This window comes from Neovison vison, chromosome 8 (genome assembly GCF_020171115.1).
Source record: "Neovison vison isolate M4711 chromosome 8, ASM_NN_V1, whole genome shotgun sequence".
Taxonomy (NCBI): Eukaryota; Metazoa; Chordata; class Mammalia; order Carnivora; family Mustelidae; genus Neogale; species Neogale vison.
In genome coordinates, this window is record NC_058098.1 from 28,730,001 (window position 1) to 28,848,645 (window position 118,645).

General features: G+C 48.6%; 2 protein-coding genes across 2 annotated transcripts; both read left to right on the plus strand.

Annotated features, from left to right (window-relative positions):
• Nucleotides 1-24,083: 24,083 nt before the first annotated feature.
• Nucleotides 24,084-63,447, plus strand: TGM3 (transglutaminase 3). Its single transcript, XM_044262201.1, has 14 exons — nt 24,084-24,090; nt 27,531-27,646; nt 34,713-34,914; nt 35,268-35,510; nt 36,140-36,258; nt 37,622-37,750; nt 40,366-40,543; nt 40,648-40,783; nt 50,446-50,549; nt 52,799-53,044; nt 56,001-56,309; nt 58,038-58,195; nt 62,346-62,479; nt 62,856-63,447. The coding sequence occupies exons 1-14, from the start codon at nt 24,084-24,086 to the stop codon at nt 63,001-63,003; spliced, it is 2,229 nt and encodes a 742-aa protein (XP_044118136.1). The 3' UTR covers nt 63,004-63,447.
• A 30,925-nt stretch (nt 63,448-94,372) lies between these two features.
• On the plus strand, nt 94,373-114,393 carry TGM6 (transglutaminase 6). The gene is made up of 14 exons (XM_044262203.1): nt 94,373-94,400; nt 95,142-95,255; nt 101,129-101,302; nt 101,827-102,069; nt 102,809-102,927; nt 104,130-104,258; nt 105,851-106,028; nt 106,549-106,687; nt 109,023-109,126; nt 109,205-109,447; nt 110,092-110,433; nt 112,796-112,950; nt 113,252-113,385; nt 114,240-114,393. The coding sequence occupies exons 1-14, from the start codon at nt 94,373-94,375 to the stop codon at nt 114,391-114,393; spliced, it is 2,256 nt and encodes a 751-aa protein (XP_044118138.1).
• Nucleotides 114,394-118,645: the final 4,252 nt, after the last annotated feature.

Sequence of the window (118,645 nt, forward strand, 5' to 3'; positions counted from 1 at the left end):
TTTTTAAGTGTAATTGTAATACTTTATTTAACCCAGCATATCCCAACTATTATTGTTTCAACATGTCATCAATATGAAAAATTACTAGTGAGATATTTTACAATTTTTTTTCCACATGAATCCTTCAGAATTTGAGACTTATTCACAGCCCCTGTCTACGTGGACCCACCACATTTCAAGCAGTCAGTAGCCACACGTGGCCCCTGACTGTGGCATTGGACAGGACAGGACAAGAACTGGAACTTAAGTAGGCTTGAGGAAGCTGACTTCATTTCTGAAAAATAAACAATAAGACAGGACTCTAGCTCCTTGTTGAGTACTCGATTTTGGTTCTTTCAGTCACTCATTCATCAAGTGTTTATTGAGCACCTACTTTGTGCCAAGTGCTGTGGTCTTGGCTCTGCAGCCAACTCACTTGGTGATTTTGGGCAAGTCACTTCTCAGGGCCTGAGACTCCCTGTTCCACCTCTGAGAAAATTAAGATACCTGTATAAGAAAGAGCAATATTTATGCCAGTTGGAGGGAATACAGACCTAGAAATCATTAGCCTACTGGTGGAGTTTTGAAAGGCCATCAGAAGCAATCACTTTCCTTGATGGTGTTGTTGGAGCTCTCCAAATCACTTTATTATTAATGTCAAAACTTGATCAACCCCATAGAATTTTCCTGGAAGAATTAGCCACACAAGTCTCATGTATGGAAAGAGTTTGCCACACTGACCCCAATTTCTTCATCAGTCTTCTTGACCATCCTTTTAGGGAGTTTCTAAGGGAGAACTAATAAAACAAATCAGAAATTTCTCTGTAACACCAAGGGCTTTATAAATGCTAAATAATCATTCCTGTCTATCAGTAGGTTTAACTGTGGGAGGATAGATAGGTGGTGTTGCAAGGAGCATGCTGGAATTGACTTGAACACTTGGAAATAAAGCCACCTTCATTAACTTGTAGGTGGCCATGACTTTGGAGTGACTGTGACTTAAACAGAAAAAGGAAATGGAGTTCTCCTTCCTGGAAACAGGTTGCCAGTAGCCATACAGTTGGACTATCGGGTAAAGTCAGATTTCAACTTCTGTGTTGGGAGTATGATTCTACACAGATATTTAGAAAGAGTGAACATGACTCTTAGCAAATACAAGTGTTGGAAACTCATTAAATGGATAATGATCATAAAATCAGACCCCATCACTTGTGGTTACAGCCCAAGCCAGCATTTTTTTTTTAAGATTTTATTTATTTATTTGATGCAGAGAGAGACAGTGAGATAGGGAACACAAGCAGGGGGAATGGGAGAGGGAGAAGCAGGCTTACTGCTAAGCAGGGATCCCGATGAGGGTCTGGATCCCAGGACTCTGCGATCATGACCTGAGCCGAAGGCAGAGGCTTAACGACTGAGCCACCCACGTGCCCCTCAAGCTCGTGTTGTTAACACACGTTCAGGTGGGAAGCCCCGAAAACATCATCCCTGACGTCGGTATGTGGCCTTTTAAGTTTGCAAAGTCCTTTCACAGCACTGTCCCCTTGGAGAATCACACCAGCTCTACCTGGTAGGCAGAGCTCTGGTAGGTTGGCTGTGTGTTATAATCCTTGTTTTACAGATAAGGAGACAGGCTTATAGCAAACAGCAAAGATGTCCGTAAGAGTTGGGGGATTATTTGTTTGATTTTTTTTTTTTTTCATCAGTACATCTTGCTGCCTTCCTAAGCGTCCCCAGAACTGAAAAGTGGCCCTGAAGCCTTATGCGACTTAGGGCATGTGCAGAACTTTGCAGAAGAATGCATGTCTAGAGAGGTCATAACAGTTGAGCAGACGTTGAGCTAACTAAAGAGAAGTCGAGCACAGAAGGAGGATGACCTCCATTCTTTCATAAGTGCAGAGACTTTCCACTTTGGACTGGATGGAAAGAAAGGAAAATAACTGTTCTCATCTGTTCTATTCCCAGTGTTATCAACCACAAAAGAAGTAAGATCACTGCTAAGAAACACTTTCTTAGAACCAAACATAAGGGGCTTTATTGGGAAGGAAAAAAATACTCCAGATCTCATCTTATATATAAGATACAACCCCTTCTCTTCTGGGTGCACTTTAAAGTTTATGAAACTTTTCCAGACAGATCTCATTAATTTCATGTGTGTAGCAATTCCACAAGTAGAGAGTAGTTATTACCTCTTCCATACAGTGCTTTGTTGAATGAATGAATGGATGAGTCTCCATTTTACCGATGAAAAAACCAAGACCCAAAGATGTTGAGTGGTTTGTCCCAGTGAGGGAACCGTGACTAAGACCACATCTTCTGACTTTAAGTCTGATTCTGTTCTTATATGGATTCTCTCTTGAGATCTGGTTTCCAAACATGTATCATGGAGTATCTCTAGGGGAAATAGTCATACTTTTCACGAAGTCAGGATTTGGGAGTATCTCAGGTCTCTCCAATCATTCTTAATCACTTATATTGATATAAATTAAATAACCATTCACTCTCTCTGCAACCGCAGTAAAAAACCTAATTGACATTCCATCTCCCAAACAGCCCAAGGCAGACTGAAGATGGCAGTGAACTGCAGCCCAATTTCTAATCATCTCATCTAATAATGCCAGCTTGGCAAAGAAAGTGGAAAAATACACAAACACACACATACACACATGTAGGCAACACGGGGTACTGAAATTCCAGTTTATGGGATCAATGTCTCAACAGAGAAGAGAATGTTTATTTATTCTCCAAGAATTTCAGGATAGAAGAGAGAAATCTTACAAATTTAGAACTCTGGACATTTATTATCCTAGTCTAAAAAGAGGGATGACAGAATTATCGGTGAGAGAAAGGATATGGTTTCCACAAATCCAGAGGTATTTGGAGAAATGTACAAATTGTTTTCTTTCAGGAAGGAGTCAGACACTACTGGGCAATCTCTGCCCAGAGGGGCAAATGTCTTCATATCAGGATCTCTCCAGAAGTCACACCTCCAAATTGAAAGGGACCTTAAGCTGACCATCCAGTGTAATGACCTTGACCCTGGCTGATCTGCCAGCTGTCTCCAAAACATTTCTGTCACGACCATAAAGTCTCCATTTGTCCTTCAGTGATGGACAAAGCCACCATCCCTCAATGTACTATTTCTCTTTACCTGAGTTCTGGAAAGTGTTGTCCTTACGTTGAGCTTCAACCTGCCAATCAGGTACTTGTCCATTGGAGCCCATCCATACAAAACCAATCCCTCTTCAATGTGACAGCCCATCTGCTCTGAAGACTATAATTGTGATGCTTCTGTCTCACACAGCTAAACATCTCCAGTTAGAGGGGAGTCCCTTAAAATATTCCAAGAAGAACTGGGTTCCCAGACCTATTATCATCCTGGCCATCGTTCTGGCTGAATTTCAGCATTGACAGCTGGCTACCAGAGATGCCTGAACTACAGAGGACACTTCCTCTATGGTAGTTACTTGATGCCTACCTCTGACCTCAAAAAAATGCCCTCTAAGCAAGGAAACAGTGAAAGATGGAAGGACAATCTCTGATCTCTGAGCTGGAAGCTTTAGAACTAGTGGGGTCTGTGCCTCAGGATTATTCCGGGTTGCTAAGGCAACAGGCAACACCCCGTCTGTAGCTCAGCCTCTTATCAGGGCTTACGCTTGGCTGAAGCCTATGGCTGTGGGCCCAGCAGAGGGGTGGGACCACATTTTCCAGAAGATCCCTCAGGGGCAGGTGGACCTTCCCTCCCTGCAGCTCAGGCAGCAGCCTTATCTGGGCACTCTTGTCCCAGCAAGTTTCCTGTCATTTATACCCGGCCAGCAGTGCAGCCTGCCTATCTCAGGCCTTGCATCTCTCAAACACAGGTTCTATAACCTCAAGAGAGAAAATGTGCCCAATAAATGTCCAGAGATTAAAAGGGTGAGACCACAGAACAGGGACATTGAGAGGCAGTCAGGTGTCAGCCATGCTTTGGCGTTTGACATGAAGCTCCTTCCTATGGAACATTCATAGAACTATAGAGCTGAAAGAAACATCACAAACCCAACTTCGTTCTCCTTGTAGATGAGGAAACAGGTCCAGAGAGAGGAAATGACAGCCACCCAAGGACACACAGTGATGTAGAGGCAGAGGCTAGACCAAAAACCCACCTCCTGGAACCTGAGCAGCCAGTCTTATTTTTTTCTAGAATTTACCATGAAGGATCCCTTGCAGGAGAGCCCTTGATGTACTTCCCTTCCTTCACCTATTTTGCACAGATGAACACAGGCTCACAAACACTGTGTTTTGATTTCCCACCTCAAAGAGCTTAAGTATCACATTGCACAGAGACCATAGGCTCCTGGAGAGAGTGGGCACACCATTCTGGACTGGGAGACCGCTGCTTCCAGGCTTCACTTCCTCAGTTTGCAGCTTGGCAGGGGTTCATGGACACCAAGATCTCTTCCAGCTCTGATTTTCTGCTGTGAAGCACCCCGGGGACTTGTTCAGCTTATGTTGCAGACTTAATAAGGAATCTCTACCTCTACTAGTGCTTCTTTTAATGTCCCCAAAGAAGAAAGTGTCTTGATGATGGGACAGGAGGTAAAATCCTAAAATGACCCTACTACCCGTAATGTGTGTCAGGGGTCATGGGCACAAGCTCCAGGTTCTCATGAGGTGTGCTGGCATCCAGCAGGAGCAGAGTCCTTGGACCTGCTCCATCTCCCAGGAAGTCTCCCTGCCCCTCGAGCCTGGTTCAAGGGCAGTGCCATCACAGCACCCTCTCTGCACTGCTGTGGGGCTGTGTCACCACTGTGTCTCATTTACCCCGTGCCTGGCACATAGTGGGTATTTTACCTCATTCCTAATGACTGAGGGAATGGGTAGAGCCTCTCTACTGAGAAGGAAAGTCAAGGCAAGAGTGAGGTTTGGGGTGTTTGGAATTGCTCTGTTTCTGCTTGTCATATTACTTGGGCAAGTCTCCTGTCTCCTTTTTTTATGCTTAGAATAAGGGAGTTCAATTTGATGAATACTTTCCAGACTGTTCTGGAAAATTCTGGTTTCTCGGGTATTTGGTAGGAAAATAAACAGTCTCCTCGGGTAATTTGTTGCACACTACAGCTCCCTCCTGGAAATTCATGCACACAGAATATTAAAGACTCTAAAAGTCCTAAAGACATTTATTTAATTTTACTTAAACCAACTTTTTTCAAAATACTCTGGCCTCTTCCTTCTTTCTGAGGAACTGGTGCTGTGAAGAAAAGAGCCTGGGAAACTCTGCACTAAATGATTTCTCTGTCCCCTGTGAACTCTATCTCATCTAGAGACAAGGTCGCCTGGTATAGTGAAAAGCGTATGGAGGCAGATAGACCTTGGTTCCAATCTTGGCTCTGTCTTTTAATAGCTGCCTGGCCTATCAGTAAGTTACTTAATCTTCCAGACTTGGATTTCCTCATCTATGAAATGAGCATGATAACCCTATTTGTCAAGCTTGTAGGCTGTTAAAACTATCAAATGAGATAACAGATATCAAGTATCTAGTACAGTGTTTGAGACACAATAGGCCTCTAAGAAATACCAGTTCCTTTGCTCTGTTGCTGCTGATGCTCTTCTTCTGCCTCTTCCCTATGCCCCCCAAACCTAGAGCCAGCCACTGGCAGGGCAGAGAATGTAACAGAGGGGTATGTTGAGTCCAGGTCTTCCTCACAAGACCCTGACCATGTTCTCTCAGTGTCATGGAAGAACTACACTCCAAAAGGACCGGGGTGAAGGGGCCAAGGGGGAAGTGGCAGAGAACCTTGCCCTTCTTTGCCAAACAAGGTGTCTGTACTAGGAAGCTAGATGCTGTCAGTAAAAAGAGAAGATGAAAGAATGCTTTCAGACTGTTTCAGAATGAACACCCACCGTCATAGATGTGCTACCTAAAATAGAAAACTCTTCCCAAGACCCAACTTGAAGGTAGAGCCTTGGCTTGTTTGCCTGGGCAAGAAACTGAACCCAAAAGTCATGATCTGAGTGATGGCAAGCACAAAGGGCAGGGTTTGGGGTGGCTTCTAGGAGACTTGGCACCAGGACAGCCACTGTGGGATCTGCCCTTGGATCAAAGCCACCACTTGACAGACACAAGTCAAGTAACAGGTTTGTGCCAGACATGGGGCTTGATTATGGAGGAGGAAACCAGGAGTCTGCCAGGAAGGCAAGAATGGGCGATGTCACTTGGCTCTATGGAGACTGAACAAGCTGGTTGTATCAAAGGCATTGGAATCTCTTTGGACTGATCTTGTTTTTGGACAGCTCTTTTCTTCCTCCCTGCCCACTATTGGGCAGTGTTTGGAGAAGGACCATGGACCTTGGAGACATAGGTAGTTTCTAGTCTTACTTTGTCTTTGCTAGCTTAATGAGATTGGGTGCATGATTGACCCTTCTGGATATGAGTTTCCTCAAGTGTAGGGTAAGCAATCATCTCTACCTCCTCAGGCAGTTGGGAAGGCCAAATGAGCTAATCTATATGTATCCTGAAGTGTGGCACCTTTAACTCTGACATGGGGACAAACATCTTTAAATTCTAATAGTTACATGTTGATTTAAATGTATATTAGAAAAGTACTAATATACCAAACCCTTTTAGAGATGTTATTGATAGGTACAGGGCTTAAGTAGGTATATAAGGCAAAGAGAAAAGAAAAGAGAGTTAATTTAAATAAAAATATTAAGTAAGTAATGGTATAGCTAGAGGGCAGAGATGGCAAGCCCATGAACACGCTGTGTGAATGGCAGAAGTATGAGAAACTTGGAGTTGATACGGGACCAAATATGGTGGCTGGCACATGGCAAGCACTGAAGATCATATCCTCCTTTCTTTTTTGGGACTGGAAGGGAAAGAGACTAGGAAAAGAAGGGAAGAATGAGGGGAGACGCAAACCTACTGACTTACCTGCCTACTTGACTTGTAAGTCTACTTTGGTCCCACTCTTCTTGTTCCAAGTTTCCCTTTATGTACCAGTTGCTTCCCTTACCTGTGTTTCCTCCCAGACCCAGCTCTCAGCTCTCCCATCAGGACATTCTTTTTGCTTTAAGCCTTCATATATCAGATGCTCTAACCACGTATACTCAGCCCTCATCTCTAACACACTCCAAAACATCTCCCAGAGCTTTTGAGGAAATAAATATTGAAATAGACACAAGAGAAACAGAGATAGAGAGACAGAGAGATAGAGACAGAGAGACAGAAACAGAGGAGACAGAAACAGAGAGACAGAGAGGACATGAGAGTTACTTATGGAGGAGAGAAGAACAACTTAGGAGGGGATGGTTGTGGGGAGAGTAGAGTCTGATCATGACTTTTGAGTCTTTGGGACAGTGCTGAGTTGTCTTCCTAAATGGGCATTCTCTCTCTCTCTCTCTCTCTCCTAGGAGTGGAAGCCGAGAAAGGGGAAGTGACTTGCCCAAGAAAACAGTAAGTACCTGACACCAAATGTCTTGATTCTTAGTCCTGTTTCCTTGCTTTCTGCCACACTGGGGAATCTAGGCTTTACAGTCCTGGGAGAACCAAAGTTTGCCTTTAAAAATAGGCTCTATTATTAAAGACAAAACAAAACCAAAAGCTGTGGGACTAAAAACCTCTAAAATCCAGACTCTCCAAGGTCAAGGCCCAGTTGTTCCATGACACAGATGAACGGGCACTGAAGGAAGAGTCCCCTGCCTGGAGTAGAGCTCTCCTCGCGCGGAGCTGGAGGGGAGAGGGCTGTGACTCACACATCAGGGACTCTGCTGTTCCTACTGAGATTTAGTAGAAATCCCTGCACCTTTAAGAGCTGGGCTTATTTGGACTTTCCAGATCTTTACATTCCAGTGAGGTGAACAGAGCCGTTCTCAGAACTCACCTCCCACCCTTCTGGTTATCCTGGATCTTTTCCAGGAGAGAGCAAAGAACACAACCTCCTTGTGTTGAAGAAAATTCATACCATGCCAGGAACAAGCTTTAGGGTTTTGTTTTGTTTTGTTTTGTTTTATAGGTGCATGAAACCAAGATCTAAATCTGCGCTTGGGATCTTCCTGCTGGTCCTTGACAATGTAAGAAGTTCCAGTGCTGGATAAACTTGATGAAGACCTCAGCTGCCAATCAAATCTAGCCAAGAGTCAATACTCGAGCTGTGAAATATAATTCATTAGTACATTGTCTAGTGCTGAATCCATTTTTACTTAGCTGTTCGATATGTAACAAGATCAAATCAGAGTGGACCCTTGGCACTCATTCCTAGCTGCCTCATTGGAAAAGACACGAGCTAGCTTGATAATGATGAAGCATGATGCTCGGGGGGCGGGGGTAAGGGGGTGAGGGGGTGGGGCTTCGCAGTGGTATCCTAAGGAAGTGTTGATCCAGTGGGCCTTTTCTCGGCTGAGAATGCCTTTCTTCCAATTTTTGTTTCTTCATGTCCACCTTTGAAGCCAGGGCTCACATATTCTCTCTTCCATAAATCTTTCCTTGTGTCCTTACCCCATTTTGGTTATTCACCTCCTGCAGAAGGTGAACCTATGGATCCCCGAGGCCTACTTCAGTCAGGTGTATTCTGCTCTCAGCTCCTCTGTTAAATGATCAGCTCTTAACGGCAAGGACTCTATTTTATTAAGACTTTCTTCAAAAAATAAAAACTTCTCTTTCTTTCTTGTTACCTAGTTTATACAGATTCATTATAGACACTGGACAATACAGCAAAGCAAAATCAAGGATACAAACCATATGCCTTTTGTTGAATGACATCCTAGGCTTTTAAAATTCCTACATCTATTACAAAGATCCATCACAAGATGAATCATCTTATATCACAGTTTTTGAATCTACTTTGTATTTCTGTAAATCATTAACATCTGTGGTTATCTGGTTATTTTTTCCTTAAGATTTTGTTTATTTGATGGAAAGAGAAGGAGAGAGAGCAGAGGCAGGGAGAGTGGGGAGAGGGAAAAGCATACTCCTAGCTGAGCAGGAAGCCCGATGTGGAGCTCGATCCCAGGACCCTGGGATCATTACCTGAGCCAAAGGCAGACACTTAACCGCCTAAGCCACCCAGGAGTCCCCTAGTCATTTTTTTAAATGGAAATTTGTTTCTCTGATTCTAAAGATGGGTGATGGGATTTATAATATGATTTATAAAAATTGAGAAAACACAGAAAATTTTATAAAGTATCAAGATCATTTAATAACACCACAGAGATGACTGTTTACTCCATAGCAGGAAATCTTCTGTGTACTAGGCATACTAGATTTTTTTCTGTGACAGCAAGTATGTATGTGTGTATCAGATTCATACATAATTGTTTAAATACGTTCACTCATACACATAATTTTGGTTTTTAGTGAACATATCACGGACATCCGTCAATGTCAAATACATAAATATCTACGTCATCCTTTCTAATATCTGCATGTGGGGCTCGGACACAATTTAATAAGCTTCCTGTTATCAAACACATTTTTTTCTAAAACATTCCCCTTTATTAACAAATGTTATAAACTGTTCTTTTGTATGTATTAGAATATGTACCCTTTGCCAGGTTTTGGTAGGCATTGCCCTCCCTAAAACGTGTTTATTTTTTCGTCTCCCAAAATGTCAAAAGACAGCCACGAGGAATGGACATAATAAATGGGGTGTGTGTGTGTGTGTGTGTGTGTGTGAATGAATAGAATCCAGAAGCAATGGTTTGCCCCTCAGATCTGTTTTTCCTTTTCTTTTGAGACCTCAGAGGATGATCTACTGATTCTTCAGTCTTCCCCAACGCCCCCCATCCCCCCACCCCAGTCCTGGGAAGGATCCAGATTAGAGGCAGGGCATAAATGAGCCACCTAATTCTCTTATCGTGGTGGTAGCTGCAGAGGTGGGCCCTGAGAGGGAGTGCCTGGTTCCCAGTCTGCCAGTAGGGGAACCTCAGGGCTGGGACCCTGCACCACCAGACTCCCAGCCCGTCCACCTACCACACTCCCCTGGACTGCCCTATACCCCCTCCCAGGCCTTTAGGCTTCTTCCTAAATTACCTTTATGCTCAAGCAGCTTGTGCTCTGTCATGTGGCAAGCCAGCACAGGTGTGATCCAAACACACGCTTTTCCTGAAACCCACTTACTATTAGCCCTAACACGAAGTGGGGAGGAAGTACGACTCAAGTCTCCCGCTTGAGTCTGGCTTCTCTTAAGATGCTGTGGTCCCTCCAGGCATTCACTTGCTCCCCTGTAACAACGGCGGCTTCCTAGGGGCTGGCTAAGGATCGGGGGAGAGGGTGATTGTAAGAGCGAATTCTGCGGCCATAGTATGAGTATTCAGCAATTAAATAATGTTTGCCGCTACTGAACAGGGGCAAATACTTCCCTACTCTTGCAGGCCACCGCATAGGCCTTTCTGCCATGGGTTTCTCGGCCGAAAGGAAAAGATGGACAGTGCAGAGGAAAGCAGGTGCAGAAGGCCAGAAATGCCTCTCTCTAGTCCCAGGTGATTCAGACATGGGCGTCCTCATCCGTAAAAGGAGAAGGTAGACGACTTGACCTCTGAACGCTCTTCTGGCTTTGAGACACAGGTCAGTCGATTACTTGGTCACTGCAGGCAAGTCTTTCTCCGAAGTCCTGTTTCCTCATCTCTAAAATGACCAGGTCAGGCTGGATGACTTCTCAGATCATTTCCTTTCTGGGACTTAACACAGCCCCGATGACCTGCTCTCTGGCGTCCCTGTCCTCAAGTGCACTCTGCTGGCCTCTGTTCTGATGCAAACCACCAGGTGGCTTTCCCGGTCGTGGCCTGGGAGCCCGCACAGGATGGGCTGCAGCTTCTCCTCTCCCCGCAGTCTGGCTTTTCTGCGACTGGGCTCACAGGGACAGCCGGGCAGAGGAATCCACGTGTCCATCAGGAGGCCTCCGACCCATGGCAAGCTGGCGCTGCCCACGGCTCTACCTTCCCCCCCGCCTCTGGATGAAAGTGCCTTCCTTTTTTTTTTTGTCTTTTTGTTTTTGTTATTTATTTTTATTTTTGCTTTGCAAAAGCTTTTATTCTTTTTTTAAATTTTTTTCAATTTATTTATTTTCAGAAAAACATTATTCATTATTTTTTCACCACACCCAGTGCTCCATGCAAGCTGTGCCCTCTATAATACCCACCACCTGGTACCCCAACCTCCCACCCCCCCGCCACTTCAAACCCCTCAGATTGTTTTTCAGAGTCCATAGTCTCTCATGGTTCACCTTCCTTCTGTTTCCCTTTGGAACAGGGCCTCTCTGTCCCCTTCCCGCTGTTCTTGGGCACTGAGCACTTCTGATAAACTCATGCGCAGACTTCCTGGGCACAACCATGTACTGTCCTCCACTCACTTTCCTCCCGCCAGGAATGTCTCCCTGTGATCTCGACCTTCAGGGTATGCCTGAAAGGCATCCTTCTCAATAAATAACTCTTATCTCCACAATGGTATAAATCATTCCTTCTGGACTCTCTCCATGAGCGGTATGCACACCCCTTTAGTTCTTATCTGTTTCTGTCTTTAAAAAAAAAGTTCCACCGCTCCCCATCTGTCTTCTCGGGGGCTGGGTGTCCCTCAGCGCTGACATCACGCGAGCAGGCATGTGATGAGATGAATACAACAGGAGTTATAAGGGCTTCTACATGTCTACTCGTCCCTCAAAGTTTTGTTGATTTGGGCAGGAGTGGAACATTTGGGTGTGAACTTATTAAAATGGAATCTTTGCTCTTAGTCCTGGAAATGGGCTCACCTTCCTGTTCAGCCCTGGGTTATTAACACCATCATCGCCAGGATCCGGGATAGCCTACTGAATGCAAGACCCTGGTTTCACTGAACCAGAGAATTTGTCGGAGACGGAGTGGTGAAGACGGGGCCTCTGCCGTGAGGCAGACCTGATTTCAGACCTTGAGATTCTAGACCCTGGTGCTGTGACTGGTCAGCGGCGGAAGCTTGACAAGTTCCATAGCTTCTCCCAGCCTCTGGTTTCTGATCTGTGCCACGGGATAGGAGTAGCTCCTTCCTGGTGTTGTCAGGAGGCTTAAAAGTTAACTGCTACGAAACTCTTCGCACGGAGCCTGGCATCAGGAAATGGCAGCCAGCCGTGTGGGCTGGCACACTCCCCGCCCAAGGAGGCATCCCTGACACATCTAGGTAGTGTGTTGTTAGTGCCTGGTGAATGGCACAGGGCATGTCCGAGAGGCATTGAGGTGGGGGTGTCCACGTGTCTTGTCATGTACCAAGGGCTTTCCGTAGGTCATCTCACGACTCCTCAGACTGATCTAAAGCGTGAGGGGTATGGGGATCCCCCCATTTTTCAAAGGAGAAGCCTTAGGTTCAGAGAATTTAAGTGATTTGCCCAGGGTCAGTGTGATTATAAAAATACACGCTCGTGACCAGTGAAAATGTGTCTCTGAGACTGACACCTAGATTTGCTGGTTTCATTTGCAAACCCTCTTTCTGCAATACACCGGCAGGATTGGGAGGGAGGGAGGGACTTTCTTGGGGCTTTGGTAGGGATGAGACCTAGAGCGGGAAGGGATGGAGAAGGTGTTGCCTGCAACGGCATTGTAGTGTAGAGGCAGGGACAAGGAGGTCGGGTTCTAGGAAAAAAGATTCAATGTGTTTTGTTGAGGAGGAAACAATGGAATTAAGTTTGAATATACACTGGAGGGCCCTAATGCCAGACTAGGGAATTGGGGCTGCAGGAGTCCACGGAGAGCCACTGAAGTTTTCAGAGGAAGGAATAACATGATCTCACCAAGACAGGGAGCGATTTCTAAATCAGACTCATCACGAATGGTTGAAGAAACGGACACTGAACCTGGAGAAGCGAAAATGTATTGCGGGGCATGGGGGAGGTGTTTGCCAGATCTGCCCCCGTGCTGGGGGAGAACATGGTCATGGTTGGGTGGAGGAAAAACAGACTTATTTCATGTGGGCTCAATGAGGGGTTTCAGGGGAAGCAATGAGGATCACCAGGTAGATGCTCTAGGGGGACAAATTCTCAGTTCAAATGAGGAAGAACTTTCTGGTCCTTTCAATGCACTTGAACCCCAGCTTACTGAGAGCTCCCAGCCTGCCCCCGGCACAGGGATGCACTGATGGATGCCAGTCTTGGATGTAGACAGTTCCTGCCCTCATGGAGCTCCTATGAAATGGGGGAAGAGAGTCCTTGAACAGAAGAACTCCAGAAAGGACTGTTACAACCAGAGCCGGCTAGTGAGGGTGTGGGCTGCTTGGAGAGGGGCAAGTTCTCCACCACTGGAGTTTTCAAGAGAAATTTGTCAGAAAAGGGGATCCTTGGGCTTGAAGAAAGCCCAGGTTGATGCCATTGCATAAGATTCTGTGTCTCTCCACAGGTTGCAAAACTCCAGCAGCCCTAAATCCCTTAATTGGAGGGAGGAAAAAGGCAAATGATTAATTAATATTGCCTTTAAAAATTTTTTTAAATTTTTTAATTTAAATTCAATTAGCCAAGGTACAGTACATCATTAGTTTTTGATAGAATGTTTAATGATTCATTAGTTGCATATAACATCCAGTGCTCATAATATCATGTGTCCTCTTTAATTCCCATTACCCAACGCTGTCTTTTTTTAAAAAAGCCCATACTTGGAGGTGCCTGGGTGGCACAATCAGTTGAGCATCTGATTCTTGGTTTTGGCTCAGGTCATGATCTCAGGGTTGTGAGATCAAGCCCCATGTCCAGCTCCGTGCTTAGTGTGGAGTCTGCTTGAGATTCTCACCCTCGCCCTCCTCCCCTCCCCCCACTCAAATAAATAAATAAATCTTAAAAAAAAAAAAAAAAGCCCATATGTGCATGTTCCATTTTAACTGGAGTTCAAGGTGCAGAGTGTGGCCAAGCAGGAATTTCATCCTGCATGTAGCTGGGTGACTCCACCTATGAACTGAAAGTCATTTAGCTAAAATTGTGACATAAGCATGCAAATTATTGGGGCTGTGGCTATAGCCATGGTGCAATCCTCCAGCAGCTAACATCAGGCCAACTCAGGGCAGACTCTGGGGTGGCACAGGCAGGGCCCTGCTGTGTATCGGTCAGCAGGTTGTAGGGGAGCTGGCCAGGGCAGCAGGGAGAGGAGGAAGAAGCCCAGCCCTGATGTCTGTGCAACACCACCTTATCTACAGAGGAGTGTCATACGCAGGATTTCATGGCATTGAGCCTTGCTACAACCCTGGGAGGGAACTGAGGCTCAGAGAAGTAAAAGATTTCCATCTAGGTCCCACGGTGGGCATGCCACAGAACTTGGCTTTTCATTGGGTCTTCTGAATCCAACCTGGGACTCTTTCTACCACACTGGGGTTAAGACTGATCAGCCACAGACCTGGCACCACTGTCCATGCTTGTGGGTCCTGGGGCAAAATTTGCACCACTCAGGACTGGAGGGTTCTATAAAGGTTATAAGAAGACTAATGACGCCCACACTAATGGATTGCACTGGGCTATGCCAGGCAGACAGTGTGCTAAGCACTTTCTATTCATTGTTTTGATTCTTGCTGCACCTCAAACTCAACTTTACAGATGAGGAAACAGAGGCTCTGAAAAGTGAGAAGACCTGGCAGAACCGGAATTTGGACCCACGTCTGTGTGACCTCCACACCACCACCTCCCCATCACCTCTACAAGGGACCTGGCCAGGTCACTGAAACTGTTGGGGAAGAAAAGTTCCTCTGGCCCTCAAGTTTCTTCTAGCTGCTCTATGAATTAAATTGGGATGAGACCAATTAAGAGGAGAAAATCAAATATGATTATATCCATGCAAAGAACCCACACATACGTGAGCGATTCCAAAGACAGTCAGGCAAAATGAGGCATCTATGTCATTCTGGACTAAGGACTAAGGGGTCTGGGGCTTCAGAGGGAAGGAAGGCCAGGCATGGGAAGAATGGGAAGGGTAAAGGTTTGGTGAGCAGATCTTTGCTGGGCCATCCAGGAACAATGGGACAAAAGAAGAACTTGGATCAGGCCAACTTGCTGGGCTCCTCCCTGTCCAAACCTAGTTTATGTCACACTGACATTATCTATGGTGATAGCTCCCTTCCTGGAGCAGGCCCTCTCTAAAAAAAGAAACATTTTAGGCATTTGGAGAAGAGGGGAGGTCAATGTGTCTTCCTGAGTCTTGTGGGCCTTGATCATTTTCAGTTTGAAACCAACCACAGGACAAAGCAGCACATCTTAGGGCAACGCGTTCTGAACCTCCAGGGTTCCCTCCTCTGAAGCTTCCTGGAAATTTCCCATCTTAAAAGCTGAGCCTGAGACTATGGAGAGAGAAACAAGTTAGTCGCCAAGTGGCGAGGGAGCCGTCGTCATGGGAGGGAAGGCACAGATTATAATGAGGACAAACAGGGAAGAACAAGTGGAAACACATGTCCCCATGGCTCCTTAGAGCATCTCCCAGTCCCAGGAGTGGGGCCATCCAGTAATGGGGCTGGATGCGGCCACCTGGCATGGGGGATACGCACTCTGCACGCGACCTATTGAAAAGGAGTGCTAATAAGGCCAAGGCACAGATTGAAAAGACGCCCAGAGTGGAAACTTAGAGATAGGAAATGGAATAGATCAAGACCCGTGGCCTCCAGCCAACTTTGTGATTCATGAATATGGAAAAGTCTTAATAAGAAAAGGAGTGTTTGATTTTATAGTTGTTGCTGGGTTGTAGAGTGAAGGTAGGGTGTTTCTGTTTGTTCACTTGCTCATTTGTTTTAAAGAAGAGACAGGTGAAAGGAAAGTTGCCTACTCTGTGATCTTGGGAAAAGCTGTCTACTTCGTGATGCTGACCACTTCTGGGGCCTGGGAATTGGCCCCGGAAATCCTCATTTTAGTTACCTGTAAGGCAATGGTCTTGAGACCAGTGATCTGGGTCTGCTTTGGTGTAGTTTGCATGAACCCAGAAGGATTTTTCTTTTATTTTGATAACAGTGTGAGTGATTAGCAGTAACTCATAAGGTCTGTCCCAGAGAGGAAACAGCACATGTTTGCTTCTAAAGACTTTGATGCATGCCCAGTCTCCTGGTCGGAAGGGGTGGCAAAGTTGGCCCGTCAGTGGGCGCTATGCCTTTTTTACCTATTGGTGATATGCTTCAAGTATACTAGTTATGCTCACAGATAGCTAGTCATGGCATTAACTTGTTCACTTCAGTCCCTGTAATGTTCACTTAACCCACAGGAGTTTGAGAGATCTCCATAGGCACTGGGTACTCACATGCTACTTCCATGTCCCCTATTTGGAGTATTCTGGATCTTTATAAGAGCTAAGGACATGCTTCTGGACATTTAAGTCTGATTGCTTGACAGATGTTTCCTAAAGTCCTTTTTGTGTCCAGATTGTTATGTTCCACTTGCCCTGATGATCAAGGATGATACAGGGTATGAAATCTTAATGAGTACCCTAGAGTTTTTGCAAGGAAGTGGTTTATCTCTGCTGTAAAATGAGTTCCTTGATCTGATTCAGTCCCTAAACAGATGCCAAAATGAGAAACAATCTCAGTTATTAATTTCTTTACCACTCTTGCGGCATGAGCTGGTCTGGTCGGATGGCATCGGTTTACTGCTAACTACGCAGACAATAACCAAACAGTGAGAACAGCCCAAAGCTGAGGGCAAATGTACAAAGTCCATCAGAAGGACAGCAAAGGGTAGCACAGGCCTAGGAGGACTTCCTGGGGCATACCAATTTCTCCCAGAAATTTGGTGAGATTCACAACTAGTTACACAGGAAAATAATTTGGTCAGGAATTTTGTGGATGCCAAGGCAAAACCAACTGACTTTTTGTTCTTTAACTATTCCCTGTCTGCCCATATGTCCCATTTGGTGGAAGAAAAGCACAAGCCAAAGGGTTTAAAAAAAAAAAAAAAGAGGAGAGAAATATATAATCCATTTGATAATTGTTTGGCATCCTTTTGTATGGTACCGTCTTTTTCAGATTGTAGGGTATGTGCCTGCGAGTTGATAGTATTGGTCAAGGATAAAGGCAGGTTTGCAAATTGAGTGGAGAGTGGATAAAGGGGTCCATTTAGGGCTGCATAGTTTGCAGCTCCGTTAGTCCTATCATTTCCTAAAGATATAGCATCGGTTTCCTTAATTTGGGAACAATGAACAAATGAACCATGGTGACTTTAGAAGGGAGGTGAATAGCTTGTAATAGGCCAGCAATTATATGCCCATTAGCAACTGGAGGACCAGCAGAGGTGAAGAATTCAGAGAATTTCCAAATTGTGCCAACAGCATGATAGCCTCCAAAAGCGTTGGCAGTTTTCCCTGCTGCCCACATGCAAGCTCTAGTAAGAGCCAGGAGTTCTGCAGTATGGGCTGATTTTAACAGGCAAAGAAGAGGTCTCCACTGTTCATGGCAGGGGAAACTATGGCATAGCCATAATTATTGTGTCTGCCCAGAAAGATCATTTCTAGGAGCCTTCACAAAATAGAAGTCTGTCTGGGTGTTTTAAAGGGATGTCTGAGAGATCCTCTTGGGATTTGAGACCACGTCTATACCTGAAAGGCAATCATTGGGAGTAGAGTGGGCTCTCCATTATCAGGGGTGGAGGGGTCAGGAAGGTAGCCGGATTTCAAGTGTGACAACCATCTAAGATGATGGAAGGGTTAGTCAAGAGCTTGTACGCAAGTGGTCTGTCACTGTGTAGAGGGGTGCTGGGTTTTATGAACATGAGAGAGCGGACCCCGCATGAGGAATACAGAGATGAATGTGGAAACTTAATGTAAGTGCGTTGGCTTTGTCATTCAAGCTGGCAGAAGCCACTACTGCATGTGAGCATGAGATCATACCTGATACCGCAAGGTCGAACTGGCACGAGAAATAAACCCGTAAGACATATCCAAGAGACACAAGATTGCCCTAAGATGCTGGTAGGAATCCCACGATTTTTATGGCAGTATACATGAAAAGATTTGTTAAAATTCAGCAAGCCAAGAGCTGGGGGTGCTAGCGTGTTTGTTCCAAGGCTTCGAAGGAGGCTCCTGTCTGTGAGGGCTGGGATATATGGTATCTAGGAGAAGGGCATACAGACGTTTAACAAGAGTTGCAAAATTAAGGATCCATGGGCAGCCATGGCCAGCTGCCCCTGAAAATTTATGTAACTGCTTTCTCGTTTGGGGGAAAGAAACAGACAAAATTGACTCAACACATTTTAGGGTGAGCTTTCGAATGTCCCGACATCAACTCATATCCTAAGAAGGTAATAGTTGTTTGCGCCCATTGAAATTAGGTCTGGGGGCTCTCTGGCCTGGGTCAGCTAGTGCCTTGAGCAGGATGAGGGTCTGTAAGAGCTTAATTTGATCACAAAGTAAAAGACCATCAACAGAGTGAACAAGTATGGAGCCCTGGGTAAAAGCTATAGAACCCAAGTCTGCTTTAAATGCTTGGAAAATACTGAGGAAGGCTCGAAATATTCCTGAAGTTTGCGAGTCTGTGTTCATTGTCCCCCTCTGAATGCAGATGCAAAAAGAAATTTGCAAGTCAGGGTGCAATGGGATAGAAAAGAAAGCTAAGCAGAGATCAATTACGATACACCAGACTGTCTCAGCAGGAACGGAGCTAAGAATAATGGCCAGACCTGGGATGGCAGGATGCAGAGGAAGAGCGAAGGTTTATGGCCCTGAGGTCCTGTACAAATAGATAGATCTCATTCCAGTCTCAGTCAAATTTACCTTCTTTCTTCGCTGGCAAGATTGGAGTGTTCCAGGGTGAAGAAGTGTGGAAAAGTACACCCTGCTAACCAGAGAAAGTCTGTTACGGATTCAACTCCTCACTCGGCCAGGCTGGAGAGAGGATCCAGGGGTCTCCCGCTTTTCAAGAGTTTGCGTTATACCACTTGGCATTTACGAAAGACCTACATGAATCCCTGCTTTTGATAACTGAAATCCCAAGGGGATTTTTCATTTTTACAGGGAGAAAGGGCAAAAAGCAAAAATAGCACTCAGTGTTTGTTCTGCAGTGAGCCCTTATGGAGGCCGCACTTACCGCCGGCGCTGAGGGCTGCCCCACGGAGCTCCTTCCCTGGGACCTATGCTCAGCATCTCAGCATCAAGACACCATAGCTTCTCAGTGGGCCTGTGAGCATCCATGCTTTGTCTCGATTTATTCTGTGCATCTGTTAGCAAGATGTGTCGTAAGGTATCAGCAAAGCCAAAGAGAGGTTAATTTGGGGTCTGGGAACACCTAAAAAAATTTTTTTCCATATATATTGATAGCAATTTCTTTCCTCATTTTCTGCCACTTTGGCTTTCGAAAGATTTCATGGGGACACTCTGCTTATCTATAGTGGGGGAAACCTGTATGGAACTACTAATGGAATCTTTTTTTTTCCTTTTCCGGCTTAATGCAATGCACACAGGCTTGGCATTCAATCCCGCTGTTTGTGTGTGTAGCCCAGGGACTAATCAGGACATCTTTTAAAGACATTCTCTTGAGGGGCTCCTGATGGCTCAGTCAGTTAAGCGTCTGACTTCAGCTCAGTCATGATCTCAGGGTCCTGAGATGGAGCCCTGTTGACTCTGCACTCAGCAGGAAGTCTGCTTCTCCCTCTGGTCCCCTTCTTCCTGCTCATCTTTCTCTCTCTCAAATAAATAAATAAAACCTTTAAGAAAAAAAAAAAAAGACATCCCTTTCAGGGGAATTAAATTCAGAATGAGTTCTAGCAAAGGAAGTAGGAGATTTGGGACTTGGTCTGAGGGAAGGGAGATAAAAATGGCTTTTTCACTACATTTTATAGTGCCATTAAATTTATGTAACACATCTCTCTACCGAAAAGTCTTGCTGGTGAGCAGCTTGAAACTCAAAAGGCATGGGTGGCTCAGTCAGTTAAGCACCTACCTTCAGTTCAGGTCATGATCTCAGGGTCCTGGAATTCAACCTGAGTCGGCTCCCTGCTCAGCAGGGACTCTGCTTGTCCCTCTCCCTCTGTCCCTCCCCTTCCTTGCACACACTCTCTCTCTCTCTCTCTCTCTTTGTCAAATAAATAAAATCTTAAAAAGAAACTAGAAAGGCATGGATGGTGTTAAGAGAGCTGAAGATATCGGGGCTGGCTGGGACGTGGGCTGGAGACTCAGACAAGCTGGATGGAATCGGAGGGGATGGGGGAGGAAAATCCTCTGAGCAGATGGTGGAGAAAATCACAATGGTGTCAGTTAAGAAATCCGGCTCCCCATCCTCTATTTTAGGCTTAATGGTGGGCTCTGGGGAGTGGCCAACGTTCAGCTGACCCATCATTTGCGGGGAAATTGTGCCTCAGGAGAAGAAAAATGAACTTTCTGAGTGTGATGGTGTTTGGGGAAATGGCTTCTTAAGCTTTCCTTTTTTCTTAAGTTCAGCACAATTTTTCTTTTAATGTTTTAGTTTCTTGCAACCTCTGCCATTGTCTGGAGGCAGATAGGGAACAGGCTTTGCATTCTCTCAGTCATGCTTTTGCCCTTTCAAAGAGTCAGGTGGCAAAAACCAAGAATTGTAGCTTAAAGTCTCTCTCTCTCTTTTTTTAGGATTTTATTTTTAAGTCATCTCTACATCCAACATGGGGCTTGAACTCATAACACCGAAATCAAGAGTCGTGCGGTCTACCAGTGGAGCAAGCTAGGTGTCCCTAAAGGCTTTTTTCCCCCCACAAGAGCTGGCACAGCTGGGCAAAGAGGAGATCTTGGAGCACAGGCCTCTTGCACTTCCAGTAAGCGCTCCTCCCAGTGATGGAGAGCAGAGAGAGTATCCTCACGGGTCCTAAGTGAAGGTCTCAGAACCCAGAACAAGACGAAAGGAAAAACTCACCCAGTATCTTTTATATGCACATGGACAGCTTTAGCTGAGCCTTGGGTCCCTCGGAGCATGAGCTGTGGGGTGGGGGACTGTGTGTTGTCTTACAGAGCTCCTGGTCCCACAGAAGTGTCCTTGAGGTTGTCAGGTGACCTAGTGTCCCCCTAAGCCATTCTGTGGCCCACTTCTCCTAACAAGGGGGTCTCAGGGTTAGGTGGCCAGTGTTCTAAGTGGTCCTAAATGCTGCACCTGTGCCCACCCATTTGTGACTTTGGCTTCTAAGATGTTGCTTAGCAACAGCCTTTATTTCCCTTTCATGTGGACCCACAGCACGTTTGTCTAAACAGGTGCTGATGTGGTGAGAACTATGAGCTCCCGGGTCTGTGAGGCTGCTTCAGCTGCAGGCTTATAGGACCTATGCCTGTGTTTGTACCTCTGCGGCTTTTCCTTCTCATGAGAAAGGACAGGAGAGACAAAGATGGGGAAAGGCAGTGACTCTCTCTGAGGGGAAGTGGATCCATAAAACCCATATTTACCAGAGTCACTAAATCCAAGGAACTACTTCCACAAACATTTTTCCTGCTAATCTCAATTCAGAGAGAGACAAAGGACTCTCCCCACTTTGGCTCCACCAGACCTCGCAGAAAGAGTGTCCAGGCTGCTGTCAGGGTAAGAATTCTTACCTCTGCTGGCGGTTGGTCCTAGGATCTGTCCTCTGCAGCTTCCCTGGCCAGGGAAGTCTCTTCTGCCAGCTAGGCCAACTATTGGGGAGGAAAAAATCTTCCTCTGCCCCTCAAGGTTCTTTTGGCTGCTCTGTGAATTAAATTGATATGAGACAGATTAACAGAAGAAAATAAAATTTAATTACATCCAGGCAGAGAACCCACATGAACTTGAGAGCTTCCAGAGGCAAATTGAGGTATCTGTGTCATTCTGGACTAAGGACTAAAGGGTCTGGGGCTTCAGAGGGAAGGAAGGACAGGCACAGGAAGAATGGGAAGGGTAAGGGTTTGGTGAGCAGATCTTTGCTGGGCCATCCAGGAACAACGGGACAAAAGAAGAATTTGGATCAGACCAATTTGCTAGGCTCCTCCCTGTCCACCAAACCTAATTCATGTCATACTGCCATCATCTATGGTGATAGCTCCCTTCCTGGAGCAGATCCTCTCTAAAAAACAAAAAACAAACAAACAAACAAGCAAAAAACACTTTAGGCAGCTGGAGAAGGGGGGAAGTCAACATTTCTTCCTGAGCCTTGTGGGCCTTGATCATTTTCAGTTTGAAACCAACCACAGGACAAAACAGCACATCTGAGGGCAATGCGTTCTGAAAGGAGTGCCCAGGATCCAATTCTCAGCTCCCAGCAGACGACAATGGGAGTCATAATAAACAAAACCCTCTTGATGCCACACTCAAGAGTGTGTAGTGGACTTTCAGACGCTCAGCTAAAACAATGCACACAGTTCTCAGGGTTTCCGCAGGACTGACTCAGCATAAGGAGGGCTTTGCTCCGGGTCACGGCCAGTGCCACAGCAGGGGCCAAGACTCAGACTTCCTAACTGGAGTCCAGCACATCATGCCATACATCCCTCTGCCCTTCTCTCTCTTCTTGGTTATCTGCCGGAGCCAAGAGGGGGCCGTGTTCTGCCTGGTGTGGGCACAACTTCACCCTACTCAGACCCACCAGAGAATTCAATCTTTCCCACCTCACTTGGCCAGCTGATTTCAAATAGGCTCTGGAGTCGCTCACATATGAGCGTGAATCTCCAGCTTACAAACACTCAAGTTCACCCATTTCTCCCGGCTGCAAGACAGCAATAATAGTACCAGTGTCATGGGATTGCTCTAAAGATGAGAAAATGTAATAGATGTGAAGTGTCTGACCTGCCCACAGTGAGCACCAAATTAATGGTAGTTCATATTTCCATGTATATGGTGACGGACTGATTGACTTATTCAAAAATACGTGTACTCCTGCCATGAGCCAACCCCTCCACTCAGCTCAGAAAAGATACAAATAGTAAACAAACTATATTTTCAAGAGCTCAGTCCTGGGATGGGGGCAGACCTAAGCATAGGAACCAGCGCAATGAGGAGCATATGGTCATCAGGGTCCCAAAGTATGCCAGGTACGAGATGCTGCAGGAGCCAAGAGGACAGACGGAGGATGCCGATTCCTCTTTTCCATCCCGCTGGTCTGTCCAGTCTCACCTTCCTGGAGGCTCAGTCTTCCCACCTTCTCCCTAGAGACCTGATCTTGTCATTGTGGTTCTTGGTCTTCCTTCCCACTCCATCCCTGGGGGAGACCTTGAGCAATGTCTGCTTTGTCCTGACTCCTTTGAAGCATTAGGATGGTTTTTAAAACTCCTTTGTCCATCACAGGAAACCCCGGTACTTGTAAATATCCACACTAAGATTTTCTGAAAAATGTGTAAATGACAAACCAGCAAATGCAAAATGCAGATGGCGAGGGTCATCCCCCTACCCTGAACCTTTTCAAACCATTGTAGAATCCGGACCAAGAGAGAGACGGTGACCTACGCCCACCCCCCCTGCAGAGACCGTGAGGCTGAACCCGGATGAAACCCTGTCACCATAACTAACTGTGGCTGTCCTTGCTGCCTCTTTAGAAAGAACAGTCTCCCCTGGGTCCGGATTTACGCCATTGCAGTCCACATCCGTGCACTTCACATGGGTACTACCTCATTTGATTGTTCTCAGCACTTAGGGAGCAGAGAAGGGTGGACACAATACCCTGGTCTTAGACGGGGCTTCCAAGGCTTTGAGGTTCAGTGATGGCCCAGGGCCCTGCTTGCATCAGAACCCACTGCTTCAAGCTCCAACCAACTGCAACCTCAACAAGCCAGCCATGATGTCTCCTACCTCTTGTGCAAGCAGAAAACACCAACACTGTGCACATGGAGAAACGACCACGCCGTTTTCTGCTCCTGGGTTCTGTAGACACACCCTTTTGGCCTCCCAGAGGACTCCTTAGCATCAGCTCTGGACAAGGTACTTTGAGAAAAAGCATGACATCATTTCCTAAACTCTACAATCCCGGAATTTCATCTTAAAAAAAAAAAATCACAAAAGCAAACTGCTGGCATTTCTTATCTCCTTTCTTCTGCCCATGCTGGTCTTGCACAAGCAGGATGACCTTCCATTGGGTGACAAGTATGTCGTAAGGGAAACGTTTACAGGCACTACAGGCCTGACCTGGTGCCTCGCCCACCTCATTAGAATTCTAATTAGATGTGTAGGAGAGGCTGCTATAAATGGGAAGGGCATCCCCAGCTGTCTCCCCACACCTTCCATCCGTCTGTCCGTGCCATTTCCACAGAAGAGGCAGAGGAAGGCGAACATGACGGGTGAGTGCCTGGCATCTTCCCTCCAGGTCCATGCTGGAAGCCCGAGCTTCCCCAGGGGCCAGCCTGGGAGGCCACATGTCCGGCTCAGGACACCTGGCCCGTAGGCTCTGAAGGCGAAATCTTAGTACTGAAGGATAGTATTCACGGGCGCCTCTTTCTCAGGGACTGCCTCGTCCCTCCAGGTGATCGCAGGGGTAGAACATGTTTGGAATGTAGTCCTGAGTGATGTGCAGGGATTCCACCCAGCTGGATGTCACGTCCCTTAGACAGGTGGACACGTCTGGCCTTTTCAAGCCGGCTGAGCCCTGCTTCCCCTATTTCTCAGTGCAATTGTTCCAGCTGTCAGTAATGTAGGCAAAGAAAAGCACATCTCAGCGCTACAGGGAGAACGAGAGTGACAGCGTGTAAGTTGATTTAAAAAAAAATCATTAGCACAGCTGGAATGCTCCTAGGTAAACCACACATCCGGAAGTACCGCAGGCTCTTTGAAAGTGATTCCATGAGCTGAAACCTCCCGTGTGGCGTGGCAGAAGGAGCCGATGTGCCTTGAGGCTGTCCCTTTGAGCCTCGCTGGGGCAGGGGGCCAGAAGGAGCTAAGGGGGAGTGCAGGTTCTTTGGCCCTGTGGTCACTGCTAGGGATCTGGGCTCTCCTTAGTCGGTGCCCCTGCTGGGCAGCGTGCTAATTATTGCCTGTCGGGGGTGCTCAGCCTCGTGGGTTGACAGCGACGCCAAACCCAAACAGGGCATGAGTCAAACCTGTAAAATATCGTGAATGGTAGTTTGGACCTCGGGAGGGTTTGCCAAAGAAACCCTTCAGCACGATGCAAACAGGCGAATGCTGGTAATCCCAAAGCCTAGGGCAGGGTGGATGCAAACACGAGCCCCTCCCCCATCCCGTTTCCTCCTATGAACATGCATTCGCTCCAGGTTGTTGGCAAGAGCTCCGGACCCTACAGACTTTAGCATGAGGGGATGTCAGCGTCACCCAGGCCATCTCCCTCCCTCCAGGTGGACAGGCTTGCCGGGGTCACACAGGAAGTTGGGAGCAGAGCCCGGACGAGGTCCCAGCAGTGCCCTTTCTGCTCTGTCCTGTTACCATAACTCAGAGATGAGCATGTGTGGCATCTGGGATGCTGGAAAACAGTATTGACCTTGGTTTCTCAGTTGAGCTCTCTGCCCACCTGCCTTTGTGTTCCTTGACATCACCATGCCCCAGGTACCTGTTTGCAAGATGCAAGGCCTGGAGCAGACAGACTCTGTCCGGCTCCTAGTACTGACCGCTCTCACCCTGGGAGAAAACCAGGGCCAAGGAGTCTGGGCCCTGGCATGTGCTCAGCCCAAGGGCGAGAGCACGACCATCATTCCGCATCCCCTGTGGGGACCCCCTGAATGGCCTGGATGCAGTGAGACCACGCCATGGCCGCAGGCCCGTGAGTCAGTGCCCATGACTTGTGGAGTCGCTGTACTCTAAGAGCTCAACATCTAAATCAACTGGAGATGTCCTAAGGTCACGACAGAATGTAGACGCGAGCCAGTTAGGAAAAAAATCAATTTTCAGAAAGGCAGGAGAGAGACAGGTGGATACGTTCTTTCCCCTGGATTTGTCCCACTGTCACGCATGCAGTTCCTAGCTCAGCACGAAGTCACCCAGCCAGGCGGTGCTCGGAAGATGTTTCTTGAATGAATGAATTTTACCCGTAGGACACCTAGGGGAAGGAGCCACGGCAGGTGCAGTAGGGGACACAGACCCAGGAACTTTAGTCTCTGCCCTTGGTGAGCCCCCAGCCTGATCGTGCTTGGAAACAGCAGTTTATAGGCAAGTGATCCGCAAGGTGGACGGTCATTAGGGGTGCACTGCGAATCCAAACCCCACACTGTGGGGGCCAAGGGGAGGAGGACATGAAGCTCAGCCAGGGTCTGGGCTAGTGGAGGCCCCAGGAAGCAGATGGCATTTGGTCATGGGCAATGAGTTAGACGTGGTCTGGGGCCCGGGGTGGGGGGTGAGGAGTGTTTTGAGCACAGGGAACAGTAAATAAGTGTGGGTGGGTCGGCAGGTGTGAGCCAGAGACCAGCAGCATCCCATGTGTGCTGGTGAGAGCACTCCATGTCCTGGTCCTAACTTAAGGTTCTAGTTAGAATCAGCAGGGACTCAGGTGCTCCACTCCTCATGGAGAAAGCAGCCGGGCAGTAGCGGGGATGACGGTGGCAGGGTTCTGCACAACGGGGTGCAGGGTTCTGGGGCCCACTGTCCCTGGGGGGCCTCATTCCCCACCCCCAAAGCCACTTGGGGGCCCTGGGTCAGAGGCAGAGTCCTCAGGGTCCAAACCTGCAGGAGGCCAGGACCTCTGTTCTGGGGACACCCTGAGGCGGTGAGCTTTTCTTGCCAACTGCTTTACTGGGCAGAGCCCATACCTTCCTGGGACTTGTGCCCGGGATGTGCAGAGGACCTGTGCTGCTCTGGGCTGTGGGTCAGCCACAACACCTTTCTCCCTGGAGCTGGGACACCGGCAGCTCTTTATGCAGTGGCAGCAGCCAGGACTTCCTCCTGGGGTCCTGCTCCACGTCTGCAGACCCAGGAGTGTGCAGGGCTCTTTTCACGGGGGCACTGGCTTCCCGTCTCAGCCCCCTGGACAAGGGCAACCCCTAGACTCCATCTGCAGGCCAATCACCCCTGTGGGCACAGAGACTCAGGGCTATAGACGCTCAGTGGGTGAATGAGGCTAGCTGCCCCTTCTCTGCCTCTGTTCCCCCACCCCAGTTTCCTGCCACCTGGGGCAGCCCCTGCTCCCCATCCTCCCAGACCCAGAACTGCCAGCGGCTATACCCCCGCCATGAGGGCTGCCCCGGGTTCCACCTTCACCACCCAGAATTCCATGCAGAGGTAGCACGGGGTTACAAGTGCACATTCACAGATGTGCCCTGGAGGGCTGAATCTCCGCGGGTCTGGACCAGCTGAGTGACCTTGGGTGGGCTGCTTAACCCCACGTCTCAGGTTCCTCATCTCTGAAATGGCGCTGTTTTAGGGCCACCTGGATGGTTCCGGCGTTTAAGTGTCCGACTCTTCATTTCAGCTCAGGTTATGATCTCAGGGTCATGGGATCGGGGTCCACACTCAGTGAGATGGGGAGCCTACTTGAAGATTCTCGCTCTCCCTCTGCCCCGCCCCCCATTCGTGCTATTTCTAGCTCTCTCTAAAATAAATAAATCAATCTAAATAAAATAAAATGGGGCTCTTCTAGTATCCACTTCATAGGCACTCAGGCCCCAAAGCTTATTATAACTTTTATTATAACTCTTTCTGGAGCCTTTCATTGCCTTGGGGTCTGGAAAAAAAAAAAAAACACACAACCCATGAGATGAAGTCCATTTTCTAATCAGGGAGGACCTCCCAGGACCCTCTCCCCCTTCAGCCCCCTCACTGACCCCTCTCACGTCCCCAGTTCTTGTCTGTGTGCTGTTTTTCTTCACCTCCCACAATCGTCTTTCTCTGCCCTTCTGGGCTGTGCCCCACATGTGGGACAATCGTGCTCCCTGGGCCCACATGCCGGCCTGGGGTGTGAGTCGAAGGAGAAAACTCTTTTCCCCTATCGCTTAGGAGTGGAGACAACAAGACCCAGGGTTTCTGGTAGGGGCTGAGGGATGGGTTCGGAAGGCGTCTGCCTTCCCTGCTCTTAGCTGAGTTTCCTCCTCTGTGAGCAGGAGCCAGCGACTTCCCCTACTTCCCTCCCAGAGTGGCCGTGTGACTCAGGCCAGACCGTTGGCAGGAGAGGGTGCTGATAGGTGGGAAGTGAGGAAGGGATTCTCAGTCCTGCCTGCCTTTTAGAATCACTGGGGTGGGTTAAAACAACTGAAAAAACAAAACAAAACAAAACGAAAAACCACCAGGGCTCACCCTATATGCCTGAGACTATTTAATAGAGTCAGTCTGGGAAGGGGCTCAGGCCAAGAGAACTCTCCAGGCGATTCTTCTGTGCAGTCAGGGTGGAGAACCCCTGGTTTGGGAGCTTCTGACCTCTCTTTGGAAGTGAACAGGTCAAGGAGTCCTTCTTCCTTCCCCTCCCCCCACTCACGTAATGTCAAGGCAGGGAGTCAGCTACGGGTGGCCCTTTCACTGTGACAGCTTCCTGGTGGCAACTTAGAGTCACGTGAGGTGGGGCTAGGCTGGCCTCCAGTCTGGGCTTGGGTCCAGGCTCTGCCTGAGCACGTGCTATTTGGCAAGTGGCATTACCCGAATGAATTCTCAGATCTCTCCTCGAGACGTGGGGATAACGACATCATAGGGTTTTTGTCACTATTGAGGGACAAAATGCAGGGAAGACGCAGCGTGCCTGGCACGTCTGAGGCCCTCAAGGGCAGCCCATGGAGAAGCTCAAACCCCTTACCCTTTGTTGCTATTGGCATGATGTGCGGGATCCCAAGGGATTTGTTCCCATCACCCCCACCTCTGGGGACCCAGGCCTTAGTGATGGGATCCACATAATAACCCTACCAGGGAGGCTGTTCTGGTCTCACTATCCCCTTCTACAGATGGAGAAAGCAGCACCCAGAGAAGTGGCGACCTCACCCCAAGACCCCTCACCTTCGGATCTCCAGTCCAGGGCTCATTCCACATGACCCCAGGGGGCCTAGCCAGCCCCTTGCTCAGCTGCCAATGGAACCCCATCCTCCCCACCATCTGGATGCCAAGAAACTCTTCGGGGATCGAACATGTCTGAATATGGGGGAAGGACATAGGGAAATGGCCCAAGCTCAAGAGGAGAGCTGAGAGGAAGGCCCTGTGTGCCTGGGGCTGGTGGGGGGCTGGCCAGGAGATAGGGGTGTCCCTTGTGCCTGGAGGGGAGCAGTGGGGAGAGAAGGGGGCATTGGGAAAGGCTCACAGACCCTCAATGACCAGGATTCCAGACCTGGTTTCTGGGCCTTGCTCTGCTTCTCAGCTGCTCCGTAAGCCTTCCGGAGGCTCAGTGCTCTTCCTGTAATATGGGAGTATTGGATTATATCACTGTTTCTCCAGCTGCCAGTTGTCACTCGTTAGAAGATTGTAAAATCAGTTTAGTGGATTGTGACCAGCAATCAAAAAAGGAAAGAAAAGAAGTAGAAGTAGAAGAGAAAATATCAGTACATTGTACAAAGTGAGGGTTAATATTGTTTTGTGAAACTCTGCATCTGTTATAGACCCGTGTATTTAAACACTCTCTAATTTCTTCATGTGGTTTCTGACAAAACGCTGGAAGACACTTGGCTAGACGATTTTTAGTGTATCTATCAGCCCTAATTAGCCCTAGAAACCTGTAAGATAGAAATCTGTCTTTGTCTAGAGAGGAGGCATGGACAATAGGGTCTAGGCAGGCAGGGAAGACCCAGCCACTGGAGCATTAGTTGTCATGTTGGACCACCTGCCGGCACCTGGATGGTGCGGTCCTCCTGCGAACAGGACGTGCAAACTCCAGGCACACACCGGGCACCCCCCTTCTGCTGCTGTCCTGTCTGCGGCCAGTGATTCAGTTATAAAGCCAGGCTGATAAAGATTGAGACAGCTGACTCGTGACACAGTCTTGGATCTCTTCTGGGCTTCTCCTGTTATCTCTGCCAAACGTGGACCACAGAACAAGTGGGTGGGAGTTACATTTCAGGAATACGTGATTAGGTTGGGTTATAAATGACACTGAACTCCCCAACAGCAATGGCTTAGAGAAACAAGACAAAAGTCTGCTTCTTTCTTAGATGGTAAGTCTAGATGTGGGCCGTTCTGGGCTGGTCAGGCAGGTGCACCGTGTCCAGGGGCCCAACTCTGCCATCCCCAAGGTAATGGCCCTGCATGGTCTCAGATGGCCTCTGTCCACACCACACCCACACTCCAGGTAAGAGGATGGAAGAAGAGGGAGGTAAACAGATTAAGGGGATTTGCCAACCATTTTTAAAAAGATGTTTCCTCAAAAGAATTGAGAACAGGTATTCGAACAAATACTTGCATAAGCGCATTCCTAACAACACTCTCCACCAGGGTGAAAAGATAGAAACAACTCCAATGTCTCTCAGTGGATGAATGGGTAAACAAAATAGGCCACAGCCCTATCACAGAATATTATGCAGCCATAAGCAGAAATGAACTCCTGATAGATGCTATCACATGGATGAACCTTGAAAACATGATGCTAAGCGAAAGAAACCAACCCTGAAGGCACCAGAGTGGTTCCTTCCATATGAGATGTCCAGAATAGGCAGATCCGCGGAAACAGAAAGCAGGTGCAGGGTTGCCAAGGGGGAATGGGGAATGACTGCTAATGGGGGTGGTGAGCAGACCTAAAACAAGACCATGGCGATGGTTTTACATTGTGAACGTACCACACGGCACTGAATCGTACACTTTAAAGTGGTTAAAATGGTAAATTATATGTGCTGTGAATTTTAGCTCAATTAAGGAAAAAAAAAAAAAGAGGTTTCCAGGCACTCTATAGCTTCTGTCTATAGGTCATTGGCTGGAACTCATTCACATGACCACCCCCACCCCGGCTGCAGGGAAACCTGGGAAATGTAGTGCCCAGTTATATGGGAGATTTTATTACCAAGAAAGGAGGAGGCGAGGGAATATCGGGATAGATGCTTAGTAATCTCTGCTGGTGGCACGGATATGCTCAGGGAATAGAACTGGAGAAATTGCCCCAGACCTGACCCTGGAGCTAAGCAGTAACTTGAGGAGGTGGCATGGAAACGTGAGAACAGTGGGATGAGAGTCCAGAGGCGCCCCACGTGGGTAAGCCACCCTCTGGGCCACCATGTGCTCACCTCCAGAATCAGGATGTGAGTATATGATCTATCTCCAAGGCTCCTTTCCCTCTGATGTTTTTTAAGAGTATATGTTCATAAGTCAATTGTAGGAGTCATGCAACTCTCCCTTCCTCCCTTCCTTCCATCCAGACTGGGGCAGAATATAATCCTGAGGCTCCAAAATGTACATGAGGTTGTAAATCCAAGAAGAACCTTACTTCTGTCCTCCCCCACTCCCTGTCCATCCCTACTCATCCCTTCCCTTACACTCGGACAGAGGGGGCTGTGGTTAGTGTTATGTCAAGAGGTGGAGGGTGGGGAGAGCAAAGGAAACTAGGAAATTCACAGACAGGAGCATCAGATCCTTGATTTGAGGGCTTGCAGAGACAATCCTGGGGTTCAGAGATAGGACAGTGACTGAAGAGGACAGCTGTGGATGGAGAAAGTTTTCTGAAATCACACCAGGGGCTTATGAGCATGCCCTCAACCTGCCCGTCCCACTTGGGGATGCAGGGACAGGCTGCTCCCCTTTGATCCACCTCCCATGTAAAATGAATGCCCTTTTGGAACTCATTTCTCTTCCAGGGGCTCCCTCTCTCCTCCTCGTCTGAATACAAACGGCAGCAGGGAGGATAATGCATAGTGAGGTCCGCTCACCATGTGGGTAACTTCTGGACTGAAGGTCCTACATGGATCCCCTTTCCAGACAGAGAACTGGGGATTACAGCAATAGGCAAGTGACAGTAAGACATGGATTCAGAACCTGGCTTGGCCAGTTCCGAAGATACGACCTCAGCTAAGACATTGATTCCTCCTGAGCATCAGTTTCCAGTTTGTATAAGGATTCCAGCCACGATGTATGCAAAGCACTCCATATATTGTTAATAGCAGTTGACATGCAGTAGACTGATGTCAAAGGCGAGACCTGGGTTCTGTGCACCCCCCAGCTCAGAGAAGCTTCGTGTATCCCACAAGCGTCCTCATGGGGAACTTGGCTCCCTCATGCCAGGGCTGATGCTTGGGGTCAGAAAATGCAGAGATGACCATCACAGTCCCTCTGAGCAAGGCCTCACCTACTGGGGCATGTGCAGTCCCCATCTCCTTCCAGGGACTCAGCCTTTTGTCATGTTCCCTATGAACAAGCCATTGGTTTTTGGAAAGAAAGGGAGAAGCCCCTACTGGGGACTCAGCAAATAGTGCATAGCGCTTGGTGGACCAAAGAAGGAGGTGGGTTTGTTGGAGAGGAGGCAGATGCCAGCTACAGACATGGAACTGGCTTTCCTTACCCCTGTGCTTGGCAGAGGGCTATCTGGGGACATACCTTCCATTCTCAAAAAATTTCATGGTCTAAAGTAGCGAGCTTCACATAGGGGAGAAAGGCACGCTTCTTTTTGGATTTGGGAAGGGTGTGAGGAATCTCTGGAGACTCAAACGATCTGAGGCTACATGTTCCTTAGAGTTCTTCTTTTTTCTAAAACAAGACAGAGAGTTAAGCTCTACCAGATTGCAACTGGCAGGGATGTGCAGTAGGTAGTGAGCAAGTTGGTAGGAAACGGGGTTTTAAAGGATGGGACCTTTGCCCTAGAAAGACCAAGCATCTAACATGCTAGCTCTACACAAGTCATGTGGAGCTTGGTTTGTCTGTTTATATGGGCATGTATAGAGTGTCTCAGGTCTGGGCTGTCACCATTCAATATTTATGTAGAGGAAAGTTCATCTTTCTGCTCTCCCTCTGCCCTTCCCTTTATTCAATATATATTTGTTGATTACATGAATGTTTTCATTACCCTGAACCTGTGCAAAAACTTATCACTTTATTCGTTCAATGCTTATCTGTTGAATGAATGAATGGCAGATGGAATAAATGAATGAATGAATGAATCTTTCGTACACTGAGCCAGTGGCAAGATCACTTCCTGAACCCCCTCTCCAGCACCAGTCTTTGGCTCACCACCCCAGACAGTCTACATTTCACTTAATAGAGTATCTCTGAGGAGCCTCTGCCCATCTCCCCGGCTGCTTGGGTGGGAGCCCCCAAGCATGGTAGCGTGCTTCTTCCCTGGGCTGCCCTGGAGCCCCACTCTCTCTCACCTCACCTTTCTCTTGCGTGCAGAGCCTCTGCACTAGCCAAACAACATGCCTGCTTGTCCTGCCTTGGGATTCTCTCCCTATCCTCTGGATTACAGCCTGCTGGTCTCTTCAAGACCCAACATTTTCAGTGAAACTTTTTCTGATCCCTACAACTGAAAGGGATTCTTTTCTGGTTGCATTTCCTTGACACCTTTCACTGGGGGACAGTGGACTTACCCACATTACATCATTCATTCCCATTTGTGCTTGCCTTACTCATGGCTGAAGCTCTTTGAGGGTTAAAACCAGTTTTCATACATTTTTACACTTCCCACATTGCATCTAATGTAGTGTCCTACAAATAAGAGATTAACTCTCTACGTATTTATTGAACAAATGCCCCATACTCACCTTTCCTTATGGACTAAATTTTGAGCTGTAGACATGATGGTCATCACATGATGAGTCTCTATTTGTTCATTTATTCTTTCATCCATTGGTCTATCTACTTGTCCGAACACAATTGAGCAATTTGATAGGCACCAGAATATGAGGATCAAGAAGGCACATTCTGGGGGAGCCTGGGTGGCTCAATGGGTTAAAGCCTCTGCCTTCGGCTCAGGTCGTGATCCCAGTGTCCTAGGATCGAGCCCCACATCGGGCTCTCTCCTCAGCGGGGAGCCTGCTTCCTCCTCCTCTCTCTCTGCCTGCCTCTCTGCCTATTTGTGATCTCTGTCTGTCAAATAAATAAATAAATAAATCTTAAAGAAAGAAAGAAAGCACATTCTGATGGAGCCAGACAGACACATTAAAAAAAAAAAAAAAAAGTTGTGCCCAGCACTGGGACGCGTCACTACATTCCCATCACAAAGCTAGAAACCAGCTGGATTTGCAGAGGAATGGGTGATAGACCATCTCAAAAGCAACTTGAAGGAATAATATTTCTCGGAAGGTTTAACTAAGCTACCCTCCTTATACATCATGGCCTCTGTCCTAGACCCTTCTCAGTTTAGCTCCATAACCATATAAGATGAATCTGGGACTGGGGAGGGGGATTCGAAGTGTTTGTCCTCGGGGTCTTATCCAGAGATCTCACGAGGCTTTGGTTGGTTCCTGTATACCGCTCTTGCAAGTGAGCATTTGAAAGTCCCCTCCAGGCCAGTGATCACCCGACCTCTAGGCCTAGAAATGCTCCTCGGGATCATGCCATCCCCCCCAGCCAGCAGCTGAGGCCCACCCGACATCCAAGGGGTGCACATCTAGAGAAAGTAAGGAATACACGAGTAAAGGTTTGCTGGATGTTGGAGGGGTAAGAAACACTTGGTGTCCAGGAAGGTGCAAAGGGAAAAAGCAAGCTAGCTTTTCCCTTGGTAGCTGATGGATTTGGGAGACATAGCCTCCTGCCGGGTCTGTCTGAGCACTGCCCCCCACCCTCCCAGTAATGATGCTGGGGCAACAGAATGTGCTGACACAGAGCTGGTTCCATGTTTTTCCTGGCTGGTTAGGTGAAGCTATGCTGAGCACGTGGCCTTAGGGCCTTAAGGGCCAAGTAACAGGTGACCAAGAGGAGGGGAAGAGAGTCTCAGCGGTAGTGTGTGCAGAGGATGAGCTGCCTGGAAGGGCAGCATGGGGAATAGGTTATGGAATGCTTGCTATGCTCAGTCAAGGTCTCTGAATGGTAGTGTGCTTCTTCCTAGAAGTCTGGCTCTTCCCCAATGAGCCCCACCCAAAAGCTGTCCTTTGGGTAACGTCCACCTTTCCCCGCACCACCCTCCCTTGCCTTCCAGGACCTCAGGTCCCCCTTCTGTCTTACAGCTTTAGAACCACAGAATGTCAACTGGCAGGGGACCTCCAACCGGCAGGCGCATCACACAGACAGGTTCTCCAGCCAGGAGCTCATCTTACGGAGAGGCCAACCCTTCAGTTTCTCATTGAACTTGAACCGAAGTCTTGGCGATGGAGAAAGCCTGGCTTTCATCACCTCCACAGGTATCTTCTCACCACTCCCCCAAGACACACCTGAGCAGCCCTTGGGGCTGTGTCTCCACGGGGCAGTTGTGTGACATTGGGACCACTGGGGTCTGGGCTCCAACCTAGCCCTTCCATGGACTTGGTGTGACCTTGGGTGAATTTCTGCCTGTTGATGAGCCTGAGAGTCCTACTCTTTAAGTCCAGAGAGATTTGGCCTACCTGGTCTCTCCAGTCGCTTCCAAGGTCATCATGTTGTGCTTCTGTGGATGATGTCCCCCCAGAGCGTCCCTGTAGTTTTACAGGAATCTGATCTCTCTCCACGGTCTGGCTGGCACTCCCTGGTTCCCATTGTCCTCTGTCTTCTTTTATAGGGCCTTACCCCTCGGAGTCGGCCAGGACAAAGGCTGTATTTCCACTCTCCAATGGGACGAGTCGTGGGGGCTGGAGTGCCCAGCTCGTGTCCAAACAAGACAACAGCCTGACCATCTCCATCTCCAGTCCTGCCAACGCGCCCGTAGGCTGGTACACACTGAGCACTCAGATCTCTTCCCAGGGCAAAGACTTCGTTCTGAAACTCGGGACGTTCATATTGCTCTTTAACCCCTGGTTGCCAGGTAGGGACCAAACCAACCATTCTCATGGCCATCAGCTAAGCAATACCGATGGAAAGGAGCTGGGAGAAGGATTTTTCCAGGCTCAAGTTTGATTAGGGGAAGTTCATGGGCTATGGAAAGGGTATAGACACCAGGAGTCAGAAGCCATAGATCTGAGTCCCAGCTCTGCATCCTAACCAGCTCTGTAAGTCTGGGCAGTCAGTCTGTCCTTCTGAGTTTCATATTCCTTACCATTACATGGAAACCCTGCTGTTTCCTCTGGGGCTATTGTGGCGATCTCATGAGCTTTTACAAAGTGCGTAATGGGGTATAACTATAAGGGACAATGACCACAGTACAATTCTACAGCATGGAGACAGCTTCTTGCCTCAAGGAGCAAGTATCTCCTTCCTAGGGTCTCATTTTCAGACCCTCAGGTCATCCCGGCTTCTCTTTCAAGTTCATAGTTGCCATAATATGAGTTGGAAGCATTAGAGTTCAAGGCTTCATTCCTTAATGGAGGTTGAGGGAAGGGCTGTAGGTGTGGTTGCTCAAGCCGCTAAGCCGGTACTCTGGAATGGGAGGAGGACTGGTCTCTAGGGTCCTCTGTAAGATTCTAGTTCGTGACATCTGATTCTTGTTTCAAACAGAGGATGGTGTCTTTATGAGTAACCATGCTGAGAGAGAGGAGTACGTCCAGGAAGATGCCGGCATCATCTATGTGGGGAGCACGAATCGAATCGGCATGGTTGGCTGGAACTTTGGACAGGTAAAGTCATCATAAGGAGGCTGGGGCTGCTGTTCCTATAACCCAGGAATCTCTGTGGCTCTCCCTGAAAGGAGGTGAAAGTTCCCAACTCTATTTGCCTGCCCTTCTATGCATTCACTTACTTATTCAGAAGACGTTTGCTGAGCACCTACTATGCACCCGGCCTCAGCTGCACACTTCTGCACACAGAAGATGGATAAGACACGTTTTCTCTCTTTGAGGGGCTCACCCTCTAGTGGGCAAAACAAATAACATAGCTAAATCAATACAATGAGGTTTTACTGGTGCCATGATTCACAGATGAGGATAAGGCCAAAAGAGGCACTTGGAATAAGAGTGTACTTTCTGTTATTCATTCCATGTAAGAGTACGACAGAATGTCCTTGGTGGGAGGACTTGGCCTCTCAATGCCATAGCCTCTCTGTCGTTTGTTACTGTGATGCACACCCATCCCCCATCTGAGTCCACAGAGCTCCTAGAAAACATTCAGGGATTCCCTCCACCTCTCCTTCTTTCCAGCATATAAACGGAGACATGAGAGTGGGTGGGGTGCCTTGCCTATCCAGGAGTGGGTGGACAGGGCATGGGCCTCCAGTTCCTATTCTGTAGTCAACCATGGCAAGTCAGCTGTATATTTTATATATGGGAGTTTTGGGGCCAAGTTTCATTGGAAGGAGGAAAAAAGGGGAAAAAGATGCATTAGGGCATGCAATGTACCTCGGAGAGGAAGGGAGGCTGATTTTGATGGCATGGTCTGGAAAAGCCTCTATGAGGAAGAAACATTTAATCGGAAACCTGAAGGAGGCAAGGAAGCTAGATAGATGTCTTGGGGAAAAACACTGGAGGCTGAAGGAACAGCATACACAAAGACCCTGAGGCAAGAGAAACGTGGCCTTCTTCTTTTGAGAAGCAGACACTAAAAATAAGTCTTATTTTGGGGAAACTGCTTCAAAAATCTTCTTTCAGTGGGATATTTTATCTTTATTATTGGTTTCCCAGAAGCCTAAATAATAGGCTCAAGATCACAGAGCCAGATGGAAACTTTGAGATGAGATTGGCCTGAACCTCTCTATATACATATAGCCAGGCCCAGGCAGGCTAAGTGATTTGCTCCCAAGGCCATGACAGTGAGAAAGTCTTATTTAGGCACCTCAGCATGGTGGATAGCCTGGGCTCTGGCTGGGTTTGTAGGTTAGAGGCTGGGCGAGGCAGCTACTCCTTGGGAACTCTCTGTCCCCGAGGCCACAGAGTAGAAGGCCCCGGGGTCATTCCTGTGGTTCGCAGCCGCATAGCTTCCGTACCCTTAATTAGCCAATACTCCTTGTCATGTCTTTCATCATCGCGTATGTCCCATTTTGAACAGTTCGAAAATGGCATTCTGAACATTTGCCTCTCGATCCTGGATCACAGCCTGAACTTCCGCCGTGACCCTGCTACCGACGTGGCCCGCAGAAATGACCCCAAGTACGTCGGACGAGTGCTCAGTGCAATGGTGAGTGATAGGAAAACCATAACAACCAGTTGTCGCCGTAGATCGGACTCAGCATTGGGTTAGGTACGTCATGTCCTTTCATGGAAGCCTCAGAAAATAGAGTTGGTGGCCATGACCGTCCCACTTTGCACACACAGAGCACAAGGCTCCTCTAAATTAAAGGACTTGCCTCAGACACATGGGTCTGCCCAGCTCCAAGGTCCTGCCCTCTCTATCTTGAGGCCTTTCTCAGACATAAAGGGAACTTGCCCTTCTGGGGTCCACCAGGCTAGGAGGACACAAAGCTGAAACTCTGCTCTATCGCTGGACCTCCTAGGGAAGGGGGTAAGCTCCCAAGTGAGCCCCAGGTATTAGCCTCCCTTGCTTTGATCCCTCCCCTAGACAGCCACTTGGCTCAGGTTTCAGCTGGGGCAGCCGCACTCAACAGCTGGATGGGGAAACCCAAGCAGATAAAGGGACTGGTCAGCTGTAACCACAGCCTCTGAGCCACACCAGAACAAGTCCTCCAGCTGCCTGCCTGGGGCTCAGTCCTTCCACACGAGACCTGCCCTTTCCCCAAACACACACACACACACACCTACACACACACACACACACACACACACACACACACACACACGCTGGGGCCTGGAAGAGTCTCTCTCACTACTCAGTGTGTTGACAAGGCCTTCTGAGGCCTCCCTCAGAAGGGTCCAAACGTGGTCTCCGCCTGCTCAAAAGTTATAAACGGAAATGCCAAAAGTCGAAGGGTTCTTGAAGTTTAAACCTCTGAAACTCGTGGCCCGGACGTGTCTTAACTTTTTTGTTGTCGTTAGTGGCCTAGGCCTTTCTCCGTCTCTTTCCCTTTCAAGTGGGAGCGTTATCTGAGTTCACGAACTAGTTAGGTTGCTAGACATCAGAGCAATCTTCCAGCTGCTGAATAAGCAGGGGGCTTCCTGCGAGAACGGAGGCGGACACCGGGCTGGCAGGAAAGGAGTAAGGGGAGCCCCAGGGCATGTGGAACCACGGATGCAACGGGCAAGGGAACCAGGGACGTGGGGCCTGGGCTGACCCTTGGAAACGGAGTGACCTGGGAAGGGCGGGAGGGAGCTGAAGCTGAGGTTAAGGGATGCTGAGCCTCGTGGGCCTGGGAGAGGGTGGGGGAGGCCAGCCGGCTCCAGCAGCTGCTGACTCACTCTGACCCTGCGGACAAACCATGTTATCTCAGTGCCAAGTTCCTCAGCGACACCTCCCTGCCCCGCTCTCTAGGCCTCCTGCTCGGGCTGGGCCTTGAGCTAATTATGGCCTGTACCAGGCTTTGAAAGGCTCAGCTTTCAGCCAGAGATGACCCTGCCGATTACCACTTTGGTGGCTGGAGCACCTGTGACTCAGGAGATGGGATGGGCTACATAATCTTCCATCTCAGAGAAGGCCTGTCTTGCCTGATCCTGCGATTAGAGCCCAGGCCTTGCTGGAAATGGGGGGAGGAGCGCACTCCTGTTGCAGAGGGACTGGGGAAGGCTGGCCTGGCCTGCGCTGGCCAAGGATCCTTCTGTATCCAGACTCTGTTCTCATTGGCCTTGCCACCTGTGGAGCCAAACATAGGCAGGGAATGGGGCTCAAGGCCTCTCACTGGAGGGTTGGGATCAATGCTGGTCCAAGTTTCCTAAACTGAACGCTCGGCTCCTGGAAGCTCATTTGTTTCTAACTTTCCCTGTATGGGAAGGAACGTGAAGAGCAAAGGCCCAGAGAGGTGAACTGACCTGCCCGCCGTCACTCAGCTGACGAGCAGCAGAGTTGGACTTAGAACCTGGTTTCTCCTTTCTTTCCCTTTTCACTTTTTATTGTGGCAAAGCTCAGACCTTCACACAAATAGAGGAAACGGTAAAACGAACCCCCGGCTACCCACCACCAGCTTTTGTGGTCCCCTCCTCAAGGCCAGTGTGGTTTCAGGTCTGACCCACTCCTTTACAGAGTAGTTGATAAATCCCAGGCACGATATCATTTCACCTGTAAGTATTACAATATGTGTCTCTAAAAGACAATGCAGCTCAGATCTCCTGATTCCTAACCCGGGGCTCTGTTCACACTGCATCCTGCCCGTGCTGCTTATACAGGAATCAGGCCTTCCGTTGAATGAATGAGTGAGGGAGAGAGGGAGAGAATGAATGAATGAATGAATGAATGAAAAGCAAAATTCCATCTTTATGCATTCCAAGAAGTTAGCCGCTGAAGTTCTAAAGCACCTTTTTAGAGAAGACCAGTACCCCCAAATTGAGTTTTAAAACATGGGCTTCCAAGTCAGACATCAGCGACCCCCCATGAGTCCTGGCAAGAAACCATGGGCAGGCTGGCATCTGGACCCTGCCTAGTCGCTGAACAAGCCATGGAGCCTCAGGTTCCCGTGAGCAGGCTAGGTAGATGGGTTAGCAGCAATCGTCATGGCCCGTTAAACAAAACACTTCTAAACTAATGAAGTGTTCCAGACCCTAAGAGGATCTTTGTCACAATGATCATCCCCAAATCACCCAGGAAGACACAGAAAATACACTTGACATCTCCCTGGCTTCCTTCCTCATCTCCCTGCCTTGTCCCCTGAACTCACCACTGACGCATCTGGGGCTCCCCCTGCCTAGGTCAACAGCAATGATGACAACGGTGTGATCTCCGGGAACTGGAGTGGCAACTACACAGGGGGTCTGGACCCACGGAACTGGAATGGCAGTGTGGAGATCCTCAAGGAGTGGAAAAAATCGGGCTTCAGACCCGTCCGATACGGCCAGTGCTGGGTCTTTGCTGGGACCCTCAACACAGGTACTTGGGGTGGGTGGGCAACCATGGGGAGGAATGATGGGAGGCGTGGCCAAGGTGCCATTTCCGCTGCAGCCCGGGTCCTCATACCCCTCCTTGACTTGCAGTGCTGAGGTGTTTTGGGATTCCCTCCCGAGTGGTCACCAACTTCAATTCAGCCCATGACACAGACCGAAACCTCAGTGTGGACGTGTACTATGACCCCTACGGGAGGCCCATAGAGAAAGGCAGTGACAGCGTGTGGTGAGTAGCTGACCTGTTCTGAACACTGAACCTGAGCGGCGTCTTACCTCCACCCCTCCCCCAGGTCCTGCCACCGGCTCACACAGGAGCTGGGAGGCAAGTAACACGTGAGCACAAGCTTTCCAGTGGGAACGTTGGCAGTGCTGATGAGCCCTCTCCTAAGATCCAAAACAACACTCCCTAGGGCCCTGTGAAGTCTGGGGTCCCCTGTCTTGCTTTCAGATGAAGGGTCCAATACCCGTGAAAAATAGTGGTTCATGGGCTCGGTGCAACTGGCCTGATTTTAGAGAGTCCACTAGACCCTAAGCTACTTTAGAAGCTTTTGAAACTCTTGATTTGCCAGTACCAAAAGTCAATTGATCTTATTTCCGGCAACCCCTATGACTTAAAGACTTGCTTAAAGGAAAGCAGTGCATTTTCTCTTATGCATGTGTAGTTTCTATGCACCTTGATTTGATAGAGTAAGAAGCCTGTTTATTCTGGATTTCAACTGAAAATAAGAAGCTCTGAACATAATTGAACATATTGAACATATATACATGTATATACATATATACGTATATGTAATTGAACATCTGTATTTCTTTTTTTTAAGATTTTATTTATTCATTTGACAGACAGAGATCACAAGTAGGCAGAGAGGCAGGCAGAGAGAGAGGAAGGGAAGCAGGCTCCCTGCTGAGCAGAGAGCCTGCTGTGGGGCTCGATCCCAGGACCCGGGGATCATGACCTGAGCCGAAGGCAGAGGCATTAACCCACTGAGCCACCCAGGCGCCCCAAACATCTATATTTCTAACCATAAATATGGCACGTGCCCTTGTATCTTTATACTCATATATATATGTAACATCTAATGGGTGGCAACTGAAAATTGGTTGTATAAAACTTAGAGACACGTATCTATAACTTCATATAGTAGTATACATACGTAAAATAAATTTATTACATCTATTTGAGATCATACTATATGCCAAGTCATTACCAAGTGGTAACTGAAAATGATTATGTCTGTATCCGCATGTACACACAGATAACTATGTGCCATATATGAGAGAAATTCTTGCCTGTGTCAATGATTTATTGTTTTTAATCCATTTCCAAGGATATCCCCTCCCCCACCCTATACACACACAACACTCACATGCATTTGGGGCTACATAACCTGATCGCGGATGCCATCTTATTTCCAGATGCTCAATTTCTGAGATGGTCTGTGTAAAATAGTTCCTAGTACTTAATATTCCCAGAAGAAGGAGGTCCAACTTTTCTGCGATGTGCTTAGTGTAACCAGTGGAATATAGTCAAAGGAAAAGAAAGATGAACGGAACAAGTGTGAAAACAAGTCAACAACAACCCCACACCAGCACTGGGACTGAGTAAGATAAATGTCCCCTCACCTCTGAGGGAGAATAAGGCTCACATAATTCACCTAAGGTCTCATGGCATCTAGGGTGTGATGAGGAAGAGAAGGCTTATTTCAGGATGTTCTTTCCTGATCTGCACATATACAACTTACTGTCTAAATGATATTGCTGCGTTAGCGAGATATTGTTTCCCAGCTACTCATGAATGAGTATTTTTTTTTCTCCTCCCTAGTTTTTTCATTTGTTGTTGTGTCCCATATCCCACTGCAATCTGTTTTCACCACTGGGACAATGCCATTCCTGGCCTCGGTTTCCTTCGCAAGAGGAGATGATTGGTCCAACATCATTTGGGAAGGGAGGTCCCTTTGGGTGTAACCCTTCTGGGATTATCCTTTGTGCTACGATCCGCAGAGGGACCAGAAAGTTGGAGAGTCAGTCCTCTACCGAAAGCATTCCAGTGCTGTTGGAAGACAGGGGATGGGGAAGCTATTAGAAGAGGCTGTTTAGCAAGCGACCAGGGAGATGCATCAGACAGTAAGCCCCATGGGAGCTCAGAGAAGGAGTCACAAAGGAATGCTTCCTGGGAGCAGAAATATGGGGCTTTTAAGCTGAATTTGGAATTAGGACACAAAGGTCTTGGTTACTGGTTTACACTACCACCCCACATTAGCTTTATATTTCGTTCCAAATATAATTATCTTGGGACAAGTATGGGCCCGTGGAGACATTCCACGGTGTCTCCACTGTCTTTTTTCTTTTTTTTTTTAGATTTTATTTATTCATTTAAGAGAGAGAGAGCACACAAGCAGGGAGAGAGGCAGAGGGAGAGGGTGAAGCAGACTCCCCGAGGAGCTGGGACCCTGACAGGGAGCTCAGTCCCAGGACTTGGAGATCATGACCAGAGCTGAAGGCAGACGCTTAACCATCTGAGCCACCCAGGAGCCCCCAGAGCTCTGATTTTTGCTGGGGGTCTCCTCCTTTCTTACCTGTTCATCCTCCACCAGCCTTCCTGGTGAAAGCAATGGCAACCAGTGGTCCCTCCCCAACCTGCTACTTTCCAGCTGCAGCTGGAGAGCCAGCACTGGATGGAATGAGGAGTCTTGAGTCCTGGTTCTGGCCCCACTACCATCTTGCTCTAGGGCTTGTGTAAGTCATCTCATCTTTCTGGTTCTAGGTTTCTCCATCAGTGAAATACAAGGGTTGGCCCAGCACTAGGTTCACTTAAGTCTCTTACTGGCATTTTTTTTTTTTTTTGGATCCTCACCCTCCTCTTTGTATGGGAGCTACCCTCCGCAAGGGACCTATACAGTCCCTTTTGCATAGATCCCACCCAGAGGGAGACAAAACACAAGCCATTCTCTGCCTGGAATGACTTTCCCAATCTATTATTGTAAGGACAGTTCAGGTTTGGACAGAAAAACTTTGATCTGAATCTCTCTGTGTTGCACATGTTGGAAGCTTTTAAAATCTTGCCCAGAGATGCCTAAAGTCATAGAAAGTAGGGATCAAGTGAGGTTAAGCATCTGAAAGTTCTTGATAATAACAGCAGCAGCAAATAGTTTGCTGAGCAATTGCTATGTACCAGGCACTTACTCTCCAGAAATGATGACTTAGACACTATTATCATCACCCCCATTTTACAGTTGAGGAAACTGAGGCACAGAGTCACTCACCCAAAGGCACACAGCCAACAAATAGTGGAGCTGGGATTTGAACCCAGGCAGCTTTGTAAACTATAAAGCACCAGAGAGATGCCAGAGAACGTAGTTATTATTCCTGATTAATGTTACCTTGAGCAACCGAACATTGCTTACCTTGAGATTTTCCTGGTTGGCTGGATACCAACCAGAGCTGTGGTGAGGCTGGGTGCCATCCAGCCCATGCAGATGGAGAAGCTCGGCTCTTTGGTTCACACCTCGGCAGCAGATGGCACTTCCTTGTAAGACTAAACACTACCTCACATGCTCAGTGAGGAGAAATGACTTACCCAAAGTCAAACTGTGAATATGTGTCCAAGCTAGGAGTAGAACATGGAGTCCTGCCAACAAGACTCTCCCAAGTCAGACAATCTTAGGACTTGGTGGTGGGGGCAGTGGGGGTACCTGATGATTTCATGAATGAGAAAACGAAGCCCTGGAGAGAAATAAGAAAGACATTTAGGCTCTCTAATAAGCGTATGACTTTATGTAAGTTCTTTAACTTTTTTGTGCCTCTGTTTCCCATCTGTAAACTGAAAGGCTAGAACAGGGGACCTCAGCAATTTCTTCTAGATCTTCTTTCTTTCAATCACATTCACTGAATTCACTGGGGTGCATTTTCTTCTTAACCATTCTGCTCATGCCGGTGGTATGGCTCAAGTGGTACAAGCCTCTGGAGTGTTCACTTCTTGAGAAGCAGGCTGCTTTGGGTCAGGGTGGGAACCTCAGTCTGGGATGCTTCTTCTCCACGGTCCCTTCTGAGCCACTGTAGAGGAGAATTCTGAGGCCCTGATCAGTCACTGAGCAGGAAGCAAATGATGTGAAACAGTAGGACCAAAGCTATCTTTACCTTGACATTTCTGGCTTATTTTCTTAATTCATTTGACTCAATTCCCTGATTTCTAGAGTCATAGAGCTGACTCTACTTGTAGACATTCTATAGCTCTGAGGTGGCAGGCACGTGGCGATCGCCCTACCCCGTCCTAGGGAGGTGGGGTTGGCTAGTTCTGGGGAAGAGCTGTTGGCAACCAAGCCTCAGCCTGAGCTCCTGGCTCCTGATACAATCTCTCCATGGCAACCAGCCTCCACTACTACTTAGACGCCCCGGTGTACCTCGCTCAGACCTGCAGCAAGGAAACCAGCTCCAAGAGGGCTCAGGCTGCAGAAAACATGATTAAGTATATACCGTGTGCCAGACCCCACCCCGGGCCCTGGGCACCAAGAGGGAGGAGATGCAGGAACTGGGCTAGAGGAGCTTACAGCTGCCCAAGACAGACGATTATGGAGTAGAAAAAGTGAAATAACCAAGTGATGTGCAAGATTCAGAGATAGCACGGACAGATGGCTGGCATTCTCCCAGCACACCAGGAGAAGACTTTTTGGAGGAGGTACTATCTGGGCTGCATCTGGAAAGCTGCCAATGGAAGAGGTAGGAGTTTGGAGGTCCCTTTCTAGACAGGGTCTCCTGACCCCATGAATTCAAAGGTAAGCATAATTCCGATGCTGTCTCTAGGGCAGTGGCTTATAACCTTCCAAAATTACATCAGAATTGACTTAGATGGAGGGAGATAGGGGAATCCACATCTTTTAGTAAATGTCTCAGATAGTTCTGATACCTATAGTGTGTCCTTTCCTTGAGCTCCTCCTCCTGAAACCCCTCAAGACAGAAACAGAACCCAAGGTTAGGAGGTGGGAGAGAGCACAGCACACAATCAGAAACATACGATCAGAAACAGAATTTCCACGGTGGCGCCCTTGGTCATTTGAAAGGTACACGCATGGGTTGCCTGGGTGGCTCAGTGGGTTAAAGTCTCTGCCTTAGGCTCAGGTTACGGGGATCGAGCCCTGCATCAGGCTCTCTGCTCAGTGGGGAGCCTGCTTCCCTTCCTCTCTCTGCCTGCCTCTCTGCCTACTTATGATCTCTGTCAAATAAATAAATAAATAAAAATCTTTAAAAAAAAAAAAAGAAGAAGAAGAAGGGTACCTGCATCCCACATAACCACGAGTAAAGTGCTGGCTTCCAAATGAGGGAGGGACCAGGATGTATCTGTTATCTGCGCCTTCTTAAATTCCTGCCTTGCAAATAAGTAGTAAAACACAGCTGCTCACCAGTTTTTGTTACCAACCCACCCTTCCCCTAGGGTTCTCTGACAGGAACAGATGAACACAAAACTGCTTTCTCATCTTTGTATTGTGTCCTGATCACTGTTTCACACTCCATGCTTTCTTCTGGGTGAATTCTTACTGACTATGGAAGCCCATTTAAAAAAAAAAAAAAAAAAGACATTTTGAGGGTCTTCCTAGGGATAGTTTTTAAGAGAGAGAGCACACACAAGTGGCGGTTGTGGGGAGGGGCAGAGGATGAGGGAGAAGAATCTTAAGCAGGGTCCATGCCCAGCGCAGAGCCCAATGCCGGGCTCCATCTCACCACCCCAAAATCTGAGCCAAAATCAAGAGTGCAATGCTTAACCGACTGAGCCACCTAAGCACCCCCGCTAGCGATCATTTTTATCATGACCTTCCCCCACCACACAATTATAGGAAATTTCAGGATAAAGCAGTAAAAGTCATCTGGAATCCTATTGTTCACATACTTTTAATATTTGATCATTTCCCAGCAACTCTTTCCTCCATCAGTTGCTGTCTTTTATGGAATCAGGATTATACGTTTTACAAGGCATGAGTACAAAACAGAACATAAAATAGGTGCATCCTGCTTTTCCCCACACCTGGAAAACAACTTTGCAGTTTTAAATCACGTGTTTTTGATGAAACGCTGTATTTTTTAGCATATTTCCCTATGTCATTAAATAATCATCAAAAATAAGATTTTAAGTGCACTGTATTCTCTTGTATGGTTGAACCATTATTTATTTTCCTACTGTTCTTATTACCATTCCCCAGGTTACTTATGTCCCTTCTTTTTACCCTGTTATATATAACACAGGAGTTGACATTCTTCTATGTAAACCTTGAACACATCTATGATTAGTCCTGTAAGAAAGATTCCTAGAAATGGTTTGTCCCTCATTAAAGGGAATGACTGCTTTAAAGGTTTATGACATCTCTTCCTGTTTCCTTCCAGAAAGATTGTGGTGACCTTTGTTTCACTGCAGTAGTAAATAAGAGTATTCTTTTTCTCCATGCATATTGTTGGTTGGTATTATTCTTAATCATCTGTTCACCCCTTAGGGTCTTATCTCCTTCTGCCTTGTTTTGGAGCTGAGTTTTTATATCTCCCCTTGTTCCCTGAAGAACTAACAGGCTCCTTTTGCACCCTGTAAATACTTACGGGGCACTTCCAACTCCTCCAATAGGTGCAGAGCATACCACTCCCCCATGTACATAGTCTGGCCCCCCAGGAAGTCTCCTCTAAACCTGTAAAATGAAAATATACTTTTCCTGATTACAAAATAATAAAACGTTGGGGTGCCTGGGTGGCACAGTCAGTTAAGCGCCAACTCTTGGTTTCAGCTCAGGTCGTGATCGTGGGGTCATGGGATCAAGACCCACAGCGGGCTCCATGTTCAGCACAGAGTCTGTTTGAGGAGTCTCCTGCTTCTCTCCCTGCTCCCCCTCACTTGTGTGCTCTCGCTTTCTCAAAAAAAATCTTTTAAAATAATAATAACAATAAATAAATAAATTAGAAGAGTCATTAATAATATAACTATCCAGAGAAAAATATGAATAACATTTTGAGACAGATCCTCCTGGACATTTCGTTCCATTTATAGTCACACACATTAGATGTATGTGTGTTGAGTTACCCAAATAGGCTCAAGTTAGTCTATTTTATTATTTTTTAAAAGATTTTATTTATTTATTTAACAGAGAGACAGAGAGCACAAGCAGGGGGAGAGGCAGAGGGAGGAGAAGCAGGGTCCCTGCAGAGCAGGGGAAGCCTGATATGGGACTTGATCCCAGAACTCCAGGGTCATGACCTGAGCTGAAGGCAGTGGCTTAACCAACTGAGCCACCGAGGCACCCCCTCATTGTATGATTTCTTATATCTTTCTATGTCAATATATAAAAATTTAGAGAGACGGTATCATTTGGTGGTTAAAATCATGGACCCTGCGCCATTTCTTACTTGATACACTGTAGCCATCTTTCATGAAAGTGCTGGATTGGTTTTAGGCATTCTTTTGGACAGCTCTACAATACACTATCGCATGGCTGTGCCACAGTCTGCAGAGAACTTCCTTAATGATGGATTTTTCCTCCACTGTTTTTGCTCTTACGAACAATGAATATCTTCCCCTGTATACCTGTGTATACTCATGGGGATTCTTTAATAGGAGAAATTCCTAGAGTGGAATTACCAGCTAAGTGGGCACGTAGATTTTTAAAGGTTTATCATACCTATTGCCAAACGGCCCTCCATAAATATCACACCAATTTCAAGTGGGCTCTGACTGTGCTTGTTCTCCCACAGCTAGAAATGAGTATTACAGAATCCTGTGTGTCATCCTGGGTTTTCATCATTGTCATCTTATGAGGGTCATGGTACCTCTTTGTCACTTTAATTTTCTTTTCACAGTAGTGAGATTAAAACTAGTTTCCTGTGTTCAGTGATCACTTGTATTTCTTATTAAAAAGTGCCTGCCCATCTTCCTTTATTGGTGTATTTCACTTGTTCTTTTGTGTGTTTTTCTTGTTGATTTGTAAGTACTTTATAATATTAATTACAGTGAATCTCTGTCTATACATACGTTGTATATACCTCCCTCATTTTATTGATTTTTTTTTCAATCTTTTTTCTCTTTCTTCTTCAGTTTGGGCAATTTCTACTGGTCTGTCTTCAAGCTGACAGATCTTTTCCTCTGTGCTCTTGATTCTAAGCCCAGTCACCGAATTATTTCATTTAAGGTGGGTCTTTTTCTCCAGTTGTAAGTTTTTATTTGGTTCTTTTTTCATCTTTTCTCTTGCTCTGCTAAGAGTCCCTCTCTTTTCACTTGTTGTTGCCCTATTTCCCTTTATTTCATGGAACTTCATTATAATAGCTGCTTTCAAGTCCGTGTCCAGTCATTCTGGCATCCGTACTATTTTAAGGTTACTCTGTTGATTGTCTTTTCCCTTGAAGGATGGATGCCGTTTTTCTGGTTCTTCATGTGCTGAGTCATCTGGGTCTGTATCCTGGGCATTGGCTAAGTCGGGATTCTGCCAGTTTATTTCAGCAGCCTGCCTGGGGGTGGACCCAGGCGGCAAGCGCCGTGACACTTGTGGCAGAAAAGACTCAAATCTCAGCTCAATTCTTCAATCGTCAGCCAGACTGCTTGTCTGCATACATGCATGGGTCAGAGCTGCTCAGAGGCTTGGGCAGAGTTTATGAACTAACCTGGGATCTTTTTTCTCTGACCCCTTCCTTTCCAGAGCTTCCCCCTCACACTCTAGTGGCCCAGGTGGACTCGGACTATTTATTGGCTCCTCAGGTCAGAAAAATGTGGGTTGTCTGTAACAATTTCTTCTGCCCTGCCCTTCACCCCAGCTGTGGTCTGTCCTTAAGCCCAAGTCACCCAAAGTTGCAATTTACCCCACGCTGACTCCTTCCTTCAAGTTTTGACTCCTTTCCAAAATCCTTCTGTTTTGTTCACTCTCAAGTAGTTGTCTTGTTCTTTTATGTTTTGTTTTGTTTTGTTTTGTTTTGGAGTTTACTGTTATCAGCAGAAGGGACCATCTGTTATGAGCCCACTCTTCCATGCAGGAAACAGAATTACAGTTTGTTTGGCTGGCTGGTATAGGCAAGTTTAATATTTTTACCTCGCCACATTTATCTGTCATTTTCTTCATGGCTTCTGAGTTGGTACTCTGCACTAAACTATCTTCTTCACCTCCTGTGCATTAAAAAATCTGTTTTCAAGTTGGATGGAACTTGCATTCATGTCAGACTTACAGCTTCTGGTTGGATCAAAGCTCCCAGAATCAAACAAATGCAATTGCATTGGGTGTGGAGAGGAGGACCAGACGGGAGAGGGCAGAACCACGGGATAGAGTGATTAAGACCAGCTAATTGGCTATCTCTAGAGTCATGACCAAGACATAGAGATTGGGAGACGAGGGGATCCCTTTGATGAAGAGCATTTTTAGGACTGGCGTATGTCATCCTTCGATCCAGACCTCAGCCCAGCAGCATGTGGCTCTTAGCAACCCCATCCATTCTCAGCCAACAGGAGACACAGACGTGTACTCCAGCAGGGCCCACACGAGAAAGCAGTGTGGGGTTGCCCACTTGGTTATTGGCTCTCACCTAGAACCATTCCACTCCTCAGAAGGGCAGTAGAAAATCGTGGTCTAGGACCCAGGTTTGGGGGTTAGGCATACCTGAGTCCAAACTTTGACTCTGCTGTTGTAAGCTGCTTAACTTCTCTGAGCCTTGGTTTCTCGTTTTATGAGATCAGCAGGAAAAAAATGACACCTGTTTCATAGTGCTGTGAGGGCTTGCGAGAGGCCATGCTGGGCAGAGGTTAGTCCAATAGCCGAGGCAGAGAAGACTCACTCAATGAGGAGGAGGCACTGGGCTGTCCCACCAGAGACATGGTATTTTGTCACCTCCGGCTGCGTGGCCCTGGGCAAACCCTGCAGTCTGTGTTTCGCTCTGCAGGAATTTCCACGTCTGGAACGAAGGCTGGTTTGTGCGAACTGACCTGGGCCCATCGTACAACGGATGGCAGGTTCTGGATGCCACCCCCCAGGAGAGGAGCCAAGGTAACCCTCTTCCGGCCCTACTGGTCATCACCCCCTTCTCTGGGTTTCACTCTCTGTCCTGGCCTCTCGATTCTTTACAGGGGTAGACAGCAGCAGAAAGCCACTGAGGGCTCTCCATCCCTGGAAGGCACGATGGAATTAAACCAAAAATATTTTCAGAGAACACTTCCCATCCTAATTTTGCCTGGCTCAGGCTGCTATTTAAATGAGTGGCTTCCCCGCGCCCACACGACTGTTGTCAATGCTGTGGAGGCCCTGGCACGTGCCAGGCAGAAAGGGAAAGAACCCACATTCTGCCAACAGTGATTTCCCCACACAGCCTCTAGTAACCTATGTCTCCCAGCACAGAAACCATCTGGCCCCTGTTGCCCCAGGGATTTAGCCCAAATTCCCCAGCTCGGCTGGAGGTCTCCATGATCACGACCCCCAGCACCTCCATCCCTCTACCAAACCAAATTCTCCTTCCTACAGTCTGGTCCCTTCCCTGCCCCTGGGCCCAGGGCTTCTGCTCCCACTTCCGGCCACTCGCTTCTGAGCTTGGGTCCCAGATCCTCCAGGAATCTTTCTTCACCCTCTTGTGGCCTCCAGGGCATCTCTTATTTGCTACCTTCATTTTGAATTGTTTTTCTCATATTTAAAAAAAAAAAAATCATGGGGCACCTGGGCGGCTCAGTTAGTGAAGCGTCCGACTTTTGATTTCAGCTCAGGTCTTGACTTCAGGGCCGTGAGCTCAAGCCCCAAGTTGGGCTCCACCCTGGGTGTGGGGCCTACTTTTTAAAACAATTGATTATAAAAGTAACATGTGCCCATGGTTAGAAAAATTTCAAACCATTCTAAAAGGATTCACAATAAAAACTAAGTTATACCTCCCTTCCCTAACCCAGCCCCTCTACCAAAAGCAATAAGCATTCCTGGATTTGGAGTGGGAAGTAACCTTCCAGATATTTTCCAGGCCTCTGTATTTCACACTTTTTTTTTTTAAAGATTTTATTTATTTATTTGACAGAGAGAAATCACAAGTAGATGGAGAGGCAGGCAGAGAGAGAGAGAGGGAAGCAGGCTCCCTGCTGAGCAGAGAGCCCGATGCAGGACTCGATCCCAGGACCCTGAGATCATGACCCGAGCCGAAGGCAGCGGCTTAACCCACTGAGCCACCCAGGCGCCCCTGTATTTCACACTTTTGACTATGATCCATTAATGGTTATAAAAGCAGCCTGCCTCTCCTTCTCCTCCCAACCCCTGCTCTCTCTGCTATTTCTGTCTCTCTCTCTCAAATAAATAAATAAAATTTTTAAAATAGATAAATAAATAAATCTTTTAGAAACAAAAGAAAGAAATGAAGCAGAATGGCATAGAAAGGTAGGGGGAGAGAAAAAGAAAAAAACTATTAGGAAAAGAAAAAACTATCAGAATGCATTGGACATAGTAAAAACAAGTCTTGTCCTGTAAAACTTTTTGTCTCAGGACCATCTGTGTCCTGTGACCTAGAGATCACGGTTTAAAAAAAAAAAAAAAAAAGTTGAAAGTCACTCTTCTAGACATATAAAAGTACCTGTATGTGGGGTTTTTTTTGTTGTTGTTTTTGAGGAGGTTTTGTTTTATTTTTAGAGAGAGGTAACAGGGGAGAGGGAGAATCTTAAGTAGGCTTCACGTTCAGCACTGAATCTGATACGAGGCTCGATCTCAGGACCCCGAGATCATGACCTGAGCCAAAATCAAGAGTCAAACATTTAACCAACTGAACCACTCAGGCACCTGATTCAGGTCTTTTTTGTCTCTTTGTCTTGTAAACACAAATAGAATAATCCCCTTCTTTCTACTCTGCCACACCTTGGTTTATTCAGCTGGGCACTTGGTGAATGACACTCTCTAGTCTCTGTTTCTACATCTACATATCTAGCTACATCTCTATCCATCTATCTGACCTTGCCTGTGCCCAGTGCTGGAAGAGGAAGGTGATAGGCAGGGCTGGGAGCTCAGAGGAGCAAGATTCCTATGGGTTGGGTGTCAGGAATTCTTCCAGGAGTTGGGAGTGAGGAGTTGGGAAGGATAATTTGCGGGGGTAGAAAAGAGGCAGCCATGAGCTCAAGAGGTAGGAAGGAGACAGCCCAAGGGCAGCGGGTCAGCATCCACCACACGCCGGCGGAGGGCAGGACAGGGCCAGGTGGTGTTGCTTGGAGGGACAGGTCCCGGAGTGGGCTGCGGCCCCTGGCTTTGGCTTGCATGTGGTCTCTGCTCCTCACCACCAGGGGTGTTCCAGTGCGGCCCGGCTTCCGTTGTTGCTGTCCGAGAGGGTGATGTGAACCTGGACTTCGACATGCCCTTTGTCTTTGCGGAGGTGAACGCCGACCGCATCACCTGGATCTACGATGCCTACAACAGCACCCAGAAGCAGAATGCCTCGGACACCCACAGCATTGGCAGGTACATCAGCACCAAGGCGGTGGGCAGCAACTCTCGCATGGACATCACCGAGAAGTACAAGTATCCGGAAGGTAGGAAGGGCTCTGGTGGGGCCGTGGGAACACAGCTTTCAGGGTGGAGAAGGGAAAATCCCTCGTACTCCTCCTGTGTTCTCAGAGCATTCTGCCTGAATGGTAGGAGGGCTCCCTGGCACCTAACTCACAGCTCTGCGGACTATTTCCAGTGGGGACAGACCTGTCACAGCAGATGCAGTGCTGGTAGAATTCTGCCATGGGGCCCAGCAGCTGTCAGCCCAGCTCTTCTCCAGCTGTGTCCCTTTCCCACAACTGGGGTGACAGCCCTGTGATTGGACATCACAGGGAGAACCCCCACCCTCACCCCCAGGCTGCCCAGGGCTCTAGGAGAAATCTCTCAAGCAGTCTGCTCTCCAAGGCTCCAAGAAACACAGGCAGGAAACACTATCTGAACAAAGAAGAGGACAAAGACCCTGAAAATGTGGGTCTCTGCTGCATTTGCATCAGAGGCCCCCCAAGAAGCCTGAAACACCCGTATGAGTCACCAGGAAGTCTCGTTTCTACAAAGTTGCCTCTCTGCAAATCCCATTAGCTACCTTAGTTTGGAAGTTGCCCTCAGAGTCAGCAGCCTGTCTCGCTGGGGACTCTCTAAGTGACGTTCATCTGTAGAAACAGCCAAGAGTAGATGAACACTGGCTCGAGCCAGCCAGTCTCTCTGTAACAGGTCCCGTCTCTCTCTTTCTGGTGTGTATGGAAAGAGACTCTTTGGTTGATCTCTTAGATTATAGGTTCTGAGGGGTCAAGCAAAGTGCTCTCCTAAAGGCACCCAGAGCACACCCTAAAGTGAACCCCCAAACTCTCACTGCTGCTGGCTAGTGGTATCAGTCCCAGTTCACCAAAGAGAGAAGGTGGAGAGCTAGGAAATGGGGTCTGACTCCAGGTCCAAGTGGATGACCCCTCCGGGTGGTGTTACCTGTGGACACTTAGAGGCACAGGCTTAGGGTCATGACACTGATGACCTTGGTGTGGTCCTCAGTCTGCCTCTGCAGGCCATTCCATGGCTAGGGTCAGACAGCCCTTCTCTCACGCACTGAGACTTACCCAAGTGCCCACTCCATGCCAGCTCCAGGGAGGTAACAAGGGACATGGCAGATGAGGCCTCTGCTCCCCCCTGCCCCCCGCGCTGAGCTCACATACGTAGAAGTATTTTCAACACTGTCACAATAGAGAAACAAGTGTAGGGGCCAAGGAACAAATAATCAGGGACTGGAGGTCAACTCCAGTCCCACATTGATCACCAGGAGACCCCAAGCAGGAGTCTTAGGATCTCAGATCCCTTGTTTCTTCACCCATAAAATGAAAATAGCAGTGCCCATCTTCAGTAGGATTTAAATGAGCTGGTGGTGTACAGAGGTGATGCTTATCAACTTGGACATCTACAGCATCACTGGAATAATGACCCTCTGAGGTCCTTTTGAAGTGCACTGCTTACTTGGATGTACGTACTTTGGGGTTCCTTCCCTTACTGTCATACCTTGATTGTGCCTATTGAAGGGCTATGTCTGTCCCAGCCAAACCTCCAAAGCTGCAGAGAGAGACCAGGCCATGGTCGGGTTGGGGGTGAGTCCCAGCAGGAATCTTGGCAATGCCCCAGCCTCTCTCTGCGTGACAGCAGAGCTGGTCACACTGCCAGTTGTTGCCCCGTTCTCCTTACCTAATGATGCCAGCTTGTCTGCAAGGGCCCCAGGGAGGAAAAGCTCATAAAACGGGTTGCTAAGCATTTGTGCAATGGCAACACCAAAGGAGAAAACAGTAGCAGGAAGCTTAGTCTTGAGTAAGCCCATCAGGTGACCTATATAGGTATCTGGGCTCTGAACCTCGTTGTGCAAACACGCCTGCTTTGAGGTCTCCTGGGCACAGAAGGCTCAGCTCCCCGCACATACATCAGCCCTGGGTGTGGACTTACAACTCGACTGCAGGATGGGAAGGCACCAGAAAGAACCCAACCCACCAGGAGCTATCAGCTCGGGTAATCTGGCTGCCTGCCTCCTTTTCAGCAGGATGTTGGGGGTGGGGGGGTCTTGGACTATGGGTGTAGTCACCTGGGGACTGCCCCCTCTCTGCCTCTCTAACCCCAGGATTAGACGAGTTGCTTGAACCAGTCGCTTCTCGTCCTTAGGACCTTACTTCTAATGTGATGGGCTTGGATGAGTTGCCCTCTGAGGTCTTGGCCACTTGTTACATGGAACTTAGGGGAAAGGCCACCACGGTTGACTTTGAGGGTCCACCGTGGCCATGCTCTGGGGGCCGTTTATACCATCATATTACACAGCACTCACAATCTGAGTCAGAGTCAGAAAATCCATCCTTTGTGTTTTTAAAACCTGAAGTCTCTCAACAACTTAAACCAGTCGTAACTCAGAACCAAACCAGCCATGGGGAATTGTTTTTTGTTTGTTTTGTTTTGTTTTGTTTTGTTTTCACAAGGGCAGAAGCGCCCCTCTTTGACCTCAGAAGCATCTTTAGAAACAAAGCAGAATAACATGGGAACATGGTTTGGAAACAAATTCTTTGGATGAAGCCAATTCTAAATCATAACTTTTTTTTTTTTTTGCTTTTTTGCTTAAGAACTCATTCTACCCTTTTTCAGACTCCGTTTTTGTTACTTGTGTCTAAAGGAGCTATTTGTTCTCACAAGGGACCTTTTCTCCAAATATAAAGAAATACAGGAAATGAAGAAAAGGGAAGAGAAACCAATCTAGTTAGCCTGAGCCAAATATCAGACCGTACGGTTGTTTAGTGCAGGTTCTGATAAAGCGTTCCCTACACTGGTTTGGAAACGCGGAGCTGACCAGCAAAGCACACAGACCACCTGGTCAGTGAGCCTCACGTTCAGGAGGATGAAATGGAGAGACCCGGAGAGCAGGGATACTTGCTTGGATCAGAATCCTCTCAGAGCCAACAAGGCTGCCACCCCTTCCCTGAGATGCTTCCCTCTTTCCCCATCGTGCAGGTTCCAGCCAGGAGAGACAAGTGTTTGAAAAGGCCTTGGGGAAACTCAAACCCCATGCATCCTTTGGTGCCACCTCTGCGAGACCATTGGCACGAGAGGAAAGGGAGCCCAGCATCTCAGGGAAGTTCAAGGTAATTGGCATTTTGGAGGTGGGCAAAGAGGTCAACATGGCCCTGTTGCTCAAAAACCTGACAAGCGACATGAAGACAGTGACCGTGAACATGACGGCCTGGACCATCGTCTACAATGGCACGCTGGTGCACGAGGTGTGGAAGGACTCCGTCACAATATCCCTCGATCCCAAAGAAGGTAACTCATCCTGTGGCTTTTGGGGGACACCACGCACCCAGGGTGGCTGATGGCCTTCTGGGGTTGGAGAGTAAGGGGCAATACGGGGGTCTTGGTCCTAGGATTCCTACTGCAAAATCCAGGCCCACCTCCCACTTTCTACAGTCTATTTCTGCCACCCCTGCCACCTGCCACCCCCACCCCACAATGCATTACTTTTCAGGTTTGGCCCCGGGAGGGTTGTTGTATGTTGATACAGCAGGGTCTTAAACCCTAGTCCAGTGTTCCTCCCTGCATAGCTGCCAGGTGGGGAGTCTCCAGATTCCCGAGGGCAGGGATGCCTGAGAATGTGGGAGGAACGGAGACTGGCGGCTGCTGGGAAGGGAGCAAGGCGGAGCAGCAAAGGGCTGGTGCTCTGGGAGAATTTGCGGGCAGGTGTGCTCACATTGGCAAAATCCTCCAAGCTGTTATGAAAAGTTGAGCCTTACAAAGCAGATTAATAAGGGTGGGGTGGCTATTTGCTTCACATAAATAAAACCGATTAATCATACAGCCCATTTTGAAAGAGCTCTGTCTGTAGGGAAACGGAGATGCTTTACACCTGCCAGAAGGCAGCATCCCTAGCAAACCTGGCTGCTGGCAGAATTTTAGCAGAAATCTGCCCCACACCAGAAGCAACCGCCAGGCTCCCAGCTACTGTCAGAGCCCAAGGGAAGAGCTATTTTTGCAGGCCAAAACTAGTTCACAAGAGGAAAATGGTTAAAAAGTTTTTAAAAAAATTCGTTCTCTGCATTCATCTGCCCATTCAGGGCAGGCTAGGCTAATTCCTCTGGTGCCAGCAGCAGAGATAGCTTCCTCCTCAGTATATGAACCTCTTAGTGCCAGGGCACCCCAGGTCACCCAGCGTGACCACTGAGAGAGAGATGGGAGTGACCTGGACCACAGAGGAGGGAGAGGGGCCCTGAGGCTTAGGAGGAGCAGGTAAAAGGACAGAAGCCAGGGGAAGGCATTTCCGCTCGAGGGAACTGTGCGTGTCCAAGCGCGCAGTGACCATAGATAGGCCTGTGCTGTCAGAGGACCGACGGGAAGCACCGAGGACTCTTTCAAGAAAGAGGTGAGTAAGGTTTCAGTGATGCAGGGCCAGACTGAGGACTCTGAACTTCATTTCTGAGGCAGCAAGGAGCCACGGAAAATTTCTGAAATGACAGGGGAAAGGGGGAGCGTGGTGTTGGCAAGGGGGTGGGGGGCATGATTCTGATGCCACAGCTACCGCGTGCGTGGGGGTAACTGGGAAGCAGGAGGGACCAGCGGTGGGGAGGTGGCTCAGGATGCTGTCACAACAGAATCCCAGGAGATTAGTCGACCTGGGAGGATCCTGAGCACGTCCAGAGCCAATCCCTGGCTTCCCTTCTTATTATTTGTTGTCATCATTAGGCAATCGGGTAGCACTTGTATTCTTTCCTGCCCTCTGACATTTTCCAGAATGGGAGGAGCTTCAGTCCCTACCAGCCCATTCTCCTGGGAAGCTGCCCAGCCAGTCAGAGGCCCGGTGCCTCCCCGGCCTCTGCTCTGCCGGGTGCCAGAACGGGGGCATGTTTCCCACAGAGCCAGGCAGGAAGGGCTCAGTCAAGCCCAGGGCTGCAGACCTTCCCGGCCAGCTCCCCACCACCTTGGCTTGGCATCAGCTCTGAAGTTTTCAGAAATCAACCCCCCTCCCTCTCACTCTGCCTCCTTGACTTCTCCTTCTAGAAATACAGCACCCTGTGAAGATTACATATGCTCAGTATGAGAAGTACCTGAAGGCAGATAACATGATCCGGACCACAGCTGTGTGCCAGGTGCCTGACGAGGCTGAGGTGTTGGTAGAAAGGGACATCATCCTGGACAACCCCAGCCTGACCCTGGAGGTAAAAGCAGGTGAAGGGGTACCCGCCCAGCCAGCCCAGCCCTGCCGGCACCCCCGAGCCACAAGGAAGCTAGGGAACTTGGCCTAGCTCGGGTCCTGCCTCTGCCACACGGATGGGCCAGAGCTCCTGCTCAGACTGGCGTCCTTGTTCCTTGTGATAAATAGGCACATTTGCTCATGGGCTTCTTTGGTTCTGGTCCCAGAGGCACCGGGGGCACCCTCTGAGAAGCAGCTGGAGGGACTCCTCAGCTCCCTCACCCACTCATCTCTGAGCACCTACCGTGTTCTAGGCTCTGCCAGGCTCAGGAATCACAAAGAGAGGGTCACAAGGGGAGGGTCCTGCCCAGGGGGATCCCACAGCCCAGCCCCGGACCATGTTGGTGGAGTGTATCAGAATGGGGCGCCCCTCGCTTGCATCTCTCCACATTCAAGATGCCAAAGTTACAGAATCATGGACTCTTAGGAGCCTACTCTCATGCTCCCATACCCTGCCACTTCACACATGAATGAACTGAGGCCCAGAGAAGATAGGGGAACTGCCATTGCTGCCAGAGCCAAGGCTGGACCTCAGGCCCTGGGACTCCCAACCCAGGGCCCTTTCCAGGTGTCTGGGTGTGTCCACAGTCAGCAAGAGCATCTTCCCAGTGGTCGAGGATGAGGATGTCTCTCTGTCTCTGCTTTTTAAGGCTTGTTTTTGGCTGTGACTTGGATCCCAGGTCCTTCCTAGGAGCCTAGCTGTGGGTTGGGTTTGGGAGTTGCTGGAGGGGGCTTGCAGGTGCACCTAGGACCTCTCTGTCCCTTCTCAGCACTAGGACAGTACTTGGGCTGACTCCAAGCCCATCCCTTCCTGTCTAGCCTACCTGGGACTTACCCACCCTTTCCTTCTCCCCCAGCCCTGGGCGGAGGATACCAGAGGCAGACAGCATGGATCTGAGGGGTGAGGGACTGGCGGGTGGAGCAGGCAGACAGATGGGCGGAGGAGACGGATATTCCCGTGAGGTCCCACAGAGAGGCTCATGGGTCAGTTCCACCCACATCTGTTGTGTCTCTACCATCTGCCCCAACTGCCTAGACAATGCCTGCCTTTTCTGTCCCATCACAATGCCACCAGCATTGCAAGCCCAGATTTCTAGAGAAGCCAGGTAATTGTGGCCTCCTTGGTCTTACCCCTCCCTAAGCTGCACCCTAGCTGCAGGGATTTCTGACCTCAGAGGGCAGAGATCAAAGGCACGCACGCAATCCCATGCAGCCAGTCTGTGACTGAGTTCTTTTCCTTCTTCTGGTTGGTGTGGACCGTCCTTCCAAATGCAGATCAGTCTCCCTCCTCAGAGGGGGAGCTAGTGACTGGACAGGCAGTTTGGGGGAAAGCAGAGAGGGGCAGGAGTTCAGCCATTGAATCACCACCATGAATCAACAGCCACGCTGAGTAACCCTTGATCTCTGTGTCTCAGGCGCCCTAGCACTGTTATGGAGATAATAAAATACTTCCCTTGCAGGTGTCCTGCCCTCAGAGAAGTCTTTCCCTTATGTGCCCCCTCCCTGCCCCTCTAAATTAAGCGTGGTCCCTAGTTACACAACCTTGAGAGCTTTCTGTCCTCTCACTTTGTTCTAGTTGAAGTCAGACATTTCTTTATTTGTGTACTTGTTTGGTCTCGGTCTCCTGCAGACTGTCAACTCCACCAGGGGAGGCGCTGTCCTGTTCTGGGCCCATCACTGCCATCCCTGGTACAATAGGTTGGAAACTAATCAGAATTTGTAAAATAACCAGGACTGGAGCCGAGCACTCCAGGTCGGCGCTCTGCCCCACTCACAAGAAACTTCATTGTCAGTCCACACTTGTCCTCTGTGTGCTGAAGCCTCTCCTGCTTCCCAAGACATTTCCAAGGACTGTGCCTTGTCCCAGCAGACATGATGGACAGCTGAGGGCTGATGCCCCTGCTGAGGGTGGGAGGTGACATCAGGTAGCAGCTAGTTCAGTTAGAAAAAGATTCCATGCTAAAATGATCCGTGTTTAAAGGAAGGTAGTTTCCCCTTGCTTATTCTCCTTTATCCTCAAACATTCTTATAGCTTTATCTTTTATTCAACACTTTGGCTCTGCATCTTTCAGATTTCCATATCAAGTCAGCTCTGTCTTTAAAGAGACTATAATATCTTTAGAAAGGAGATTAGAATATAAACAGGCTGAAAAGGTGCCACCGAGAACTTTCTTACTTAATCTTTTAAAAAGGCATCTGAGGGCGCCTGGGTGGTTTAGTCGGGAAAGCATCTGACTCTTGATTTTGACTCAGGTCACAATCTCAGGACTGTGAGACTGGGCTTCTCGCTGGGTGTGGAACCTGCTTAAGATGATCTCTCTCTCTCTCACCCTCTGCCCCTCTCCTGCCCTCTAAAAAAAGGGGGGGCATCTGATCATTCTTATTTTGGACATCTTTGTGTGTATTTCGTCCTAAAACAACCTCATCTTTACCTCAGCCTTCAGAGCATCAACATATTCTTGTCTTGATGAAAAAATCGATGCTTAGCTCACTTGGAGCAAGGCACAGATTTTTAAACTCATGAGGGTAATCTCTATGAAAAGATAACAGTTTTGGTGAAATCCCATGATCTTATCAGGCACTGATCGGCAACAGACATTAAGGACGTTCCATTGTGGAATCAGACCATGAAATCTGAACCTTATTCCAAAGAATGATGTCCCTCACCTTGGTCCATGAACCACTGATGCTGAGACACAGATTTCTGGTGGCTCTTGTAGTCTCTTTTGGGAGTATAAACAGATTTGGGTCAACAGGCCAGGGTGGTAAGCAGCAATAATGAAAGAAAAACAAATACGTGAAAATCTCAAACTGAATATCAACATGAAAAATATGGCAGTGGTGATGTAGTCACGTTGTATTCCAATGGCGTGAAATTATGTGTCCCGTTGCACAGCACATCACGGCCGTAAGTGAGTTCCGTGGGAAGAATTACTGTAGAGATCATGGTATGCACCAAGTATTGGCAGATAACCCAGGGCCTGGTAAGAAGAGAGAAGGCTCTGGAATTAGAGAGGCCTCGGTTGTTGAGTTTATCTGAACTGAAGCTTTATTGCTGTCACATGGTAAGAAGGAGAAAAGGAATCCCGTAGCCACACAATTTCATGGTTTTTTTCCCAGACGTTCTTTTCTGCATGCATGATCTCATTTGGTTCTCTCTGTGCAAGGCGGGGAAGGACGATTAGCCCTCTTTATCAGATGAGGGAGTTGAGGCCTAGAGAGATGACGTCTCCACTCAGTCATGGCTGTTTCTTGACAGAAACACAGCTTTCTCCTCAACAGCAAACCAATAGTCCAGGTGGCTTTTCCGATAGGAAACCAAGGCTTCTCTGGCCCCTGACCAAGGACAGTGGGATGCGGGAGCCCTGCCCACACCACACACGGCACACAGGGAAGCTCTGGACTCCAGAACTTTCAAAGGACATCCATAGACTGGTGTATCCAGTTGACATGGAATCTCTTGCAGATGGGTCACAATGCTGGTAACAAAACAAAACATAGAATGTTTTGGTGTCTAAGGTGCCATGCAGGATTCTCCTACCCTGAGGGTTTAACACAGGTTGAAGAGCATGGTTTTCTTCTGGGGACAGGAGATGTAGTGTTGTGTGAGGAGAGGGGCCTGAGTTGAGGTGGAAGCCCAGTGCCGTGTCCTGGGGAGAAGAGAGTGAAGCTCTGAGGACCTGGTTGGGGGGGGGGGTGGCGGGTATGTCTGAGCAGGCTCAGGCCTCCCAGGGAGGGTGCTTCTAGGCTAGAAGGGGAGACACAGGACCCATGAGTAGGAGCCTCAAGGAAAGTACTAAGTTCGGAATGAAATAGTCCCCAGCCCACTGAGCAGCCCATATGGAGCTCGACTATCCTGGGAGGTGGGTTTGCCCTTCCCAGGATGACCGTGAACCCAGCAGTGAAGCTGAAGTGCTCTCAGCTGCTACAATGTGCCGAGTCTCCCTCTGAGCCCAGGCGTCCCATCCGAAGCATGGGGATGAGAACATGTTCCCAGGAAACCCCCGCACAGATGTATTCCCATCCCCAACCCGCCTGGCCAGCCAGGTGGGCTCTCACCGGGCAGCAGGTGAGCTGAGCAGCCAGGCCCTGACGTGGTCACCACCCTCCTGTAGGTGCTGGACCAGGCGCGAGTGCGGAAGCCCGTGAACGTCCAGATGCTCTTCTCCAACCCGCTGGACGAGCCGGTGAAAGACTGCGTGCTCATGGTGGAGGGCAGCGGCCTGCTGCTGGGTAGCCTCCGGATTGAGTGAGTCCTGGGCCTTAGGGGCCAGCGTGGGATGGTGGGAGAGGGTCCAAGGGGGCCTCCCCACAGCCCCGGGAGGACCCTGCCTGTGGATGTGCTCATTTGCCTCTGGTCTGGGGGTTTGCTGGACTGGAACTCCTGGGAAGTCGAGATCACCAGAGCTTGGAGCTGGTGCCTAGGGCTTAACATATGTGGGAGATCACGGGACTCCCTTCCTTCTCCTGCTGAGGGCCCCAGTGTTTGCAGGGTCTGTGACCCAGGAAGGCAGCCAGAGGAAAACCCCTCACCAGCCCAGGATGGGAGGGCCACACAGGGCCCGCCTCACCCATGGTTCAGGGCACGTCCCCACCAACACTAACCCATGCCCTCCCTCACTCAGCGTGCCAACCCTGCGCCCCAAGGAGCGGTCCCGGGTGCGTTTTGAGATCCTGCCCACCCGGAGTGGCACCAAGCAGCTGCTCGCTGACTTCTCCTGCAACAAGTTCCCTGCGATCAAGGCCATGCTGTCCATCGACGTGGCTGAATGAAGGGCCCAAGAGGCCCCCATACAAACTTGGGTGACACGGAGCAGGCAGGGCTCACCCGTGGCTTGAGCCCCCTGCCCATGCTGTCTAGCCTGGGAAACCCCCAAGGCGGCCTGGACTGGACCCCCAGCCTCGGGCCTACGTCCTCTCCCTTGCCCCCAGGCTGGACGGGCCCCACTCCAGCTGGGGACTTCCTCACTTTTGCACATGCCGCGGGAGCCCCATGGCCCTGCTCAGCTCTCCAGCCCATCAGCCCTGCAGGATAGAGGGGCACCTGACCCAGCGACTCTCTGAATGGATACAGGGGAGAAGACAGTCACACTGTTTGCTGGTCCCAAGCCTGCAGATGGGACATTCCTATCCGCTCCTTGGGCCACCGTTGGGGGATGGGGATGGTTGGCACTCACATCTTTACACTCAAAATAAAGGTTAAAAAGAATGAAATCAGCACAGGCTCTGCAAGACTGCTGCTTTGCCTCAGGAGGTGGAGCAGAAAGGCCGGGGGCCATGTTCTTGGGGAGAAAGGAGGACCCAAAGGGGCCTTGTTCCCACATTCCAAAGTCCAAAGAGAGTGGGCTTGTTCTGTGTGGCTCCGGGGCAGAACTAGAGAGGCCGTTCAAGTGAATTTAGGACAATTTTCTAATAGGATGTCCAAGCATAAATGAGGCTGCTAGAGAGGGAGCTCCTTGTCCCAGGCAAGCTTCCTGCACTCTCTGGGTGGCTGCTGGTGACAGGGAGAGAAAGGATGTCAGAGTCTTTTCTGGAACGCTTTTGCAGAGCAGGCTCCCATGAGGCCCTGCCCCTGCTCCCACCGGGCTCCTCCCTCCTGGGGCCGCATTGCCCCTCCTGCAGCCAGGAGGCCATGGCCCTGCGAACTCAGCCAGAAGCTTCTCTGCCTTCACATGCGTTCTGATGGCTCCTCAGTTGTCGCCCCTGAAATGACCCCAAGCAGAGCCCATACCTTTCCTGTCACTTGTGCTGGCGAATTCCATTTTAGCAATCGTGCCTCGATTTCTGGAAGCTTCGGCCTCATGCCCAGCTCGAAGCGTCTCCCTGGGCTCAGCTCATCCCCGCCTTCCATCCCTCCTCCCCTCCTACTGCTGCCTCCACTGGAACTGGAGGAACATGACAGGGGCCTATCTCACTGGTGCTGACCCAGCTTGGCCACTGAGGCCCTCTGTGTGGCTGGGGCGTAAAGAAAGGCAGGCTTTCTGCCCGGCGTGTTCCATGACGGGACAACACGGTCCTCAGTTCCAGCCCCCAGAGGCCTACCTCACGAGAGCTAACTGCACTGGAAGTGTTTTCACGATGGTTTAGGCCCACTTCCCTTTCGTGGGGTCCTCTAGCCTGTGGGACGCTCACACCTCCTTAAGCCACCAAATGAAGTGAGCTGGCTGGTCCCACCTGCCCCTTTCTCCACCTACATCTCAAGCTGTTCCAGGCTCAGCTTCCCACTTCCACAATTCCCCAGGGGCAGTCAGCACTGGAAGCTGTGCCCACCTGTGCGCCCAAGGTCGAGGCACCACCCCCACACCCCAGCTCTGGTGTCTGGACGCAGCAGGTTTCCCTCAAGGAGCAAGGGACTTGTCTCTTCTTTCAAACCATGCCACTCTCTCCAAGTTCACTCTCTCCAAGTTCACCCTCTCCAGGCCCTTGCCCCTGGATTCGGCCTTGAGATAGGGTAGTCCATTCCTCCTCAAGAGATTCTGCACTAGTCCCCAGTGAGGGGGGAGAGGGTGAAATGGACAAGGACATACTCTAGTTTCTGACAGAGGTTTCCCTATCTTCCCGTCCCCGTGAGGCCTGCCCTGGATCTTAATTCCCTCATCAGCAAGCATTTCCTCAATGCCCACCCTGTGCCAGGCTCTCTGCTGGGCATGGAATCAAGAGAGATTGAGAATCAACTACATCATCATCCCTGCCCTTGGATTTCCACCCACAAGGGAGACTCCTAAGGTGTGACATTAAAAAAATCCGTGTGGGGTTTCCAATCAACCCCAAGCACACGTGTCCCATAAGAGTTGTATCTAATAGAAGCCCTCCACCCCATTTGGGTTCTGGAGAATTTTAGCAATGAAACAAAAGAAAGCAGGTGGAAGTCACAGCACTACGTTGGTTTCTGGGAGAACTGAAGTTGGAGGTTGTACTTTGACGCTCTGTTCCTCCGTCCATACACATCAAGGACCATCATGTCTTCTTGGAGAACTGACCTCCTTATCATTATGGAATGCCCTTCTTTATCTCCCAGAACATTCCTTGCTTTGAAATCAGTGCTGTCTGAAAATAAAATAGTTACCCTCGCTTTCTTTTGATTAGCATGGTATATCTTGTTCCAGTCATTCACTTCTAATCTACGGATGTCTTTATCCTTAAAGTGGGTTTCTTCTAAATAAAATATAGTTGAGTCCTCTTTGATCCATTCTGACCATCTCTGTCTTTTAATGGGGGTATTTAGACGATTAACATCTAAAGTAATTACACACAGTTGGATTCGTACCTACCATATTTGTTACTTGTTTCTGTTTCTTCCTCTTGTCCTTTGTTCCTTTTTTTGGTCTCACACTATCTTTCTGCCTTTTTGTGGTTTTCCTTGATCATTGCTGCTCCTCATTTCACTTATTCATAAACATACACATATATACCATATATATGTATTTATATAAAATATATATGTATATATATTATGTATATGTATATATTATATATATAAACTCAGATATATTATTACTATTATTTTGAATAAGCTGTTATCTTTTAGATCAGTGAACAATAAGAAAATACAAGTTTTTACTTTACCTTCACCTATGCCTCTTTGGATGCTTTTCCTTTCTCTAGGCAGAGCTGAGTTCCTGAACTGTATCATTTTTCCTCTCTCAAATGAGCTTCTTTTAACCTTTTTTGCAAGGCAGATTTACTGGCAACAAATTCCCTCAGTTTCAGTTTGCCTGAGAAAGCCGCTATTTCTCCTCATTTTGGAAGGATCATTTCACAGGGTATAAGGGTGATGAGTTTTTTGTCTCAACACTTTAAATATTTCGCTCCACTGTCTTCTTGTTGGCATGCTTCCTGAGAAGTCCAATGCGATTTTTTCATGTTTGCTCCTGGTTAGAGAAGGTGGGGTTTGTCTCTCCTCTGACTACTTTCAGGACTTTTTTCTCTATCTTTGATTTCCCATAGTTTGAGAATGATATGTCTAGCTGTAGGGGTTTTGTAGCATTTATCCTGTTTGGTGTTCTCTGCACTTCCTGGATTTGTGATTTGGGGTCTGACATAAATTTGGGGGAATTCTTAGTCATTATTGTTTCAGGCATTTCTTCTTTTCCTTTCTCTCTTTCTGGTGTTCCCATTAGATCTATGTTGCATTGTATGGAGTTGTCCCCCAGTTCTTACATATTCTGTTCTGCATTTCCCCCCACCCAACCTTTTTTTTTTTTTTTTTAATCTTTGCTTTTCAGTTTTGGAGGTTTCTGCTGGGATATCTCAAGCTCAGAGCTTGTCTCCTCGGCCGTGTCCAGGCTACTAATAAGCCCATCAAAGATATTCTTAACTTCTGTTACGGTGTTTCTGATCTCTTGCATTTCTTTTTTTGTTTTTTCTTAGGTTTTCCATCTCTCTACTTACAGTGTCCACCTGTTCTTGCATGCTTTCTACTCTATCCATTAGAGCTCTTAGCATATTAATCATAGTCGTTTTAAATTCTTTTTTTTTTTTTAGATTTTATTTATTTATTTGTCAGAGAGAGAGCGAGCACAGGCAGACAGAGAGGCAGGCAGAGGCAGAGGGAGAGGGAGAAGCAGGCTCCCTGCCGAGCAAGGAGCCCAATGTGGGACTCGATCCCAGGACGCTGGGATCATGACCTGAGCCGAAGGCAGCTGCTTAACCAACTGAGCCACCCAGGCATCCCCGGTTTTTTTGCCTTTTAGTATGCCTTGTAATTTTTTTCTTGAGAGCCAGACATGATGCCCTGGGTAAAATGAACTGCTGTAAATAACCTTTAGTAATGTGCTGATCAGGTGTGGGTGGAGGAGAAGCATCCTGTAGTTCTATGATTGGGTCCATTTTTTAGTGAGTCTATGCCCCTAAACTGTGAATTTTACACATGTTTCTCAGTTCCTGCCCCTCCTCTGTAGGGGAGACTGTCTGGCCAGAGTGGAGATATGTATTTTCCTTCTCCCACATGGAAAACTAGAGGGGGTTGAAGTTGGGTATTTCCCTTCCTCTGGGTCAGTTAGGCACTGACAAAACCCCAACAGACCAGGCTCTGGTTAAATAGCTTCTCCTGAGGGAAGGAAGACCTTGTTAAGGAGAACAGAATGTTCTGGCGTATTTCAAAATATGTCAAAACCCCTCTTTGGGGTGCCTAGATGGCTCAGTGGGTTAAGCCTCTGCCTTCAGCTCATGTCATGGTCTCAGGGTCCTGGGATCAAGCCCCGCATCAGGTTCTCTGCTCTGTGGGGAGCCTCCTTCCCCCCATCTCTCTCTGCCTGCCTCTCTGCCTACTTATGATCTCTCTTTCTCTCTCTCTGTGTGTCAAACAAATAAATAAAATCTTTTAAAAACAAAACAAAACAAACAAATAAAAAACCCTCTTAATGTTCTCTGCCTCCTCCTGCATGAGGGGATTTTTCTCTGATCTTTACTTGGAGAATCTAGTATCGATCCTGGGAATAAAAGTCAAAAAGATATGGGGTGCCCTTGGAGGGCCCTTTGGAGTTTCTAACTCTCAGATGTGTCTACACTGAGCCTCAGGAACTCATCAATCACAGTTCAGGCTTCCTTCCCCAAGCACTGGCTCCCACAGAAGATGCTGCTCAAGGGTTTCTGATCCTGTAACTTACAATCTCTAATTTGGGGGTTTGCACTGTGACCTCACTTTTCTTAGGGTTCTAAGAAGAGTGGTTTGTTCAGCTTTGTACCTGTTAGGATGGATTGACAACTTTCAAGCTTTGTACTTGCCAGACCAGAAGCCAGAAGCCTGTTCTAAGCATTTTACAGGCATTTGTGGATTAACTCCTTCCAACAGTCTTTTGAGGAAAAGACTAATATTGCTCTCATTTTACAGATGAGACAACTGAGACTCAGACAGTTTATTAGGTCACAGGCGAGTTAGGCAGGCTGACCCCTATGCCTAACCCCAGTGTTATGCAGTGCTACCTATGTGAATTCTCAGAAGGTATCCAGTGATAAATTCTATCACAGGTTTACAAAAACACAGAGATAAATGATGTAGAAACTCAAGAAAGTGCATCTCTGCCATGGCTCCCAGCCCTGGAGGGGCATTCTTGGATGCCTCCTCCTAATCTGCTTTCCAACTACTGGCTCTGTCGTTCCCATAGTGAGGAGGAGCCATCCACAGCGGACCTGAGAGTTCCCTTTTCTTAGAAGCAGCCTCTTCATCTGCCCTGCTTCTGGCTCTCAGCCACTCCTCCCCCCGACCTTGATCATATGTGCCTCAGAAGTCAGCCTTAGACCAATAGATTCAACCAGCACCCCTTGGTGTGTGACCCATAGGAAGGGTTCCTCCATTATGCTGTTTCCCCTCCCAGCAACCTTCAAAAAGGGGACACTATTTACCCACCCTTGTACCAGCAGAGGCCAGAGGAAGGTCTCTCCGTACTTTGTTCTCATCATAGCCTTCACATGCCTTTAGGATCACCTACAATATTTTATTGCAATCATTTGTCTGTCAGTGGTTGCCAATCTACAGGGGGAAACATAGGCCCATGTACATAAAGATGATTTATTGATATCGCAATAGAATATATGATACATTCAATGACATTACCTGATAAATTCCATGTGTTTGAATTATTGCACAGCATAATTTGTTGTGCTGTGCCAAACTGTGACAAAATTAGAGTATTAACGCAGCGATCCCATTAATCCCGCATGCTGACTTGGATGATCTATGTCTCTGATTTTCACCAAATAAACCCATACTTTTAGCATGCTTCCGAAGATGTAATCAAGGGGGTTCGATTTGGAACAAAATAACATAATATTACTTATGGCTTCTGAGTTTATGGCCACTGTGTAGTAAATTAGCTTTCTCTCTTGTAAAATGAAAAATTTCAAATGTATACGGACACATTTATTAAAATATTTTTATACAAATCTAGTCACAGTATAAAGATTGCTTAAATGCAAAAGCACAGAACAATGAGAAAACAGTTCCCTTTTCCCACTCCTCTTCTACATTTTCCTCCAGAAGACAGGTGAGTTTTGAGATGGGAGTGCACCCTCCCCAAGTTTTCTGAGCCCTTGAGGGATGAGAGTGAGGTGCCTCCTACTGTTGCACTGTGGAATTGCAGACTTTTGTAAAAGCTTCTGATGGCCAGTGCTCCAGACTGAAGGCCTGGCCTTAAACTTAAACATGAAATACCTGTGGGGACTGGGGACATCACTCTACAGAGAGACTTTGATATTTTTGTGTATGACATTGGCAATCTGACTTACCTGATACTGGAAAATATGACCTCTTAGGGTTACCAAGCCATTAAAAATTCCATGGCCAAGATCTCACTGAATCACAGATGATTAACGAGCCCCTACTGTAACCAGGTTCTAGGGATTCAGCACAGATGATCTGTGCTTTCTGGAAGTTTGTCATCATGGGGAGGCAGAGGTACAGGGGTGGATGTGGGGAGATAGGTAATAGAAGGAGTAACCATTGGTGTAACTCATCCATTACACCAAGTATAATGGATGAATAAAATCCAGGATGTGGGTATGTGTTGGGGAGGGGGTCGGTAAGGGAGGCCCTCTGACAGGTGATATTTGGGTAGAAACATGGCGTGGACTCTGAGGGAGAGTCGGGTGAAGATCTAAAGGAGTGAGTTCCAGAACACTGGGCAAAGCCCTGAGGAGGGAGTGTCCCTGAAGCACAGAGAAAACAATGTTCCTGCAGCGAGCAGTGGAGGCTGGGTGGAATCAGGGCAGAGACGGAGCAGTGAGAGAAGGGAGCAGAGATGCACTGTAAGGATTTTGGTTCCTACACTGAATGAGGAGCCCAGGATGGTTTTTAAAGAAACCCTCTGGCTGTTGCAAGTCGTCCCATGAGGAGGCTACTATAACTGTCCAGAGCGGAGTGCCAGCAGCTTAGAGCAGGGAGGCAGCCATGATAGGTGAGTAGTGCGGAAGGCAGAACCCACCAGATGTCCCCAGGGACTGGATGTGGGCTATGAAGAAAGGAGGCATGAACATTTTCTGGTAGCCCAAGCCATCTGATGACTCCAGCCCTCCTGGAACACAGATGTTTTGCTCTTCCCCTACCATGGGAACCCTGGAAAACTGTGAAGTGGGAGGCTTCTTACCTCCCCCTCCAGGATCACTCCTACCCCCCAATTAACCCCCTTTCTCCAATGCGCTGGGACCCCCACCTAAGCTCAAGAAGCATCTTTTTGAGTTGAGGTCCCAGATGCTGAGAGCTCCATGCTAGTCCTGGAAGGAGGAGCAGGTTTGGGGGCAGGAGGGTGGTGGAAAGGGCTTGAGGTCCATTGGGAGGCTGGGGCAATCAGGGAGGACTTCTCAGAGGAGCTGACCTGGAAGGCTGTCAGGACTTCCTCACCTTCAGACAGGGGGCCTGGGATCCCAGCAGAGGAAGACAAGAGAAGGAAGTTGTGTCACTAAATGTGAGGATTGGGGAGAGCCTGACCCTGACTGGCCAGAGTCAATTTCAGTTTGGTGGGGACAGAGCAGGGGGAGCAGGGGGAGGAGCCCTGTGGCAGATGAAATTTTCCACTTTCCGAAAAGGGCCACATACTAATTAGAATTCCATATGCTCTTCCAGACTCAATCAAAACGTGGAGTCTAATTTCCTCCCTTTCAAAGGGTTGTCCTTGGAGACAGTCTTGATGAACAGAACGCAGTAGAAGTGATGCTATTTGACTTCTAATAAATCATACAAGACACAACGGCTTTCGCCTGGCGCTTCCTCTCAGGACACTCACCCCTGGAACCCAGTTTCTATGCTGGGAGGCAGCCGAGGCCACACAGAGGGGACACAGGGAGGTGGGCCTGCCGAAAGGCCAGCTAAGCTTCCTGCCACCCGCCAGCGTCAATCACCAATGAACCTTCAGGAGTCTTCATCCCTAGACACTGAGTTACCCGACCCTCGTGACTACAGGCTGAGGCCCCAGACATCATGGAGCAGAGGCGAGCCATCCCCACCCTGCCCTGTCCAAAATCCTCACTCATAAGAACAATTAGTGGATGTTTTACACCACTGAGTTTGGGGGTAGTCTGTGGCACATCGGTAGTGACTGGAACATGCGCCCACACATGTCAGGCCAGGGAATAATCTCCTAGGGTCATTTATGCCTCCCTATCATTTCCAAGGCCATCCATGTCTAGGTAGGCATTATAGGCAGGCATTAAGGCTAATTATAGCCTTTTATCTAAATATTATTTTATTTTCATTCCCCATGGTGCTTGACCGTGCCTGTTGCTGGAGAGGCAAGCACCCTCTGCACCCGGGGCACCGACAAGCCCTTGTGATTCTGTTGAAGAGCAGGGACTTCTCTTCATGACACTCTCTCATAGTCCGTGAGGTGCTGGCTCCCCATGAAGGAGGAGATGTGGGGGGCTGAAGGAATGAGACCCAAGCTGTACTGGGCTTCTCTGCCTATCAGGAGCCTCCCACGTCAGCCCCACCCCAAACACGCCATCCACCTGTCGTCTCTGCATCTGCTCAGCCCATCACAACCACCTTGAACACTCAATGTGTGTCTGGCACCACATTGCACACATGGAACACAACAGTCTATGGCTTTGTCGAGTTTACATCCTTGTGCAGAGCCTGAAGGAACAAACGAACAAATAAAATACAGTTTGTGATTAGTGTGACGAAGGAAAGACATGGTGCCGTCCTGGAGAATAACAGGCTACCTTCCCACCAGACTCAGGGAAGCTCTCTCTGAGGATCGGTCTTGCAGCTAAGACCGGAAGGAGCTAAGCGTGGTAGCCCCTGTCTGCAAGCAATGAAACCCGGCTCTGGCTGGATTGAGGAGAGGAGGAAATCTCGAAAGGACGCCAGCGAACTCACAGACCCGGGTGGAGAAGTAGGAGGACCAGACTTAGAAAGCAGAGGCAGCATCACAGACAAATTCCAGGGAGCACACGATTGGTGACCTGAGAATAAGGTAGCACGAGAATCCATTTTGGCCGCCAGAACCATCACCATTGTCCCCCAGAATGGAGTTCTCATTGTCCCCAGTTCTGGTCACCAGCTCCCAATTAAAAATTCCAAGTGAGAACATGTGCTTGGCTGAGTCTAAGTCATGTGACTGTGCTTTTGCCACATCAAAGTGTGGGGACTTTGGACGAGATCCCTGGATCTGTAGCAGCCATCTTGTCACTATGAAGCAACAAGCGTGAAGAAGAAGAAAAGCCAACAGCCAAAGATAATGTAGGTGAAAGCTTCAGCTGAACAGGTACACCAGCCTTGGGACCATCTAATTCTGCACATTTGATGAAATAGATGATAAAGATCTTCTGAATTTAAGCCACTGTTGTCAAAGATTCTATTACTTGCCACAAACACATTTTTTTTTTTAACCACAAACACATTTTTAACGTGTTTTAGAGGGAAAGAGACACATGCTCAATTCACTTGCATCCAAGATGAGCGGTCAGATGTGCTCTCATGGGTGGAAGGGGCAGGGCAGTAAGGTTTCTCACATTTCTTAATTAATCGGGATCAACTAACAGTGCCCCTTAAATGAAGATTCTCACAGCTCAACTTCTAAACTCGCTGGCTCACGATCATGAGGCATACACATTTTGTGCCATCCAGATGGACCTGATGTAGGCACTTCACTGAGCATCCTTAATGAATTCTGCCTACACAGACACCTGGCTCAGAGGAGCTTCAGGACAGGCAATGCAAGCCCACTCCATCGTCTGGCTCCTGCTCTGAGTTCCGACTTCTTATCTGCAAAACTAAATATGGTCAGGAATATCAAGCAGCCCACAGTACCCAAACACATAAACAACATAATAAATGATTAATAATAGATTCATCACTAAACCGATTATTTAAATTATTAAATTAGTTAGGTGAATATTGATTGTTAATATTAATAATAATTAATCAATTAAATGAGTTATTTAAAATAATACATAATATTATTTATTGCACCAGACTGCCTGGGGAATCCCAGCTCTGCCTCTCAACTGACTATATGACTTTGGCAAATTACTTATACTCTCTGTGCCTCAGTTTCTTCATGTTTACAAATGAAGATGATATTGGTGCACACCTCAGAGGGCTGAGCTAACCATGCTGAGCCCTTAGAATGGTGCCTGGGAGAGTAAGTGTTCAGGAAAGGGCAGCTTTAATTATTACTGCCAGAGCCAAGCATTGGCCCAAGCATCACCCTAGCCTAAGCTTCCCCACCCCTATGTGAGCACTGGGGTTTGAGAGTACTAGGGAGGACACAACCACTCTGCCTGGAGGTAACCAGGAAGGTCTAACTGGGGCTGAGTTGGTGGCACCAGGGAAAGACCCCGGGTGAGGCTCAGCTCAGAGCTTGAGGGTTTGCCTAGAATAGAGCAGAGACCCCCTTCTCTGGGGAATGAAGAGCTGTGCCCTGGATATTAAGGAATTAAGGGTGATGAGAGCTGGGAACAGCCTGATGCAATCTCAAGGATAACCAACAGAGGGAGCCCTAGACTGGAACTGGCCTCCAAAACAGCAACTGGAAAAGGATGGACCCAAGAAACCAGGTGATTTCAGTGGGGAGCAAGACAGAATCAGCACCACAGAGAGTGAGGGCATCAAAAGCACCAAGGGAGCTTGTTATAGCTACAGGCATTCATCCAGTATGGATTTTTTAAAAACACAACAGCATAAAACAAACCAGGCTGCCTTGAATAAAGGAGAAAATAGAACAAAGGACAGAATAAAAAAAGCAAACACAAATGAAACAGAAAACGCCCAGTAGAAAGGCTGAACAAAGCAAAATGCTGGTTTATTGAAAAGAATTAATAAAATTGACAAACCTTCAGCAAACTGATGAAGAAAGAGAATTATAAAACTATGTTGATGTGTGTATAGTGTATAAAAGCGTCATTTGTATGACAATAATGACACAAAGGATTGAGGAGGAAAGAGAGCCCTCTATCCTAAAGTTTCTATATGCCACTCAAAGTAAGTGAGTGTTAATCCAAACAGGATTGCTTTAAGATTCTAATTGTAACCCCAGGCAATCCTGAAGAAAATAAGTTAAAAATATAGTGAAAGAAGCAACAAGGGGATAGAAATGCTAGACTAGAAAACACCTGTTCAACACAGAAGAAATCAAGAATATAGGAAGGAAGACACAGGACAGAAGACAAAGCAAATGGTAGCTGTGAATGCTATCTTTTTTTTTTTTTAAGGATTTTATTCATTTATTTGACAGAGAGAGATCACAAGTAGGCAGAGAGGCAGGCAAAGAGAGAGAGGAGGAAGCAGGCTCCCAGCTGAGCAGACAGCCCGATGCGGGACTCGATCTCAGGACCCTGAGATCATGACCTGAGCCGAAGGCAGTGGCTTAACCCACTGAGCCACCCAGGCGCCCTGTGAATGCTATCTTAACAGTAATTGCATTAAAGGCTGTCAGTGTCCATCCCTGTGATTCCCTGCACAGAAAGGCAGAGGTTGGCAGAATGGATGAAAAATAGATAAAAGAACATGACCAAACTCTATGCTGTCTACAAGAGACCACTTCAGCTTCAAAGACAAACATGTTGAAGGTCAAAGAATACACAAATACATACCATGCAAATGACCACCAAAAAATAGTGGAAGTGGCTATATTAATATTAGACAAAGTAGACTTTAAGACAAACATTCCTTGTTTTTTTTTCCTTAAGATTTTACTTAATTTATTTGACAGAGACATAATGAGAGAGGGAACACAAGCAGGGGGAGTGGGAGCAGGAGAAGCAGGCTTCCCACTGATCAGGGAACCTGATATGGAGCTCAATCCCAGGACCCTGGGATCGTGACCTGAGCCGAAGGCAGACGTCTGACTACTGAGCCACCCAGGCATCCCTAAGACAAAAATTCTTACTAGAGACACAGTGAGACACGGTCCTGTGCTCCTGGTGCAAGATCTGTGTAGACAAAGCCCAGAAATAGACATACTTACCTTCACTCTAGATGGTTCTCTTGAGCGCTAATGTTTAAGAACCACCGGTGTCCATAATAGGCCTACAAAGGATTTAATTTGGACCATACTTTTGGATCAGCCCTACCATCTTTTGGAGGGACAGTCCTCGGGCGTATTCCATACAGTTCTTCGGAAAGTGCCAAGTAGAATTAAGCCCCAGTTGCCCCTAGTAATTGTCTTGGTTCATTCAGGTCACTCTAGCATAGTACCATAGACCAGGTGACTTACAAACAGCAGAAATCCATTTCTCCCAGTTCTGGAGACTGAATTCCAAGTTCAGGGTACCAGTATGCCCAGGTTCTGTAAGCGCCTTCTTTCAGGTTGCAGATTACTGACTTTCCATTTCATCCTCATGTGGCAGGAGGGGCCAGGGAGCTCTCTGGGGTCTCTTTATTATAAGGGTGCTAATCCCATCCATGAAGTCTCAGTCCCCATGACCTAACCACCTCCCAGAAGCCCCACCTCCTAATACCATCACATCGGTGGGTTAAGATTTCAACATATGAGTTTTGGTTGGGATACTTACTAAGGCTAACACACACTTTATTGCAATTCTCCTTCATGCCTACTTCCTTGGATCACCTCCCAGATCAGCTACATGCACCCAAGCCCATCTTAAGTTCTGCTTTTAGAGGAGACCAAACTGAGACCCCGCTCATCACTGCCCCCAACATGCCTCCCCAGACAGGTGCCAGGGCTCCTCCTGAGTGGGTGACCACCCTTGCCCTGAGCATCTCTAGACCCCGAGCTCTGGCCTTGTCCTCTTCACCTCCAAGGAGCCATCTGGACTCAGGAAAATTAACCAAAAGCAAACAGTTGACTTCATACAACACTGAAAGTACTTCACATAAAACGAGGGCATGGGAGACAGGCCAAGGTGCCTGGAAGAAGATGCTGAGGGCCAGGAGGAGCAGAGGACAAGAGCCTGAGGTTCTGGCAGGGTTTGGAGGATGGGAAATGAAACTTTCAGAGCAGATTGAGGGGAGATAAAAAGATTGGTCTTGAACATGTGCTTTTGGTGCCTGATGGGTACCCTGGTTGAGGTTCCAGTAGACACTGGTTTTCGGTCTCTAGAATTCAGGAGATAGAGATTCAAAAAACATCAAGCTATAAGTGATGCTCAAAGTCATGGGTATGGACAAGGCTACTCAAGGTGAAAGTTTAGAGCAGAAGAATCACTGTTCTGCAATTAAGAGGGATTTCTGAGTGGTGGAATTTTAATGGTAATGAATGAAGTGCTATTGAATAGAACTTCAATTCTGTATGAAAGAACTTCTACTTTAATTTTAGGCACCTCTCTTTTGCAGCTTTATGGGGGTTAAATTGACAAATAAAATTGTAAGATATTTAAAATATACACCCTGATGATTTGATCTACATACATATTTTGAAATGATCCTCCTCATCTAGTTAATTAACACATCCATCCCCTCACAGATTTATTTTATTTTTGGTGAGAACATTTGCATTCCACTCTCTTAGCAAATTTCAATTATATAACCCAGTATTATCAGCTGTCATCACTATGTTGTACATGCTTGTACCCTATTCACCGGATAGCTGAAAGTCTGTGCACTTTTACCAACCTCTCCCAGTTTCCCCGACCCGGCCCCTAGTCCCGGGCAATCTACTCTCTGTCTCTATGAGTTCACTTAAAAAAAAATACACTTTTGATTTGTTATTTTAGAAACCTTTCTCTGAGGAGGATGAGAGAAGACACCCAAAGACAGAGTCACGGAGGCCGCCATGTTGTTGTAGCCGCTGGAGGCTCCTCCTAACCTCGTCTTCCCACCTGACAGAGGGAGCCCAGCTCTCGACCTGTGCCCCAGCTCAGTGGGAAGGCCTGTTTCATCTTCTGGATGTTATCTATGCCGGGCCTGCCCAGCGTCCCAAACACCGCATGCCATGGGGTTTGCTCAAGGGAGACAAAGCGGGTTTATGTGCTATGTCTAGTCACCTGATCTGACAGATGCCAAGTCCCCCTGGCTGTTTCAGAGGGCAGGTCCCCAAGATAGGCACCGGCCTGCTCTCCTGCCACCTGTTAAACTCAGGATGAGACACCAACTCCGCCAAAGGCTCAGTCCCTCAGGGGAAGAGAGGCCTCCCCTCTGGTCCTGGTGGGGAGCAGAACAGAGAGATGGGGTAAAGCAGGGGTGGAGTGGGAGAGAGGCCCCACAACCAACAGCAGTGTGATCCTCAGCCAAAGTCACTTTTCTCTGAGCCCTGGTTTCCTCCTCTGCAAAAAGGAAGTAGTGACACATTTTCAGCCTCTTTGAGCAAAATTACATAAGGTGATAAATTGTTTTTAATTTTTATTTAATTTAATTAATTAATTTATTTTTTACCAACTGTTAGGTGCTGAACATGCAGACAAGGGTCTATTGTTATTACTCTGACTGCTGTCACCAGGAATCTCCTGCCCCCAAGCACAGGGGTTCCTGAGGTCTCAGAAAGGATGGCCCCGGGAGTCACCTAGCCCCAAATCCCAAACGTGGGTCAGCTGTGAACTATATTCACAACTTTCATGTTTTCCTGATAAGTACTGCTTCCGCCAACCAACAATCCAAAAAGAACCTTCCAGAAGAAAGGTGGTAAGATGAAGGTGAGCTGGTGAGAGAACCCAGAACTAGGAGGTGCAACACAACAGGCAGGGCACTGAACACCCACCACCCTACAGAAGAAGGCAACACAAGAACCAAAGGTGACCCAGGTAGGCTCACTCCTTCCCTGGATCGAACAGGAGTCACTCTGGCACCACCAAGCAGACCCCAGCACTGGCACGGGATACCCATCCAAACCCCGCAGTCAGCCAGGGCTTCCCTCCCCACCCAGAGATGCCAGGTGCTGGGTGGCGTTGACAAGGGAAATCCCACCACGACAATCACCAAGAAATCTCCAAGCCCAGAGGGTTTTGTTGGAGGGTTCTACCAAACATGAGAGAAGAATTAACACAAAGTTTCTGCAGTCTCTTAACAGAAAATAGAAAAAAAAAGAACACTTCTCATTTTAGGGGTGGGGTATCCTGCCTATATCTGGTTTGGTATCGGGTAACATTGACCTCCAAGTTGTATGTCTCAATATTTCATTCTTCTTTATTGCTGAGTAGAATTCCATGGTGTGGCTATTTCAACTTTTGTAAACAATTCACCCATGGTTTGGGTGAAAGGGCTGGCTGTTTTCAGCTTTGGAATTTTACAAATAAAGCTGCTATGGATGTTGGTAGCCAAGTTTTTGCATGAACATAAGTTTTCCTTTCTCTGGATAAAGGCCAAAGAAGGTAGTTGCTGTGTTGTATGGGAATCACGTGTGTTGTTTTATAAGAAGTTGCCAAACTCTTTCCAGAGGGGCTGTACTATTTTACATTCCCATCAGGAATGGGAGTCATGATGGTTCTCCACAAATCCTCACCAGCACTTGGAACAAACCATTCATACACACAACTTAGATGAACTTCATGGAGATTATGCCCCCTGCAAGAGAGGAAAAGCTAGTCCCAGGAGGTTACATACTAGGATCCTATTTACATAATATTCTTCAAACCTCAAGATGATAGAAATGGAGAACAGATTACTGGTTTCCCGAGATTAGAGATGTGGAAGGGGTGTGCGGGAGGGAGAGAGATGTGATTATAAAGTGGAACAGGAGAAGTCCTTATAGTGATGGAACTGCTCAAACTGCACAAACCGACATGGGTGATAAAAATCTGCATGAAACTAAACACACACACATCGATATGAGCAAAATGGGGAGATCTAAATAAAGCCCGTGGACTGTATTTGACTGTAATTTGGTACAATGGTTTGGTAAGATATTACCGCTAGGAGAAACCAGATAAATGGTACCTAGGATCTCTCTGTTTTGTGTCTTACAATGCTATGTCGTTCTGCCATTATCTCAAAATCAAAAGTTTCACTGAGTAGAGACCTCTGGGCCGACTTGTTCCAGGGGTCACTGCACAATCTGCAAATAGGCAACGCTGATCCTCTTCTCAGACCTAGGGGTACACACAGCAGTGTTCAATCCACTGACAAGAGGACCAACCTGGGGAAGATGTTTCTTGGGACCAATGTGGGGAAGGAGTTAGATGCAGGCATGGAGCTGGTAGATCAGGGTACGCAGCAGTGCCAGAGCATGGGCAAGATTAAAGATGGCGTCACAAGCTCCCTGTGGCCATGACCTCTTGTCTTCCCAGAATTCTTTCCATGGGACAGGTGGGGAAGGGAACACGGTGCATGACCCAGGTCTAGGGACAAATCAAATCCAATAACTCTACAAGGTTTGTGTGAAAAGTATAGCCACCCACTTCCTTTTCCCTAATCGCCCCTTCTCCAGTGGCAACTTCTTTCCCTTTTTATGATAAGTAGAATTCTAAGATGGCCATTGTGATTTTTTTTCTTTTTATTAAAGTGTAATTGGCATACCACATTTTATTAGTTTCAGGTATATAATGTAATAATTTTTATATTTGTATATATTGTGAAATGATCACCACGTCATTAACATCTGTCATCATACATAGTTACAAAATTTTGTTCTTGTGAGAACTTTGAAGTTACTCTCTTACCAAGTTTCCAATGTATAAAACAATATTATTAACTATAGTAACCATGCTGTATATCATATTCCCAGGACTTATTTCTCTTATAACCAGAAATTTGTAACTTTTGACCCCCTTTATCCATTTCACCAGCCTCCCCCTACACACACCTCTGGTACCCACCAATCTGTTCTCTGTATCTGTGAGTTTGGTTGACTTTGTGTGGTGGCTAATTTTATGTCAACTTGACTGGCCCACACAGTGTTAGATATTTGCTCAAACATTATTCTGAGTGTTTCTGTGAATCTTTTTGGATGAGATTAACATTTAAATTGATAGACTGAGTAAAGCAGATTCTTTTCCCTCAGGTGGATGGGCCTCATTCAATCGGTGACTGCCTTCAAGCTGGGACACTGGGGGGTTTTTCTGCTTTTAGATTCAGACTGAAACACTGGCTCTTCTCTGGTCTCTAGCCACTGACTTTCAGACTGGAACATCATTGGCTCTTCTGGTTCTTGAGGCTTTGAATTTGAACTAGAAATACACCATCAGCTCTCTTGGATCTCCGGCTTTCCAACTCACCCTGCTGATCTGTGGGATTCACCAGCCTTCATAACTGCATGAGCCAATTCCTTATAATAAATATTTTTATATATATTTTATTGGATCTTTGGAGAAGCCTCACTATTGCAACCACCAATAACCCTTGCTCTTATGAAAATCCCCTCTTCTTTGAGTGTGGATAGAAACTATGAATCACTCTCCCATAATTGTGTCACATTACATAGCAAAAGGGGGGTAATGCTGAGTGGGCCCGGCCTAATCAGGTGAGTCCTTCAAAAGCAAATTTTCTCTGTCTGCTTGCAGAAGAGGAAACCAGAAAGACCTGCTCTGGCCATCCTGGAAGAAAGCAAGCATCCATGCTACAAACTGTCTGTGGGGCCACTTGGCAAGTAGCTGGTAGCTGAGAGCTATCCCTAGCTGACAGCAAGACAACAAAGACCATGCATGGTCCTACATCTGCAGGGTCTGTTGACAACCTGAATGAGTTTAGAAGGGAAGCCCAGGCCTCCAATGAGAGAGCAGCCCTGGCCAACAACTTCATTTCAACCACATGCTGCCCTCAACAGAGAATCCAATTAAATTAAGCCTAGACTTACAGAAACTGGGAAATTAGGAGTTGTCTGGGGTTTTGTTTTGTTGTTGGTTTTTTTTTCGTTTTGGTGAGTTTTTTTCAAAAACAGTTTTAGGGGAGCCTGCGGGGCTTGGTCAGTTAAGCGGCCGATTCTTGGTTTTGGCTCAAATCATGATCTCAGGGTCCTAGGTTTGAGCCCTGTGTTGGGTCCATGCCCAGTGGGGAGTCTGCCTTTAGATTCTCTCTCTTTCTCTGGCCCTCCCTCCACTCATGCTCTCTCTCTCGAATAAGTAAATAAATCTTATATCTTAAAAAAAAAAAAGTGATATTTCACATATGCCAGGTCATAATTTCTGGATGTTCCTCCCCCTGCTAGAGAATTGAGACTTGCTGTATTTGGTTATTACTCAAGTTTAAGGATCTCAGAACATTTTCAAAAGACACTAACAAGCATACCCCTCGCTCCATTCTTTAAAGAGAAGAGTACTGCTCCATTTTGGGGAATAGAATTAAATGGGAAAACAGAATGGAAGAGCCAAGGAGGAGGAGAAGGTTATAAATCTACCTCATGGTAGGTTCCCTTCATCATGTTTTAGTGGGTTGCTACACACACTAACCCAGAATGACACCATACAAATAGATCATATAGGTTTTTTTTTTAAATGTGGTGAAATTCATGTGACATTAAATTAACCACTTTAAAGAGAACAATTCAGTGGCATTTAGTACATTCACAAAATCTTGTGTAACCACCACCTCTATGTATTTCTAAAATCATCAAGCAAGAACCCCATACCCATGAAGCAATCACTCCCCATTTCTTGTCCCCTCAGCCCTTGGCAACCGCCAATCAGTTGTGTCTCTCTCTGGTCTTACCTACTCTGGATATTCCATAGACGAAGAATCATACAGTGTGTGGCCCTTTGTGTCTGGCTACTTTCACTTAGCATAACGCTTTGAAGGTTCACTCATCTTATATTAGGCATTAGTACTTCATTCCTTTAATGGCTGAATGATATTCCATTGTATGCATGCCCCACAATGTGTTCATTCTTGCATCCATTTTTCCCCTCTGTTGGCCATTGTGAATCACGCTGCCATGAACATGGTATACAAGCACTGGTTGATGTTGTTTTTTTAAGATTTTATTTATTTATTTATTTGAGAGAGAGAGAGAGAATGCACAAGAGGGGGTAAGGACAGAAGGAGAAGCAGACTCTCCACTGAGTAGGGAGCCTGAGGTAGGACTCCATTCTGGGACTCCAGGATCATGACCTGAGCCAAAGGCCATCGCTTAACTGACTGAACCACCCAGGTGCTCCATTTACATGCACTTGTTCGAGGACATGTTTCCAATTATTTTGGATATACACCTCAGAGTAGAATTGCTGGCTTATAGGGTGATTTTATGTTTAACTTTTTGCAGAACTACCAAACACTTTTCCATACATATTGTTTTGGCTGCTATTTGTGGTAATTCATTACGTGGCACTAAAACACAAATGCACCTTTCTTTTACCTGATTTTTTAAAGTCTATATTCAGGGATACCTGGGTAGCTCAGTTGGTTAAGTGTCTGCCTTCGGCACAGGTCATGATCTCAGGGTCTTGGGATCGAGCCCTGCATCGGGCTCCCTGCTCAATGGAGAGCCTTCTTCTCCTTCTCTCTCTGCCTACCACTCCCCCTATTTGTGCACTCTCTCTCTCTGAGAAGTAAATAAATAAAATCTTTAAAAATAAATAAAAGTCTACATCCATGTCTTCAAATAACATGTTCATTTAATTCTTGCTTCTTTATTTTTCAGAAATGCAGTGACAACTGTCCCTTGACTTCCCACCATGGAAAATGAGGGTCGGGTCCTCTTAATTCCCATTCCTCCAGCCCAACCCCAGGACAGTCTTCCAGTCCTCCTCTTCCCAAGGTGTTTATGTCATAACTTTGGTAGGAGCTTACGTTACCATAACAACCATGCAGCTGTACTATGCTTTCTCTTCCTTTCCTGCACAAAATTGGTTTCCTCTGGAGTTAATGATTTAAAATCTAGGTTTTATATATACTTCATTTTCTACGTACTCATTACTATTTCAGAAATCAAACACTCTGGCAATTGTTGAAATAGCCTCTTAAGATTTGCGGACACCTCAGCTATTCCATTCATTTTAACATGTTGGAGAACTTCTCAGAGCCTTCTGACCTGCTGGATCCTGGATGTGGCTGGTCCTTGGGCCCAGTGACCAGTTAGAGTCCTAGGGTCTCCCTTCTGGATCATTCTGGAATTTGTCCCTCTTCTCCGTTGGGGTTCTCGTTTCTTGTATCCCCTATCTTTTCCTTCTACCTGACTTACTCCCTCTTTTATGTTGCAACATATGCTCTAGTAATTTCCCAAGAAAGGGTCCTTGGAGGTAAATCTTTTGAGAACTTGCATGTCTATAAATATCTTTATTTTACTCTCACACTTGGCTTCCAGCTTGGCTGGATCAAGAATTCTGAAGCAGAAATTATTTTCCCTCAGAATGTTCTTCATTCTAGTGTTATTGAGAAAAAGGAAGCCACTTCCACTCCCAATTCTTTGTATGTGATCTGTCACTTTCCCCCAGGGACTTGTAGGATCCTCTCTTCGTACCTAGTATTTCTGTAATTTCACAAGACCTGGTGGCATCCCTAGTCATCCCTAGTCCATTTGATTTGTCATTCAGAGAGTCCTTTCACCCTGGAAAGGCATGTCCTTCGGTTCTGAGAAATTTTCTTTAAATATTTCATTGATAATTCCTGTCTGTCTCCAGCTATGTCTTTATGAAACTGCCATGTGTCAGGTATTGCATCTTATGGACCAGCCTTGAAATTTTCTTTTCTTTATCATGCATACTTCCTGGATTTTCTTCAGACACTACTCATTGAGCAGTATCTTCAACTTTCTTTGCCAAGACTTATAATATAATTTTTTATTCTGCCATCAAATTTGTAGCTTCCTAGAGCTTCCTTTTTCTTTTGATTATTCCTTTCTTTTTTTTTTTTAAGATTTTATTTATTTATTTGAGAGAGAGAGACAGTGAGAGAGAGCATGAGCGAGGAGAAGGTCAGAGAGCGAAGCAGACTCCCCATGGAGCTGGGAGCCTGATGTGGGACTCGATCCCGGGACTCCAGGATCACGCCCTGAGCCGAAGGCAGTCGTCCAACCAACTGAGCCACCCAGGCGTCCCTCCTTTCTTTTTTTTTAATCATATCCTGTTTTTATTTCATGGCTTCAGTATCTTCTCAGAGTTCTGAGAATACCAAGCATGGTTACTTCCCTGAAATGTCTCTCCTCAAATAGGCATTTTCGTCCAAGGCTCTTGTTTTAGTATGTTTATTTTTTCCCCCCTCTTTCATATCGAGAAGTTTTCTACAGATGTCTGGTGATTCTTGTCTGCTCAGGGTTAAGGATTGGGCCCCAAAGGGCTGGGAGGAGGCACTGGGGGAGGCATGGGGACTCCTGGGGACAGGAGCACCATGGTGCGGTGACAGTATGGGGCTGTTTAGCTGGGAAACTCCAACTCTGCATCTTGAAGTCTTTCCTTTGGAGCTGGCCAGCCTCCTGACAGGTGTTTCCTGCTGGGGGCCAGCATCATGGGTAGGAAGTAGAGAGGGAGGTGGAGGCGGGGTGGTCAGCGCCTTGGCATATCGTAGGCAACAGCCCCCTTGATGCACCTGTTTCCAGTGCGGTACCCCAGCCCTCAACTGTGTGCTATTGTGTCCTCCCCAGAGAATTGAACTTCAGGCTTTATTGGGCCGGAAAAGGGGAAGTCGTTCAGCTTACACGGGCTGGGGGGAGGGGGCGGTGTGCACTGTTTCATAAACTCACTTGCCACCAATTCCTATTTTATCACTATGAGCCCCTGCCCCCGCCCTCCAGTGGGGGTGTCTGCTGCAGTCAGTTCCAGAGCCTCTGGGGGCACTCTGCCATATTATGAATTGGTTTCCACCACGGCCTGGCTCTCCCCATTGGTGATTCCAGGTTGGGAAGTGTTTTTCAGATGTGCTAGTGATACGCCACTCTTGCCCCTGCTCTCTGTATTTCCAAGTTTTGCTGCTGTTACCTTCTCCCTGGTTCTCCCATCCTTGGGCATGTATGAATTTTTTTTTTTTTTTAGAGATTTTATTTATTTATTTATTTGACAGACAGAGATCACAAGTAGGCAGAGAGTCAGGCAGAGAGAGAAACGGAAGCAGGCTCCCCACTGAGAAGAGAGCCCGATGCAGGACTCAATCCCAGGAGCCTGGGGTCAAGACCTGAGCCGAAGGCAACAGGCAATGGCTTAATGCACTGAGCCACCCAGGCGCCCGACATGTATGCATTTTGCTAGAAATTCCTTCCTGCCATTTTGGCGAGTTCTCAGGAAATGCCTGCTCCTTTTATTTACCCCAGCACCTGGAAGCCCTCCCCACCCCTCCTTGTTTTGCAAAGCTCTTCATAAAGTTGTGGGGGAACATTCCCTCTGGCTTTGCCAGGTGACTGGCCTAAGAACCATCTAGGTGGCGCTGGCCTGGACACAGCCAAAACCAGAAGATTCTCACTCATTGTTCATCTTTTTCTTTCTGTGTCACCTCCCTGGAGAACTTGAAGAATGCTTTGGTGGGAGGGATTGAGAATTAGGTTGTGAGAGTATTTTTCCCAACTGGTTCCGTTTGAGATTTAATTAAAAAGAAAAATAAGCACTCAGAATTCACAGGAAGAATATCCTTCTCCCAACAGAATTAAATTACTTTTAATTCGTTTCCTGGAAAATTTCGGGAATGGTCTCTCCCAGGGCTGAGGGAACCCATTCTTTACTTACGCATTTCTTGGGAATCATCCATTCCTATCATGTACTGTGATTATTTGGAGTATGGGCTTTATCTCTCTTATAAACGTTGCATTTCTTGAAGGCTAGAGACTCTGCACTTTGCCAGGAGCAGGTGTTAATAAACAGCTTATAAATGATGGAGCGAATGAATGGATGGATGGAGGGATTCTGAACAAAATAACACCTGCAGCAGGAGCGCACCTAACTCATCTTCCACAGTGCCTTGCCCAGGTGCCCCATATAGGGGCTAATCTGCGTTCGCTGGCTGGCAAGAGGCTATAGGGAAACTTCAGCAGTGATAACTGGACCAGAGAAGCAGGAGCTCAGCAATCTCCCTGTGTCCCTGCTGTATTCCCACCATGTCTAACCTAGCCCAGTAAATAGCACCAGCTACTTACTGAAGAAACGGAGAAAAAAAAAAAAATCCCAGTGGGGCTGAACGTCGATTCTCTGCATAACCCTGTGGTTGAGAATATAGGCTCCAAACTCAGGCGGCACAGGTTCAAGTTTGGGTCTATCAGTATCCATATGTGTGACCCTGAGACATACATGGATCCTTTCCAAGCCGTAGCTTTCTCCTTCTCAGAGAAGCAGGTTAGAGCAGTGGCACCAGGAAGCACAATGGGAAATGGTAACCATTACAATTTCACAAAAAGGTAAATAAAATATGGCTTGTAAATGTTCCTGCATGATCTAATCTCTGTGAGCATGATCTAATCTCTGTGAGCCCTGGTCCTGGCCAGAAATAAAATAAACGTGGATAAATAAATAAATAAAAATTAAAAAATAAATATGACTAAATAAATAAATAAATAAAATAAACATGGATCAGTCATTCCTTATTCTTTCATTAGCCATTTCCAGTCTGCTAATGAACCCATCGAAAACATTCTTCATTTCTGAAGTGTTTCCAGCATTTCTTTCTATTCTTTCTTAGAATTTTCTTCTTCCTGTTTACATTGCCCATCCCAAACGTATTGTCTGCTTTTTCCATTAGACCCCTTTGCATATTAGTCATAGTTATTTTAAATTCCCAGTCTGATAATTCCAACATTCCCTGCTGTATCTGAGCCCGGTTGTGATGTTTTCTCTAACTCTTTAAACTGTGGGGGCGCCTGGGTGTCTCAGTGGGTTAAGCCTCTGCCTTCAGCTCAGGTCATGATCCCAGGGTCCTGGGATCGAGCCCCGCGTCGGACTCTCTGCTCAGCAGGGAGCCTGCTTCTCCATCTCCCTCTGCCTGCTGCTCTGCCTACTTGTGCTCTCTCTGTACCTCTCGGTCAAATCAATGAATTTAAAAAAAGAAAGAAAGAAAACGTAAACAGTGTTTTTGCCTTCTAGTATGACTTGCGATTTTTTGTTGAAAGCTGGACATGACATACTGGATAAAATAACTCCAGTAATTAGACCTTTAGTGATGTGATGGTGAGATGGGGTGGTGCATTCTGTGGTTCTATGACTAGGTCACAGTTTTTTTGGTGAGCCTCTGGGCTAGGACCTTCATGAGTGTTTCTCAGCCCCTCAGTGGGACAGGATAGCTACAGGGGGATGGAGCTGGGTATTTTCCTTGCCCCAAGTCATTTAAGCTTCTACAAAATCCCAGTAGGCTAGGCTAAGGTTAGTCTCACATAAGGGCTGGCTGGGTTAAGAACAGAATGCTCTGGCCTATTTCTTTCTTTCTTTCTTTTTTTTTTTTTAAAGATTTTATTTATTTATTTGACAGACAGAGATCACAAGTAGGCAGAGAGAGGAGGAAGCAGGCTCCCTGCTGAGCAGAGAGCCCGAAGCGGGCCGGGGCTCGATCCCTGGACCCTGGGATCATGACCCAAGCCGAAGGCAGAGGCTTAACCCACTGAGCCACCCAGGCGCCCCAACTCTGGCCTATTTCTAAATGGCTCCTTTTCCCCTGCCTCTGACTAAAGCATGGGGAGAATTTTCTCTGATCGTCACTGTGAGAATCTGGTAGGGCTCCTAGAGACAAAAATCACAAAGGTGCCAAGGCCCCTCTAGGACGCAGCCCCCTGGAGTTTTCCTCTCTCAGACTTGTCCACACTGAGCCTCCAGCACCTCGTCAATAACACACTAGGATTGGAAAACCTAGTCTCGGGACTGGTTCCCATGGAGGCTTCTCCTCCAGTCAATTGCCATTCTCTCCGTCTGCCTATCTCTCCAATTTGAGGGTCAGTAGCTTGCCCCGTGTCCTCATTGCTTCAACAGATCTAAGAAGAATTGTTGATTTTTCCGTTGTCTACCTGTTGTTAGAACAGCGTAAGGACATCTACGCTCTTACATGCAGCACTGGGGACTGGAAAGCCTCCTCCACTAGCCCTTTCAGTGTCTCTGCTTCCCTGGGGCACGTGGGAAGACCAGGATCCCCACCTGCTAGATGCAAGAGGGTTGTTTCAGGCCCGCCTCTCAGGCCTCCTCCTTGGCAATGGCCGTTTGCCAGAAAAAGAAAGAAAAAATGAGCTTATGAAGAGGATAAGGAGGGACCCCAGAATCATCAGGAGTGCTCACCTTCTAGGAGTGATACCTGGAACCTCACAACTGGCCTGGAGAGGAACCAGCAGGGCCCACTGCTTGCTGCTGCCCCTGCCAATACCGTCTGTGGGGCAGGAGCTCATCCTTGTGATGGGGCAGGAGCTCATCCCTGCGATGTCTGGGAAAATGTAACTGCCATGGCAGCTGGTCCCTGTCACCACCCATGCCAACAAACGCCAGACGTGCAAGGAATGCACACTCTGAGCTGGAGTCTGGGTGGGATCTGATGACTGTAGGTCACTGGCCTGCCTCCTAGCTACAAGGGAGTTCTACCTTTGGGTGTTCTACCTTTGGGTGTCGGGACTCCTGAGGCTGGAAATTCATCAAACACAGCAAGGGCATTCAAAAGGGGCTGGGCAGCTGGGCAGGATGATGCCAGGTGGAAAGAAAACCCTTTTGCATTTTATTATGAAAATGTTCGAACATAACTTTTATAAAATTTTGTCAACGCACATTATAGTGAACGCCATATAGATTCTACCATTAACATGTGACTACTCGGTTTGTCACACATCTCTCCATCCATCCATCCATCTCATTTTAGCTGCATTTCAACTGTACCATCATTATATTGCAGACATCGGTACACCTCCCTCTAAATAATTCAGCATGACTATCATTGACTAGAGTTTAAAATTCGCTTACAGCTTTCCTTTTCTGAACTGTTAAATTCACAATGAAATAGGCAAATATTTTTTTTCTTTAAGATTTTTGTTAAGTAATCTCCATACCAAACTCACCCAACTTCAAGTGCGGCTCGAACTCACAACCCTGAGATCAAGAGTCATGTGCTCTACCAACTGAGCCCTGAAATAGGCAAATCTTAAGTGTACATTTGTTGAAGTTTACCAACGCCTGTGTAACAAACACCCCAATCAACTATCCCAATCAATTTATCAGCTCAGAAAGTTCCTTTATGTCCCTTCCCCATCAATCCCTATTCCCAACTCACCCCCAAAGGCAACCACAGTTCTGCTCTCCCAGCCCAGGTTAGTTGGCAATAATCCTTTTCATTTCCGCTTTTCCCTCAAACTATGTAACGACCAACACCTCCCTGCCTGCCTCCCTCCTCTCTGGAAATTCAGTCCAGAGAGGTGAAGTCAAGTCAAGAAATCTTCCTACTTCTCCGCCTCTGGTCTCTCTTTTCTTTCCTGCAATCAGCAGAGGGAGGCTTCCTTCACTTCCCAGATGGAAAGGGTTTAAATGGGATAGCCAGAGGTCTCTGGGTCTGGCTTATACTAACCTCAGGGTCTTATCATTAGCCCTGCCTCCTGACTGCTAGTGGAGATTTAGTGTTTACTAAGCCTTTTCTCATCAAGGCCTAGCTTTAAAGATCAGTGTCTTATTAGATACCAATCAAAGCAAACCGAATCCAGAACACCCAACAGGCAGCCAATGCCTGACATCCACTGTCCACTTCGGTGGGTGCGGACTCCCAGGGTAACGTAATTTATACAACACACAGCTGAAAAGATTCCAACCACATTATCCTCCGTGAAGAATGAGGGAACCGCGTATGAACCCAGGGGAAGAAGTTGATACATAAACACTGATAATAATAATTTTTTTAAAAGTTGCCACAAATACTGAAGTCTATGTAGGTTCCACAAAGATTGGTTTGCTTCTTAGTATGAAGAAGTAGTTGTTGAATGAATTTCAGGAGTGACGTATGAGGAAAAATGTCCAAGTATATGAAGGGATCACGAACACATATCTCAAAAACACAGTAGGCGGTGAACGCTCTGTAGCTTCGTAGCAGCTTCTAGGTCCTGAGGATGTTTGACAGACGGACAGGTGGATGAACAGGACAACAGGTGGATACCAGGGACAGGCTGCCTGTGATCTCCTGGCTCCCCCGAAGCTTCTGGCACGATAACTATGTCCGCTGAAAATGGCAGAATGGAGACCTACCTTCCGGCCAGGCAAACATCTCCCTCCCAGAGCCTAGACACTGGCTAGCCATGTCACCGCAGTTATTGCTCTCAGGACAAAGTGACGTAGAGATGAGTTAGAGCTTCTTGGTCTTTTATTGCTTACCCAATGACTTCACCCAGGGGTGGAAGGGAGCAGAATCATCTCCCATGTCACAGCTCGGGTTGATGAAGGCCCAGAGAGGGGAGAGGACAGCCTGCTACCAGACCAGTCCAAGTCTAACTGAGCCAGGTCCTTCTGACTCACTGTCCTGTGAAGATGACCTCCCAAGACAATGCTGATGACTCCCAGCCTGAGCGCACAGAGGATCACGTGTCCAACCGGCTGCTCAGACCTTGGCATTCGCCCACAGACAGCACCAGGCTTGCGGTTGGAATGAGGGTACCCAGCACCAGAGGGCTCCCTGAAGAGAAACCCTTCCCTCAGACTTTGCCGGTCCATGGCCTCATCTTCACTTGAGGCCACAGCCTCAAGCCCACTCCCACTTCCTAGAGGGAAATTACATCCTATACCAGTAGTTCCCAGATAGTTCAGTTTTAGGACCTCTTTACCCTCCAAAAAAATTTTCTGAGAACCCAAAGAACATTTTTGCCTGTGTGGGTTATAGCTCTGGATATTTATCAACTCAGAAATTAATACTGAGAAACTTACAAAAATGTTTATTCATTATCTTATTTAAAAACAAATAAACCCACTGCATCTTAACACAAATAATATGCATTTATGAAAAATAACTATATTTTCCTTTTTTTTTTAAGATTCTATTTATTTATTTGACAGAGAGAGACACAGTGAGAGAGGGAGAACAAGCAGGAGGAGGGGAAGAGGGAGAAGCAGGCTTCCCACCAAGCAGGGAGCCCTATTCGGGGCTTGATCCCAGGAGTCTGAAGGCAGATGCTTAACAACTGAGCCACCCAGGTGCCCCAAATAACTGTATTTTCCAAACCAAAAAAATAATATGAGTAACAGTGGCATTGTTTTACTTTCTTTTTCTGGAGAAAATCTCTTTAAATAGAAGCCTTCAGGGGCACCTGGGTGGCTCAGTGGGTTAAGCCGCTGCCTTCGGCTCAGGTCATGATCTCAGGGTCCTGGGATCGAGTCCCGAGTCGGGCTCTCTGCTCAGCGGGGAGCCTGCGTCCCTCTCTCTCTCTCTCTGCCTGCCTCTCTGCCTACTTGTGATCTCTCTCTGTCAAATAAATAAATAAAATCTTTAAAAATAAATAAATAAATAGAAGCCTTCACAGGGCTACAGCTATAGTCTCATATCTACTTTTCCATTCAGTTTTTTGCAATATCATGTATCACACACTCCACTGTACACTCATGAGATACAAATGAAATTACAAAAAAAAATACACACAAAACCTTAATAGTGCTATGAAAATAGGACTGACTTCACAGATTCCCTAAAAGAACCTTAGTGACCCTGGACCTCCCTTTGAGAACAGCTGCTCTCCATTGAGTTTCTCAAACTGTATCATGCATATGACTCATGAGAGAAACTGTTAAAATGGAGATTCAGCTTCAGAGGGTCTGGGGAAAGGCCCAGGAGTCTACATTTCTAACCAGCTCCCGGAGGATGCGGATGCTGCTGGTCCGAGAACCACAAACCCTTAGAATCACTGCTCTGCTTCTGAGACTCTCCAAGCATAGCCAGACAAATGTCCTGAGTCTTGAAAAAGTCATGGTGCCCTCCAATCCATGGAATTAAAACAAGAGTAAACTTGAAATTAAATACCCACCCTCCAGATCCTTCTTTTTCCCAAAGTGATCACTTAGATTTTTTTTTTAATTATTTTTAAAACTTGTTTTTGGTGCCCACACTTTGCTGGTCTAAACCCTACAAGTAATCCCTTTACTGTTCAAAGGGCAGAGGCCCCACCTGGGTCTCTGCTGCTCTGCCCAACCCTGGAGAAAACCTCTCCCCTATTCTCCGCTGTCTACAAGGAGACCCCCCCTGCTTTTCTGTATTCCCCCACCAAAAAGACAGGGGAGGTTAGCGTGACCCGCCCTCTCCCACCAGATCGACGGCTCGATGCTGGGAGCAGATGAGAGAACAGAGAAGCTCTCTCGATGTCTGTCGTCAACAGAACGGAAATGCAAGGACGCCAAAACCGCTCCATGAAGAGCATGACGTTTCTTCCTAAGGGCAAAAACCCGGAAAAAAAAAATGACATTCCCATCAATTCAGGGAAAGTAAGCAAATGTATGTAAATTAGCACTAGAAATGCCCCTAGTCATGACTGTGTGCGTGTGTATTCCGTGATCTGGAAAGGAGCATGAGATGAGCACATCATACGGTTAAGTGAAAAGGTTAGGCTATAAACTCCCGTCTCTGTACAGCTGGATGCATGTGAATTTCTTTACATATGTTTGCAGTGACATGCCTATATACTTTCTTCTTTCTCTGTATTGCTTGGATTTTCTACATGAGTGCATATTATCTTTACAGTCAGAAAAGCAAACAATTTCTAAAGATTTTTATTTATTAGCGGCACATGGGTGGCTCAGTGAGTTAAGCTGACCCCAGGATCTCGGGGTCCTGGGATCAGAGCCGGCATCGGACTCCCTGCTCAGAGAGTTTCTCCTTCTGCCTCTGCCCTGGCTTTCCCCCTGCTTGTGCATACTCTCTCGCTCTCTCTGTCAAATAGAAAAATAAAATATTAAAAAATAATTGTTTTATTTATTTGAGAGAGAGAGAAAGCACTAGCAGGGAGGAAGGGCTGAGGGAGAAGCAGACTCCCCACTGAGTAGGGAACCCAACTCTGGGCTTGATCCCAGGACCCTGAGATCATGTTTGGAGCCAAAGGAAGACTCCTAACCGACTGAGCCATCCAGGAGTCCTGGGAAAGCATGCCATTCTTAAAGCAAGTGTTTATTCCACAGGCATGGATCTAATTTGTGATGCAACACTGGGGTATCCTGAATTGTCCCTGGCTTTGGTTCCTGCGTGATCATGTAGAATCAGAGAAAGTCAGAATCGGTAAGACCTAGTCTGCAATCTCATTAGGCACCAAGGTCCAGAGAAGGTAAGTGACTGGTCAAGGGTCGCACAGCCAGTTTGGCCGGGAGATAACAGAGCCCAGTCTCCTGGTTCTCATCCCAGAGTACACTGGTCTCCTCTAAGCTTGAGCACAAATTGTCTTGTCGTCTGGAGTTGTTTGGGGCTGGGCAGGGGGGGTGCTTTTAAAGGCCCTATTTTCTGGGAGCCCAAGTCCAGGAAAACCCAAGATGAAAGATAAAGGGCCCTGGATGAGACCGTGATTAGTGGGGAGGAGCCTGACCCGCACAGGCCGACAAGCAGCTTTAGTGGGCCGGGTCCTCAGGCAGCAGGGCAGGGGGAAGGAACAGCCTGGCCCGGGGCTAGGAGGCAGTAATTAAAGGCAGTGCAGCCCATTAAAGATGTTTTGGCCTGCATCAAACTGGTGAGCAGAACTCAACCCCTCTCTCACTTTCCACATCAAACACTTGGGGGTTTTATACACTTTCTTGCGTGCGCAGGTGATCGCAGGAAGCCACGGTGCACAGCACTTGCTGACCTCACTCCTTCTTGCCCCCCTCTTCCATAGTCCCCCCACTCCCCCCTCCTCCCTGATCCAGCCCCCCCCCCAGCCTCTGTGGGCCCCAAGTCATCCCTTCAGGGCACATACCAATAGAGAGAAACTTCCTTCCCAGCTCCCAGGAAAATAAAATTCCTTCTATTTCATCCCACGAGGTCAGACTTTCCGAAGCTTTGAGGTCGGGAATCTTGGAGCGCTGGGATCTTAGTCTGTGGGCTAAGAGGGTGCTTCATGCTTTCAGCTGGCCTTTTTAGGACACAGTTGGAGAAGCCAGGGTTCTGAGATGAAGAGGTCTTGCTCAAGGTCATGGGCACTGGAGGCTGCCAGGTCTCTAAGCTTTAGGCTGGAGCCAGCTCGCAAAGTCGGGTAAATTAGCCTTGGCTTTGAAGCCAAGGGCCACTCCCCTCTTTCTTATTGACCTCCTCCCAATAGCCTAGGTTGATTTCACTCCTGGCAGTGGCGTTAACACGGGGAGACCTTGAGAGGAGTCCAAGCAATCAGGCTGTCTGGGCCCAGAGAGAAACTGGGCCTCAGTTTCTCCTTCTAATTTCCAGGGTGGCTTTCATACAGACAGAGGGGCAAGGCGGCATGCCAACCCCATCACCCCACCCCAAAGCTCAGAAGTCCCAAACTGGAAAGTTTGCAGACTTTGAAGAGGTGGACAAGGTCAGAAATGGGCCAAGTTCCACAGCATGAGCAACTACAAGAGAGGAGAGACAGGTGAGTCAAGGTCCCTGGGCATCTAGACCCTGTCCCCGTGTTACCCCAGGCACCCCCAGGGTCGCCCTATAAGGAGAGGCCCCTGTCTTCATTTTACAGCTCCTGTGACCGGGAGAAGAGCTGGCCTTCAAACCCAGGCCACTGTGGGTCTGAAGCTTCTCTCTCTGAAACTCAGAGCTCCTCCCCAGAGGCCGAGCCTGTTAGTGGGGCGTACGGGAGACGGAGGGTGTGGCACGTTGGGGGCATGGCCCAGGGAGGACGGTAGGCCTTACCCCTGTAGTTACCTCTGGAGCCCGTACAGAAGAGAGCACTGTGGCCCCAGAGCCTCTTCCTCTCACCCAGGATGGGAGAAGATGGCCCCAGATCAGTTGCTGTGAGCCCTGGGTCCGGGCCCAGTACCCACAGCTTATCACCCTCTACCTGGAGGGCACTCTCTTCTGAGGCTCTGTGTTCTCATCAGAAGGCTGCTGGGAGGGTGACAATGGGAGACCACACACCCAGATCCCATTGGCTTTCCTCTCCCCCTTCCTCTGTTCATGCCAGGCTTGTGACCTTTCTGGGCCTCAGTTTCTCCCACAGACCACCTCCCAAATCTGTGTTCGGAAAGCCTCTTGGCTGAAGCCACTCCCACGCGGGACACCCTTGAGGTGCAAACCAGGACAATTAGTGGGTGATTAGGTGTCACTGCTAGGGTAAGAAGGGCCACGCCTCCCTGAGGATTCTGACTGTCCTGCCGGGCAGCACCCCGAGATCTGCCTTGTGAACACGAGGCAGGCTGGTGCTCCGACACACTGTCCGGACAGTCTGCACACTGCACGCCAAGGAAGCAAGAGCAGGCCGGTCCCGGCATGGCAGGTGAGTGGGCAGGGCCTGGGGGCCTCAGGGCACAGGGGGGAGCTTCAGGAAATGGGGTGTCTGTGCGGTGAAACTTTGAGCATGGATCCTTAGGATTGCCTCGCTACACGATCCACGCGCTGTTCCCTCATGTTCCTGAGAACACAGAGGCCATCCCCAGACGGCCCAACAGGGCCGTGGCAGAGCCCTTCCTGGCCTGCAGCCAGGCCTTTCCCACCCACCTGGCAAGCAGGGGAAGAGAGAGGGGGCAGAGAAAGGCCCCATGGACTGGGTCCTCTTCAAATTCCCACCCCGAAGAATCGAAGACAGGAGCAGCTCTGTCTGAGGTGAAAAGAGTTATGTGACCTTGAGCCAGAGAAATTATCCTTGGTGTTTCCATCCTCCCATCTGTAAAATGGGAATTATAATACAAATCATCTCACAGAGACTGCTGTGAGGAACTGATGAGACCAAGTGTGCCAAACGCCCCACAATATCTCACATGGGGCCTCCTAGGCAGCAGACCCAGAAAATGGGCCCCCACCCCGCTGTAGGGCCCAATTAGGGAGGGGCCAACTCCCCCCCACCCCAGGAATTCACCCTCTAGCTAACAATTACTTATTTTATGCCTCCTCTTGCTAGGTGCTGGGGTCCAGGGGTGAGCAAGTCAGCCCACGCAGGGGTCCTACTCTCATAGGTTTTTTGTTTTTTTTTTTTTTCTCTCATAGGTCTTTAAACGACGTTCCTAATTTTATCCCTTCTGTCTTCTAGTGCTCAGAGTCATGTGACAATCATATGAGTCAACTCTTGTTTATTTTCTGACTTTCAAAGGCAGGTAGTTCAATTTCCTTGTCATATTTCAACTTCTCACTCCACCCTGGCAGGTGCTAACATTCACGGTCATCCTGGGCCTTCCTGGCTCTCGGGCTGGGTCCGTCTGCTCACTGAGGGTGGGGGCCCCCCAGTTCACAGCCCAGACTGCTGTTTCGAGGGCGGAGGCTGCTTCTGCCCTGTTAGCCCTGGGTTCCAGGGGGATTGGCTCTGCTTCCTTCGGGATCTACCTTTCAGGGCGCACCTAAAGGTCCCTTTTCCCTAATTATCTGATATACTATCCGCCTTAAAGTTGGCAAAGTTTAATTGCTGAGAAGGGACCCTTCCGGGTGCAGAGTCGGAGGCGGGGGATCCAATGTCTGATCCATTACTACCTTGCTGGGTGGTCAGTCCTCTCTCTGAAGCTCAGTTTCTCCAACTGTAACATAACAGGGGAGACCCATCACATCGAAGTGACAGTTAGTTAGGTTGAATTCAGTGCCCTGGTTTTCTGGGTCTTCCTGGCTTCTTGGGGACCTACTCCTCTGGGCAGAAGGCACCATGGAATCCGTGTGTGAATGACCAAGACATCGGATTCTGAAAGCAGAGTGCATGGCCTGCGTGCTTTTGCTCCTCTCCTCGCTTTCTATGGCAGATATCTCTAGCTGAGCCCCGAACTCTCCCCTACAGGGCCTGGATATGGCCCCGGCACTTTCCCCAACATAGTTCTTCAAGTAGTCCTACCAGCCAATCGGTGCCAGCAAATGAATTGAGACCCCTTCGCCATTATTGGATTATAATAAGCTTTCAGCTCAGAAATTCTAAGACTCGAAGGACATACTCTGGGCAGGTTCCAGCTGAGATGTTCTCACTACTGCCTACTGGTGAGAGAGGCTGGCCACTTCCAACAGGACCAGAAAGGAAAGGGAGATTGGGCAGTGGCCCCAGGCAACTCCCCAATTAATCATTTAGCTGTGGAGGTCAGGTGCTTGTGATGCACACTAAGGATAGGGTCATAATGGGGCCCATTAAAAAACAATTATGCGGAGTTGGGAGTCTGGGAGAGATCACTGGCGTCAGCACAGCCTCCTGGGCTCAGCCCCACTGGGGGTCAGCCCTGGGGCTGGGACAGAGATCTGGGGAGGAGAGCATCACTAGCTGTCTGGTGTCACCCAAGGAGCTGGGGTTGGGAGTGGGTTGGTGGTGAAGACTGGAGTGCCGGCAGCAACTGTTTCCTCCAAGTAGGACTCGTTCCTAAGCTGAGGTCTGGGGCCAGCTGGTGAGCAAGTGAGCTGGAGAGAAGATGCCCTTGGCCGGGTGGGAAGTTGCAGGCAGGGGCAGACAGTGGGGGACCTTGAATGGCAGCATCGTGGCTGTGGATCTGATGGCTCTGGAGCAGGGAAAATGACACATTGACCCTTGTGCAGTCAGAAGAGTCCCTCCTCCTCGCGGAAGCTGGGTTTCTCCATAGTAACAGGATGGACTGAACAGCGTGAGCTAGAAAATGCGGAAAGGCTGTTGGAGCCGTGCGGTCATTTCAGCAGAGGTGAAGAGGGAGAGTACAAAGAAAAACAATATGTGTGGGAACAGGGAAGGGGCGAGCTGAGGCAGTGGAGGAGATGTGGAAAGAGTAGGAGGCCCCCCAACCCATGCACTGACCCAGCGAACTGGGAACCCAGCACTGGGCTAAGTACCATATACAGAGACAGCGCACCCTGGCTGAAGCTTATTGCCTGAGAGTATTTATTGATGGCTCCTCTCACTCTCTGGATTTCCAGGCTTAGGAGATGCATTTTCTCCTTGCCCTACTTGTGGTCCTTACCCCGTCTTCCCAAAAAGTCTATAAGCAAAGTATTAGTCTTATTGCCACTTCTCATGGAAGGCCATCTGAACATCAGAGAGGTCCCTTCACTTAGCCAGGGCCACACAGCCAATAAGTGGAAGTTTCCGGAGAACACTGATTGGCAGAACACTGGACCGGCAGCCAGTGGCCCTTGGCAAGTGCTGACGCTCATCGGAGTCCCAGCACGCATGCGTACTGAGCACCTCGTGTGTGCCAGGCGCTGCTCCCAGCACTCCACATGACTTGTTTCGCTTCAGGGCTACAATATGAGGGGGCGGCTCCTATCACAATGCCCATCTTCACCAGGAGACTGAGGTTCAGAGAGGTTCAGTCATTTGCCTCAGGTCACACAGCTAGTGAACTAGTCTGCGTTTGAACTGAGGTGTGTGCCTCTGAAATCGGGTGCCTAGTCCCAGTGGAAAGGATGGCTGAGAGAGGAAGGTAGGTGGGAGAAGGAAAGGAAAGCAGCTGGAGGGGCCATGAGGCTTTGGGGTGATGGGTCAGGCAGACAGAATGCTCTTATCGCATCCCTCTTTCCATGTATCTGGGGGTACAGCCTCAGGTTGGGCATCCGTGGACCCTGAGCTCAGGCCCAGAACTTGCCCAGCATCTGTCCAAGGGGGGGGCCCGGGGAAGACAAATGTCTTCCATTCTATCCTCAGGACCTCAGGTGTGCTGTGGAGCAGAGAAGTCCTTGATGGGACATTGCGTCTCCCATCCCTTCCCTGGCGCCCACCCGGGGTCGGTGGAACAAGCTTCTGTAGGTGTGTGCTCAGGGGTTGGGGGGCATCTTGTGGGGAGCGGCCGAGAGGAATCCCGAGGGAATCAGAAACACTCAATTCCGCGAACCACCAACAACCCAAACAGGAAAAGCTCTTCTAGACTCATTTCACAGATAAGGAAACTGAGGCCCAGAGAGAGGAAGCAACTTAACCCTTACCCCATGGAGGGAACCAGTGGCAGGAACCCCACCTAGGCCCAGGACTGCAGAGGGAAGGAAGACAGGAAGGAAGGGCAGGCTTTGGAATGTGGCGACTTGACAGAGGGGATTATGGGGGTGGGGGGGACAGGGTGTGGGCAACAGACAGGGCACAGGTGTTCATCCCAAGGGTGTGCCAGGAAGCTGAGAAGCTCCCCTTTTCACACCCTTGTCCCCGCTGAGAGACAGGGAGGGACCTTCATTCATCCAACCAACATTCACTGAGCCTCTACACTGCTCTGGGCCCGGAGCGGGGCTCAGACCATCCAGAAAGGAGACCCAGGCCTTGCCTTCACGGCACTCACAGAGGAGGAGAGAGACCTGTAAGCAAACAGTTATGTCTGGACGTCCTTGATGACTGATTGGAGACGCAGTCTTAGTCTCAGCAGGACTGGAGCTGAGTATATGGAAGAGGAAGCATTGGGGTTCTGGAAGCCATCCCACATGCACGCTATCTCCTGGCCTTGGGCTGCCTCACACGTAGGCTCCCCCTTTCTGTGCCCAGTGGTCCCCGCAAGCTGAGGAGGACACCAGCTAGGGCCCCCTGGGCTGTAATCACCAGAAGAGTTGCTTGCTCGCCACGGAATCTCGCCGCACCCCGCCCCCAGCGTACACAGTCAGCCCACGGATGCCGGGTCATGAGGGTGTGATGCTCACGAGTACAGACGGAACGGGGACCGGAGTGGGGACCTCCTGGGTCAGGGCAGGTATGGCGTGAGGAAGGGGGGCAGCGCAGGATTTCTCAATCACAGCTCTGTGAAGCTGTCCTGGGCTAGAAGGAACAGCTGTGTTCTGGGAGGGTGAGGGAAAGGCAGCATGGGGACAAATGGAGGGGAAGTTTCGAGAAGAAAAGTCTTTGGTTCCGGGGAAGGAAGAACTTCTTCACATCTGAGCAGGTGATGAGCCGCCTCTCAGAGGTACACAAGCAGGAGCTATGACCCTGCAGTCACCCAGAATTCAGAGGAGGGACTTTGACCCTGGCAGGAAGCTGTGAGAGAGATGGTCTTTGAGATTTGGGGATAATGACAGATAATGGCATTTGTGACTCATTCCACCCCTCTTGCCCTGCTGTGATGAGGCTCCAGGAGCCCAGGGATGGGGAGGGGGGCGGCAGGGGCAGAGGGGAGCGGTTGGAGCTGGTTTGGACTGTGAAAGGGAAAGGGGAAGCCAAGATGGGATCCCTAGGTCTTGAACCCATGACCCTCAGCCCAGGGACTCTTTTTAGCTCCTAACCACCCGCCTTGCAAGAATCCCTGGGGCGTGCCACACTGAGATAATTACCCCCTGCTCCCCACTCATCCCCTACAAAACAAAACAAAACACAAAAAACAATTGCATCCGTTCTGGCTTGTCTTCATACAGGGTGTGGCTGGACTTGGTGTCTTCAGGCAAGAAGCCCCTTTCTTTCCATCTCTGGGTCTCAGTTTTTGTCAGTAAAATACAGTATGAACTGACAACCCAAATTTACATGCGAAAGGCACATCACAGGGGCACCTGGATGGCTTAGTGGGTTAAGTGTCCAACTCTTGATTTTGGCTCGGGTCATGATCTTAGGGTGGTGAAATCCAGTCCCACATGGGGCTCCGAGCACGGCATGGAGACTGCTTAAGATTCTCTCCCTCTCCCTCTGAGCCACCCCCATCTAAAAGAAGAAAGGGAGGGAAGGAAGGAGGGAAAAAGAAAAGAAGGTCACATTTACTGATACTATTTAAATGAAATCAAACTTGGGGTCCTGATCCCACTGGGCTTGTTGGAAAATTCCATCCCAGGGATTCCTGGGCCGCCTGCATGTTTCAGCTACCTACTGCTGTATAACAAACCGCCCCAACACTTAGAGGCTTAAAACAACAGCAATCATCCTCTCACTCACAAACCCACATTCTGAGCAGAGCTTCGTGGGGACAGCTGGTTTCTGCTTCATTTGGGATCAGTGGAGGCAGCACATGACCAGAGGCTGGAGGATTTACTTGCAAGATGGCTTGTCCCATGGCTGCTGAGTTGGTGCTGGCTGTCAGCTGGGCACTCGGGGGGCTGGGGGCCGGGGGTCAGGCTAAGAGTCATGGTTCAGTATTCCCTAATTCGGCATTCCCGGCAACTTTAAGTAACCTAAGTACTGTGAATAACCAGAACGGACTGCATATGATAAAAAGTAGCTGCATGAACAAATGACTGGCAGGTTGAAGCAGGTGGGAGGGCACGGCAGATGTGGATGAGACACGTGTCCAGGGCTTGGCCTCACCTCCCTGTCCTCTTCCTGCTCAGGGATCAGAGTCACCGAGGTGGACTGGCTGAGCCGGAAAAACGGTGCCGCCCACCACACCCAGGAGTACCCCGGCCCGGAGCTCGTGGTTCGCAGGGGCCAGGCATTCACCTTGGTGCTGGAGCTAAACAGACCCCTGGAGGACCAGGAGACCGTCATCTTCACGGTGGAGACAGGTAACCGTCTCTCCAGCAACCCCCAATGGTCTAACATCCGAAAGATCGGTCTGTGACCAGTGATCTGAGATCCTTTGGTCATCAGCGCAGACTGGAAGGGGGCGAGTCCCAGTCCCCACAGGTGGGCTGAGCTCTGACCCCTAGAGGCTTTTGATGACCACCTGTTGCGGATGGCCAGCGGGCCCTGCCAGCAGGTGGTGAGAGATGACGCCTGTGCTGGAATTCTCTGCCTGCTAAGGAATCTAGGGCTCTGGAAAACTATGGAAATTCTTCAGGGACTTTTGGAGCCCAGGCTTTTCTTTCCTAGACAGACAAATGACAGACTTTGATTTCAGGGGTGTGGTTACTTTCCCCTAGATCCAGGAGGTGGGTGGGAAATCGGGAACAGCGGAGGTGGACCCCAGCAGTGGCTCGGCGGTTCAGGGCATGGAGGTTGGCATTCCAGGCTTGTCGCTTTTCTGCTTCTCTAGAGCTGACTTTCCTAGGGATGGCCGGGTCTCCTGATTCCCTCTCCTCTCTGCCAGGACCCCAGGCTTCTGAGGACCGCCACACCAAAGCTGTGTTCCAGGTATCGGAGCCGGAAGCGGACAAGAACTGGACAGTTGTGGAGGAGGCGCAGATGGAGAACACCGTGACCGTCAGCATCACCAGCCCTTCCAACGCTGCCATCGGCCGCTACCTGATGAGCACCAGGGTCTCCTCTCGCCGAAAACAGAATGACCGGAAGCTGGGTGAATTCATTCTCCTTTTCAACCCGTGGTGCCCAGGTAGGAGCTGGCACGTCCAAGGCAGAGGATTTCCGGGAAGCTGTCCTAGAGGTGGGCCTGCCCTTAGCGGGGGATCTGGCAGGCAAGCTAAGCGACACAGAGGTGAATGCCAAGAGCTTGGAGAGAGCCGGGATTAGGCAGAGGAACCTGGTAGCAGGTGCTACAATGATCCTGTGCCAGAGGGGTAGGAACCAGTGGTTTTTGGTGTGTGGGGCCAGTCAGCAGGGACGGGACTTTGTGAGAGGAGAGGCCCAGGCTCCTGCCATCAACAGTCTTGGTTTAGTCCCCACTCTGCTAAGCCACCTCCCTCTGTGAGTCTTGGTTTCCCCATCTGCTGTAACCCCTCGAGGGATTACGGTGAGAGGTCACAGTGCTAATGCTTGTGATGTACAAAGTAGACTACAAGGAGTACCAGGGTCAGTACTCCGATTAATATTTAAGAAACGTGAGGCCGGTGTCAACACCAAGCAGGGTCACCCAAAGAGTCAGGATTCCTAAAGGCCCTCAGCCTTGGGCTGGGTTGGGGTGGGTCTCTGCCTCGGGAATGGAGTCCCCAGGTGAAATGAGGCTTGGTCAGAAGGCAGCCTAGGAGCCCACAGCCCCTCTGCCCTCCCCCCACCTCCCCTACCCCGTCCCAAGCTTCCAGGCACCATCCCGCTGCTCTCCCTGATGTAGCCCCTGCCCCAAGCCTGCAAGGCCAGAGCCCCAGCCCATGCTGGGCCCAACAACTGCTTTTCAGAGGACGACGTGTTTCTGGATTCAGAAGAGGAGAGACAGGAGTACGTGCTGAATGACAGCGGGATCATTTTCCGAGGCGTGGAGAAGCACATCCGAGCCCAGGGCTGGAACTACGGGCAGGTCTCCAGGGGCACAGGCCAGATGGAGGATGCAGGCTGGGGTGCACGGAAAGTCAGCCCAGGGGCTCTTCTCTCTGTTCACTTCCTCCCAGCAGGGACAAGCCGGGCTGACTCCTAGAGCACATCTGCTCAGTCACTAGCCTACTATTAGCTGTGCCAAAGCCTGGGCTGGGTCCTTGGGAAGGAGAGGTGCTTCGGGTACAGGGCATCATAGAGGAATAAAGAGCCTCCATCAGGGGTTCTCCGCCTTGTGGGTGCACGAGAATCCCATGGAGGGTTCTTTAAAACACACAGATGGCTGCCCCCTGCCCCCAGAGATCTGGGGTGGGGCCTGAGAATGTGCATTTCTAACGAGGTCCCAGGTGGTGCTGCTGCTGCTGGTCTGGAACCACGCTTAAGAGCCACTGACCAGATAACCAGTTACAATAAAAGGTGTGATGGCAGAGGGGAGGAGGGCATCAGAGTGGTAGAGATGGGGCCGGGGGAAATCAGAAAAGCGTGAAGGAAAACTCCACCTCGGGAATGGCAGAGGCTCGTGGTATCGGGGCTGGGTGTCCTGAGCCGGGCACGACGCGGCTGGGCGGAGAGCAGAGCCCACGGCAGCATGGAGGTGGGAGTCAGGGAGCAAAGGAGATCGTGCTATAGGAGTCCCATCCGCCTGGGCTTTGGGTGCCCTGGAGAAGGTTTGGCAGGGTGAGTTAGGAACCCTGATTGTCAGGCGGAGGAACCAGAGGTTAATCAGGGGCTCCGGGGCTGGGTCGGGACCAGGTACCGGAGAGTCTGGGGTCCACTTAGGGGGAAACCACTGCCCAGCACCCACCTCTTCCTTGCCATGTGGGAAAGTGAATCCAGGGATCCCCGGACCTGCAAAAGATCCGTCAGAGACCAGGAATCTTCATTTGTACGCAAAAGCCCTCCAGTTTTTAAGTGTTGCCAGTTCATTCAAACGTCTTTGACAAAGTCATTTAAATGAAAGAGGTGTGCTGGGGGCCTAGATGTGGCTGGTTTGTTCACCACAAACTTCACTGTGGGTAGTGGGGGGCTGGTTCCTGAGTAGGGAGGGACATGGTTAAGGTTGAACTTCCCAGAGTAGCAGCAGGCAAATTCCCCTGCACGACATAAGGGATCCACCGGGTAAGCATGGTGGGAGGCTCTGGAATACAGCAAGGCTCTGGCCTCTAAGCACAGCCTTTCTGGGGACAGTTTGAGGAGGATATCCTGAACATCTGCCTCTCCATCCTGGACCGAAGTCCTCTTCATCAAAATGACCCCGCCACTGACGTGTCCCGCCGCCACGACCCCATCTATGTCAGCAGGGTCATCAGCGCCATGGTGAGGAGCCCCACCATCCCTGCATACACACGTCCCTCAGCCAACCCCGGGGACACACCCTCTGATTTTCCCAGTTGCCTTTTGTTCAAATTCTCTGCCACTGCCCCAAAACACAACCAAAACTCAGAGGTGCAGAACAGCCACTTATTGTGCTTAAAATTTTATAGATCAGGGACTTGGGCAGAGCACCGTGAGGACGGCTTGTCTCTGCCCCAAGAGGCTCCAGCCTGGAGTGTCTGAATGGCCACCGATGGCTGGACAGGTTTCATGAGACCATGTGTCTGGGGCCTGGGTTCTAGCAGGCGGGGGGGGCGGGTTCTTCGGTTCTGTCCCATGCTGTGTCTGCTGGAGATGGGATGGCAAGCTGGCTTGGTCTGGCCCCTGGGCTGGGCTGGTCAGAACCGCTGGACCTCGCCAGTTGTGAGTCTCTCTCCATGCAGCCTTTCCATGTGCCTAGCTTGGGCTTTCTCACGGCATGGCGATCTCTGGTAATCAGACAGAGCAGCTGGCTTCTCGCCACACAGTGATTCAAAACAGAAGCACCATGGGGCGCCTGGGTGGCTCAGTGGGTTAAGCCGCTGCCTTCAGCTCAGGTCATGATCTCGGGGTCCTGGGATCGAGTCCCGCATCGGGCTCCCTGCTTGGCGGGGAGCCTGCTTCCTCCTCTCTCTCTCTCTCTGCCTGCCTCTCTGCCTACTTGTGATCTCTGTCTGTCAAATAAATGAATAAAATATTTTAAAAAAGAAAAAAAAAAAACAGAAGCACCGTAAGCTTCGAGATGCAGGAGGCCAGGGCCTGGAAATTGACACGGCACCCGTTCTGCCATAGTCATGGGTCAGAGCAGTCTCAGGCCAGCCCAGATTCAGGGAGCAGGGAACAGGCCCATCTCTCCGTGGGAGGAGTGTCGTCTTTATTCTCCTACACACAACAGTGCCTCCTCCTCCCACAGAAAGCCAGAAGGCCCACTGCACGCAGGTGCTAAAATCAGTGGGTGGGTATCTGTAATTCCAAAAAATGTATGAAGCAGATTTCCTTATAGTTGATACTCTTCATTCCTTGAGATCTTGGAGAGATGTGGGAGCCCAGAGACTCAAAAGCAGTGACCAGTTCCAGACAGTAGAGAGTCACAGCCCTGTGGGATAGCGGTACAGCCTCCAAGTCAAAAGTCCTGAACTTGAGGGTCACCCACACTTTTTGCTAACTTGTTGCTTGACTGTGACTGGTTCCTTAAACTCTCAGCAGAACCCTTAGAATACTGCCTGCATCCAGTAAGCATCTAATGAATGCTAGCTGCCTCTATAATGATACCACCAACAGGCCCCAAAACAGATCATTTAAAAGAGGAAATTCTGTAAAATCATAGGTAATTTTCAACAATAGAGTATCCCAACAGAAGGTCGTTGAAAATGATAAATGGTAACCAAAGTAGGTAATTTAAGATATAGCAGAATGCCCCCAGTTTTCAGGGGATTTAAAAGGAAGGGGTGGCCCCCACTGAGTAGGCCATCCAAAGTGGGAGATGGGGTTATCATGATGAGGTCCCGGAGAGGGAAGCCCTAGCGGCTGGTGAACCGACGCCCTCCTCTGCCCAGGTGAACAGCAACAATGACCGAGGCGTGGTTCAAGGCCAATGGCAGGGCAAGTATGGCGGTGGCACCAGCCCCCTGCACTGGAGCGGCAGCGTGGCCATTCTGCACAAGTGGTTCAAGGGCAGGTTCAAGCCGGTCAAATACGGCCAGTGCTGGGTCTTCGCTGGAGTCATGTGCACAGGTACCCAGGGACAGAAGGTCCCCTCACCCTGAGCCTCTCCCTCCTTTGCCTTCATTTGCATACAGTTGCCTAGACTCCACCCCTTTTCTGGCAAGGGGAGGTGGAAGTCTGGTTAATGATGAGAGAAACCAGACAGTTAGTTCCTTTACGTGACTTTTGATTTTTATTTTGCAGAAGGAGGCCCAGCTCCTCCTTTCTTGAGCTCTTTGAGTGTCCCGGAGCAAGTCCTGCGGCCCCTAGAACTCTGCCCCAGCCCCGGGGAAAACAAATGGGCAATTCCGTGGCTATTGTAGGACTTCCAAGGTCCGGCCAGCCTCCGAGCCTATTCCTACGGGAGTGGTGTAGTGTCTTGGGGAGTCCCCCGTGAGTTTGTACAGGGAAGGGGGCATTTCTGAGAGTGAAGCAGGCAAAGCAGAGACACGGAGGGGCTGTGACAGATGTGGGTGCCTGCCACTTGCCAGGCGGGGGGCGGGGGGTCTCTACTACCTCCTGGGGGCTGCACCAGCCTCCTGATTTTCAGTCCTTAGGTGCCTGGGGATCGCCACCCGGGTCGTGTCCAACTTTAACTCGGCCCATGATACGGACAGGAACCTGAGTGTGGACAAATATGTGGATTCGTTTGGACGGACACTGGAGGACCTGACAGAAGACAGCATGTGGTGGGTCCCCAGCCCAACGCAAGGGCTCCCCGATTCCGTCTGCAGGAGGGGTGGCCCCGGGGACACATGACCCAGAGGCCAAGTGTGGGGGGACTTAAGATTTGACTGCCTTGAACCCCAGTTCCCCCTCTGTGGGACTCTGAGCCCTCCCCAAGACTCCCTCTGAGTCATCACACCATAACCTACCCCCTTCTCCTCTGTCAGCAGCCGGGTGCCCTGAACATGTCTCGGGGTGGGGGAGGGGAGATGACCTCCCTCTGAGGCTCCAGCAAGACTCTTCCCACAAAACTTTAAACAATTCATTTTAATTTAGGTTTTGTAGTTTTTTTTTTTTTAACTTTATTTATTTGAGAGAGAGCATGAGCAGGAGGGAGTGGCAGAGGGGGAAGCAGGTTCCCCACTGAGCGGGGAGCCCCACGCGAGGCTCAGTCTCAAAACCCCAGGATCACAACCTTAGCTGAAGGCAGATGCCTCATCAAGTGAGCCACCTAGGCGCCCTAATTTAATTTTTTTTTAACTAGGAAATACATTCATATGCGTTAATATTCAAATGTGCTACAGGGATAAGTCTCCCTCCCACCAGGTTCCAGCCTCCCGTCCTCCTCACGGAGGCAACACTGAGACTAGCTCCTTACACTGCTTCACAGGGAGGCTCTGCAGATACAAGGACAGACATACTCACAGTCCCTCGCTCCCAGACTTTTTACCCACATGGTATCGGCAGGATAACGTAATACTGTTCATCCTGCCCCTACACTTCACAGTTTTAAAATAAAGTTTTAGAAATAATTATAACGCCATGCTCGGTGAGCACCTAGTCTATGCCAGGCCACAGTTCCAAGAGCTGTGCATATACTGACCTGTGTATTCCTCCAGACAGTCCTGCAAGCAAGCTAGCTTTATTAGCCCTGTTTTGCCAATGCGGGAACCGAGGCACAGAGAGGTTAGTAACTTGTCCAAGGCTACACAGCAAACTAAGTGGAAGTACTTGGGCATGAACCTGATCTGCCTTTCAATTGTATTGAAAACCATGGTCAAAACCAGGAAAAACCGGGTGCCTGGGTGGCTCAGTGGGTTAAGCCCCTGCCTTCGGCTCAGGTCATGATCTCAGGGTCCTGGGATCGAGTCCCGCATTGGGTTCTCTGCTCAGAAGGGAGCCTGCTTCCCTTCCTCTCTCTCTCTGTCTGCCTCTCTGTCTACTTGTGATCTCTCTCTCTGTCAAATAAATAAATAAATCTTTTAAAAAAAAAAACACACAGGGAAAATCAGATCTCTAGTCTCATTCCTTTTCTCTACCTCTCTTCTTCCCTTTTCCTTTTCCTTTTGGTTCTCCTCATTCCCTCTCCCTGCAGAAGCACCCAAAAAAAAAGTCTCTTTTGATGTTGGAGTCCCTGTACACCCAAGTGCTATCCAGATACATCCCCACACAAAGACCACTACCTCCTTAAGAGAAGTCCTGGGGTCAGCTGTAAAGATGCCAAATCAGGCAAACCAGGCTTTCTCTCTCCTGCTTCCTTACCGTGTGAACCTTGTGCAGATGATGTCACTTTGCCAGTCTTGTGTTCTCATCTTCAACACAGGAAACCTAAAGTCTGAACTCCTTACCAAGACCTACAGAGCTTTGCATAACCTGACTCCTGCCTACCCCCCATTGCTGGCCAAAGCCCAGAGAGATACGTACTTTTTCTCTTCCTTGAAGACACAAAGATTTTTCTCATCTCAGGGTCTTCTCACATGCTGATCCTTCTGCCTGGAACACTGTTTCCATCAGTCTTCGGATGGCTAATCCTTTCTTATTTAAGCCTCATCTTAGATGTCATTTTCCTAGAGTAGGTCTCCATTGGTTACTCGCTGCTCAGGTGTCTCTCTTTCTTCCCAGCGTTTATTGTTACTTGCGTTTGTTTTGTTTTTCTGCTTTCTCATCTTTACCTCTCTTCCTGTTTCCCTTTCTCCTTTGTTAGAAGGTAAGCTTCATGAAGGCAAGATCTTCCGTCTTATTTGTGATGGTATTTACGGTACCTTGAACAACAGTTTCTTGATACATATGTGTGTGTGTGTATACATATATTGAGATATATATACACTCACAAATTTATGTGTATACATATACACACACATACGTGTATCCACACGTACATATATTTCACTACCAGATTGTATATAGAACTGCTCACCAGTATGGCTCAATGAATGGTTCCCAAGATGGAGCCCCCAGTATTTCAGAGTTTGGGACAAGAGCCTGGCTCATAGTAGGAACTTGCCATCCTCTGGCCTCGGTCCTCACCGAAGCACCCCCCCCTGCCCCAACCACCGCTCCCTCCTCTCTCTGTGACAGGAACTTCCATGTCTGGAATGAGAGCTGGTTTGCCCGCCAGGACCTGGGCCCCTCTTACAATGGCTGGCAGGTTCTGGACGCCACCCCCCAGGAGGAGAGCGAAGGTAGGGTCTCAGCCGAGTGGGTCGCCGATGCCCTGCTTTCCCTCACGCATGCTGCTCACACCCATCCCACCTGCTCAGGTGTGTTCCGGTGCGGCCCAGCCTCGGTCACCGCCATCCGCGAAGGCGATGTGCACCTGGCCCACGATGGCCCCTTTGTGTTCGCGGAGGTGAACGCAGACTACATCACGTGGCTGTGGCACGAGGATGAGAGCTGGGAGCGGGTGTACTCGGACACAAAGAAGATCGGGAGATGCATCAGCACCAAGGCCGTGGGCAGCGACTCCCGCGTGGACATCACCGGCCTCTACAAGTATCCGGAAGGTAAGGGCAATAGGGCAGCCCCTGTCGGTTTCCCAAGGTGACCTTGTGCCGCAGAGAGGCAACCGCAGGCCAGCCTGGGCCTATGAAGGCAAGGAAAGCAGCCATTACCCAGCTCTCGACCATCACTGCCGTGTAGGCAGTGGGAAGGGAGCATAACTAAACACATGGAATTTGGAGCCAGACTGCTGGGTTCAAACCTTGAGTCCTTTATGAGTTGCTGTACTTCTCTGCACCTTGGGTTCCTCATCTGTAAAATGGGGATGGGAGTAGCACCGACCTCTGGCGGGGGTGGGGGTGGGGGGATACAGCGTCTAGAACTGTACACCTGGCACACAGCCAGTCCACAACGGGGCCGGCTCTCCTTATCAGATGAGCCTTCGGACCCAGTTGTCAAAGAAGCTGCCAACCTGTATTTTTGTGCGAAATTTCCCAATCTGAGGTTGTTAACGACTGATTTTAAATGTGTTTCAACAGTCCCAGAACCAAGCGCAGTGTATATGGCTGAGACATGCATCTGGCTCCTGGGATTGAAGGGGGGAAAGGAGGGGTGGTTTTGCCTAGAGAGGAGGGAAACTGAGCAATGAGGCCCCGGGACAGGGAGAGAAGGAAAGGGGTGCCCGCCTCACCATGCGCGATGCCCGCAGGGTCCCGGAAGGAGAGGCAGGTGTACCGCAAGGCCGTGAGGAAGCTGTTCAGCGTGGAAGCCTCCGGGAGGAGGACCCGCATCCGCAGAGCGGGTGGCCGTGGTCTTTGGCGAGAGGACCTCCTGGAGCCCGCCGCCAAGCCCAACATCACCGGCAAGTTCAGGATGCTGGAGCCGCCCAGGCTGGGCCACGACCTGAGCCTGGCTCTGTGCTTGGCCAACCTCACCTCCCGGGCCCAGAAGGTCCGAGTCAACCTGAGCGCAGCCACCATCCTGTACACCCGCAGGCCGGTGGCCGAGATCCTGCGCAAGTCCCACTCAGTGCGGCTGGGGCCGGAAGAAGGTAGGAAGGCCCTTGCCTGTGGGGGGACCCCTTATTGGGGGTGGGGGCGCCGGGGGGTATTTCCCAGCATCCTGCGCTCATTCCCAGGAAAGAGAGGGATGATGCTAAGCATGGGTTCAGAGCCTTGCCTCTTGTCCTCACTTGACAGGTGAGAAAACTGAGCTCAGAGGGGCTAAGTAATGAGATTAATAATAGAAGTCCACAGTCATCTGGTGGCAAACTCATAGGGAGATGAGGTGATCTCAATCTCTGTGAATACTTATACCCCAAATGAATCCCTGCTGGGAACATCTCACAATCTATGGAGGATCCCTCGTCACCTGCCTAAAATCCAGAAAATTCTGGAGCCCATCTGGCTTCCGGTGTCCCATGTGAGGGGCATGGACCAAAAGCAGTGGTTACTAGGTGCTTATGTGAGCCAGGCCCTGTCCTGAGAATTCTGTACATGTCAGCTGCTATCTCCACGATGTTCTCTGCCCTCAGCCCTCCTTTCCTCCTCTCCTGTGTCTGTCTGTCTGTCTGTTTCTCTCCCTTTCCCCCTCACATAACATTCTGCATTCTGAGGATTCAATTAAGCAAAGACGTTGTTCCTCTGGGCCCTGTTTCAGAAGCTTGTGTGTTTTGACAGAGGGAAAACATGTCAAGGAGACATCACACACTTTTTCGCATTTTGGCTTTTTATCTCTCACGAAATCCAAATCGCAAAATAACACTTCCTAAGGAAATATTAACTAACACGCACTTTCTCCTGACTTTTCTTCGTATTCAAAGCAATACGTCTTCATTAAAGATTTTGAGGGCACAGGGAGAGATCAGCTGTGATCCTGCCACCCACCTACAAATTGTGAACATGTTTTCCTTCTTTATTTTTAATGCCTGTTGCTTTTTTGCCAAACACGTCTGATTACATTGGGCACTCTGTGTTTATTAGTACCTCTCTCTGTTCACATTACATTGTTATTTACGTATTTTTATAAGTTCTTCATCCCCATCATTTTAGTAGATGTGTAATCTTTAAATAAATATACAGATCGTTCTTTTGATACGCAGCAGGAGTCAATTTGATAATATTTTATGGAGGCGGCTTAGAATTTGCATTTCTAACAAGTTCCCAGATGATACTGATGCCTCTGGTCCCAGGACCACGCTTTGAGAAGCCCTGATCTCCCGCCACACAAGGAGTAAATGATGTAACACATGTAAAGCATTTGGTGGGATGCCTGCCACCTAAGGAACATGTAAGTTATCATAGGGATTGGCAGGATTATTGAGATGATAAGTTGGAGATAATAACACTAACTCATGGAATTGTTCGAGGATTGAATGAGTCCATCAGCAAGTGTGTTTCCAAGTGCCCAGCCACAAAAGTGAGTAAAAGTTAGCTTTTATAATTATTAATTATTGCTGTAGATTCTCCCAGTCATGATCGACCGGACTAAGGAAGCCCATAAAGCAGTGTAGAGTTTTGACAGGTGGATCTGCGTTAGGGTATTCAAGAAGAACCCACCATTTTGCAAAGCCCTGGGAGACCAAGAAGTGAGCCAAGTTCAAATCCTTTAAGGACCTTTTCCACAGGTTGAAACCTGACACCCTCAGGGGCAGAACAGAAACAGACACACCCAAAGAGCAGTAGGGGGTGGTAGGGCCAGAGGCAAATCAGAAAGAACACACTGTACCCAAGGGAAAAGAACATATAGTGGTCCCCAAACACCCAGATATGACTGGCAGTCTGCTGGGCCCCATGGCGACCCATGCTCAAGAGACGGAAAAGCACAGGCAGAGTGTCTGAGGCTGGTGAGAGACCCAGATGGCCAGGACCACAGGAGCTCAGAAGGCCAACGGCATGAGATCACTGAGTAGGGTACCCGTGAAGGCTTTCCACCTGGGGGGCCGACTAGGATGGGCCTTAATGGGGAGGGAGGGAGAAGAAGCAGTGAAGATTGGCCTCCTCACTGGATTGAAAGATGGAGGCAGGCCTTTGACACCCCCCCTCCTTCTCTGCACCTAGCACATAGTAGGTGCTCAGTAAATAGTGAGTGGCTTCCTGATAATGGCCGGAGAGACTTGCATCTGGAATGATTAGGAAAAGTTTAAACACACCTCCGGGAGTTCTTGGAGAAACAATCTAGTGTCATGGTAGCCAACTGGCTTAAATTTGAATCCCATCTCATCTTGGCCCCTTGATTGACTTTCTGTGTAACACTGGACAAGAAACTAACCTCTCTGAGCCTTAGGTTTCATCATCTGTGAACTGACAATAATAATGCCTGTCTTGGGTTTGTGGTAAGGAATGGAGCCTTCCCTTCCTCCTCTTGGGTTCCGTTGAAAGACCCCTAACTTCTGCCTCTTCTTTTCCTTCCAGAGAAAGAGATCCCAATCACAATATCTTACTCTCAATATAAGGAAGATCTGACAGAGGACAAGAAGATCCTCTTGGCTGCCATGTGCTTTGTCACCAAAGGAGAGAAGCTCTTGGTGGAGAAGGACATCACTCTGGAGGACTTCATCACCATCAAGGTGAGTCCCATCTGCCTCCACCACCCTATTCCCGGCAGGCTCCCCTCACAGCTGGGGGAGAGCATCAGAGGCTGGGGCAGTTGTGCTTTTAGCCCTGGCTTCAGCTCTCCAGGGCAGAGGCAAATGGCATGAATGCAGAAGGATCAATAGAATGATGGAGCTCAGTAAGGGGGTAGGTGGATGCAGGGGGTAGCCGTGACTCCTGCCCATTCCAGGCTCCAGCCAGCATCCTAGCTGGGACCCTTGGGTCTCCTCTGGGAGTGTGGAGGGGGACAATGATGTATGGGAATCACCCCTCCAGGTGCTTGGCCCCGCCGTGGTAGGGGTGGAAGTTGTGGTGAAAGTGATGGTGGTCAACCCTCTTCTGGAGAAAGTGGAGGACTGTGTGCTGATGGTGGAGGGCAGTGGCCTTCTCCAGGGACAGCTCAGCATCAAGTAAGTGTCAGCCTGGGAGTGGGAGACCTACCTTCCTTATACAATGGGCCATGGAGAAGCGGCCAATGGTGGGGCAGGGTGGGAGAGACTCTGGACCCCTAGGAACCAGCTCACAGCCTAGACACACCAGCCTTCCTCTATTTATTCCTTCCTTTGTTCATTCGGTCATGGGTTTGGTTGTATAACTCACCCACTCACCCACCCACTCATTCACATGACCCTTAATCAGAATGGCCTGTTCTCTGGTGACTGTTGGGAATGCCAAGATGAGCAGATGAGGTTCTGCCTGGAGAAGTGTTCTCACAGACGGGTGGTCCTTCAGATGAGGACAGTGCGATTTGTGCAGAGAGATGAATCAATCCCCAGGGCCCAGGGAAGCAGAGGCAGCCCTTAATTGGGAATGGGGTGAAACCAGAGGAAAAGCCACAGTGGAGCTGGCCTTAAATGATTAATCAAGAAGCTTTTCAGGCATCAAGAAGGATGGAGGCTTTCCAGCCAGAGGTCTCAATGGCTGGGGTCATCAGGGAAAGTCTCCTGGAAGAAGAAGAAGGACTTGATATTGTCCTTGGGTACAATTAAAATAGGAAGGGTATCCTAGGTGGGAGGAACAGTGCAGACAAAAGACCCGAGAGAGGAAGCATAAGGTAGTGTCCAGGGCACAGGGAGAGGACAAGCCTGGCTGGCTGGAAAGAATAAGAAGTGGTGGAAGGGAAAATTAAGCTGAAAGCATACTGATAAGGCTTGAGTGTCAGTCTCAAGGTGTGACCTTGATCCCAAAGGTTCTGGAGATGGCAGGCTAGACTCAGAAGGGGAGGGAACTGATGATCTGCCTTTCTCCCATCCCCTTTCCCCAGTGTGCCCACCCTGGAGCCCCAGGAGAGGGCCTCGGTCCAGTTCAACATCACCCCGACCAAGAGCGGCCTGAGGCAGCTTCAGGTGGACCTTGTCAGCCCCCACTTCCCGGACATCAAGGGCTTTGTGATCATCCATGTGGCCACAGCCAAGTGACCAGCCGCCATAAGGGACTGAGAGGGGAGGAGATAGCCCCCATTCCTTTCTTATCCACCTCTTTGTCTCTCCCGCGTGGGAGCCAGGAGGTCCGAGTTCCAGTTCTTCTGTTTTTGCCCTACTTGGTGAATCTGGGCAAGTCCCTTGCTCTCCTGAGCCTCAGTTTCCCCATCTGTAAAATGAGTTGTTCAACTCAGCAATCCTTGAACTTCTGGACAATGACGGATGATGTAGGGAGCGTCTTTCACCTTCAGCAATCACCCTCCTGACTGGGAGGCTGACAGACCAAGCCTCACAGGACCTGAGGCCCATCCAGCTCTGCCACCTCCCATCCCATCTGCTCACAATCACCCTGGCCGACCCCTGTGTTCTCTTTGCTTCTCTCTCAGCTCCTCCGTGCTCTGACCAGCTCCAGACCCAAGAACGTCCCCCCAGCTCTGCAAAGGACCCCAAAGTGTTAGAGCTGGCCCCTAACATCCCCAACACTCCCATTTTACACAGAGGGAAGAGCCTTGCCCACAGCCATAGGGCGAGTGAGAGGCAGAATTGGGGCCTGCGGGCGTGCCACTCATACCATTTAAGCTTTACCCCAAAGTCATGTGCTGAAAAATCATTAGAATTGAAGCAATGGGAGATCTTCCCTCTGTGAAGACCTGGGCCCAGCATCCGAGGGGACCCTGAAGATAGAAGAGGCTGATGGCATCTGAAGACGAAGCCCTAAATCTGATCTCATCATGGTCATCGGGGGTCTCTTACCACCGGCCCAGGGTTGACTTTTTGAGAATGAGAACAGCATTCAGTGTGCAAAAACACCGCCAACAGCATACACTACACACAATCATGTTCTTAGCCTCAAAAGAGGACAGAGGCCTCTGGGACAAGGACTAGAGTGGAGACCACCAGGACCTGAGGATAATCGCACAGGTCCTGGACATCAGCTCAGAATGTTCTAGATAGCCAAAAGAATGACAACGAATCATAGAATTTAAGTCATCTGCACAACAACAAAACAGGCTCATCGGCAGTGAGACACCTCCTGGACGTGAATTAAAGTGGGAACAACTTACATAGAAAGTCTCTGGTAAAAGAAGTCAGGCAAATGCACAGACAGTGTGCAATGGGTGGTCCTTGTGACCAAGGCATCGGTGAAGGCATCTGTCTGACAATTCTATGCAGCATGACAGCTTGGAGAACCCCAAGGCATGGAGGACCCCCTGTCCAAACTGAAGTTTGGGATGCTGATCCCATCCATCTAAGAGGGGTCACTGGAGGTCCAGAGTGGGCAGCCACTTCCTCAGGGGTGAGCAGCAGGAAAGGGCCCAGCGGCCTGACTCCAATAGAGGGGATCTCCCATGCTTAGTAAAAGGGACTCTCCTTTCAGCAAGGAAACCATCTTGGCCCCTTGTAGTGGCCCCAGACATCTTGTCCTTCAAGGAAATTCCAATTGCCCTTGTTCCTCAGGCTTGGCTGTATCAGGCTGCCTCTCCAAGACAGAGTCTAGTGTGCAGGACACTTAGTAAAGAATGACCTGGGGGTCCACACAGAGGACGGGAGGGGGAGAAAGCAGGATGGGCAGAGGGAAGAACCGAGCCATGACACAGGTCCATTGGCAGCCTGGGCCCACACCACAGGCTCATGAGAGTTGTCCCAGGTTGGGCCAAAGTGGCTGTGCCTTTCTGTGCCTGCATCAGTCACTGATTTGCCCCAGAAGAGGCGTGACTTTAGGCAAGATAGCCCTCTATGGCAGAGGCCAGCCCTGATCATCTGCAGTCAGCCATGCTGGTGGGGCAACAAGCCCTCCACTGAAGGAAGGGCCAGATGGTGTATCTCCACCTGCCTTCTGCTCACCCAAGGACAGAACAGTGACATTACCAGCTCCCTGTGCTTACCTTCCTGCAGGTGGAGACAGGGCTCGATCACCACATTTTAAAAGGCACAAAAAGCTAAAATGAGAAACGAGAGTAAAGAAGTAGACAAACCCATGGGTAAGCTAATACATGTAGTGATGTGTGTCAAAGAGAAAATAAAGGCCAGTATCGCCTCTCCCGGAGTTGTGGGGGACAGAATAGCATCACTTCCCATGAGGACCTCAAGGAATCTCTGAGGAAGTGATATTCTAGGTCAGATTTTAATATAACTAAAAAAATGATTAAAAACTAAATGAGTGGCTTACTACATACTAGGAACTGTTGCAGGTGCCTTACCTATATTAATTTATTTAATCTCCTAACAACTCAGGGAGGTACATACTATTATCTCCAACTTCTACCTGCCTCATGGCACAGCCAGGGCTGGGCCCCATGACTCTGGCAAAGATCCAGATGGAGGGGGTGTTTGGAAGCATCATGGTGGGGGGGGAGAAGGAGACGGTGGAGGCGGCAGCACCCCAGGCAGTGCCCACGCAGGGTATTTCCTGCTCTGACATAGTTGCCACACATTCCAGTTACCGATTGCTGTGTAACAAACCGCCCCATGACTTAAGGCTTAAAATAATGACAACAATTATTTTGTGAATAAATTTGCAGTTGGGTCTGGGGCTTGGTCGGGATCACTTGTCTCTGCTGGACTCTGTGGAGCAGGGACAGCGCAAGGGCTGGGCCAGGATCGTCTGAAGGCTTATCTACTCCCATGTCTGCTGGTGGACACTGGGGTGGGTGTCAGCTGAGTACCAAGCTAGACCGTCAGCCAGAACACCTACCTGCAGCCTCTCTACATGGCCTGGTCTTCCTCACAACATGGTGGCCATTGGACAAAGGCGAACATATATACATAGAGAGAGAGAGAGAATCAGGTGAAAGCCATGTTGCCTTTAGGCGTTGGGGCTGGATGTTGTCCAGTCCCACTTCTGCCACATTCTTCTCACCAAGGCTGTGACAAAGTTCTTCCAAGTTTCAAGAGGGAATAGACCCAGTTTGTGATAAAAAGTGGAAAGATCCCAGAAAAGCTTGTAGGACTGGAAATTCTGCCTGCTCCTAGATGCTCTGAAGACTCGCAAAATCACATATTGCCCTGTGTCTCATCTGTCTCTTGGTATCCTCTCCAGTTTGCACTTAATTTCTACACTGCCCCCTTTTCTTAAGCCGACAAGGATCTGTTTCTTCTGCTTGCAGCCAGGAAGTGTGACTCATGTAGACGCTGAGGTGGACATGAACTTGGTCTGTCCCAGGAACAAAGTGAAGGCCAATGTGTTCCAAGTGTCCTGTGGCTCACTACCTTCTTCTTGATATTGGTCAGCAGTCCTAACCTTCAGTCCCTAGGTGGTAATCAGCAAAGAGGATTTACAGGCCAGCACCTTGACCCTGACCCCTCCAATAGCTTCCCATGCATGTTATCTGTGCCCATGCTGCAGCCTGAAAAGGCTCTGACCATTGCAGAGGAGGCTTCCTCTTCAATGGAGAGAGTCAGTGGTTCTAGGACTATTTCTTAAATTGAAGCAGGCAAGGTAGAAAGGTAGTTGTTGTAATTGTGGTACTCACGTCAGCCAGCGTCCTCCAGGGAAATGGAACCAATAGGATGTATATATTGGACTTGTCAGCCTCCATAATTGTGTGAGCCAATTCTGTAATCCACTCTATTTCTATGGACTTTCAATGAACAATCCAACCCAAAATTTATTTTTAATTTACATACAATCCACCAAAAAATATGAAATACTTAGATGTCAATCTAACAAAACATGTGGATTTACATGCTGAAAACTCATGAGATGAGAGAAATCAAAGAAGATCTAAATAAATGGAGAAATATTTCTTTTTATTTATTTATTTATTTGACAGAAAGAGAGAGAGATCACAAGTTGGCAGAGAGGCAGACAGAGAGGCAGAGGGGGAAGCAGGCTCCCCGCTGAGCAGAGAACCCTATGTGGGGCTTGATCCCAGGACCCTGCGATCATGACCCGAGCGAAGGCAGAAACTTCACCCACTGAGTCAACCAGCGTCCCTGGAGAGACATTTCTTGGTCGTGGATTGGAAGGCTTAACAAAGATAAGAAGTCAATTATCCCCTAAGTTGTTATACAGGTTTAGTGCAATTCCCATCAAAATCCCAGCCAGGAAATTTGATAAATTGTACTTCATCACAATTCAAAACTTCTGTGTCTATGAAAGATGCTGTTAAAATAATGAAAGACAAGCTACATACTGGGGGGAAAAATGTTTGCAAACCATGTATCTGACAAAGAACTAGAATCCAGACTACATAAAGAACTCTCAAAAATCCAACAGTAAAAAACAATCTGAGGAAATGGGCAAAAG

Excerpts from the sequence above, each read along its gene's own strand:
- TGM3 (XM_044262201.1), top strand. Across the intron at positions 36,259-37,621 it reads TTGGCTGGAACTTTGGACAG|TTCGAAAATGGCATTCTGAA; the intron begins GTAAAGTCATCA and ends CATTTTGAACAG. Across the intron at positions 53,045-56,000 it reads GAAGTACAAGTATCCGGAAG|GTTCCAGCCAGGAGAGACAA; the intron begins GTAGGAAGGGCT and ends CCCATCGTGCAG.
- TGM6 (XM_044262203.1), top strand. The coding sequence starts at position 94,373 with ATGAGCAACTACAAGAGAGGAGAGACAG. Across the intron at positions 109,127-109,204 it reads CCCCCAGGAGGAGAGCGAAG|GTGTGTTCCGGTGCGGCCCA; the intron begins GTAGGGTCTCAG and ends CCACCTGCTCAG. Across the intron at positions 113,386-114,239 it reads CAGGGACAGCTCAGCATCAA|TGTGCCCACCCTGGAGCCCC; the intron begins GTAAGTGTCAGC and ends CCCTTTCCCCAG.